Raw genomic sequence first — 140,617 nt, 5'->3', positions numbered from 1 at the left:
ATGTTAACCAGGGACAGTGAAAGTAGAACACTGTGTCTCTGTGCTTTTTGGCCACAATAACTAGATACAAACTGGAGGACAACACACATGCACTTAGCTTCATTGCTGAATTTCACTGTCCTCAAACTTTCACGAGTCGTACCACAGCAAAGATTTACCTTCTCAATCTGTTTGGGAGTGGCTGTGGGAGTTTTGCCCATCTTCTCGGCCGTTTGCTCTGCCTCGTCTGCCTCCCTGCAGCGCTGCTCATAAGATTTTTTAGACTGGCAGGGTAACAGAGCGGAAACCATTATGTGTGTGTGTGTGTGGGTGGGTGGGTGGGGTGAGCAGGAAAACTAAGTGCATCAACCGAGACCTCACTTCCTCCTCAGTGGAGAGAAGTAAGATCTCTTCTTAAGTAGAGATCTACTTTTCTTGCTCATCGTACATGCACTAAAACTGTCTGAGGGTTAACAGCGGAAATGATTCTTTTTGTAAGAAACGTTAGAATGGGCTTCCACAAACACAAGGTCTAATCGTACAAATCATCAATGAAATAAATTTTCCATTTTTCTATTGAGCCAAATGTACAGGAAATGTAAGTCCCCCCCCAAAAAGCAATCTACTACACATTCAATGACTGAAATGTGGCAGGGAGTAGAAAATTCTTACACAGATGATATTATGAATTGACCTTACTTCTACTGTTTTCTTGTACTGGGAGACTTTTGTTTTCTGGACTTTCTCCATGATGACTTCAAACTGAAAAGTAAAGCAAACGTATTGTCACAAAAATAAGTGATTGTCGTCATCATCAGAAAACCACACAGGGTGAGAGAGATCTCCTTTTAGATTTCCTTTGTATGCAACTGAGAAGAAAAAAAAAGCTATGATGCATTTACCTTTTTCCTCTGTTCTTTTTGACGGTCTCTGAACTGCTCCATTCTCTTCGCCTCCTCCTTCAGGAGTCCAGAGAGCTGAATGTGCAAGTTTCCTATGTTCTCAATTTCTGAAAAAAAGCCAAAATATACAACTAAGAACTCAGAACAGAGAGGCTCATGCACAATATGAATGCCTAAAAAGATAAATAACAATACAGGAAACGTATCCTGTGCTTACGTGTTTTCATTTCATCGAAAGATGTTCTGAAAGTGCTGTGAAAACAAAAAGAACACAGGATATCCTTAGAAGATGCTAAATTTTTACGCAGCCATCATATCTGAATGCCTTACCCCAAGCCCTGCCCTAATCTAAACCTATCACCCTAACTGTAAAACCAAGTCTTTCTTAGGTCCTAAAACAGCCCTTTAAAAAAGTGAGTACCAACCAAAATGTCCTCACTACGTAAGGTATATACTCAACATGCGCCTCACAAAAATATAGTACAAGTACACAACAACACACTTACCAGATCTCATGTGTGCCCCCAGCCTTGCGGGCGATGGTGACCAGATCCTTGCCATATTTCTCCTCTGCCAATGACCTACATGGACATGGGCACAATGCAGCGGAACCATATTTCACTGAGGTCACTTTCCACATTGCGCAATTCACCCAAAGCTTTTGAGCCCACCTCATTTTCAAGAGCTCCTCCACGTCTTTGCATGTCCGTCGGCCATCATTAAGTCTCTGGATAATAGTCTCATACCCAATATTGCTGTTGAAGTCCACTCCCTAGTGCCACAAATACCAGATCACAATTCTAACACTTTCAGTCCTAAGGCAAAATGTTCACAGGGAATCTTATACAATGTTACATTTTGGAATAAGAATTGAAATAAATCCAAAATGTTTTTATGTCAACTGGAAAGAAGTTCTTAATTGTGCGATATTCTAAAGACCCATATGGTCACCTCTGTGCAATTGCTGATGATTTAATGATAAAAATAATATAATCATATGAATATCAAGGATTACTCGGATTACCGTGCATTTATTCCCCCACAATTATTGTGGTATCTCATCTAGAATGTAAACTGTTTTATGGTGTTGCTGGGGTTTGACTGGAAAGCTACCAGGTGGAACAAGTCTAACTCAAACAAAAGTATTACTTTCATCAAATTTGAATGATGTTGAAATAAAACGACTGGTGAAAAAATAATCTCTGATGTTCTCAGGTAATATAACTGGTTTATGTTTTACATGAGATCGCTGATAAGAGGATGAGAATATAGAGGAAAAAGGAAACACACAACATCACACAGTAAACTGATCTTCAGTAGAGTTCAACTGATTTTACTTCCTCAGTAGCCAGTTCCAGATGCTTTGTTTATGGTTACGGTATGAAATGTGTTGGTCACATTGACTTTTTGGGTTTGGTCTGATGCATTGTCACACACACACACACGCACATAATTAGGTGCTCTGTGCAGATATGAAAAGTAAACACACATAGAGGGACAAGATTAGCATGTATTTATCTGTAGACCCTCAATAATGATAAAGCCCCCAAAGTTAACTGTATTGATTTGTTATTTTGGCCTTTATACACTGTTGTACTGAGAAAGAAATCTCCAGCTCGTGTGACGCCAGGTTTCTGATAGAAAACAATGTTTGTGCGTAGGTCACTGAATAGTAACTAAGTAACTATTCAGTGAGCAAAGGGAAATAAAGCAAAGAAGATTAGAAGCCTGAAGACAGGACAAAGTTTAGATGACTGCAGTCACACATAACTAACCTAGAATGTGATACAGTCTAGACAAAATGAAAAGCATAAATGAAAGGTAAAGGTCTGCACTTCAAATAATGCACACCTTAGTCAAAAGTCAAGGTCCACTTAACAATACAACAAAAAATGTAGGGAATTGTAGCATCACGCTTACTCACCCAGAAGGCATCTTTAAATTGTAACGTCATCTTGGTAGTGGGTAAAAATAGTCCCTGATCGCAACACTCAACTCAAATTTAAGTAACTTTACTACGTACAGCAGTGTAACAGGCTGCTGCTTGGTGCAAATGAAACGGATCATGACACACTCAGGAAACCAGCTTTGACACAGCAACGCTCACATATTTGATTCAAATGAGGAAGAGCCGAAACAGGTCAGGCTGAACCTCATGTCGTTTCACTTTTTTCGGGGGAGACAAATATTAAATGTTACACAGCTGCGGTTCTTCAATTACAGTTCGGTAAATGTAAAGGAACAAACTCCAATTTCTTTGATAGTAATTAACAGGTCTGTTGGTTTGAACACAAACAAAAACTTTTCAGTACTTCTGTTCACATGTCCTTAACGAAGCGGTATGATATTGTATGATATACACATCTCTGCAACACACTCGTTTGTGCAGCCTCTCATTGTCAGTGTGAGACTGAACACCATGCTGGCCATTTTGCAATCAATGTTTCCTGTTATTTTGTCCATGTAATTTACTACTGCAAATAGATCACAGACAGATGCGGACATCTCTCTCAAGGGAGCGAATCCCATGACTAATGTTAACGTACAACATAGGAAATAAACTACATAGCACCCTACAACAAGCTAGAACGTTAAGTTATAATTCATCGTGTGATACATGCAGCTGTCTGCCATAGTCTGTCACTTCACTGTTCATGAATGTCTCTTGATTTTTCAAAACTTCAGCCTCTGAGATCTGCCCGTCTCCATCGCTGTCCATTTCCTTGATGAGGTGAAGAGCCTTTTGACGGCAGCGGAGCAAAAACAAGGAAAGAAACAAACAAAAGTAAATCAGAATAACATCATGCCATGACATCATGCAGAAAAGGAAATACAATCCTATAATCCCAGACGATAGATAGAGACCATTCTAAATTCATAATTTGCATTAAAACTCAGTCATTTTATTGTAATTGAACCTGCCTTGTATTTCAAATTTGTCTTTACCTCTTCTCTTGCTGAACCGTAGCTGTTAGGTGCTACCCAGCGAAGCTGCTCTTCTCGATCCAACTTGCCATCCTTGTCTTGATCATAAAGGTCTTTAAACCGCACTGTTTGCTCAATCTCCCACTGGGAAGGGGAGTCCTCTGATAGAAATAAATAAATAAATTTGTGTTAACACTGCATAAGGTGACAAAACTTAGGCAGAGTATCATATAGTTGCCTCTGCAGGGAGGTTACGTTTTCACCCCTGTCCATAGGAGTGTTGTTTGGTTTGTTTGTCAGCAAGATTATGCAAAAACTACTTAAGAGATTTCCATGAAACTTGGTGTAAGGATGGGACATGGGCCTGTACTGAGTGCCATTCTAGTTCTATGTTTTAAAAACGATCTCAGTGGTCTTACCATCACCACGGACATCTCCAATAAATTCACTTAGACCGATGAATCCATCTTTATCGGTGTCATATTCACTCAACACATCTTCAATGGCAAAATCCTGACAGAAAGATCGGGGAAATAATTCAAATGTGACATAAAACAGATATGGCACTCTAATAACGGGTGGAAGAGCAGGAGCTATATGTTTCTTACAGCCATGTGATCCACTTCAGACGGGTGTGTGAAGGCAAGAAACTCTGTTACATTAAGGCCCGGTGTGCCGTCCACATCAGCAAAGTCAAAGCGTCTCCTCTCCTTCAGAAGCAGCTAATGGAGATATGAGTCTATGTTAAGGTCATTTCCACAAAATTTAGAATGTGGCACTGTGTGTGTGTCTGTGTGATGATTTACAGAACAATAAAAGCGTGCCTACGTGTCTGAGAGACTCTTGTTCTGGATCCTCTAGAACGGTGCTGTCATCAAAACTGATGAGCTGATCGAGGGGATCTATCATGTTGTATTCCTCCCATGTTACAGCACCATCTTTGTCAGTGTCAAACTCAGGGAACCGCTCCTCTGCATCATCTAGGGCGTATTTCCTGTAGACGTGCTGAATCCACAGAGTAATCTCTTCTGAAGGGGAAAACAAACACTGCATGCTGAGTATGAAGTTTAATCAAATATGTTTATTCAGTTCAATTCCATTGTATTTGTATAGCGCCAAACCACAACATACATTATCCCAAGGCACTTAACATAGTAAGGTTTATCTTTTCTGTCTTTCTTAATATCGAGGGATTTACCTGGACCAAGCAGATTGTCAGCATTTGTGTCAATCTTCTTTACAATATCCATCATCTTTTCCCTCTGCTGTGCAGGGCTGAGTTTCTTAATCTCCTCTGTGTCCTACGTGTGCATAGAATCAGTAGAGCAAAGAGTGAGCAGGTGATGAATAAAGCATGGAAATCAGGATGAAGAATTTTGTTTTTTTAGCGACCTTGTCTCCCATCAGGACATTCAGGTCGTGGTCAGGGTTGTGCTGCTGGCCAATATAATGATCTTCAGGAAGATGCTTGTGAGAACTTTGTCCAAGTCCAAACTGAAGAAACAGCAATACCAACAATCCAGAGGAGGCCATCTGTCGATAAACACAACGAATTAACAGTAAAATAAAGGGAAGTTATTTTGAATTTAAAATACTTCTTTGTTATTAAATGCTTTCAGGGTAACTTGCATGTAGAAAACTCAAACGAACAGAGAGGTAAACAGAGCGACCTTGTGGCCAGCTGGTGAAAGTTTGAACAAACTAAACGCCATGCGTGTGTGAGCCGCGATCGTCCTTGCATTATTCTCAAAACCTACGAAATCTATTATAGCTTGGTAGAAACACTGGTGCTTGTCTGGTTTCGATTCGTTCCCGATGATGTTGAATATGTTTGAGAGAAAGAGCATGAAACAGATTCAGACATGCAGGCCGATCTGAGGGGTCGAAACCGACAGCGACAGCAACATGAACAGTTACAGGCAACGCAAACAGGCCAATGCTGCGGTAACTGCGGGGAAGATGAAGTTGTAGTAAATGTGAATGGAAGATGTCATTACCGTGAGAAGTTCTCCGTACAAGCGGTGACGCAGTCATGTATTCTAGAGGAAACTACTTCCGGATATGAACTTCAAAATAACCGACCTTTCCTTCCATTAGGTCTTTGAACGGCTAGACTGTGCAGCATAAGGGTGAACAGAAATGAAGCTGATATAAACATACTGCAAAGCCATGCACATTGAGGGAGGTGAATTCAATTTGTAATGTGTTTTATTTTGTCCACCCTATTTATAGCAACGATGGCCTTAGGCTATACATTATTATAAACTGTGTAGAAGTATATAGTGCAAGCATTTGACACACTAAATGTAATGTACGGTCTGTAGAACTAGTGAACAAGTACTACTGTAGCGTGTAGTTTACATGCTTTTTATTTTGGAGGCTACCTCGCTTTAGCCTTGTTCCGATAGTTCTGGTTATAGGTGACTTTACATACACAAAACACAAAACACAAAACCCCGCCCGACCGTTATGGTTGCCATGGTAGACTGCTTGAAGTCCTGCCCTATGAAAGTCAGTCCCACCCGATGGCCCAAATTTGTCTGTAGCTGATTGGCCTCAACGCTAGTCTGTAAACTGTGAACTCTAAACACTTCCTGTTAGGTTGTCCTCCACTTCCGGAACCGTTCTAAAAGTGGGCGGTCACCTCGGCGGTCACTGTTGAGCTCTATCTGCTGTGCTGTATCTTTTGTAACGTTACTCTAAACTCTTTTGTCCCCGTCAGAATCCTAAAGAATTATGACTGTCGTTACTCAGTGATGTGGTTGGTCAGTAGTTGGACAGGTGACTGGCTTTGATCTCTTATGTGCTCGAACTTCACCCGCTCCGGAGCAGGTTAGCCGTTCAGCACAGGTTGCCATGGTGATTTTTACCCCGGTAAAAGAGAATCAGCTTCGTAGGACGGAAATGCCAGAGTTAAACATGAAGTTACTGCAATGTCCGTCACTCCTGCTTCGTGGTACAGGCGTCCGCAATGTACAGAAGCTCATAACCCTCGCAACACACAATTCAACACAACGCAATACGCCTAAACAAACCAACGAGGGCGCGCAATTTTAAACCTTTGAATCACATTTCGACGCAGTCATGCATTCATGTTAACGTTCACAGATTTTTGCATGTCATTTGTTTCTCAACAAACGACCTGAATTATGCGAGCATTGTCGTTGTTTGTGTGTTGTGTTCATTTTAATAAAGTTTAAAAAAATTCGAAGCGGTCACGTGAGCGTGTGTAAGAAACGATGCGTCTGACGTCATCGGTCACGTGACTCTGATAGAGCGAATCAAGCTCCAGATACAAAGCTTCACTGAAAATCGTTTCTTCTGTTTTTGACACGCGCCTCGGAGCTTTTGGTGCCACGGCCGGGTAACATCAGTGGAAACACACCGCGGGGTCGATGTCCAAAGACAACCGCCACGATGGACGACGGCGTGGCGCTGGGCAGCACCGTCTCGGCCCGAGGGTTAGCCAAGGTGGGGACGGGAGGGAGAGGTCCGGTAGCAACAGCTCCGGCTCCTCGCATGGAGGAGGCAAAAGCAAGAATACGTCCATAACCGCTCTAAAGGTAAGTCATTTGCTGTTTGTTCTGTTGAAAACGGGAAAAAACGCACATTCCGTCCTAGCTGACCTGAGCTAAGCGACTGGATGATTGGAACCGCGCTCTGCTAGCTAACAGTTCCCACAGTACAAGAGGATTTTGGATCACCTCACCTTCCGAAGGTGTGACGTTATCAGCCTGGTGGCCTCCTGAGTTCCTGAAGTGTGTCTCCCGCCTTCCTTACCAAAGCTAAAGAACACAACGCATTGATAACCATGGGATGATAATCATCGGTTTGTGTGTAAATGTATTGTCATGTCACCGTTAAAGCATGGGTGTGACAACAGGGGGTGTGGTATGCAGGCGCACACGAGTAGTGTGGAGAGGTCTGCATCAGATGATGATGATGATGATGAGGTACCCTGCTCTCCCCGTGTGTCTCTGCTTCTTGCACAGTTTGTAAGTTTGCACAGTTTGTAGAAACTCAAACCATGTGTTTTGTCGCCCAGCAGCCTGTGAATCACCGCATGCAGAGTCCAATCAGATCCACAGCAGCACTGAGTGTGGCTAATGCACCGTGTGTGTGTGTGTGTGTGTGTGTGTGTGTGTGTGTGTGTGTGTGTGTGTGTGTGTGTGTGTGTGTGTGTGTGTGTGTGTGTGTGTGTGTGTGTGTGTGTCTCTCTCTCTCTCTGTCTGAGCCTGCAGCTCTACTCTCATCACTGGCAACACAGGATGGGGGTGCAGAGCTGCAGGCCCGCTGTGTGTACATGACTGTGCAGAGTTGTGGCAGAAGGAGAGCGAGGGATGAGAAACGGAGTGAGAGTGGTGGCTCGGATGCAGAGCAGAGGAGAGATGCTGTAAATATAGGGAGCTGCATGCAGAAGAAGAGAGTGGAGATCAGATAGACGGCGGCAGGCAGCGAGGTGGGCCGGCGAAGTGGCTGCTATCTCAGCAGAGAGCTGAAGGCTCAGGCTGGATTACAGACAGTATAGTCAAAGTTGAAGGCTCCCGGGCACTTGTCTCTCTCTCAGTCGCTTCTGGGAGAGGAGTTGACACAGCTGGGCAAGTTGCTATAGCAGTGTGGACTACACAGTAGGAATCTATTTTGGTCCCGCCGTCAGATGACGATGTCACCTTGCACAAGTGGCAGTGCTGGTGAGGGGGAACAGGTTGCCTGAAGTGGACTGCAAAAGTATGTCAGGGGTGGATAAGGACGAAGAACCTACTCACAGACTGTACTTCTACTCTGTATGTATTCTCTAATCTTTTGATTTTTCTCTGTGTCTGTCCTAATGAGCTAGTTGTCACCCGCTGTCTTACTACATGCGTCTGTTTGTAGGCCTTGCCAAAGGGAAACCTAACACTTGCCCCTTACTCAGCACAGTCCAGAAAATAAGCACGCTCTCCGGGCGCATGTAGGAGGAGGATTGCCCGGCCAGAGAATCTGAAGTTATGCTTCACAGTGTACCTTATTCCTCTACTGTGTTGACCAGGAGACAGCTTGTTTGCAGCTGATTAAGTGGATCAAGCGAATGTTGCTGTAAGCCCTCCCCCCCCCCTCTCAGGCTGCTCCACTCAGACGGCCATCAGTTGTGAGTAGGTAGGGTATTCTCACAGCACTCATCCAACGGCTGTCAATCCCAGGAAACGCAGAGTAAATATATGTAGATGCGAGCTGGTGCGCTGATGCTGACCTACCTCGCTCGTTCTCACTCATTTAAGCAGGACCTGTGTCGTTCGGTGTTCTTGTATCTCTTTGTAGCCCCTTTCTGCTCGGCAGAATGAAGCACTGGCCACTCGACATGTAAAGAATTTTTGCTCACCAAAAGTAGGTCAGCTGGATATCTCCCTTGGGGACAGTTAATAGTATCAGACCAATGCACGCATGCTGTATCTACATGTGTAATGCTAATGAGCCACATTCTCAATATTTTATTAGCCTTGAAGTGCAGTCTGGAAAGATTGTTGCATGTCATTATTTTACGTAAACATATTGCTAATTATCACTTGTTTTCTCAATGACTTTTCCCTCCATATATTCAAATGCAGTAGCTCTAGCTATTTTGCCTGAGTAGTGGTGCTTGTGAGAGACAGCCAGGAGAAGAGAACGGTTTGTTCCATGACTCATTTGCTATTAACAGTAGAACTAGCCGTTGATTTTTATGTTGGTTTCAGGTAGCACTGTGAATTTGAATCTGAAACCACATCTTGCAGTTGTCCCACCAAAATAGCAATGTTTGGTCTGGATTTTCGTCACCCTCGGATTAAATAATTTATGAACAGTACAGGAGTGGGCGGTATGGGCAGCGAGTGAAAGATCCACAATGATGAGCCTCTAGTTGTTAGCTCTGTGTTGTTATGTAACCAGATTGCCAGGAGTCAAACTGTTAAGTGACATATAACTACAAAGGATATTGGGTACATTGTGTGTTAATTGTCTTTGCCATTGCATAGGAAAATTGGATAAGCTATTTTTACCAACTTGTTATGTGAAAAAAATGTTTCTCTGTGCGATGGGGATACAGAGAAATGCTGAGGCCATGTTTCATCACAGGGCATCTTAATTTCACATTGGTAAAAAGCTGCGATGAATGACATTTATTTTAGTTCACACAGTATCTGCTTCACCCGAGGTTAAAGTCGAGTTCATTGATGCATATTCAATGCGTAGGTCAGCCCTGATGCATGATGGGAACGGAGCGCGTTTAGAGCTTCTGCCTGTAGCTGTTTCTTGTCAACTCTTTCATACAGTAAGCTTCATGCAGTATTGTGCAGCAAACTCTGGTTCACAACCTCACATAAAAGGTTGGACGGATAATTAAAACAGCATATTGGTATGCTCTTGTGTGAAACACTGTAACCAAGTATTGCTTTTTTATGGAGTGGATGGATTATGTAATTTTTAAACAATGATAAGTACTTTTTTAAGTTGACACTGTGTGAGCTGCAGTGAGGCCTAGGAGATGTAAATCCTACCTTTACCACAGACATCTGCCATATATGCCCGTATTTATGTTTGTAAAATGTACTGTGTACATTGTTTCACACTGTGTTAAACGGATGTATCCATGGCAACAATACCTGTGTTACAGACGGTGTTACCGGTTAACCCTCTAGTTAAAACAATTTGCTTTAAGGAATTGTGCTGGCCATGTTGTATATTTTCTTGGTGTCCAGAAAGCCCACGAAAAGACAAAAATCAAGAATGTGTTTGGATCGTTCCTCTCTTTGAACAATACAATCTCCTCACTCTGTCTGTGACACGGGCCTTAACTTTGTCCACTTAAGACAAAAGTCTTTGAAACAGGTCACAAACATAAAGATTTATTTTTAGAAACATACCAAGTAATTCCATACAATCGCCCAGCTCTGTAGTTTTCTAGTAAACATGACTCAGACAGGAGTTAATGGTGTGATTGATGTAGAAACTATTCAGCAGTAGATTTGATGCACTGATGTATATTTACTGCAAACAGACAGTATATGTGGCATTCAGAATTGAGTTTGAACATCACGCAGGGCATTGATGTACATTGCTATCAGAAAACGATTGATTTAAGATTTCTTTCCGGATAGCAATTGAGCTCTGTGGCTCAAAGGCATATCAGGCTGTTGCTACACATGAAATACATGTTTTGTCCTTTCATAGGGTTTGTTGACGATAATAAAAATATAAATTATGACCAGACGCATGCTTTTAACTGACCATAAACCAGGTTTCACAACCAAGATGATAATGATTTTAAGTAGCCTCCTTTCTTTCTTTGTATGGTTGAAACCCATCATTTATTCCAGTATGTCACAACAAACAAGGGAATGGACTTGGTGAACAAAAGGCCTCTAAGCCTCACGTTCCTTATTACACAGATGTCAGGGGGCACTTACTGAAAGTCAAGACACCTTGTGTTTATCTTGCAATATATCATGTTTCTCAGAATTACTGAATGTGACACAAGCCTTGATTTTGGCAGTGGACCTTATCCTTTTGAAAGTGACCTCATCAACTCAATCAGTCCCACATGAAATTGTCTCACGTGTGATGTCGTGATGATTTCCCCTGTTTCTCCTGCAGGCATCTTTTCAGCGCTCCAACAGCCATGACAAAGTGCGGAAGATAGTTGCTGAAGAGGGCCGCACTGCTCGAAACCTCATTGCGTGGAGTGTACCTCTGGAGAACAAAGAGGAGGAAGGTTAGTAGCGACATGCAAATCGCAATGGAGTGTGACATTCATGTCATTGACGTCTTCATTGTTCAGCGGCAGGTGTTTCTGCTGATTTTTTTTACTTAAGCTACTTAAGTGGAGAATGTCGAGTCATTTATCTGCTGCTTTACAGTGACCACAGTCTTTGATCTTTCTCACAGTTGTAAAACAATGTCAGCTGGAACACAATGACCATCGATCATTTCATGGTTAGACAGATAATCAAAGTTTGCTAAGAATCTCCTGCGCAGGCTAAACCATACACCCAATACATGGCCCTCTGTTATAGAGCTAATTAAATTCTCCGTGACACAGATTACTGTGCAGCATTGTCCTGTTGTTCTAGGTTTGGTTATATATTATTATGTAATAGGCTTCATAGAGCCTTATACACCTTTTCACTTTTGCTCTGGCTAACCCTCTTCTTTTTAGTTGTTATTTTATCCTTCTTTTTTTTCTGCTCTTGAGCTCATGCATTTAAAGTCAGAAATCTTCTAACTACTACACTTCAGTTTAAGGTCTTATATAGTTGTAATAGTTTTTTTCTTGCCCCTCTCTGTTATGGTACATTTATCACATTTCAATCAATGATAAACCCAAAAGCAAATGACTGCAAGTGGTAAAAATAGAAGACCTTCAGGAACTCGTTGATTTTTTAGCCGTATTATGTATTGGAACAATTGACTCTAAATAAGCTTGTTTTTTTCTTTTTCTACATAGCAAAGTCCAAAAACAACTCCAGTAGCAGTTCCAGGGTTCAGAGGATCAATGCCGGTCAACAAAGGAATAAGAAGCAGGTTGGTATATCATCTGCTTCCACTAGAGGGCGCTGTTGACCAGGCTAACTCACTTGCTGTTGTGGAAATGTGACCTACAGTATAGCATTGTGGGAGTTCATCTGGTAAAATCAGAGCAGTACACCAGTTACAGTGTGTGAAGTGAATGTTCCTTTGCTGCACCCAACAAAACTCTGTCTTGAGTCTAGTCTTTGTACTTCCTTTTCATTCCATAACTCATTTCACATTAATTGTTCCTATGTAAGGTTGCACAATTTGGAGAAAGATATGTGAGGCTGCACCAAGCTACAAGGAGAATGTGACCTGGTTGGATGTTATACTATCTAACTAAGACCATAGAACCAAGAAATTGTCTCTAGCTGCACCAGTGAAATGCTATTTTTCTTTTAGTTTTCTGTGTTTTTATGCTTTCTATTTTTAACGTTTAATACGTTTCATATTGACTCACTCTGTGAGAAACATCTAGGTCAATGCGTGAAATCCCCTAATTGCATGGTTGGTAATATATGACATGTAATAGCTGCACTTCATGTCTCAGCCAGCAGGAAAATAAATTGCTGTGGCTGTTATATATGTAAACAGTTAAAGATTTACATGACACTAATAACGTTGTCATTGTAACGATTAAAATTTGGTTTTTGCTCCGTCACCACAGAATGCTGGTGTGGAAAATAAAGGCACAGCCGGTGGCTTGTTGGACAAGGGGGCAGAAAAGAGCCCCACCAAAGTCAGACAGCCCCGTAAGGTGGACCTGCGAGCTCGCTACTGGGCGTTCCTCTTCGACAACTTGCGTCGAGCTGTGGACGAGATTTATGTCACCTGTGAATCTGATCAGAGTGTCGTAGAATGCAAGGTGAGTTTTCTTCCTTGTTTTTAAACCCTATCAGAAATGCAACTTCTAGGTCTGGCCTGACCAATCAGGACTTATTTGGGAGATTGAAAGGTGGTGTGATTTATGAACACTAGAGGGGGACATCGAGACGAGAATGACATTTGTCCAGTACAGCTCAAATTCCTTTTGATTTCTGCTTTATGTCAGAGGGGCTCTCTGAAAGCTTGCTGGCAGGAGAATTATCACAGGCCTGGCACGAACATTGATGACAGACTGTAAACAGTTTTGTAAATACATAGTGTTTCTTGTGAGGCATCTTGCTGAAATGGTGCTCGGCCATTTTGGCTACTTTTTGGTCCACATATTGCACATAAAATCAACCACATATTTGACATGATTGTCTTTGTTTTGGTCCTGCCCTGCGACGTTGCTCCAAGTCACACTGCCATGATACAGCTTCTCCTGTGTTTTATTGATTCTACTGCCATGCTGCATTATGCTGAGCATGGTTTTGGTGGCTGTCTGCGGTCAGTTCCGTTGCCCAGTTCCCTGTGGTGTGCTCGGCTTGCTGTCTGTGCCGCATCGCAGCTCCCTGTAGTCTGATCAGCATGTTGTCAGTTGGCCTGTGTCAGACTGGCTGCTACGTGTTTTTTTTCTCATACCACTGTATCTCTCCACACCCTAATGCTGTCTAATGGCAAGGGAAATCTGGGTGCTGTTCATAATCCCCCCAACCCAACCAACTAGGACTTAATGGACACTGATAGATGATGGAGTCATCTGGAGGGGAAACAGAGTGCTCTGGTAGCCCCCAGCCACAATCCCCCAGCGTAGCTGTGGGCAATCTGCATTGTGTGCTCCGCTAACAGTTTTCCACCTAAAAGCAAGTGCACATGGACATTACCATCAGGAAGTGATGCCTAATTCTCTTCTAAGGCTGTGCTACTTTAATGCTTTATGCAATTTTGAATTAAAAGCCTTAGTGCAGACCTAATATATAATATGTTTTCACGCTCAGAGGGAAATTGTTCACCCTACAGAGTGATTCATGCCTGCTTATTAATAATGCCCACACCTCTTTACCCCGTGGCCCCCAGGCTTAATTAGCTCCTATAAACTGTTCTTTTATCTCATCACCTGATTTATTAGACATATCATCTACACCAGGCAAGAAAATTACACTGTGTTCTTGTTTGCTTGGAGTCAGTTGAGGTTCTTATTTTTGTCTTAACTCTCATCGTGTTTAAAGTGAACGGAAGCAGCCTTTACTGGTTTAAAATAGTTTAAAGAAAAACAAGAAAACGTTGAAAACTGTTAATTATTTGCTCGAGGTCGGTAACAGTGACCTAGGCTGTACCTATTCATTCTTGTTCCTGTGTAAGGACCACAGGCTTTTACTGCCCATCATACTTTATGGCAATGCCACTACAAGGTTAAACATTTTGTCATTCCTCGTGAAATGTTATGTGAGGGTTGTATTTAGGTAAGTGTGCCAGTTAACATGCTGAAAGCCACTTCATGGTGCGTTCACTCACTGTTGGTTTATCTGTCAGAGGAGCAGCAAACCTCTCTCTCTCCTTCTCTCCCTCGGCCTTCATTACCAAATGAACACCGGGCCACGGCAGCGGTCTTTGCCTGTTAACCAGCTCTAATCAGCAGACCTGCTGCTGGACACATCTTTCACTGGCCTGACTTGTCTATTAACTAAAAGCACTGTGAAGCTTTACTCTCAATTACCACTCCCTTCACGCTCCACATCAATCAGCTGTGTCCGTTTCATTACAGCTCTGGGAAAAAGCTCTACACAGCCCGCCACCTCTGGAAAACCAAGACTGTGCAGATAATTTGCCATTTGATATTTCGTACATGCCTACTCTGTTCTTCCTCTGACTTCTCAATCACGTGTTTGCCTTTGCACAAAAAGGTTTTCCGCAACTTTCTTGATCATTCTCACTTTCAAACTCACAACCATTTGAAATGGGGGTTTTTTGTTAGCGTCTTTTTTGGCAAACTGACCCCAGAAATATTGAACCCGACAGACAGACCACAAGTAGCAAATACTTGAAATATATATTTATATATATGTGAGGGTTTTTCTCCTGGGTCTCCGACTTCCCCCCACAGTCCAAAGACAGGTTGAACTGGACACTCTAAATTTCCTGAAGGTTTGTCTCCATATGTCAGATGATATGTCAGCCCTGCCACAGACTGGTGACCTGTCCAGGGTCAGGGTGTACAGCACATTTCGCCCAATGTCATCTAGGAATGTCAGCCCTTAACAGACAAGCGGTATAGTTTGTAGAGTGCTTCCTTTGTTCCGACAATGTATTTGCAATTATGTGATTGCAATTTGCTGTGTAATCAGTCTCCTGCTATATCTCCTGTCTTCAGGAGGTTTTGATGATGTTGAACAACTACGTACGGGATTTCAAAGCTCTCATAGACTGGATCCAGCTGCAGGAGAAGTTGGAGAATACAGATGCCCAGAACAGGTGATCTTCTTCAGTTTGTTTTATCTCACTGTCGTTCTTTGTCTCTCACTTTCATCCACTCTCCATTTTTAATTGCTGCCTGAGGTAAAACTGGATGTGCCGGTGTCTGGTCCCTGGCTTTGAATCACAAACAGTACGGATCAATAGCTTTGGCTTTAATTCAAAGTGATCCAAGAGTTTATTGGCTTCTCTTTAACACAGTGACCACTGCGACCGTAAATTGACTCAGAAATGAAATTCCCAGTGCTGTCTCCCAATTTGTTCATTTAAAGCACACTGTAAATCAATAAAACAACCTGAAACTTTTACATGCTCCATTTATTGCATAAATTGCTGCAAGTGAATCGCCCATTTAACTTATTTGCCAAAGTGTGAGCCAAGCCTGTGTGTGTGTTTGGCAACAAGGAATTGTAATTTGTGTTAGTCAAGTAATTTTTCGCCACTTTCACTCTCAGGCCCACGTCTTTGGCCTGGGAGGTGCGTAAGATGTCTCCGGGACGTCATGTGATGCCAGGCTCCTCGGGAGACAGAATGATTCCCTCTCCAGGGGCACGTCGCACCCTTAACTTTGGGTAAGCTTTGTCTCACTCTCATGTCTTGTCTTATCATATCTTTGTTTGATTCATTGTTAATGGTGACATTCAATTTAGATTAAAGACCCAACAGAAACTTTGGTCAACAATGGCATCAGGCATCCTGTTGTTATCCAAAACCGTGTATGTAATGATGCTCTCTGCTTGTTTTTGAAGGGCTTAGAAATGCTAACTATGTTATCTATAAATGCAGTCATGGATTGCTGACGGTGAAGCATTTGTTTAATGCAATTTGTTGTGTCTCTCACTCGTTGGCCATAAAATCAGTGGAAAGTGTAGATGAAAGTGTCAGTTAAAGACTGCTGAAGCATCGGCTCAATATGTGCACGGCTCTGTAATCGGATGCTGCAGGAAATGGATATTGATCACGATGAAGGCCTGTTGCCCAATACAGGTCCAAGCTATCTCTGAATGATGCGTGATGGTGGAGGGCCACTTCCCTCAGACCATTGAAGTTTCTTAAACCAGCAGCACAGGAGAAGCTGAAACTCATAAGGTTTCAGTAAACAGGTTCACATGTGCTTGTTCTCATAAATGATGTGTCTTATCCAGTGGTCCTCCACCTACATTGGCTGCAGCCCGGTTCTCCCACTCAGGCCCCAGCTGGGCAGACCGGGTGAAGTGCACCCAGTCCCTGCCCAGTCAAACAACCACATCTGCAGTAGAAAAATCTGGTAAGATATTCCAGTAAGACTTACAGATTGTACTTCAAGAGAACATTTTTTTTCTAACATAGAGAACACTGTGACACATCTTTCTCTTCTTGATCGATAGAGTGTTTGTGTTTTCCAGGTAACAAGGATGCTGAGGGCTGGGAGACTGTCCAGCGAGGACGCACTGCCAGGCCGCGCTCTGCTGCCATGGTTGCCAAGGTCAGTCCTGTCTTGGCTCAGGTCACCCCGAAACAGGACAGCGTCAAGGATAACGGGCCACATCTGCTGCCACAGGGAGAGCAACAACTCCAACCTCAGTGTCACCCAGACAAGGACTCGACCCAGACAGACGATGAGCAGCGAGTCCCTGCGGAACCTGACCCCCTGGAGAAGGTTGGAAGTCCAGGGAACAAGCACACCTTGGAGGTACTGAGGTTCAGTACATTGTGACGTCTTTCTCCCTGAGCGGTCCCTGGGTATCAATTCTTCACGAAGAGCTGGGTAGCAGTAGACCATTTTATCAGCCACTTTTGTTTTTGTTTTTGTTTTTGGCTCCATGGTATTCATAGACACTGTCCAGACAGGCGTATCAGCTTTAAGGTGATTGATTGTACACTGACATTTTAGTGGCAGAAAAAAACATTTTCGCTCTACTGAAATAAATACACCGTCGATGCCTCGGGACACACTTGGTAAGAGTGGGTTCTAGCCATCGGTTGATTCTGAAATTCAAATCAGTATTTCTAATCTTTCTGCTTATTTTGATCATAATTGGATGTACAGGGCATGTTAGCATCAGCTTTCCTGCATGAATCGTGTTTTCAGATGTGTGTATACTGGTCTGATTGTTTGTTTTGTTTTTCTGTTGTTGCCCTCTTGAATTGCTTGAAATATGCATGTCTTTAATTGAGTTTGCGTGTGTTTGTGTGCGGCTGTCGGTGCAGCTCCCAGCAGAGAGTATACAAGACTCGGGGCAGTGTGTCGACGCACCTTGTGAAGACGCGCCTCCCCCCATAGCAGCTCATACCCCTTCCCAAGCCCCAGAGGCCAACCCATCCTCAGCAACAGTCCCACCAACAGACATTACCATATCAATCCCAGTCCCTTCTCTGGCCCACTGCTCATCCTCAGATCCAGCCCAGACGGAGGGGCTTGATGTACTGTTGGTCTTGGGGGACAGTGGGGCTGAGGGGGGCGCGTCACAGGGCATGGCCACATCTGCTCCAGGACAAGCCGAGACTCCCATGGCAGCGGTGAAACTGGAGAGTGTGCTGGACCCCACAGAGCTTTCTACTGTGAGTGCTGAGAGATGGAGGAGCAGAGGGAGGGGAGGGCGGGGGGCCAGGGATCCCCAAGGGTCCTTCACCGCCTAAACAAAGTCAATCTTAAGAAACCGCCAGACCATAATGTGCAGGCAAGACTGCATAGCTCTGTGCAGTGTTGTTATAGCACAATTCACTGTGAAGAATAGCTGTGCATAGGTGGCTTTTTTACTCAAGCAAGTGCTCCCTGGGTGTTGCCCAAAAATAATCTCAACTTGTTTAAGTCATTTTGGCCACTTGAAATTTTCCTAAATGCTGCCAAACCTATATTGAATTTCCAGTTTGTATTGAACCCAGCGTCAAGTAATTGGTAAACTTTCTCTGTCACTATTGTTTAGCATCATACATTAAGTAAAAACAGCTTAATTCACTGGATCAAGGATAACTACACAAGTAAGATGCAGTCAGCTTTTGACTGAATAAAATCCTGTGGAAAAACTTCTGCTCAACTAGAAGCTATATCACCTCAATTTTTTTCCACAGGATACTCGCGTGTGTAAGAGTTAGACCCAGAATGTTTTAGCTTTACATACCTTGTGTAAAAGATGTTAGTCAAACACTAATTATTCACAAAGCAGAACCACCAGTTGCCTCCTTCCACCATCTCTTTATCCTCACGGTAAACATGGCCTGCATGACTATGGAATGCTTCCTCACTTGTGATTCATGTGGTGATTGTGTGGTACAGACTGTGACTGGGTTGATATGGTGTTCCCCCTCAATCTTTTAATTCGTGCACCCAAGTTCGAGTCAGACCAACTGCACAAAAATATCAATCTATTGTTCCTGGTGTTACACACCAAATACTTTTTAGAATCTGTAAAATGATACACCTGCTCTCTCTCTGTGATGCACAAATCCATTGGGTTTTGCAGATTTTTTTAATCTAAAATGAACATATGGAGGAGGAAAAAAATATATATAAAAAAGATAATTTCCACAAATTAAGCATCTCACAAGACTATTGTACTGGTTTGCATTAAAATAACAGGATTTTCTGTTAGCTGCTTTGAACAACATAATATCATAATGTGTTTGTGAGATGGTGCCTGTGCCATTTGTTCAGCCCCAGTCCATGGCAGAGGTCCTAGCCAAGAAAGAGGAGCTAGCTGACCGACTAGAGAAGGCCAACGAGGAGGCGATCGCCAGTGCCATCGCCGAGGAAGAGCAGCTGACCAGAGAGATTCTGGCCGAGAACAACGAACTGGAAACTGACAACGAAAGTGACTTCTCTGTAAGCTTCAGTCATTTATTCTGTTGAAATTAAAATGTGGATGTTTTACTTAATTGTATGTTAACTTAAAAACACTGCCCCTAACAGGCTGCCATTGGCAATGGAGGTTGTGGAGCTGTGGATTGGAGTGAAATGTTGGCAGATTATGATGGTATGCAGGTCAACATCTAAATGAACACTGAACTTTCATTCTTTTAAATGGCAAATGTTACATTTAAGTTTGTAATTCTCTTTGCTTATCTTGCCTGTAGCTCGGGAGCCATGGCGTCAGAGTACTTCATGGGGGGACATTGTAGAAGAGGAACCTTCTCGGCCTCCTGGACATGGGATCCACATGCATGAGAAACTGTCCTCACCGTCACGCAAAAGGTGCAAAAAACATTTTCTGTTTGCAGGAGTTGTTTTTCATCCCTTTTTCAACTGCCTGTGTAGTTCATTTCTTGACAAACACTGACAGTATCTAAACAGTACAGTCAACTTCTCCTCTTGTTCAGTGCCTTCCTGTGCAGCACCGCAATCTATCTCTCATTTGAAATCCCCTCATCTTAATTTGACAAGGATTTAAACTAGCAGCGAGTCAAATACCCACTTACTAAGTTTGACCTCCTTTTTTTAGGTTACCACCCAGTGTGTCTGAACAGGCTGTAGTGTCTATCACATGTCTATGTCTAAGACACAGAAAGATGATGAATGATTTGTTACTATATTTTTGACAGAACGATTGCAGAGTCAAAAAAGAAACATGAGGAGAAACAGCTGAAGGCGCAGCAGCAGAGGGACAAACTTCGGGAAGAAAAGACCCTCAAACTGCAGAAGCTCTTGGAGAGGGTGAGTAAGCTGTGCCAAGTTGACGGAAAGCACCCCGAAGAAACTCCATGCATGCTTAGGCCAGTCTGGCTCACAAACGAGAGGTTCTGTCAGCGCACTGCCTGATAGAATCACTAAATATTATATCCCCCCCAGTCGCATCCAGGCCAGCTGGCCGCAGAGAGTCGTGAGAGAGACCCCCTAGCCAAAGTCAACAGCCTTTCATGAAGTTTGTTTTTGTTCTCCAGGCCATAGTGAGATGAGTGAGCTCTAGAATAAATCAGGATTAACCACATAAATGCACAAAGTGTTGTATATTTGCATTAATCCCACGGGAACACACTGGAGAGGGTGGCAACTGAGAGATCAACAATCTATTGTCTGTGGTGTCCTGGAGAATGTACTGTACTTTTTTTTTTTAAACACTCTTTCTGCAGGAGAAGGAGGTGAGGAAATGGAAGGAGGAGTTGTTGGAGCAACGTCGGCGGATGATGGATGAGAAACTGTTACATGCAGAGTTTAAGCGAGAGCTCCAGCTCCAGGCGATTGTGAAGAAGGCCCAAGAAGAAGAGGCCAAGGTAAAGTAGGGGATCCCTTGAAAAGTTGAAACAAGATGTATGTGACAACTTGTGAATTTTCTGAATTAAGTGGGACATCTACAGTCATACATATTGTTATTAAGTATTAATAATAATACATATTCACAAACAATATGTTCCTTGAAAAAGGGTGTGTGTCTTTGTATATATATGCATTCATGTTTATGTATATTTTGTACTCCTTGTATATGTTTATATCCTTATTATTATATGTCCGCACAGGTAAATGAAATTGCATTCATAAACACTCTTGAAGCCCAAAACAAGAGGCACGATGCCCTGGCCAAGTTAAACGAGTATGAGCAGCGGCTCAATGAGCTGCAGGAGGACAGACAGAGGAGACAGGAGGAGAAGCAGGCCAGAGATGAGGCTGTGCAGGTAACGCAAAAAGAAAACTCTCTACATTTTTCCACCAGAAATTACACATCGTTTTACATCCCCATTCTCTTCTGCTCCTTCCGCAGGAGCGTAAACGGGTCCTGGAAGCAGAGCGGCAGGCCAGAGTGGAGGAGCTGCTGATGCGGAGGAAGGAGCAGGAGGCTCGTATCGAGCATCAGAAGCAGGAAAAAGAGAAGGCTAGAGAAGATGCAGCCCGGGAAAGGGCCAGGTTTGTAGCCCCTCAGTATGCCAGTAAATACACGTATACACATCCTCATTATAATTTGAACAATAATTTAGATCGGTGACTAACTTGAGTTTGAATAAAGCACTTTTACACTGCCTTTGTACATCCTATCTGAAGAGACCGAGAGGAGCGTCTGGCGGCTCTTAGTGCTGCTCAACAGGAGGCCATGGAGGAGCTACAGAAGAAAATTCAGATGAAGGTAAGTTTTATACCATGACTCCTCATTTTCCCTTATGGACACTATCTAGGAATCCTCATTTCCCATATGACCTCTGGTCTCTGGTTTGTGATTTCTTCCATAGCATGACGAGAGCAGCCGTAGGCATATGGAGCAAATTGAGCAGAGGAAGGAGAAGGCTGCTGAGCTCAGCAGTGGTCGACACGCCAACACAGACTACGCCCCCAAACTGACACCATACGAGCGCAAGAAGCAGTGCTCCCTGTGTGGCGTTATGGTATGTACAGTGTTATCCCATCATTTTCAGGGCTTACTGATGTCCATCGGTGCCCTTGATTTGTAAAAACTATGTTGAATCAAATGGTACAACTTCCATGGCATCTGTCATCGTTCAGTGTGAATGTAAAAAAAAAAGAAATCCTCATAACTATCAAAAAAACTTGAATATTTATCAAACCTTTTTTACACACTGTCTTTGTTGCTCACGTATATGAGGAAAAGAAAAAAGACAGTTACTGCAGTAGAGCAGCTCATCTTCCCTGTGTTATTTGTGTGGCTGTATTTGCACAAAAAGGCTGGTAGAAAGGTGATTCGGAGGATTTTTGGGAAGAGGGCACATTTAAATGAGGATTTAACTGCATTGCATAAACATGGACTCTTAAAACAGAGATTTATGTCTGGGTATGATTATGCGTTTTCAAGCGTCGGGCAACAAATCCACATGCAGACACATTTATCTCTTCGTGGACCAGCTTCCACGGTAACAATGGTGGAACAACTCGAGTCTTCAAACCGGCATCAGATAAAAAAAAGGGGTTTGGGGGGTGATTGAAGAAATCTTGTTAAAAACGTTAGATGACCTTTGCTAGCATCTGACACCAGAGATCATGGACGGGTCAGCAGAAAGCACTTTGTTTAATGACGTTAAACACAAACCATTCTAAATGGGCTTTGTTCCAGAGATGAGAAAGCAACCCATGCCCCTTGTTGTGACCATTTCTCAGAGCTGCACTACATTTATTTATCTGTGACATCCACTGCATGTAAGACATTTTCTCTCTTATGTATGTATTTATATATATATATATATATATATATATATATATATATATATATATATAACATGTCTTTTAAAGTATTAAATGTTACACATAACGTGGCATATGTAAATCACATTTCCTCTCCTTTGGTTTAAATGTAGGTTTGGAAGAGGCAGGTCATGCCCTTGTTGTATATCGTTTCAACAGCGTCCCACGGGGCCCTGTTGACCCTGTCCTGCCTCCGTCTCCATTGTGTCCGCAGCGGTGACCTCTGACCACTGTGTTTGTGTTTGCAGATCACCTCGGAGGTGCACCTGTTCAGCCACACCAAGGGCAAAAGGCACCAACAGGCTGTGCGAGACAGTAGCAGCATCCAGGGACGGGAGCTCTCTGACGAGGAAGTGGTGCGTATCATCCACACACCCTGCCATGAGCAAACATCCACTTATCCTGTTGAGAGAACGCTGCTCTACTGCTGCTTGTGTCATGTAAAAGGACAAAGAGACGCAGTGGTTGTTGTTTATGACGTGGTCATTATTATTGTTTATGCTTCCCCTTATACACTGCTGTGGCTCCGTCGCTGGCATTGTGAGATTGCAAATGGGCCTTGAAATGTACACAGTTAGGGTTCAGTGCTTCACTGGAGGGGTGACATCACCCCCTTGTCTCCAGGCTGTTTTTGTCATCGAGTGCTTTCCATGGGAAGGCAGCTCATTAATGCAAGGTAACCTCTCAGGCTGCAATATGAGATTGGCTTTTCAGCAGTGCTCATTGTGAGGCTGACAACTGTTGGTGCTATATGCAGCACCTTTGGCCCCGACAGCTCCTTCATTCAAAGCTTTTTTCAGTGGGAAATAATTGATACCCCCTTTCCTTTCCTCTAAATCATTTTCTTTCCGAATGCAGGTCATTTTTTTTCTGTTTGACAGTATGATAAACAAGGCAGTGGAGAGAAGCACTTCACCAATATAGCCCTATAAACAGTTCATATATGAGCACCTCTTCATATACACACTGCGTCTTACTGTCAATATTGATTATTTAGAGTTTAAGCCCTTGCTGAACTCAGGTCATCCTCCTATTGCGCATTTGGCTTAACCTAAATGTCGTCATATAAACTTGACGTGTGTTATTGTTGGATCGGGCTATTGGTCATTGTACCATCTCTAATACCTGATAGTCAAATTCCCCAAACTTCTTTTTGTTCAATATGTTTATGTCTGAAGACTTAGTTTTTTGATTGATTTATGTGGCCCCTTGTTATTTATATCAAAGTTAATTTCGGTGCTCACCATTTCATTCATTCGTGCTACTGCCAACTATTTAACAGATTGCAGCTTCATAACTCTTTGTGCAATGAAAGATTTTTAATTAAAATGAAGACGGTTCAACTGTGCAGAGGTCACTCCATAACTTTTCTGTGTTCACATTAAGTCATTTTCTATCGTTCTGGACGACTTGTGAATTTTAAACACGATGATTATCAACAGGGCACCGCGGGATCAGTGTGCAAGAACACATGGGACTGCAAGCCCTCTCTTTTTTTGCTCACTGTCTGTTCTGGTTTAATATGATGCAGGTAATATCCAAGACGCATGGCTTCTGACATCAGGACATCACCTTTTAGACATGATGTCTTAAAAGAGCTGTTGGTTTCTCTCTAACAGAAGCCGATATTCCATTCAGCTTTATCTATAGTGCTTGGCAAGGACAGAGGGTATCGCAGCTGACCTCCCAAATGCACTGAACAGTCCTAAAGGTCTTGTCGTTGAAGCTCTACTGATGACAAATTGAGAACCTCGATGAAATATCCAGACTGCCAGCTGAAGCTAGTCTCTCTCTCCCCCCGCCGTCTTCAGATCTGTCATCTAGTTATAGCTGCAGAGCTGCTGTGAAGAAAGAGATCCAATGAATAGCTTTCAGTTCGTCTTTGTTTGATTTGTCCCCTGCTTAAATGTCACTGATAGGATGCAGTGTAATACAAACATGTCATGTAAACCACTGTAGTGATGGTAACCCAATCCAGCATAGTAGTATCGTATCTTAGCTCGTAGCCAACATGAAATACAGCTGTTTGCTTCACACCAAATGGAAAGCCTACCTCTCAGACCTTTTGTACGTGACACAAGAGGCAGTGAATGAATGTATCCCATTGAATTTGTATTTGTGCAGGCCGTCGTTTAGATCTGTGATAGGTCTTTTTGTGTCAGGGAAAGATGTTCAGAGTGGTATCACATTACTCCAACCAGAGGTGATCTCTGGTATTGTGCGCCAGCACTGCCCTGAGGCCAGCATCTATGCTGCTTTGTCACAGTGGTTCAGTGGTAGACACCTGTCTGTTATCACGTCTGATCGTCTCCAATGCTCAAAGTCAACGCAACTTCCATTTAGGCAAGCCTCCTAGCAACAGGAAATGGGATGTAATCACTATGTCTTTATTTGATAAAGAATCATAGTCTGTGTGTCAGCATTAGACTCTATTTGACTGCTTAGTATGTTAGGTACCTTTTAACTTACCGGTGGGATTTTTAATATTTTGGATGTGTCGCTGAAATAGTTCCACTAAGTTAGTCACTGCTAAACAGGATACCCTCTCTGAGAAATGACTGAACAGCTGCCTACCAAGCAAGGGTAGCACCTGTCATACAAACACACACATGCATCTTCCCCCATACCCTCAGATGGAGGACCCTGTTCATTTCTTAAGTTGTTATCATCCCTTCCCCTATTTCAGGGATTCTCAACTTGGGAGTTGTGGAGAAATTTATTTTTTATAATATATGAAAAAATAAATTACATATTTTAGACTAGAAAGTCTTTTCAATAAATTGTCTGTACTAGTGATAAGATCGGCTTTATGGATGATACTTAGTGGGTTTTTGATAGCCTAAGTCTGTCTGCACATGAGTAAGTGCTTGGACAAAACACAAAAAAGAGATTTTCAGGGCCATAATGTCAAAATGGTAAAGTATCATTTACATTCGGTGGACGTAATTCACGTAAGCATACTGTAGCCGAGTGAAAATCCCTATTCAGGCAGCAGGTGCAATGAAAACAATCATGACCAAAGGGGATGGCCTCCCACACACAGGTTTAGCTCGACTGCTACATGGAAAACTTTTATCTGTGAGGCCATCCTATTCTCTGGGGTGCTGGATGACAGCATAATTGTGTAATTGCTTTCTTGCACATGCATCATGTCATCCAAATTGGGTTACATTCCCCTGTCTCCTGGTAGAAATATCAGAATCATCTGACAGGAAGCAACACCTCCAGCCCTATACCGTGTCCATGGGCGGGTGGTTTTAAGAGAGCGTAGACTTGGAGGTAATTACAGGATACAATGGTGTTATTGATAGGTAGTAGGTCTGCCTGACACACAATACATTCAGATTCAGTGCCAACTTCTATAATGTTTGTGAACAAGCCTTTAAGATGGGTAATATTTACTGATGAATTGATTGTTATGCAATCTATCTTGTATCAATAAACTTTTTGACCTATTATCATAGTACATTTGTGTTTCTAGAGAAAGTAGTACGGTACATTGTCCATTTTCTTTAGTTTTCTTGGTGCCAAAAACAACATACACAGTTGTTGTGTAATAGTTATAGCATGTAATAACTAACTAAATATATGCTTGAAATTTTCCAGTGATGTTTTTAACGTGTTTTTTTTTTTTGTCTACCCTAGGAACATCTTTCTTTGAAAAAATACATTGTGGATATAGTGACGGACAGCTCGGTTTCCTCTGAGAGCATGAAGCATGTTGAGGAAAGGCAGAAGGCACGGAAGAAGGCGAAGAAACTCCGCACCAGGATGAACTCCAGGTAACGCATCCATTTCTCTCTCTCGTTCTCTCTCTCTTATTGTCTTATCCGATTGTGTCTCTCCACCTCTCCCTCTCCATCCTCTCAGAGGCACAAAACTGTGCCAATACCTTTTTTTATGAGTGACAAGGAGATGGGAAGCTGATGTTATGTGCATCATGGATGTCCTCAAGATAACTGTGATGAGCTTAATTTATGACCACTCTCTATGATTAGGGTACAAAACTGCAAATCGATGTGCAGCCCCCAGTTTTCACCTGTAAGAGCTTTCCTCCAAATTGCTGCCAGTGTTATGCCAAACCCGAAGCTTTCCTTGGTGTACAGGATGTATGTTTAACTATGTATGAACCATGCCTATTTTTCTTCTGAGTTATTGATTTTTAAATGAAGTATCAAAGAAAATCAATAGTAATCAACAAATAGGAGGCAGAGCTGCTGTGTGTCAGAACATGGACCTCAGCTCAATCAATTTAACTGGCTGTCACAACAGGGACGGACAGGAGTGGAAAGAGACACTGTTGACAGTACTCACTGTATGATGTTATTGATGCACATTATTGGAAGGATGTTACTTCAAGCAGAATGACTAACTGTAACGGAAATGTTCCATATACATAAAGTAACAATGCATACTGTAAAGAATGCATGTGTCATAAAGCAAGATCAAACTAATCGAACTCTTTCAGTGCCACAAGATGACAAACATTAACTCATTATCATAACTCTTGAACATATACATTAAAACATTTTTTAGTAAAGGCAAGCAGTACTACAGAAGTACTAAATTATATTAACAAATTCTGTCAAATTTAAACGTTGTTTTTGGCTTGTAAATGTTGTGCTGGGTGAACTTCTCAAGAACAAAAACCTGCCCTGAAAGTCAATTGAAAAATTCACTGGTATTTGTCACAAACCATATGAAAACAGCGGTGGTAATTTTATTCTATTATTAGTTTTTGCTCCAGAGCATGAACATTGGAAGAAATAAACACAGTACCAACACCACACACCTCAGCAAGAACTTACAGCCAAAATATACTCGCACAAAAAAAACATCCAACTTGATGACGTGGCTGTGGCTCAAGAAGTAGAGGAAATTGTACAAGAATCACAGGGTTGGTATTCAGTAGTTGAGCAAGACACAAATTGCCCCTAATGACCTGGTCAGCACTTTGTGTATGCTAAGGTGAATGAGAGGTATTGTAAAGTTGCTGTGTCCTGCTCAGATTGAAAAGTACAATGTATGTGCAGTCAATTTAGAATATAATGGAAGGTATACTAATAAAGTTGTCTTAAAGATAGATCAAATTTAATGTATTTCATATATTAATCAACTAATTTATGATTTCAAATTCTCAAAATGATATCTCTTTCCATGACATACAGGACAACACTTGCTCTGCATCAGTATATTCATCAACACCAGGAACAATATTATCCTGCCATTTACTAGGAAAAGACTTCTAACATTTTGTAGATATTGATGACACCTGCACTAACCATAATTTATCTTTTGCAGAACCACATGATCGATTAATGTGCAATCAGTTTTATCCTGTTATTTTCATTGTTTTGTTTAATCCATTGTGCAGAATTGTTAAGAAAGTATTGCTGAGAGGAGCAGAGTTGGTGAGCAGCCCTGTCTAGATGTCCTCTCTAGATATAAACCACAAAGTGCATCATCTTTCAGATTTGGCACCACTTTTAGGTGAATTTTTTTAATTCTCTCTTGCCAAATGAAGTCTGGCTGTGGTGGAGTCCAGGTCTTCCTTTGATATGAGTATTCTTCTGTGAGTGCAGTAGACCTAATGATCCTAACAGAGCCTCCATCTTATCATGATTGACCTGTGGATATGACTGAGTTAGATTTCGAAAAAAGGTAATGCATATTTTGCTGTGCAGGAGAAAGTATTCATTCAAAAGCGGTGTTAAGAGGTGGCTACAGGCCGAAACTCCACTTTTGCCGCTGCTTTATTCTCGGTGCTGCTGTTTTTGGCTTAGCGAGGCTCGGCGGTCCTGAGAAAGTGACAACATGATCTGTCTCTGTTCACCGTCACTCCTGCAGCAGCCCTGCTGAGGCTAGCACTCAAAGGCAGCAGGCTTTCAGAGGTCATAAATAACACAGAGCCTCAGTAAACATAAAGGTGAGCCGCTTCACCACCAGGTGGAAATGAACCGTTTTATTGGAACGCCGTATGGTGTCCGTAAAACGTGAGTGGTTCTTGCAAGACTTTTCACTAGGCCAGTATACAGCCCTTGTCTGTCGTAAAGCAGTACACACACACATTGTAGCCCACTTTTTTGTTTTTCCTTTATTGTGTCCTGGCTAACCTTCTCTAATAATAATTGTTTGGGGAGAACATTTCATGTTGGTAGCCTGTCAGTTAATGGTTGGATGAGTTCTGAACTTGAAAAGCAAAGTCTCCACTTGTGCTCTTGTACAAGCTGCCTGCTGGAAGCTGGTAGCTTGTGTTTCCCTGAGCAGGGAACAGAGTGGCCAGTGTGTTGTTGTATATGTTGTGTATGTAGACCTCAGATGGTGGTGTATACAAAGACACTCCTGTATGTGCTATAGACTACAGTATGAGGCGGGAAGCTTGGCTCTAACTCATGTCACTCTATCTGCTGCCTTTAGATTGAGGTGGAAAGTCCTGCTCATAAATGAACATACATTCTTTATAACCTTAACAGAATTTTTTGCACAAGCCTGAAAATAATGTATTTAAACTTAAAGTGCTTATGTTCTTCAACCCTGCTCTTTAAGAAGTAGCTCTTTAAGTTTTGCAACCAAAAAGTCAGAATGAGTATGAGAGATGTTGAAACAAAGTTACACTGACAAATGTGGTAGAATTTTTTTGTCTTCTTCTGGAGAGTAGAGGAACATAAGATCTGTAATTGTTCCCTTTGTGTGCTTGAAACTACTATATTTTCAATTCAATTCTCTGCTGCAGTCATATGGGGATCCTAAATGCTTTGTACAGATATAATCAGGAGACTTAAAGCTTCCAAACAATGTCTGATTTGTCATGGTTATGTGAAGACTGAGTCCAGTACAGATCAAAACACACCTTTAGTAGTCCTGCCTTCCAAAACACCCCATAGACAGAACAGTGTATTCATGCACATACAAGCCAAAACGATTGGCGTTTTAGTACAATTCTAACTACCTGTAGATTCTGCTCTTTTTTGCCTTTAAAATGATGCTTGGTCAGTGTTGTGTTCATTGTCGTCATTATTCGACTGTGTTTTTGCAGAATTGGGTGTGTCTTTTAGATGAATAATTGTACGGAATTGCAGTGAGGTTTGTTATCAATTGCTATAAGATGACTGCCCTTGAATACAAGAGATTGTGAGGAGTAGATCAGTCTTTGGTTAGACCAGGGCCGGTCTGCCGGGACAAATTCTCCCATCGTTTTCCAGGAAGTGTTTGATTCTATCAGTGTAGTGATGGGTAACTGGAAGACGCTCTATCTACCTCTGATCAATAGTTACTTATCATTACTGGGAATGCCTGATTGACAGACACCAACAGACAAAATCCCCCTACAATTTAAAGCACAACACAGACAGTTTGTGTTTCTCAGTCTGGCTCTTGGACTAACGCCACAGAGATGCCAGTCCCCTATTGACCATGACCTTTCAGGAAGTCACACATTCAAAGCAACGGCTGAGTTGCTTGAAATCTCCATTAACTATTTATTTGACAATGAGTGAGGTAAAAAACTTGAGCCCTCTCTTTTTAAATAAGACTCAAAGGCAGGAGGATTTAATGTAGAATTAGGTCTTGGTGATATATGAAACACTCGTCCCCACAGTGCCGGTGTCTGATTATTTTAAGTCAAGTTTCTTGGTAAATGGCTGACAGGCCAAATAAACAGACTCGGCTTGAACTTTTTCTTTCCCCTTCACACTGTCATTCGCTGTGATCTTAACTGACAGGCCAAACAATTTTTCTGGGATTCAAAGACTTTTTTCCTTTTTCTCCCTCTGCAGGGCAAAGGAATATGAGATGTCAATGGAGGCAAAGACACAGTTGACTGACTCCCCTTATAAGGCCAAGTAAGTGTTTTCCTTTTCAGAACTGTAAATTTCCCTTTTGTCTTCATTTTTTTAATGTTTTACTGTAATGATTAAAAAGCTGTGCTGTAGGGCAGCAACTAATAGTTATACTCAGAATTGTTATTCATTGTATCTGCTTCTTGTTAATGATTTAATTGCTTAAGCTTTTGGTCTGTATAATCAGCAAAAGTTTCAAAGTTTTCCAAAATGCAAGCTGAATTTTAGGTCTGACCAACAGTCTCAAAACCCACAATATTGTTTACCAAAATCATTGTAGATTCATTTTTTAAATCATTATTATTCAAATACTCTTTTCAACTCTATTCGGATTGTTTTGTCAACATATTTGAAATAACAATTGACTCCTGTATGTTCAGATTGCAGCGCCTGGTGAAGGACCTGCTGAAGCAGTTGCAGGGCCAGGACAGCGGCCAGTGGGCCAACAACAAGGTGTCTGGTCTGGACCGAACCCTGGGAGAGATCTCTCGCATCTTAGAGAAACAGGTACAGCAACAATTGGATCATATAGACAAAGTCGACAGTGTGATTGAGTGTAGTTTTTAATGCACCTATACTTTTCTTCAATGAAGATGTATATTACAGTGGTTTGACATTTACCTGGTACCTGCTCGTATCGGTGTCCTACTCTGTTGCTTTGCTGTCGACTCAACAGTCTGCAGCGGCGCACAGGCCATGGTAGCCCTGTGGCATGTCTCTTCAGTGAGAGTTGTGTTTGGCCGTGGCCCACTCTGTCTCACCCTCCCCAATGTAGAGTATCACTTACTCTAAACCAACGTGCCTTTGGTTATTGGCTAATGAAGACCAGATTAACTGTGTTTTCATTGTCCACATGGTACCAATAGAGGAGCTTCCTAGCACGAGAGCGTGCATTGTCTCGTGTCTCTGTGGCTTGTGCGACTCAGATGTCACTAGTTTAGACAATGGTAAATTGGATTTGCGGATGAAATGCACAACGCTTGATTGAACAAAGGCAGGGAAAATACTTTTTTCGAGAGAGAGATTTAGCCTTTTTTTCTTACACTTCTTTACAGCTGTATAAATACATATAATTGCCAGATATAATGGCAGACATTTATAACTATAGTTGATTTGAAATGTCTGTCCCAGAGGTTTTGTTGCATTATGTTTTTTACAGTAGAACTCACATCAACTTCAGCCTGGGGGGGTGGTGGATTATAACACCTGCCACCGTGTTTATGATGAGGAGAATATACAGCCCACTTCCTGTAATGAGGCATAAATTTCCTGTGACGTTGTGGTTCAAGCCATCATAACATCCCACTGTGCATGCCTCTGGGTGTGAGGAGGGAGAGATTATGGTGTCCCATCAGTGACGAGGGGGACGGCTGAAAAGGCTATTACCGAATTTCCCCAGAGAGGGAAAGAAAAAAGTGGCTGAGGTGGGTGGCACAGCGTCCTGTAAGGAGAGAGGAGAAGACCAGTGTGATTTGAGTAGCTCACAAGCTGTCACTACATGACGGCTCCTCCCCGTAACTCCACATACTCCCAGTGGGAGGTCAGAGGTCAGCAGGCCACGGGAGATGTGCGGTCGCTGGCCAAGAGGGAGATCAGTGTTTTTCGCATGCTTTGGCTTTGTCGTTTACTTCACTTTAAAAGCACATTTTTTATAGCTGTTTTGTCAAGCTCCACTTTATCAGCTTTTTATAGAAACAACCCCAAAGCTAAGTGGAACAATGTGATTGGCTAATGAGGCAGTCGGTAGAACACCTCCCTCTCTAATCCCTGCACAAAGTCAAATAAATAGAGTCTCCGTCAGCATGGCTGTCTGGCCCCTGAGTCTCTTCAAGTCAGGACCGTTTGGATTATTTGACCTAACAAGCATCTCTCATGTCATTGACTCACCTAAAGATTTGTTTTCCTCCCCCATATCTGATTCAGTCTCCACTTTCTCTGCTAATTCCTTAGACAACACCCTGCTGCACTGCTGCTTGGGTCCGGCCCCCCCTACTCCCCCTCTCCCCCTGCTTTCTAGGCTGCGTCTAGACTCTGACCTCAGTGTGTTTCTCCCTCTGTGGCCTCTAATGGTTTATTTTGTGTCAAACCAGATTTTTGCTTTACTTTGGGTGATTGAGAAGAGCAATTTTTCCCAGTGTGCCGTACTTTTCTTTTTGCTGCACACTTTCATGATTAAGCACCTGTGTGTGTGTGTGTGTGTGTGTGTGTGTGTGTGTGTGTGTGTGTGTGTCTGTGTGTGTGTGTGTGTGTGTGTGTGTGTGTGTGTGTGTGTGTGTGTGTGTGTGTGTGTGTGTGTGTGTGTGTGTGTGTGTGTGTGTGTGTGTGTGTGTGTGTGTGTGTGTGTGTGTGTGTGTGTGTTGCCCAAAGATTTTACCACTGCGACCTGGGTAAAGCTGTTTGACTGGTCATGAAAAGTATGGTATGAATGCAATCCATTTACATTTTCCTTTGCCAGCCGTTGGGCCAAAAAGTGGGACTGGTGGGAAATGTATCTGGGACATGGGGCAAGGTGATCAGTAGAGAGGCAGGATACAGGGGTTTCTCACCTGGGCCTCCAGCAGACTGACAGATGCAACTTTGAATAGATTCTCTATGTTAGAAATTGGCAGGAAATTGGCAATCTTTCTGTCGAGAATTGCTTCCTTTTTAAACTTTATATAAATGGTTTTTCATGTGTTAAGGGGTCTCTATACAGCACTACCCAATATGTAACCAACTCTACACAAAAGGTAGGATGTACACTGAAAGACAGACACATGGCATTTTAAACATTTAGGATGAGGAGGGATAAACCATCTTTTCTCATAGAATATATTCCATTGATAAAACTACTGCTACACTCCTAATTTTACAAATTTACGTCAGACTGAAAATTGATATACCGGTTCTGTACATAAATCTCTTGGATGCTGTCATTTGGTTAATCAACAGATTATAAATTGAAACATTTCTGATATATAAATGGAAAATAAAAATCGTGTATTAGTTTCACCTCTAACTATATTCTGTTATTCTAGGCTGTCATTTCTTCCCAAACAGCCTCACTCTTTTCCTCACCACGAGACCAATTGGATGTGAAATGGTTCTGTGCTTCTCGTGTATTAGTTTACAACAAGAGGCTGTCTGTGGTTTCTGTGGCAGCTTTGATTTTGCACCACACTGGCCTTTGATTAATCTTGGTTCGAGTATAGAATAAACAGACGTTTGTAGAATTCTCCATTTCCATATTTGCTCTGCATTCACACAAATCATATGCTAGTATATCATGTAAACACACAAGTTTATATTCGACCCTAAAATGTTTACTCCAGCAGCCTTGTTGTGGTTTGCAGTCAACTCGGCCCACAGAGCTTTGTTTACCACTCTCAGGTCTGTTCTGTAAGACTGTATAATGACTAAACTCGTGCGAGAAGAGGCCGATCCGTCATACTCTGCCATTGGTAGGTCATAGATGTGAATGAGTGAACTCGTGACTTGAAGGTTCCAGATCAGAGTTGAAGCCAGTCCTTAATGAACTCTGACAGTTGTTGCCCATCTGTTGATGGGGCAGGACAACCAAGGCTGTGCCCTCCTCTCTGCCTTAATTAAAGTGTGGAGTGGGAGGAGACTACAAAGTGCAATCTGGCTGGTCTGCGGACACTGTCTCAGGAATTACCAGCTGCTTCAGCCTTCCTATCAGCTGGCGTAACAATGGTCACCCTGGACAGTAATTAGATAAGATTCCCCCTGTTGTATAATTCAGTAGCCATCCATCTCACTTGTGTTGTAATGCCCAGCCCTTGGTGCGCTACTTTTGGTCTGTCGTCGTTTCATCCTTTTCTGTTTTTATCTCTTTCTTTGAGGGAGAATTGTTTGTATATTATGTTTCGTTGCAGCTTCTTCTAGGTCGTGGCCACAGACTGGAAACTTAAAGGAACACTGCTACACTCTGTCTTTCACGTTTCAGTTCAGACTAACTGTTTGTCTGTCAGCAGAGCACTTTGTCCAGACCACAGAAGATGGTATATACCTGTTGTTTCAAGTAGTGTGCCTTATAACCATGAAATTGACTTTGACATTTAACATTTTGGAGTGACCCTTTAAAGGTGAAACGAGACAAACAAGAGTCAATAGCCATGGTTGTGTCTCTCTGAGTCTGTACTGACCAAGTGGCAACCAACCTTGATGTCAACAATGACCATCAGTTTGTGAACTGCTGTTTTGAAGCCTTGAGTTTAGCATTTTGAACAGCGTCTTCTTGGGGGGTTTTTGCAACCAGACATAGGACCGGGGGTTGGTCTGATTGACAGCTTGTCCACTAACCAACCAAATCTCTACAACCACATTGCTAGCAATGGTTAAAAATATGTACTCTCTAATATGTTGTCAGTCAGCAATCCAAGAATCTCTTTACTATGACTGAACATTGAAGATGCTGCATGCAGCTAGTTTTCCCAACGTTTCTTCCTTTGCTTCCAATCTTTGAGCTAAGGTAGCCTCAGTGCATAAGGAGGGGACATTAAATCCTTCTTCTCATATAAATTAGGTTAACCCTGCAAACGAGTGTCTTTCCCAAAAGGCAAGAGTATCTATTTAAGAACACTGGGTGGAGGATCTCTTTTCCAAGTGTGTCTTGGGAATGCAGTTTGTGAATCCTTGCCGCTATTATAGAAACGGAAACATTGTTTTGATCCTATTAAGTTTGTATGCAAATTCAGCGTACTTTGTGTGTATATGCTGTCACTGCAATTATATACAAACATGATTTCTGTTGCCCTGCATGGTTACGTTTGTTGAAAGGGTATATCGTCACCAGATGCTTTTTCCATTTGCTCAGAATGTCAGCTGCTATGCACGGCACTAGGATCAACATTTGCAAAGCGCCGCAAATCTGTTAACATACAGAACAAGCCTTCATTTTAAACATTAAGTTTTTGGTGAAATGTGTGTCCTGACAGTAATACTTTGGTGCCATTTTGTTTTCTGTGGTCCATTGCAAGTGTAGACCACCTAAAGATAGTATGTCAGGTAGTTTGAACTTAATCCTCTTCACCGGTATTGTTCCATCATCACAACAGATGAATCTGTCAGCAGAGCAGAAAGGCACGGACTAGTCAAGCAACCCTTGTCTGGTTTTCTCAGGCGACAGCCAGGACTGGGCAGGTCCCAATTACCCCCTTTAATACCGTTTGATAAGCTGCTATGAAAGAGCTGCCTTTTTTTTTTCATTTAGCCTAGAGGCTTTTAGGTAGGTGTGTTGATGGGAGGGTTAAGAGAGGGGTTAAGCCAAGCTCACTGACTGAGACCCAATTGATTAGGCATGGAAACTGCTGGCAACTTGCAGAAAGAAAGTCATAATGAGATCTTTATACAAACCCTGCTTCAACAGACATTTTTCATTATGTTGATGGTAAAGCGTGTTTGACTTGTTTGTTAATGTTTTTGTTCCAAACCCAAAATTATTGTACAGTGCGTCTCCTGTGTGCGTCTAACATCGGAAACGAGGAGCAGTTACCTCAGCAGCGGGCAGCAATGACAGATGAAGAGCTTATCTGTAATTTGGTAAAGCGCTTCTTTCTCAATGTGTTCAGGCTTGTTGTCAACTTCCCATACGCGGAACAAAAGCGCTGTGAAGTGGCTGGATTTTCGTGCCGTCACAGCAGCGAGGAGGCTGTAACCTCTTATAGGTGGAGGGGTGACCTGCAGTGAAACACGGGCCCTCCGCAGTTGCGTGAAGAAACCCCTCCATCAACAGCTCCCCTCCAGCTCCTTTCCTCCCGTTCAACCCAGGCACAAACATGCCTGATAGTCAGCACACACTCCTGGCTTTGTACTTGTTGATTTATAAGCTCTGTAGCAACAGCATCTGACCTGCTACCAATTACAATATCATCACAGGAGGGCAGGACCCAACTATTTACATGTGTTCATAAATCTAATGCGCTGCAATGATATATTTTTTACTCAGCCATTCGTATTCTATTTTTATATTGTAATTCAAAAAGAGAAAAAGAATAGAACTTAGGATATTTAAATAAAAAAATTTAAAAAGTCTTTATTTTACTTACTGACTTGATTTTTAACCAATATCTTTGTCTAGGATTACTGCTGACTAGATGTATTTTTGTTTATTACGCATTTGTTTGGAAATAGCAGTTTAGTTTCCTCATGGTCCGAAGCAACTGCAGGAACATTACCCTCTCCCATTTTCAACAAGTTATTTTTCAAGTTTAAAATGCCATAGAGCACATTTGGAGGTATTAAAACATATAAATTTAACCATTACAAAGTAATTTTTTTGACACATAAGAAATTTTTGTATGGGGGGGGGGAGAAAATACACTTTTTTCAAATACAGTTGTAGTTCCATTTGACAATTTTTTTTATGAACAACAGTTGGCCTCTGCATGATGTGATTGTCCACACAATCAGGAGAAATGGAAGGTATTGGTCTGGGAGCTTTCAACTGTCAGATACTTGCCCCCTCAATTGACAACCTTCAGTCCAACACGACCTGCCCTAAGAAATTAAGTCCAAAATAAAATTAATAAGACAATGACACTGCTTGGAGATGTCAGAAAAGTCTGCTATAAGTGCAAAACTCTCCGGTCTAAAGTAATTGTGTGAGATGTGAACAGGATCACATGAATCTTTAATCCCTGTCAATGCTGACACGAGGTGAAGAAATGTATGTGCAGAACCATTCTTACCCCAGAAGATCTGAGTCATTATTAGTTCTGCTCTGATTATAACAAGAATCTAATGTTTGGAGGGTTTTAAATGTTTTATTTATAATCGCCTTTTATTGTTTTTTTATTTCACAGTTTATTTCTCCAATTGTCTCCAAGTGGCATTTTCTCAGTTTCACTTAGTCTGCGGTCGTCCGTCGAGACCACCCTGGTGCAAACTGGAGCCTGCACAGCATTTGCCTTCCACTGAAACTTGACTGTTGTGGGGCGGAGTTGGGTTGTGCACTTTTGAGATTAAACAGGAATACTTTAGGGATCACTTTGTTTCAGGTTTCAATCCCTTGCCCCTGCTGGAGAAAGAGAGGTTCTCTCCCTGGTGAGAGCCATGTAATCCCCCGTCCAGCTGGTGTCTCGTCGTCCCCTCACTGTACCTCTGTTTCTCTGTCTGTCCCTGCCTCGACAGAACAATGCAGACCAAGTTGCCTTCCAAGTGGGCGGCGGCCTGTCGGCTCTGGAACAAATTCTGCATGTCATCACTGCTGCTTCCACACCCACCGCAGTTCCTCGTATTCCTCTCAAGTGAGTACCGTCACCGAATTGAAATATTTATTTATTTTTCATAATGATACACGTGAATGCATAAAAGCAGATAGCAAGTTCAAGTCTTTTTTCTATTATTTAATACACAGTTCAACACACACAAAATCTGTTGCTGTGCCCTTGTGTTTTTCATCATGACTTTAATCAAGTTTATGATTCGAGCCAGCAGGGTGAGCTGTCTCTTAAGTTTATGATTGACACAATTTGATTTTGGAAATGCCGAGCACTTGTTGTTGTTGTTGTTGTTGTTGCTGCTGCTGTGACCAGTGCTGATGTTATCATTAGATGAGTGTGATCTTGTTGAGTCGGATTATATCTAAACTGAGATTCCTTGTCAGAACAGGTGTGGAGTGATTTTTCTGCAATGGCAAAAAAAAGGTGAATGAATCATATGGGTTACAATAGATTTACTTAGTGTATATACTCATCTATGTGGAAGGAGTTGCCCCAGTGCTTTTGTGCTATTTTTGTATCTCTGAATAAAGAGTTTAAAATTTTGGGTTAAGAAATATATCCTGCTTATTAAGAATACAATACATTTTATTTTTTAGAATTAACCACTTGATTACAAATGCTTTGTCACAAAGCTGAAAATTATCTGCTTTCTTAGTTCATGAAAAGTTGATGTTTTGGAGATATACATGGTTTTCTTAGGACAGTGACAAAACATATCAAAGAAACAATTTCTGTGTACATTGATCACTGGCAAAAAGGTAATTCATGTTCTTCAAAATCTCACTTTGACTGACATAATACCCAAAGAAAAAACATAGTGATGGACGAATAGAGATAACACTAACAATTTTTACAGAAACCCATCTGAACAATACGTACAATCAATGTGGACCCGGCTGAATATTCACAAGGTCGTGAACAGCTGTTACACTCAATGACTTTCTTTAATCCCAATTAGTTATTGTTTATACAGTTGCATAAAGTGAGTAACTGTTCAGTTGCTTCATCTCAATAGAAAATCTAAAAACGAGAAACGGCACTGCCCTTCTAGAAATGGAAAGCGCTTCTATTTTCGTAATCGGTTTGTGTTCATTCTTTTCTGTAGAAACGCGAAAAGCACACGTGTCCCATCTATCATTTATAGTGCAGGGTATTTTTGAGTTGTGGGCTTGACGTTTGCATGGGCTGCCAGTAGATAACCTTAAAGAGGCTGCCGTACTCACTAGTGGGACTCTGTAATGGACTCGAATGGCCTTGCGCTCCCATTCATTAGCATTTTCTGGTCTCTGAATCTCTGCTAATGGACAAATGCTTCTTATATTTATAAGGCTTTTAAGGGGCATCACATGTATATTGATTTTTTGGTACTCTCTCTTCCTCAATCATTGTAATCTGAGGGAATTTTAAGCAGACCTCTGAATTGGAAGAAATGTTATTATCTTAAATGGGGGAGATTCACTCTTCTTGTGCTAAGCGTTTGTTTGCTGAGTTTGTTGGCTCATCTGTGCATGACGTTCTGTCGGGCTCAGAGCAGAATTCCTCCTTTGCTTGACGTCTTCTTAACATGCTGTGATGATGTGATGGAAGAGGAGGTGAAGATTAGGCTCATGTGTTTTTATCCTCCACACACAAACTCTAATCCAACTCTGAAGTCAGTTATGAATAGTGAGAAAATAATGGTCTGTTCACATGGCTAAACCGGTTTTACACAAGCATGAAATTAGTACAGTGACACACAAACCCTTCATTGTGTCCAAGGCCTAAAAGGTACATTTAGTAGCTTGATTAGAATTGAGCGTGATGCCTCGGTTCTCCATCTTGCATTTCAGTTAGTTCTGTGCAGCTAATGCTGCTGAAACCTCTGGAGCTTCGCCAGCTGAGAAATGAACTGCAGATAAGCCCCTGATGAACATATCAACCCAGGCCCATGTACACATTTATCCCTACTCAAACAGCTCGTCCAGCAGCTTGTAGAATATACCTCAATAAAAAGAACGCAGTTTTCAGATTAAAATCTGTGTAGGCTGCAGCCGTGTATGCAAACAACAGGCTGTCACAATTGTACTCACACATATCTCTCTTTGAAACATAAGAGAAGTCACTCTTAAACCTTGTGATGTAGCTCAGTCAGGTCTGTGTTGTCGGTAGCTGGTGACGAAATGCAACACAAAGACGCAGCACGGCTGTCTACTTATCACTATACGTCATCTAGATGGCTGTGTGGCCTAATGGACTGCTATACAAACGCAAGCCCCAGAGTGCGCCGCATTATCTGTTTACAGTGATGCTGCTGTATTGATCACCTCCTCCTACCAGATAAGCAGAGTGATTTACAAAAAAAAAAGCAGCCGCGGAGATGCTCCTGCCGTATCTCTCCCCAGGGAGGCTGATTCCATCTTGTTACCATTATATTAATGAGCTAATTCCTCTACGAGGCTCTGCTAATGTCCTGGTGAAACCCTGTGGTCACTGGAACTTCGAGATCAAAGTTTATGCAGAGATGAAATCTCAAAACTCATAATAAAATCCTAAGTGTTAGTTTATAGTTTTTTTAAGGAACACGATTCTTCTTCATCACTTCTTTAGTTAATTAAATTGATTCCCATTATGGCAAATATTTTGCTCAGTAAATATTCCCATCTGAGACACAGGAACAAAACAAATTGGGGAATTTTTACTTAAATAACTAACTTAATGTTGTGTAAATAACATTTTGCTTGAATAATCTCCCAAATTTTTTTTTAGATTAACATGTCTGAAAATGTACAAATCCATTCATAGAAAAATATCTACAGCTCTGATATTTTATTTTATTTTACTTTAATATAAAATAACACTTGTAAATGGAAATGTAACTATATGTAACATTGTACTATGTGAAAAAACCTATTACCTGTGCTAGAAGTATTAAGTTCACTGTATACAGTATAATTACTATTATGTAGTTGAAACAGTTTTGGCCCAAAGTGTTTAACTAGCATGACAATAAATTAAATGGCACAGCTATTTGGGTTTCAAAAGTTGGTGTGGATGGAGGAAACCTTTTTTTTTTTTTCTTTCAACCCAAACCGGTGTCAAAGATGTCAAGTATTTATTTATCTATTTCTTTTTTGGTCCCGTGGCCTCTCTTCCAATAGGGGTCACTGGAGAGAGGAGGGTAAGACTTGTGTACTGCTTGTGAATGGTCTCTGCCAGTTCACAGCTTTTAAAAACCAAAAGTGCCGAAGTACTCATCTATGTTAATTTGGGTTGCAAAAATTGAAATCAAAACTTTATATTCTACTGTTTTCATCATCTGTTGGCAATTATCATTAATTTAAAAAGAAAGGCAGAGCTATGAAGGGAATTTAATGTTAACTCCATGTGTTAACCCAATTTGTATTTCCACCTCTGTCTCACATGACCTGTTGTATCCTGTGAAATCAGATCTGCTGCCTGTGGTTTGTATTTCAGGATGTTTTCCGCCATTTGAAGGCGTGTGTGTGTGTGTGTGTGTGTGTGTGTGTGAATACACGCACTCATGCTCCTGTGCATGATGCTGTGTGACGGCTCATCAGATTTCCCCCGCCTTCATACCTGGCCAGTGTGGCACGACAGCCAGGGTAGATGTCTTGGAAGCACTCAGGGTATCGGAGAGATCAACAGCAGAATCAAATTAAATGTCATTTAGATAGCAGTGAATGAAGGGATTGTTTGACAGCACAAGGAAGTGGATTTGCTCCTCACCTTTTATTTTGGCTTAGGATTCCTTTTCTTCCCCTGGACACAAATTTGCACTGTTTAAGAGGCAGGGACTCAACCCGATCTGGAAGTTGGTCAGATTTCCGCAGCGTTGCTCCAGTCAGGCTTCACTGTGCACATAGGAAACGCTGAGAGAGGGCGAGAAATGTGAGACTCTGGTCGAGGAGCCACCGATCGAGAGCCCGATAACTCGAGGCAGTGACAAAAAGCATAAAGAGCTTTTTACATGTTTGTTGTCAACTCAAATGAGAGTTGGCTCTTTACTATAATAAATGGCATTCTGTTGATAAATAGACAAAATTCATGACCCCTCTATCTCTCTGCTTGTTTGAAGTCCAGATTCTATTTTTTAGCAACAAAATTTGTTCTTTTATTCTTTTTTTCCCTCTCCTTGTTTGTCAGTGTTGACCTAAAAATAAGTAATTTTTATAAAATGTTAGAACATTAAATGTAGAGGTGTGTTGCACTCTCAACTCCCCCCCGCCCTCAACCCTATCGTGTGTTGGCCTGTTGGCCACCCAGGTAGAGACACAGAGGGCTGCAGGGTGGCGACACAGGATCAGGTGTGCTCCATCCCTCTGCCTCTTGGGCTCACTTCTCTTTGGATTTGTGTAGCTTTACCTGTAAAATGATTTTCCCTGGCGGAGTGAGGTTAAGCTGTTTAGTGGAGGTGTGCAGATTACATCGCTCATTATTAACCCCTTACTTTCTAAATTTCACTTTTTCTTTATCAGCGTCAGTGCCCACTGGTACGTCCACCAGCTAAAATGTGTGACGATAGTTTAATGCTCCTATGTTCAAAGTCAAATGTCCTAAAAGTGACAATGCACAATGTGGGTGGAGATGGATGGCGGCTGTGGTCATTTTAGCAACATGTGAAGCATGTGTAATATAATAAGAAGAACCCTATATTGGTGTAGGTGGAGGAATGTTGCCAGTTTGGATAAAGGGGACATGTCAGTCCCTGCAAAAAAAATGTGTGCAACATGAGACAAGCTGGCGTGGCACTTCACTAAATTGTTCCAGAAAATCTTTGACTGGAGCTGTCACTGAGGGGTATTGAGTCCGAGCGATTCCCAGAGAGGGCGGACTATCAGGTGTCATGCTCATCAAGCACAATTAGGTGGGAGGAAACCAAAGACAGATCTCTGTGGCGGTTCATTGTACAAGCTGGTGTAAGGGCATAACTCAGACATGTCTTTTACAGGCTCCTCGTTTGTTCAGAGATGACCAAAGACAAGCCCGATTAGCTGTGTTACAAAGCAATTGCATGCTCATTACGTGAGCAGTTGAGTGAGTCGAATTGTGAAGCCAGGGGCCCAGATCTGTCCTGCCTGTCCTGTAGTCAAGTGATTTAATTAGTATGTGATTGTCAATTTTGGGGAGAATACAGCCATGCTGAGAAGTTTTTTATTTTTTTTATTTTTTTTTGTTACAACTTTCACAGCACTGCGTTTTATGCCAGGGAGGTTATGTTTTCACCCCTGTCTGTTTATTTTGGTTTGTTTGTTTGTCAGCAGAATTACGCAAAAAAACCCGCAACAAATGTCCAAAAAAATTGATGGGAGGATGTCACATGGGCCAAGAAAGAACCCAATCAATCTATTTGTGTATCTGGACGAAGGGGAGGATCCAGCAACTTTTTTTCCCACTTTCTCTTACATTATGAGACAGTGTAGTATTTTGAGATTTTCACAGATTTCCCTGGGAATAATGCATGGATCTTGATGAAAATGTTCTCATTGTCACCACGTGATTTGTATCTTAACCGCCCGGCTACCAGGACACCCTGATGAGTTGTGACTTTTGTTTCAGTGTGTCCTCTTAACCACATGGTATTGTGCGTTTTCTGTGGGGAAAAAAACCCAAGAGTGGTTTCATGAACTTTAAGAAGGAGTCAGAAGTTTTGCATGGCTTCACCATTCCCCTGATCTAAAACTTCTTCCTTCTTCCTCTTTGAAGCAATGAATAAATATCCCATTACACACAGTTTAGGATTTGCATGGCAGAATTCCAAGGAGCTGCTCTGAATGCACTGGTGATACTATTGCTTCTGAGATTTTTTTTCTTTATATATATTCATGCAAGAAACATTTGGCTGGAAGAGTGAACCAGATCTCAGTTGTCACCGGTGTAACCAACAGGGACATGATCTTAAAAACCACAATAGTGACTTAAGGCACCTAAAGTAACTCTTGTCCTTTGCAGGAATTTACATGGCAGCTACCACAGTTTGAATTTCATAAGCTGCTTGAAGCATATAATTTTACAATAGTATTTGAAAACAGGTATTTGAGTTGTCGTTTTAGTATTTGCATAGAGGCTGATCTGTGTCTCATGTTCGCCAGGGACTCACACAAAGTATAGTTTGACAGGATCTCATGTTACATCACATCTTCAGTGCACTTAACCATTATGGCTCAACTTTTTATACCATCTTTATGCTGTAATAGAATTACTGTCAATATAGCTGGCAGACATGACTGGAATGATTTGCAAGAAAGCTAATTTTATGGTTGTTTATTTATTTGTTTTAGAAAGTGCTGTGTTGATGTATTCAGGTGGACGAATGTACGTTTCGATGTCAGATTTGGACACTTTCCCATTGGACAAAATATAAGGTTTCTCACATTAACACCACATTCCATGTCTGACAGCTTTATATTGCAATGTCAATAATGATACGGCAAAGCGACTGATCTGCCCACGAGCAAATGCAAAGCACAGAAATAGAGGAAGTTATTGACAGACTGGGGTCTGCCTCGGGCTAATCTATTTTCCTTTACTATGCCAGCATGGTTTGACCGAAAACGCACAGCAGATGTGAAGGTTTCGGTAGATATCAAAATGTTTACCACTAGAAATAAACATGGCCTACTTTAGGCACTGGAGAGGCAGATTCCATTCTTTCAGTGAGCAGATAGGACACGCCATTCTGCCAATGGCTAAAATATACAGTTGTCAAAAAATATTAACTGATGAAACGGGGGTGAGGGGGAGTAGCAGTCACAGCAGAACGATTGGTCAGTTATCTGAAGCATTAATCTTCTCTGGGGCTTGTCTCAGAGCAGACATAGTACAGAGGCTTGCTGGCTGGCTCAGCGCTGGCTGCTGCCTGGCGGCGGTGAGGAGCTGCTGAGAGGAAAAGTTTTATCTCTCCAGAGGAAATGCTGCACCATCTCAGCCAAGATGGGTATGAGATAGTGTTCAGCTCCTCTGAAGGTGGCTCTGGTGAGGGGAGTCTTCGCACAAGTAGCTGATATGAGTGTTTTATTCCCCAAATCGGTTTCCGTACTCGCGCTGTCAGTGAGATACGCTTTTTGACTTGTGAAGACAAACTGCGCCCTTAAGGAACCACAAATACAGGAGAGTGTGTTTGGTTTCCCGATGACTGCAGATAGTCTTGTCAGTGCCCGGGGCTAGACATTTAAACTCGCAGTCGTAGTGTTTCTGTAATGAATTGCGAGGGGAGTATCGGCGTGACTTGAGGTGTTTCTAAACTTGTGATTAATAATACTTTGTCATCTTTCTGTCAGATCTCTCTGTGCTGCTGTAAACACCTACTACCTGGCATGTTCCTGTTGCCCTCTCAACTGCTCCTACGTGCTGTTCAGCAACAAGATAGCGCTTCTCATGGACCTGCTGCTGCATCAGCTCACCGTAAGTCTGTGCACCTCAGCACATGAACACGACCTGAATTAGCATCACAGACAACATACTTAATGTAATATCCAACGAGTCAGTATTTTTGCTGTTAATTTGTGTCAACAGCATTTTTTTTGTAGGTTGTATAAAGTCCTGTAAAGGTAGACAGGCAGAAAATGCATTCGAAGAACTTTGGTGTTTTCTTTATTCTTTATTGATATATTCGTTGCTTGGACCACAGAGAAAAAAGCCATCTCATTTTACTGGTGTTTGTTCCTGCCGCATTCTTACTGAAAGACGGAGTGAGACAAAAGCTAGCGAGTACCAGACCATTGCTCAAGCCCTCCACAGAAGTGCCCCAACTGAGGGAATGTGAGAGCGCAGGCAGGCAGGCTGCACTGTGGCGACATGTCAGCCCATATCCTTCAGCACTCTGTAAGGAGGACTGTAAACATCAGCCCACTCCAAACATCTAAAGGTGGCGGCTCGCTGGGGCCGACTACACTCACAACACAGACGGGACAAGGTACAGGCGCAGGGTTGTGGTACATGCATGAACTCTACTGGGGCTTCCTTCTCCAGTGCCGAGTTCCAATCCAAAGCAGTCATATTTCCTAAGGGCGCACAGGGATAGGTTAGCCCCGTATGTTTTAGTTTATATAAAACGTATCCCAGCAGCTGCTCTGCTGACTGACAAATCCAAAAACACCGCAGGAGACAAACTAACTGTTCTCCATGTGTTCAATGCAGATTAGGCATTGAACAAACCCATGCTCCTGCACACCCCTCTTTGATGAGCTGTGATTTTAAATTACAATTTCTAAATGTGTGTGTCTGTGTTCTGGTATGCGTGAGCAATAGAGTAAAGCAGTGGGGGTAGTGCCGCCTCATGAGCATGTCCACTTTTAATTAGATTTGTGGAGAATGTCGGTGGATTTACCTTTGCTGTCAGCATTCACCCCAACCATTAGACCAAATGAGAAGGTTTTAGCAGCAGCACTATATTTTAAACCTGGACTTGTGCTTGTGTATTTCATGAAATGTGAATAAGCAAAATGGTCATCTAATTGCACTGTCTAATTTCTTCTGCCGTATTTTTATTTTAATCCATCTAGTCACGATGTCCATAGTACATTATTACTTGTCTACACCAGCTTTTAATAATAATAATATATTTAATTTATAAAGCGCTTTTCATGGACCCAAAGCGCCTTCATGTGGTGTGCCTCAACTATATACCATAATTGCAGTCATTATATATCACAAGGATTCTACCAACCTTTGGCCTAAAGCTTTGAAATAATTAATCACTAAATTCTATAATGAAGCAAAACTGTAGGAAAAGCCCAGCATGCCTCTGCATTTGCTGTAATCCGCATGTTGAAGGTTAAATTGCCCTGTTTCTGTTTATCTCTCTGCACTGTAGATATTTTGTCTAATGTCTTTCGGATGTTCTCATATTTCTGTATCAGCCTGTCGGCATCAGGGTTTATCACAGAAGCAGTAACCCAAGTTATGCAAATAACACGGGTGTATTAATTACTCAATATTTTGTTAGTAGTCCACCTTGTTTTAAGTCTTTTTTTTTTCTTTTTTTTTTTGCAGCTCTATGTCCCAGACAACGAGTCAATTTTTGGGCGCAGTGTGAACAAACAGGTCTTTGAGGGTTTGACGACAGGCCTGCTACAGACCATCGCGACCATCCTGGGGTCCCTGTGGCCATATCTCTCAGAGTCTGGACAAGGCGAAAACACATGGATTTCCTCCCCGGATGCCAAGGTCAAGACTGCCACAGAGTCCTTCAACACGCGCACGCAAGACCTAATCAGGTATTTTCCTTCCAGTGCTACTCCCAAACTGCTTCTCCTCCTCCTACATGGCACCTCTCTTTCTCATAGCATTACATCCCTCCTCCACTCCTCTTCACTGGGTTGAGAGTTGGTCAACCTCTGTTTCCCTCAACGGCCGACCTAATGTAAAGAATAGGCTGACAAAATGTCAAATCTCTTGGAAATGGTCCAACTGGTTTTCTCATTAGAATGGGAGTTGTGTGAGAATGACGGTGTGTTCTGGCATCCTTCCAGCTTCTACTTTTTCCACACATTTAGTTCCACATTTCAAGTAAAATCCGTTATGGGGGGGTACAAAGTAGCATAAACAAAGATCACTTCCAAAGCTTTGAAAGGTCCCCTTGAACCTGGTGTTTGAGCGAGCTATGAGGCTATGTAGGCTGTAGGAGTCGGTGCTGTGTCGCAGAAATGTGGACTGTGAGGAAAGGCAGGCCCAGCCTGTTGAAGCCTCGTGGAAGAGTGCAGTCTCTCCACCATCCCTCCCACAAGCAATGATTCATCTGGACGGAGCAGCTGCACAGGCCCACCACTCTCATCCACTGACCCAGTCGTAACCCTGGAGACAGGGGAGGGCCTGAGAAAAATGGTATCGTCAGGCTGGTAATCCCAAGTACGAGCTCAAGATTTACCTCAACTGCCTTGTATAATGTATACGCCAGTGCGGAAGGACAAAAGATCAAAACATTTTTTTGCTTTTGCAACACTCTCCCATTATATCAACCCATATATCACAAAGAAAGAGTTTCATCATTTCCTCTCCTCTCATTACCAGTTTCTCAGTTTGGCTTTCAGTGCTTTTAGTCCCCCATCCTTGTCATTAATGTTTCCAATCCACGCTCAAATGTTGAGATGTGAAGGAATGAGTTCGACCACCAAGCCGGTTGTCAAATGGGCGAGCAGGCATTTAACAGAGCAGTCAGTGTGAGGAAAGATCCTTTCAACCCAAGAAAAGCTGTGGAAGAGGATCGAGTCTAAACAATGGGACTTGGTTCAAGTGTCAGATGACCTGCAGTGGCTTGTGGAAATGGTCATAATCACCTGTTTTGAGAGGACGAGGACTCGGTGAGTGATAGCTCTAGCAAAAAAGGTATGTGAAAGAGGCAAATAGTCTAGACAGTTAAAAGATGAGGAACAGTGTCCATATCGGCGACTCGAAAAGCTTTGATTGGCAACTGCGGCACTCGCTGGATTTTGTGCCTGAGCTCAGCCTGGAGGTGCAGGCACACCTGAGCTGTATAAAGAAGGTCCCAGGTCAGCAGACTGTCAAGGGCCTAGAGCTGGTCTGGCACAGGGGCCAAAACAGCACTCTAATGACACTATTAGCAGTGATTTGTGACTGAAAGACTACAGGGAACATGATCATGAGACCTGTCATTGGCAAAGACAAATTGGAGATATCACAGTAATAGAAGGGGGTGGAAGGCTTAGGTAAGGTATCTGCCTACAGCTGCAGTGCTGTGGAAGTACGCACAGTAAAGGCCTTTGTTTGCCTGTGAGATGAGCTTTTTTATAAAGTAAGTCACCCGTGGTAAATTTGTTTCAACATTTTCGGAAAGAAGAAGAAAAAAAAACCCCGCTATTGACCACTGCATGTTTTTCTCTTTCTTGCAGCTATGTAGTAAACATGGGTCTGATTGACAAGTTGTACGGGTGCTTCCTGTCGGTCCAAAGTCCTGTAGACGAGCAGCCCAAGATGTCTGCTTTCCTCCAGCAGGCCTCGACTCTGCTGCACAGCATGTGTAAGCTGTGTTTTGTCGTGACCGGACGGTGAGCATGTCTCTTATTTTATACACTTTTAAACGTCTCTGTGATCTTTTTGATCTTCCTCTGAAAAAATACACACCAGCCTCTCTTTGCATCTAATGACCGAGACTCAGTCACTGTCAGTTCTTAAATGTCACAAGGATCCATAAAGACTGGCTCACGGTTACTCAAACAAAGACTGTGGTTCCTCTGCAATCAGCCAGCAGGTCGTTTCCTCCAGCCAGCTAGCTGGCTAAGCTGTCGTTACTGCACATAGAGATAGGTATCTACTTGACCCAGCGCTCTGTCACTCACCATAAACCTTAGCCTGCAGCGGGAGGTGGGGGGGGGGGGGCCCACCCATGTGTGCTACGGTGACCTCCACTAAGAGAGGTTCAGTGGCGCCGCTGACAGAGGCTAAGCACACAGACACGCTGAGGGACATTAGCACCACAATTCCTCACCTAAAAGGAAAATAAATGTTGACCATGGTAGCTGATCCAGATATGCTTTTATGTCACGCATTACAATAAAAGTTGAAGTGGAATAACCTTTACGCATGTAATTCTTACAATGGATCGAGGTAGCCATAAAAACCGAACTTCTTAACATTTCATTATTCCAAGACCTTGCCAGTGCTTTTTACGTTTCACCCACTGTGCTGCTGCACCAGCCGCAAGGTGCTTCAGGAACAGCCCGGTAGAAAACGGCTACAGTTGAACTATGTTTGTCACTGAATATCTGTGAGAAAACACATTGTCTGATCTCGCAGGTCTAAAGAAACCACGGTCAACACAGCAGCCAACAAGCCTCGTTCTGCCAACTTTCTCTGTATGTCATTTATAAGAGCGCTCAATGCGCTTGTAGAATACTTTGGCCATGCCAGTTGCTCTGTCAGGGGATTATAATGGCATTAGGAGGCTGTGTTCTAGCCTAGCAGCATATTTCACGCAGAGCCTGTTGGCTAACATCAAGTATCGGCATGCACTGTAGCTTCCATCCAGAGGTCACACGCCCTGCGTTCTAAAGGGCTGCAAATCATTGCTGGTGCTGCTGCGGTAGTCCTGAGTTATGTGTCTGAACTAGCCCAGTGTTTTCACAGGAGTCTTCTGCATTGTGACCTAAAATTTGATTATTGGATTAATTACTTACATTTTCTGTGGCGTTTCATCCTTCCTCTTTCTGAGGTCAAATAATGCCTTACTGCCGAATGTGTTGTCACATCAACCCTGCTGACACTAAAGTGTTTGGATATTAATTTACAGATTCATCATCTAAATGTTAATATTTTGGACCTCCTACCATGACAAATTCACTTTTTAAACAAAGAAAACGCTCCTGCCTGGATGCCAGACTGGTTGGTTTTATGTCACTTATTGAGTTGAGCCGTTTCTCCATACTGTCAAGCTTGTAATTCCTCTCTTTCGAATCAGCGGTATCCTTTGCTTTGTTGTTAAACGTGAGGTACAAAGAAAGGATGATGTTACCAATCCCTTCAACCAACAGGGTTGCATCTTGTCGGAGCCAGACAAACACCTTGAATCCTTTCAGGCGGCTTTGATTAAATGCGCCCAGGCACTCAGCACCTTGTCAGGCGGCTCAATATGATCTGCCAGCTTTGAGTCGGTGCCATGAACTTCACGTCATGGCTTTACTATGTTTACTGTAGCTGCAGTGGGGAGTGGAAGACGCGATTTTGACGGTTCCACTCTTCATCTGCAGCCATAAACTGGCTGGCAGTGGCTTTTACCAGTAGAGTCGAAAAGTGAAACGTATTGGAAGCCCCCCTTGCATGCGAAGAAGAAGATGGTTATTCTATAAGTAAAAGAGAAGCACGTGAAGAGTGAACCTAAGAGGTGATGTCAATATGCAACAGATTTTAAACCTGGTGCACTTCCACCCGCAGCAGTAAACAAAGTCAGTCTCTCTTGACAACTGCCGAACGGCACAAAATAAAGACATAAATGCTACAAAGTGTTTTTACAATAATATCTGTGTATTTGTAAATGTTTTTTTTCCCACTTATTTTTGGTTTTGACCATTAACAACCCTCCCACCTTACTCTGCAGTGCTCCCAGTATATTTGACAATAAACGCCAGGACCCGACTGGACTGACGGCCTTGTTGCAGTCCACAGACCTGGTGGGAGTGGTGCACACACTGTATTGTATCCTGCTGCACAGCTTCTCGCCAGAGTCTGCTTCCCAGAGTCAGGAGCCCTACGGCCCTGGGGTCATCCAGGTGGCTGTGCAAGGCATCCGCTTCCTCAACAGTTTTGCCCTGCTTGACCTATCTGCCTTCCAGGTATTTGTAATAAATGCTAAATATTATCTATTTTCACCTGGCACAAATAAAAAAAACATTCCTTAGATCGAGCAGAGCTTGTGCATTGGTGACAGAAGATTAGACATAAATTTTTTTGTATTCTGCATTTGATCTTTGTTCGTAGGTAGAAGAGCTGATAGCCTTGAATAAACAGCTAAAAGAGCAGTTTAAGGGACTTGACTCTGATCACAAATGGCTACAAATATTTTAATCATTCTTCCTGGATTTAATAAATCTGTATATACGATCAAATAGATGCTAGTTCCTTTGTTGAGATCCATTAGAAGAGGAGTTACCCTCCTCGGGACAAGGCTGACCTGTGGACATAAACGCCGGTGCCCTTTGACCCCAGGTCAGTTGCTGGGGTTGAATAGATCCTGGTGGGTCAGCCTTTAGGATGAAGCGCGGGGTGATTATCACTGTACGCTGGGCTGTACATTACCCACCCCGAGGAGGAGAGGGCAACAGCTTCACAGTGCTAAGTCACCGCATGGACGGAAAGCCACAAGAGCAAGCGTTAATTATTTTAATGTCTCGCGGTAATTACTTTGAAGCGGCTTCCTCTCTCTGACCTGGCACACTCGGGCAACTCAAAACAGCTGGATATGAAAGCTTTCGCTGCAGGAGTTTTATGAACATTTTAAATAACGTGTCTTTTCTTTTTTTTGTCCAGGAGCTATAATCACCTTGTGTTTCACATTACCTCACGGCACAGACTAAAACTTATTGTAGTGAGTGTATGCTTAGAATTCAGAGCATTAATTCACTTTTCTGCCGCATCAGCTCATAATGAGACATTTAGACTGGAATCTCAAAAGGGTCCTTTGCAGTTTACACAACTTGTATTTGGTTTGTTGCATGTTGGCAGAAGATACTGCAACAAATCTGTGATCCTTGAAAATAACTGGAAAAGGAAGTTTTTCCTTCCGAGCTCGGAGTGGTTTTGCTGTTTGTCCTTTCAGACTGTGACATGATTTTTTTTTTTTTTATCTAAATATATGAAATCATTCTTAAATACATTTAGTTTTTGTTTTTTAGTTTGACACCTCACATGGTCCATGAAATGTTGTTAATTTCTGGTATGGGTAGATTTTAATTCTTGAAAATAATGTGTAGCTTCTCAGGTACTGTGTTTATGGATGTTCAATGCTAACACACCCAAACTTCAAGTGCAGTTGTGGTGATCTTATGGTGCTCTGTCACACTGACGTGTTTAATAAATACTGTCTGTGAGCTGCGTCTAGCATCTCATCTCTAAGCGGGATTTGGGTGTTTTATGGTGGGACACCGCTTGAATTGCTTATTCTGTTAGACCATGTATGTTCCCACCAGCAAAACATACAACAGTTTATTACTTTGTAATATTGTTGCTCTTTGAAATCCCAATCATAGACAATTTATGGTTATTTCACTGTGGAACGCACTGACATGCTACATCTGTGACTTGCCAGTCTGTTCTAGGAGCTGAGGGCCTGTCTCTAGCTTTCCGGCACATTGTCAGCTCCCTGCTCTGGTACTGTTCCCAGCATTCCTCTGAAGAGCTGCTGCATGAAGTCATCACCTGTGTGGGATACTTCACCGTCAACCACCCAGACAACCAGGTAAACCACATTGAACCATGCGATGACTGCACAAAAATGTAAAATATTTCACTTTAACCAAACCAAGCAACTCTAAACATTGAAATATATATTATAATTATATATATATATATATATATATATATATATTTATACAACTTACAATTGTTTTTGTTATTAACCAGTCTGCAAGATTTGTCAATTGATTGTTGTATTCAACAGTGTGTAAAATGCCAAAAGTTCTCAATTACCAAAAGAGGTGTATTTTATTTGTCTTTATTTCGAAGGGCAACAGTCAAAAACATTAATATTAATTGTAAACATAAGGTAACATAGATTATTTAATTATTAAATTTCACTTGATAAATGACTAAACGCAACTGCTGCTAATTGCAACATTTTGTTAAAGAAATGATGTATTATATTTTTCCATAGGTAAATTTGATGTCTTCAAATTAATTGTTTTATCAAAACAATCCAAATATATATTTGATTTATTATCATATAACTGAGAAATACATCCTCATATTTTTGGAGGATGGACTCCAATATTGGACTCACTATTTAATATTTTTTCCCAAAAAAAATACTGAAATGATTGTTCCGTTATCTGAATAATTGCCTGTAAATTTTCTGTCATTCTACTCAACTAATATATTTGTTTCGGCACTACTTAACACAATTAATCAACTGCTTCAACAGGAGTTTAATGTTCTGTCAGTCTACTAATCGTCTAATTGTTGCAGCACAAGTTGTATTTAATGCTCTCCAGTATGAAAAGCGGTCTGTTGAATTAACGGGGCCTGGTCGTGTCATCTTACTTTTGTTTTGCTCATGTATTATTTGTCAGAAAAAGGGGTGTAGTTTTGTAATGGCAACAAAAAGCACCTGTTTAAAGAGTCATGCCGTGGCACCTTCCTGCTTTCGACGTTCGTGTGTCGTCTTTTGTCCTACAGAGTGAGCCATTGTTCGATCGTGGTAAAGCAGGGCTGCGTGCCGTCCCCGGTGTTACAAATACTTATGGGGCTTGATTGAAGTGAGCTGGATGTGAAGAAGCAGACCTGGCTGCTGTGTAATTGGCTGTCATGCATGGCCCGTCTACCGGGCCTCTGATTAGCCATGCTACAGTTGACTGGGCTTTGATTATGTTAAACCTGACCCACACAGGCAGCAGCCACAGCTTCATGCTCAAACCTATGATATTTTATTTAAGTTCGTGGCGTCGCAGCCAACTGCGATCGCAACAATTTATGGGCTGATTACTTATTCTAATTTGCTGAATTTTTTTGACTTCTAATTAAAGGTTCCTCGTCCGATCTATGGCACTTAAGCTCTCCTCTCTGCTCCTGTCCAATTTAATTATTATGATGTACAGAATTAGCATTTGTTGGTCATCGTAGATACAATTTGCATATTATATTGAATGATTAAATGAAGACCGATGATTAAATTACGTCGGTGATAGATGATTTGTCTTTGTGCTGCCACAGCAGCATTGAAAGAGCAGCCGTGGTTGCCTAAAAACATTTGCTTGTTGCTAATTTGATGCAAAATCCGTCATTCCTCTGCAACCTTGGTACTGCCGAGAACAATATATAGAGAAAAGCACCAAAAAATCACATACCTTGCTTTGGGGTTTAAAAATGTAATTTAGTAAAAAAAAAAAAAACAAGAAAGAGAGAGAAGGTCAGGAAACAAGATCCTACACAACCTCCACACGAAGTTGATCTGTGCCAGTGGTCCAGTTCCTGGAATTTGTCCATTCGGTTCTGCACCAAGATGGACAGCGTTAAGGAGAATATTTGGAGCAGCTTGAGCTTTTCTCAAGCTAATGTAAGCATTGGCAGGACACAAAAGCAAACCGACCCGAGGCTTGTGCGGACGTAGAGACTGCTGCTGATTCACTGTCGGCACACCAGCTATAGGAACATGAATCTCTAAATATATCTATTTTTATAATATGCTTAAAAATGCCTTCTCAAAGTAGAAATTTGAAGCAGACCATAGCATACCATACGTATTGATGTATTCCCTTTGCTCCGTGGGCATGAATAATTCACCTAATGACACAAAAAGCTATTGGGAGAGTGACATATGTAGGCTTGTGTGTTTTTCAAGTGTCTCTGCTCATGGGGGTCACAGCCATGTTGCCATATGTCTCATTGTCTGTTGGGTGCGCCTAAAGAAACATACAAAAAAAAAATAGAAGAAATAAATCCTCTTCTTTTAACTGACGTGTAACAGGTTGATTTTTTTTTCCCCGCGAAGAGATATGTTCCGGTAATCTCCTTGTCTTTAGATACAGTGATTCATTTGTGATTCATCCCCACTCCCAGTGATGATCTGGTGAGTCTTTGAACTGACGGAACTGTAATTTTAAAACTGTTGACATGTTAACCCGCCTGACTTCCCACTTGCTTTTCAGAGAAACGCGAGCAATTTCCGAGTGTGGAAAACCTTAAGAAAACTAACTTTTGGTACATGGAAAATAGGACCACACCTGCCAGCAGACTGAGCTACACATGCAAAACACACACATGCAGTTGTCCTCATAACACACACACACACACACAGAAACGGGTGTAATTTCAGGTAGTGTATTGACCTTTTCCCTGCACCGACTCCTGATATTACCAGACTCCTCTGTGACTAAATTTAATAAGCTGTTTTCTTTATATCAACAAGCATCTCATGAACTTTGAATTGTCTCTGGACTAAACATCCCACACGCACACCTCCAGAGCCTGATATGTGGGGGTCATTCCTCTTCTTCCCCTTCTCTACGAGGGCGTTTCCTCTGCCCCGCAGGCCCAAGCCAAGCTTTGGGCCTGTAATTCCTGTTAACCTGATGTTGAAACGCTCCCTTCAGCAGTCCATTACTGCCAAGACAACCAAGCGCTCACTGCCTGCAGGGTAAGTGCAGCTCGTGCAGACCATGGGGAGCCAGCGTTGGGGAATGCACACTCTGGATCACCCAGCAGAGTAAACAGAGGCAGAGTAACGCAGACAGACGCACTCTGCTGCGCTGACTGGCAGCAGCGGTCCTGATTGTTAGCTCGGTTGATGATTTACACTCTGCTTCAAGGTTGAACGCAGGTCCAACACACTCAAATTGAAGCGGAGGACACTTTTATCCACGCAGAGCTTTCAGTGAGAAGTTTCCATTTGTCTGCGCTGTTGTTGTCAGTTAGTTTTAGAGCAGAATTATCTGCAGTACGATCTGCGGTGGAATGACAGCGTCAGCTCACAGAGATAAATAAAGAGTTATTAAGCTTTAATGTGTAAACAGCAGGTTTTTATTAGTTGGGGGTTTTTTTGGATAACCAACAGTCAAGTTGGTGTGTCTATGTCAATGTCTGCTTCGCGAGCATCCCCTTGTCCAAAGGCAATTTACATGTGTCCTGTTGCGTGACTCAATGAGCCATTGTAGATGTTGTAAAGAAGCACTAAACAGTTGTTTGTCTGCCGCTCTGCTCGTCTTATCAGTGAGGCCGTTCTACTGCGACAGATCTGGTTTATATTGTAGATGGATGGAGCGTCTGCTCTGATGTTGGTGCGTGCTGAGGTGTTTGACCTGTCTAGACGCTACAATAACTCTCCTTTAAAAAAAATGTATATATAATCTGATAAAAAAAATTTATATCAGACAGTTATATCTTACAGTTGATTATTAATAAAAAAAAATTACCTCATGCAGCAGTGCTTTAGTCTCTTGCATCCAAACTAATTCTGCTTATTTGTGATTTATTCTTTATTGCGTGGCTGGATGACAACTTTTTTCCCCCCGCTCTCGCTCTCAAATCTGCTTTAACTTTAGTTTCCGATTCAACACTGGGTTTTCCCAGGAATTTTGTTTGCGTTTCAGAACATTAACTTTACACACTCTTTGTTGTAATTGTGGACAGTGAGGATGTTATGTAATGGAAGCGTCATAAAAACTCGGCACTGTTTAAAAAAAAAAAGTGCCAGGCCTCTGAACTTAAGGAAGAACAGAGCAGCTCAGGACACTTGAGTTTTTACAGGGCCTGTGTTCTACGCGGGCCAGATGTATGTGTTCAGATGCTTGTTGTTAGTTTTATGATGTCAGGCTTTGAGCTGCAGATACTTCAGCTGGACTGGGAGAAGTAACGCCGCGGCAAAATTTCTCGTTGGAAACCATTTCGGGCTCTGGTGCTGATCTTCACCTGGTAGAGGCGTGGAAAGTTGGCGGGGGACTCATTTTCTTTTGTTGCCTCCAGACCCTCGCCGCTGCCACCAGGCGTTGTTTTATGTCCTCCTACGTCAGGCACTTGAGAGTGGACAATTTGTTTAGGCAGATGGAAGATGGAACTGTGCAAAGTCGAGGATTATGAGATCGCTGGGTGATTTGTGGGTTGGATCTCGTCAGAGCCCCGGCTCGAACATCCAACACTTGCTAGTGTTAAATTATGACACCTAAACCATAAATGTCCCGTATTAAAACACATGAATGATTCTTTAGCTTTTGCAGAATCATGATTTTGGCTCTCTAATCAATTTAGCTGCATACATTTAGGACCCCCCCCCCCCCATCGCCGGTTTGTCTTTTTGCAGTGTTGCAATAGACAAGACAAATATGATATTGTAGGACTTAGTGGAAAATAGCATGAACAAGCTAAAACTACATGCGCTGAAAATAAGCAGCTCTACCTTGAAAACAACCAGAGCCCCCCCCCCCCCCCCCCCCCCTTCCTTCGCTGGATGACTTTGTCCAGTGAGTCCCACATTCCTTTGTGAAAAACACTCATTGAGTCAGTGAAACTTGGGATTTTGTCCTTCCACTGTTACACTCATGTATTTATAGCGTATTCAAGACGATTGCTATACCGTTATCACCAGAGCGGAAATGATTCTCACAGATTCAAAAATTAATACTTCCATTACAGGCTGACAAATGCGCTGCTCTCCACGCTTTTAAGTGTTTGTAATGTATTACCGTTGAGTTTGTTTTGATCTGTTCATATGGATTCTTTAAACAAACGATGATGGGAAATGACACTGTTTTGTGTCGCTTTGAACGCCGCTGTAGAGGGCAGCTCTGAGAAGCTTCACCTTGAACTGATAAAAGCAGAGAATTATCGCTTTGTTTATCCCGCTGCTAAAAGTTGGAGTGCACTATCAAAGGGGAAGCCAATGGAAGAGTATTAGAGAGCATGTTTTTAAAATCTTGTAAATCTTGGAAAATTTATGTCACCGTGACCCGGGGACCTCACTCTGCCCTTCTGCTTTCCATTGGCGTTAAGCCTCCCGGCCTGTACTCGGTACCTGTAAAGTAGCGTTCTGGTGTTCTTGCTTTGTTTCACTTCCGAGCCTCTTGCTCTCAGAGAGGTACTTGGTCCTCGGTCCTCTAAAAGGCTTAGGAGAGACGACCGGAGCATGAGTCTGGGACACCGTCCTTTGCAGCAGTCCCCTTTCAAATCAAACGAGTCTGGGACAGATGTGGTTTTAATACTGGTGGCCCGGCTGTGACGGGCTGTGATGGAGAGCAGGATGTCACCGAGGTGAAAATACCATTAATGGTATTGCTCATTTCTTGAAGTGGGGGTGGCCAGACTGTTGCTCACTCTGCCTTTTCACCTACCACCCCTGTTGCACAAAGATTGTCCTTTCAACCTGAGCTTCACTCCTGCATCAGCTCTGTGATTTTTTTTTTCCCCCAGCCGAGTGTTGCTTAAAGAGCTTAACACAAAACTTGAAAGTGAGGTTTTCACCTCTGATAATGACATGAGTTCACATTTCTCATTTCCCCTCTTATGTTACAGAAGCTCTGCTATTGCTGTTGGTACAAAGGCAGAACAAAACATCCCATCAATGTGTTTTATAGCCTGTAATTGTGCGGTGGGAGGCTGTGCCCCCCAGGTCTCCTCCTAATGGCTTTTTGTGTGTTGTTTTAGTGGCAGATTTACATGTGGGAGGGGCACAGGCCGGTGATTTACAACCAGCAGTGCCACTGACTGGCCCAGTGACTGACTGGCCCTGCTCCCTGTGTGTTCCAGGTGATAGTGCAGTCTGGCCGCCAGCCCAGCGTGCTGCAGAAACTGTGTCAGCTACCCTTCCAGTACTTCAGCCACCCGCGCCTCATCAAAGTGCTCTTCCCCTCCCTCATCTCGGCCTGCTACAACAACCCTCAGAACAAGGTCATCCTGCAGCAGGAGATGAGCTGCGTGCTGCTGGCTACGTTCATTCAGGTAAACACAGGAGCATTGCCTCAAATACAGTATATGGACGCACATGTTCTGTGTGTTAGGACACATTTACATACTAAACATAATCCAGTGATTAAAATATCAGGACCACAAAACTTGGGAGTGTTGCAGCCCAATTAAAAATAGGTGTCTTTCTTTCAATGCTAATGTTAATAATGGATTCAAAAACATACTAATAATCGATTTCATCCTCTTTGGCCTCAACAGTTTAATACCTTTTTAAATAAAACTAAGTCTAGAGGGAAACTTGTCTGTGAAAGCTGATGAACGTGGTGACTTTGTAACAGGCAGGTTGGCTTCCTTCACAGTGGATTTACCTGCCACCGGTTCAACCCCCAGTAAACAGCTTGTCTCCTTCATCTTCTTCCACCAACACGCCCCCTCACCGCCCCGCAACCACCACTGTTTAGACACCGATTAACTTCCATTCAAAGGGAGACGAGCCATTGTCATTTCTTTCAAACAAAGCAATAATGCATGGCGTCCTGCTCCGCTGCCCTCATTGTTGAGTTGACCTCAGGAGCATTCCTGGGAGTGAAACAACGCGATCCGGGACGGTTCGATATCACTCATTCTGCTAAGTAAACTTGTTTGTACAAGTTTGATTGGTAAACAATTTAATCTGTGATGGCGGCTGTAAATTTTGGTCTAAATAAAATTAATAAAAAATTGTTGTTTGGGTTTTTTTTCCCCTCAATAGTTTTATTTAATCTTAAATAAGACTATTAAAATTGTACACACATTACGTCTGTTAGCATTAATGCCTCTTGTTACTTCACCCAGGATTGTGCCGCAAATGAGAAAGAGTCGGACAACAAAAAAAAGCAAGGAGGTACGTTGTTCTGATGAATTCATCAAATGCATGACAAAAAGAACGGATGGCTTGTATTGATTTCATATTTTGAATTCTATGAAGATATTTACGATGGCTAATTTTCACATGTAGGTTATCCAGTTAATTCCAGTAATATTGTTATTTAATTGAGTAATGCATGAATAACAATTTTTCGTCATGAAGTTTATCTTTCAACCCATGTTGACCTTACTCCGGTGAATTTTTGTGAGATTTTTATTTATTTTTTGCTTGTTTAAGGATTAAGGATCTGTGTTGAACACGCTGTATAACATAGATGTTGTTTTCTGTCTGTGCAAAGTTTCCCAGATGCTGGACTTCTGCGAGTTGTCCAACCGCTTTCCACGAGATCAGTGGGACTCGGCGCTGCAGTTTTTTCTCAAGAAGCAGGAGGAGTGATGCACGGCCCACTGTCCTCAGAGTGGACCAGCACAGTGTAAACACTACGGGGGGGGGGAGAGACTGCGATGTGGAGATGTTGATGAGGAATTTGTTCTTTTGTTTTCTGATTGGACACATGGGTAAATTGTGTTGTGTTCTTCAGACTTTGTCAAATGTTAGGATTGTGAAGCCGATACCCATGTTGGTTCATCCGTTTAGATTGATGAGGAATTTGCACATAATGTCTTATTTTGTTATTATTTTGTTGTTCGAGCACACACACATCTCTTCCGTGTAATATCTAGACAAAACTTGTTTGTGTTGTAGATAGAAATGGATCGGTTTTCACAGGAGTGACAAAATAATGTAATCCTACTGTAATTCAGTTTGCTTAACATTTTCATCAGTAATATTTGTGTTAATTTATTGTATTTCTCTCAGTTTTGAATGTGAATAACTGGGATGTTATCTCTTGTTAACGTTATGTCAGGTATGTTACATGACCTGCCTTGATTGCAATTTATACAGTTGTGTTTTCACTTTTTGCTTCCCTGCTAAGAGGCACTTGAAATTGATATAATTTTTGAGTTATTTGCCTTTTACCGTGTAAAGTAATATACTGATGGTTATTGCATTGTTGTTCCTCGATTTTCACAAAGTTGGCTTTGTAGCGAGTTTCTTTCCATCAGGTCCTCATTAACCCTTGATGTTGAAGACATGTGCTGAGTTGATGGATTTCTATAAATTGTAGTAAAAAAAAAGAAATGCCTTGATTGGATCTCAATCTTGTGTGACTTTTACATTTGAACCACACTGACGCCCTTGCAGTCTGACCGCCTGAAGGAAAATATGTTTTTCAGATGTAAACAATTAAGAAACTTTTCACAGTCTGTGTTTGGACACCAACAATTTAAATCGAGCGGCTCTAAGGAAGCCATTAGCCCCTGTACCTGCCCTGTGCTGATCACTGGATTAGTGTATAGTCTACATTCAAAAAAGAGTGGTAAAGGTTGAAATGTAAATTGGTCCACCGCAAAAGCATCAATTCGGCCTTTAGTTCTGCGCATATGAGGTCAACCTGTAAATGTAGGCAGCTTTTAGAAGCAGGATTAGGTTTGGCCTGATGGAAAATCACTTCCAGCCCCTGATAAGATCCGAGTGTTTATTTGAGGCTTTATGCTGATTTTATATGTCACCTAGAGGCCTCCACTGTCTTGTTATTCTTCATTTAACATTTTCCTTTTAAATACCTTGTTGCCACTCCTGTTATCCCCCTGTTCACCCGTGTTAAAGATGCAGTGTATCAGCGCGGGAGCGTGATCTCAGCGCGACTCCCCACGTCCTTCGCTGATAGAAGCCGATCCTCCTCCAACAAATTGCCGAGGTGTCGAGTGTCGGTCCCAGCTTGACCCTGCGCGCTCCCCTTGTCCAGCGGCTGTTTGCCGGTCAGGATTCCGACTGCAAGGAAAATAAACCCGAGACTCGCCGGGATGCGTCCTCGGGCTGGGAGTCCCCTCGTCGTGTTGTGGGTCCATTCAGCGCGTCCTCTGTCCGCAGGCGATGCCAGATGCAGATAAGGGGCCGCCGCTGCCTGTCCCCTGTCTAGACCTGCCACCGTGGGCCCCGGGTCGGGGAAGGGCATCGGGACTTTTGTTTGGAGGAGACCAAATTTCATCGGGTTCTCACTATGACCGGGCTGAATTTGGTCTGAATATATAAGCTGCAGGCTACGGCACTTACAGGCCATGATGATGATGATGATGATGATAATCACATGAGGAGGCGCTTTAAACGGGCCCGGGGCCATTGTTTCTGATCCGGTGACCTATGACAGTTACTAATATCTTGTACGGTGAGGCTCTTTTGATCTGAGCAACTGAACACTTCACTGAAATGTTTCATATCTGATTGCGTCTTTAGGCAATAGGCCTTTTTATTTGGTTGATCCAGCTCCAACCTCCATTTATTTATATATATATATATATTAAAGAAAACGTCAAACATATGCAGTAATTTCCATTTACCTCAACACTGATTTATTTTCCCGAGGTTAAAATGCCTCTGAAAGTTTATGGAACAAATGTGTTTTTGCATGCAACAATCAGAACTATGTTTTTTTTTATTTATTATTACTATTATTATTGTTGATAAGTTCGGCTATGTCTGTCCTCGTAATAAATATTTAATAAGTTATTCTTCTGGAGAGAACGCGAGCAGTGCGCATCACTCTCCGGTTTCAGTTCATTTACAAGAGTCGAGATTGAAACTTACAAATCATGCACATCTACACAGTTTGGGTTTTCCTGATGACACACACCGATGAGCAGTAACGCTCAGACGTCGCGTGCCGGCCGACGATGCCGTTTGAATCCCACGACACGTTCCCCACGGCGTGTCCTGTCCCACTGGCGTCAGAAGGTGGCGAGGTGTCCCGCGAAAAGAAGCAACATAACGTCCCATCAGCAGCCGCGAGTCCTGCCGAAGTGTCCTTGAGCAAGGCGGGGGTAAAAGGGAACAGCCAGACCTCCATGTCTGTATCCTCGAACATAATCCATCCTGGTCCCTCGTTCTTTTTTTTTCTTCTTCTTCTTTTTCTTGATTGGACATCACGGAGGTCTCTGCGCCTCCTCCCGCGCGCTCTCGGCGTGACCCAGCTGACCTCCGGTCCAGGCCTCCCCCTCCTCACGTGTCCACGGGACTCGGCACCATGCTGTTCGGTGTGTCCGGTAACTGCGACGACAGGGAGGTCACGTCGCTGCCCGACGAGTTTCCCAGAGAGCCCGACTCCGAGAAGGACACCTGCCGGAGGAGACAGAGGGAGTCGCTGGTAACCAGGCTCATACTGCAATTTGAACATGCTTATATATTATAAGTATTAGGCCTATCTATTAAAAACAATGAAAACATCACTTCATCAGACTTATAAAACATATCAAGTGGCCACGCGAGGTTCAAAACATTTGGCCCAATAATCACATTTTTTTCCCTATGGAAAATTAAAGGATTCTAATATATACCTTCGGGATTACTGTAAGATTCTTTTATTTTTTTATTTTTAACTGAATGCATGCCATCACCATCATCATCATCATCATCATCATCATCATTATCATTATTACCATTTTCATCATCATTTGTGCATCCAAATTATTCTGCATCATAAATTCAATTTAACAACTGTGTGTGTGTGTGTGTGAGAGTGTGTGAGAGAGAGAGAGAGAGAGAGAGAGAGAGAGAGAGAGAGAGAGAGAGAGAGAGAGAGTGAGAGTGTGAGTGTGAGAGAGAGAGACTCTAAGACTCTTTGTGTATTTAATAGATACATTTCTTGTACTGTACTAAATGAATAATTGAATGTGGCCCACCAGTTGTTGGAAGGCGGGCTGGTCCAGGTCGCTCTGCAGGGCGAAGTCGCTGAGGGTCTTCCACGGGGGCTGGTAGGTCTGCACCTCCACAGGATTCCCCTGCACGCCGTTGTCGTGCCGGATGGGACTGCCCGCCACCAGGTGTGTGCCCGTCAGGCCCTGTAGATTCTGCACGAGAGGAAGGGGAACAAATACTAACTCTCGGTTCAAATCTTGGCTGCTGATGTGTGGACGAGGTGTTGAGTCATGTGCAGCAACAGGGATCCTCATGCTGGGTGAATGATGCAGGGATAAATAAAGAAAACAACAAACCAAATCAAACCAACCGTTGCTGGGAAAAAACATTTAACTTTATGATCATTAACTAACCATAAATCAGTAAAAATGCATAATAAACATTAGTATAAATTGAGCCTGTGATTCTCATTCCACAATAAAGTGTGTTCAAATCAAATCAGTCCTCTCCACCAAATCATCTGCCCCAAAAGCACAATACGACCACTCCATTTAAAAAACAAAATCTAATTTTACAATTATTAAGATAACATACCATCCGAATATTTAGAAAGAAGCTGAGACGAGAATGGAAAAAAACGATGACAAGCAGTTGTCCGATCTGAAAGACTGACGTGTCTCTTTTTGAAAGAATTCACAAAGATCAATCTCGCATTGTGGCCCTGGTTTTTCGGTCTATCGCCATTATTATAATTATTATTCTTTCTTCATCTTATGACGTAAACATGCGGCGACAACGCTGCATGGACATCATTTAGTTCTGGTCCTTCACACAGACTGTTGCTGCAGTTTTCACATTTGTATTCTCAAATGAGCGACGGAATTGATCAACATGTTTTACGCGTAAAAAAAAAAATAATAATCTGTACAAGTCGAGAGAGATAAATAACAATAATGTTGCACCACTATAATAAATTACGGGCATGAAGACTTCATGAGCTCACGGTCTTGTCGCTGTGCGCCTGCTGCTGCAGCTGCTTCATCAGGATGGACCTCTTCTTGTCTTTGCAGCGCTTGTTCTGGAACCACACGCGGATGACCCGGGGGCTCAGGCCGGTCATCTCCACCAGCTGCTCCTTCATCAGAGCGTCCGGCCGCGGGTTGGCGTTGTAGCAGGTCCGCAGGGTGTGGAGCTGCTTCTCGTTCAGCACCGTGCGGATGCGGGTGGTCTTCTCCGACTGCTTGTGGACGTGGTTCCGGTGGTGAGGAGGGTGCCGGGCCGAAACCGGGTCTGAGCAGGAGGCGAGAATTGGGTTATGTTCCCATGAAGAAAATGTTCCGTATTAATAGGCCTCGATCATAAATGAATGAATGCGTGTTTAACACAGATAAGTCCATACTAAATCACATGCAATAGTTTCTATACAATTAACACCGTCTGTAATTTATGTAATTTAATAAAATGTTGGGCTGTAAATTCCAAACATCATCAGGCTGTAAGGTCACACATTTTTAGGCATATGAGAAAAACAAAAAAAAATTGAAATATAATGACGTCTGACTTTATGTATGCCTCTAAATAATTTTCAGAGTGTAGGACTTTACGCGCACAAAATATAATTAGAGAGAAAACAAGACAGAGAAACAGGCCTGTCAATAATAATAATAACAACAACAACAATAATAATAATCACCATCATGTCATAATAATCATAATCCAGCCCTGTACCTGAGATGTGCAGCGGTCTGGTGTGGACGTTGCCCGGGCTGAGCGGGCTCCCTGCGGAGGCCCGCTCCACCAGCAGACCGTGGTCCGCCCGACACAGCAGCTCGTCGTCCCGCAGGGAGAACTCGTCTCCCGGCAGGAGGTGTCGACTGCACACCGAGCACCGAAAGCACTCCATGTGGTACACGCTGTCCCGGGCCCTCATCACCAGGTCGCTGCTGCAGAAGCCCATGTTACACTTTGCACATTTGATGCCAAACAGCCTGAAAGGGAGCGCAGAGTCACGTTGGTCCCATGTAATCATTATCCCCTAAAATTATCCCTCTGTCTGAATCCAGTTAAATGACACGCTGAGCTGCACTTTTTGGTCCAAATCAAAAGAGGCTCAGGAAAATACTTATTAAACAAAAAGTAATCCTGCATGCAACGCAAATCTGATGGAGGCCTGCAGTTCATGACGCACAGTCTTGCACACACTTTCATTTGCACATTTGCCACTGAAAGGGACATTCATTATGGAAAATATTATGGAAATATGTTTATTACTATTTTTATATCTCATGCTCCTTAACTTTGCGTTAAGCACAGAACAGCACATGGCCTCTGGCGTTTAGGAAAGTTAAAACAAAACGATTAAATGAAATAATGATAATAAAAATTAAAAAATAAAATATATCCTGGTGACGGTTGAACTCCTACCTGGCATAGTCTCTCTTACAGTAAGTCTTTCCGTCTCGGACGAAGCAAGTGCAGCTCTCGTCCAGGTACTGGCTGCACTCTGCACACTTGAGGCAGGCTGCGTGCCACTCCAGGTCCGGGGAGACTCTCAGGATGTACTGGTCGTGTATCTGACTTCCACAGCCCACACACATTGCGATTCCCGACTTCTCTGTGTGAGAGTGTGTGTGTGTGGGGGGGAGGAGGAGGAGGAGGATTGCATTAATGCAACACCGACTTTGCGCTCTTTTTAATCCCCATGACATGCCCGTTAAACCCCCGACACCCCGTCACCTTCAAGGAGAGAAACTGTTGTGCGCGTATCACAACAAACACGTCGAGTCATTCCGAGAGCACTGGTGAATTATTATAATAAGGCCACGACAGCTAAAAATACCTCCAACGGAATGAGCGCGAGGACTATAAGTTAATATAAGGACATTGTATTTATGTTAGTGTTGATCGTTCGGATCAAATTGTCTAGTTGCTGTTTTCTATATTATTCTGTAGACTTCGAAATTAATCGAGCGATTTATCATGGAACTCAAAGAGACTATACACGCCGGTCAGGTTATAGCACCTAAAAGAAGAAGAAGAAGAAGAAGAAGAAGAAGAAAAAAAACCTCTGAAAAATGAGCAGAAAGAGGAGCATCTTACTTTTTGAATGATCCCCCATATCATCCAAGAAAGAAGTGTTGAGCAGGATATCCACCATACAGGAGAAAGTAGCCCGGTGCAGCACGACGGGTGGAGGAGAGGAGCGGCAGAGGAGACCGTCCCGTCTCTGGCTGGATGATAAACTTGTATTCCTCCACCGAGAGGTGGAGAGAAAACAAAGATCCTCGACCAGTGACGTGTGTAAACCTGGACCTCTCCGAGTCCGGGGAGAGGGTGTCATGCAAATCTTCTGCAGGACCCTCGCTCTTTTTTTTCCCTTTTGGCTTCTAAGACTGGCTGTGAAGTATAGTGTGTGTGTATGTGTGTGTGTGTGTGTGTGTGTTAGTGTGCTTTATTTCTTATATACTGTATATATTTTTTGTTATCGTTTAGTCCATGCAGCACTGCCTGTCCATCTCAATTCCTTCAGTAATTCCCCTGTTAACTCGCTTCACAAGTATATTAGATTTATTGTGACATCAAGTGTGAGTTTAGATTATATTGTTATTATTCCCTTTGCTAATATCTAATTCCCTTAATATTAATGTGGGGGCTCACAGTAAGAGCTTTTGTGGTCATCTAATCCTACAGTATCAACATATCTCCAGATTATGTCAATATACAGGAATTTATTGTGTTTTACAGTTTTTAAGTCCCCCCCCTAATATCCGTAATACATACATTGTTGAAAATGTCAAAAAATAGTTTAATGTCACTGGTTATTATTATATTACTTTTATAAATGATTATGGTTGTGATGATTATTATCGTTATTATTAACAATTTTAATTTTTTGTTATTGTCATTAGTCAGTTTAAAATCTGGTCGTTTATTGTAGATAAATAAATAATTGAAACATGTTTTGTTTTCTTTAAGTGACTATTCGGTTATCCACCGTGTGCACAGTAGAGCGCCCTCTACTGGAGGAAGTCTCAAATATTACTCCGAGACCCATGGAGCCTTTTCTCTTGTACATGAAGCTTATATAAAGGTGTGACAAAAAATACATTAATAAACTAATATAAACTAAATGTATACATTTATTAGCGTCAGTAAATGTTAAAAACATCCGTTAGTGTGTATTCGTTGTCAAAAGGAGGAAAGTTGAAGAAACTGACTGTAACAGTGGCAATTGTTGCCTATAATTAAGAAAATGGCTGAGGAGCATGAGAGACCCACAGATGTTGTTTGTTTAACTAGTGTCATCATAAAGAAAAGTATCAAATCAAACTCCTGTTTATTCAGAAATGTAATTTTTGTAAAGGTTGAAAATGTATTGCAGTGAGAGAAAAAGAGAAAGAGAGAGAGAGACACACACAGACAGACAGACAGACAGACAGACAGACGGACAGACAGAGAGAGAGACAGACAGAGAGAGAGAGAGAGAGGGAGAGAGACACACACAGACAGACAGACAGAGAGAGAGAGAGAGGGAGGGGGGGGGTGTCTTTCGTAAGTTCTCGTTTTTGATCGGTATATCTCGCGAGAAGTCGTCCCGACGTCAGATCACCTTTGACACACTTTGCTCCCCGTAGCAGCGCTGAAGAACAGACACAAGGATCCAAGATGAACCGAGCGTTCAACAGAACGAGTCTGAAACGCCTGGTAAGTGTGTGACACTCACAGACGAACAGTTTCACTTCACGCAGACGTCGCGTCGCTCTGCTATCGCGGACTAAAAGCACGAAACAACGTCACTTGGCGAACTTGTTTTCTTTTTGCAGCTGCTGCTAGCTAGCTAGCTAGCTGGCTAGCTGACCTGAGTTAGCTAGCTAGCTAACTCGGGTCATGCTCGTGTGTCACGTCGCGGTCCTTTTCGGAGTTCGAGTATGTGACAGGGTAGTTCGACTTTGATTCCACACATACATCGCGTCATAACCAGGATGCAAGTTGACAGTTTCGTTTTTTAAGCTAATGCCAGTTGCCGCGAGCCCGTGAGCCCAGGAGCTAGCCGAGGTGTTATGGAACCTGTTGACGTCGAACAACAGTTACGAAAGGAGCGTGTTACCAAACTGACACCTCAATGTTATGAAATGTGTTTTCTGTCTCTCGCTTCCATCTTCTATGAAACGACAGTACATGTCACGTTACAAACTAGGATCTGGTGTTTTTCATTTTTTCCCCCGTTTGCTTGATTTTATCAGAGTGACCTTTTCATAGCTGTTAGTGTTCAGTCATATCCAGATGTGTCCTGCTCGACTCAAACCTTGTTTGTCCACCAGCCAGTGATTATTCTTAAATCCATCAGTAGTATGCTTCTGAATCCATGTGTGCTATTGGTTGCTCTTGAGTTCAGACCAATACCGTGAACAGTGCTTAAGTATATATTAGGGCTGCAACTAATTATTTTCATTATCGATTAATCTGTCGATTATTTTCTCGATTATTCGATGGGTCCATAAAATGTCATAGTGGTAAAAAAAAATGTGGATCGTGATTCCCAAACCTCAATATGATGTTTTGTTTGTCCACACACCAAAGACATTTAGTGTACTGTCATAGAGGAGCAAGGAAACTAGACAATATTCACATTCAAGAAGCTGAAATCAGAGAATTTTGACTATTTCTTCATAAAAACTACTTGAATCGGTTAATCGATGATCAAAATAGTTGGCGATTAGCGTAATTAATACACACATTCAGTGGTAAATACACAGCTCCAGCCTTCTTCCTTTTTATTTTTATTAACTGAATACTATTAACAGTGTGTGTAGACTATCTTGACCGGCAGCAACACCAGATTTGTGTGTTTCTGTCTTGATGTCTACTGAGATGTCGACATCTTCTCCAACAGACCGGCCTCCTCCAAAGGTTTCAGAGCACCTTGGTGGTTGCAGAGCACAACAATGACAAGCTGACTCCCATCACTCTCAACGCAATCACTGCTGCCAGCAAACTGGGCGGAGACGTGTCATGTCTGGTCGCTGGAACAAACTGTGCAAAGGTAAAGGCACATCTTTTGTGGTGGATCTGCTTCATGGACAACGTGTTGTATTTGTGACAGTATTTTGATGTTACTCTGGCTATTACCACATTGCATGACTATATGGTTAAGTTAATACACAAGACACCTACGGATGTAGAAAAGTGTATTGGGAAACTGCAGTAGTCATGGAGATAAGGCAATCTTCACCAGGAAACCTCGTCACGTCAGATGCTTTTTGTTTCTCTTCAGGTTGTGGAGCAAATTAGCACAGTACACGGAGTGAAGACGATCCTGGTGTCTCAACATGATTCCTATAAAGGTTCCTTGCCAGGTATGTAACACTAAAGAAGTGTGATGCTTTTGGTTTATTTAACCTTCATGGTCAGGGGAAAACATACTGATCTTTACTACTTTAACCTGCTTCAGATTTGCACAGTCCCACATGTTCACAGCTGGAGGATTTTGTTCAGTAGTAACTGAAAGAGGAGAGACTTGTTTTCATTGGATTTCCCTGCATTAATGTTTATGTTGTCTACTGTCTTACTCTAATTTTTGGTTGAGTTGACACCTGCTGTTCTCTTCTTCCCTCAGAGGAGTTGACTCCCCTGATCTTGGCGATACAAAAACAATTCAGCTTCACTCACATCTGTGCCGGTGCATCTGCCTTCGGAAAGGTAAACCACAGACCAGAGCTGTGCCTGTATAATATATACTCACATGTCTTGAAATGCACCTTAAACCTGTTCAGAAGAGTCAAAATCTATGATTTCAAAATTTGATTTTGACTTAATTGATATTGACCTAAATTGTCTATATCTACAGTACTTTCTCCTCTTCATACTTTAAATACACACGTGTAATTGGTGCACATTTCTCAGCTAATTCATCATTTTGTCTGCAGAACCTGCTTCCAAGAGTAGCTGCCAAGTTGGATGTGGCCCCAGTTTCAGAAATTATTGAGATCAAGTCTCCAGACACTTTTGTCAGAACCATTTATGCAGGTGAGTGATTATCGTAAAAAAAGTAACAAAGGATTTTGATCTTCTCTTTAATTCTTTGTTAGTTTTGACACACCTTAGTAGAATTGTTAAGTCACGTTACCTGGCATTGGTGAAGCTTTGATATATGCCTGCAAGTTAATAATATTTTAATTTGATAGGAAATGCTCTCAGCACTGTGAAATGTAATGAGGCGGTCAAGGTCCTCACCTTCAGAGGGACATCCTTTGAGCCAGCTCCAACGGAGGGAGGAAGTGCCGCGTCAGAAGATGGTAAGAAGCTATCTGATATTTTGGATGTTATTTTATACCATTAAAAAAGCAAAGATGCATTTATCTACAAACCTTATTTGCAGTTGTCAGTTTTAATTCTTTCTGCCTGTTGATGATCTCTAAACCGCAGTGGCTTCATCTTCACCCACTGGAGTATCTGAGTGGCTAGAGCAGACTCTGACAAAGAGTGACCGCCCAGAGCTGACAAGCGCCAAGGTTGTGGTGTCAGGAGGTATGAGTCAACTGTTTTATCTTCAAGATCTACCTAAGTCATCAAAATTTGCTTTATTCTCGTGTTTTGTTCAGCAGGGGTTGGAGAGTTCAGTAGCATAAATGTCACATTTTTGTTTTGTTTCTTTTCCTCAGGAAGGGGCTTGAAGAGTGGGGACAACTTCAAGCTGCTTTATAACCTTGCAGACAAAATGAATGCTGCAGGTGTGGTGGGATTATTATTTTGTGTTATAAATGAACAGGCTACTTATTTTTATAAAGGTAGATTTTAAATTTCAAAATAATATTTTTTCTCAGTCGGTGCATCCAGAGCTGCAGTGGATGCTGGGTATGTCCCGAACGACATGCAGGTTGGACAGACTGGCAAAATTGTAGCACCGGTAAGTCATTTCTTTTCTGAGGTGGTTATTTAGATTTGGTAAAGAGCGAGAGAAAGGCCAGCAAAACTTGACGGGACAGCAGGAACACAACAAACCTTCCATCGCAGTTTGAAAACCCACCTGTTCAGGCTGCACCTTAGTCCATTAATCATTAAAACAGAAAAAAAAGAATTCTCAAATGGAGCATTGATACATTTTATGTACTCGCATGATTCTTGCACTTTTTGGGTAATATCTTCAGGGTTGAATATACTTATTGTAAGTCACTTTGGACAAATGCATCAGCTAAATTCAAGTAATGTCAAAACATAATCATATTAAAATGTGAATAGTTACATTCCAAAATATGTTTGAACCCAGCGCGCACTTGAACTCAGTTGCACTTATGAGTGTATACAAACCTCCTGTGTTCGACTAATGCCTGTTAGCCTTCGCCGCGTCTGCAATCCAGTATCATCAGGATGTCTGCTCTGCCCTTTTAAAACGGTTAAGTTCCCATTACGTGATTCAGCGGGGGTGAGCCCGGCTGTGATTATCCACACATTAGGCCCTGCAGGATGCTCGTGATGGCACATTTAGGCCCCTAAATGATTTAGCTGATCCATTAAAGCAGAGTGCACTGGATGCCCGGTCGGAGCCTCAGACTAGGGCAGACCATCCAAATTGGATTTCCAAATGTTATGACAAGCTTGTGGAATTCTGCTAAGTTTATGAAATATAATTTAAATCTGTTTTTTCACCCTTCCAAACTTTAAAAAAAAAATGTTTAGTGTAGTCAGTGAAATTTAAGATTCACATTGTATTCACTTGTGTGCATGTTGGGTCTTCTCAACGGATTTTAATGAGGGTTAGTCTGTGGTTGTGTCTGAAGTCACTCACTCATTCACTGCTCCCTGCTCACTGTCTAAAGAATTCTATGTAAAGGACTATTTAAGATAAGATAAGATATTACTTTATTGGTCCCACAACAGGGAAATTATTTCGTTACATCATTGGCAAATTGAAAAAAACACTTTGAAACCTGCCACATCAACATCAAAAAAATGAATGCATGCACCAAATTATTGAATCCAGTGACTTTTTATAGATTTGATTGATCCACAGGAAACAGTTTTCAGTTACTATAATCTGATGGGCGCATGTTACACGTTACAAACTGATAATGTCTAAGTGGAAACTTGCAGATTCTGTGGTCATCTTTGGGTTGTATTTTCTGGAGAAACTTCTATGTTCATAAGTTGGTGCTACATTAAATAATCATTGAAACATGTTTTTTGTTAGTGCTAGTGAGAAGGATTTCCTAGCAGGTTTGGGGAGATGCAAGAATAGCTGACCCTTTTTTCCCCAGCACCCTCTGAAAGATTACACACACATACCGGGATAATTTTACCACCAGTTAGCTTTGATCTGTCGTAGTTCTGAGATTACACTTCTTGTCAACAAGAAAGTGACACTTGTCTGGTTGTGTTCTCGTCGTGTCCACAGGAGTTGTACATTGCTGTCGGTATCTCGGGAGCTATTCAACACCTGGCTGGAATGAAAGATAGCAAGGTAACATCACCGGAGAGAAGGATTTTCTTACTGTTTTCTATTTTTCTTTTCTTTTTTTTCATGGGCCACATGTAATTAGTGTTCATGAAGTCTCATTACATCTAAAAGCCTTGCGTTCCTTGGCATCATATGTAAAAAATAGTTGTTCCACTGCAACAAAAGAATTAGTCCCAAGACATTTTTAAGTTACAGTATTTTCTGCATACAATCATCTTACTCACGATTAGTACACAGCACCCACAACTATAACTGATCACCGTCCCCTCTTCATATGTTGGATGGATTTTTCTGTATCTTTTACAAATAAGAACCAAATTTCAGGCTGTTGCAAAAAAAAGGTAATTAACAACGTATCTGTGTTTTTAGCTTGTACTCTGTGGTATATGAATTCTAATTGTTTTTTTTTTATAAATTTAGACTATTGTTGCCATCAACAAAGACCCGGAGGCTCCCATTTTCCAGGTGGCTGACTATGGCCTGGTGGCCGATCTTTTTAAGGTGAGCGTCGGGGATTGATGTTGCGACAGCAATGAGAGTAATTCCTCTTACTTTAGGAAAACACTGAGCAATTAACAGTAAATAACATTTGCTTTTCTCACTGATACATTTTGAACAATGCCTTATTCCACCGAATGGAAATATGCATGTGTTGAATTATGAAGTTCTTGAAAAGATAAGATAATAATTTATTTAGCCCATGTCGGGAAAATTAAATTCTTATAGCAGCAGCAAAAGCCAAAAAGGCATTAGGGAAGAGGTAGAAAATATAACAAAATATAGCAAATTATACAATCAAAACTATAAAAAAAGACTGTTAAAAGCTAAATACATTTTAAACAGAGTAAGATAGAGCTTGATGCCTTGTAGATGCTCACATTAGCATCCCAGAAAATATAAAAAATGATCAGTATTCACAAAACGGAAGCAAATGGTTACGTCAGGTTTGTATTCGGCCTCGTCTTGCCAGGCCTTTTATACGCTCAGCTGCTCTCGTGTATCAGTCTGGTACGAGAGGACAGTGAGCTGGGAGGGTTGGCACTGCAAACACTGGATTCCGGTGCTGCCTGAGAAGTAGCTAGTAGGTTATAATTTCATGTGTGTCCCGTTGGTCATATTTTATTTAGCCCCGGAGCAGCTCATGAGCCACGCAGGTGTCCTGACCAACTCTGTCGAAGTGATTAGTAATAATAGCCAGTGGCAGGAGAGTTGTGACCCACTGGGCGAGATCACCTTACATGTGATCACTCCTCAGATAGCTGATTAAAATGGATGGGCTTTCTACTTTTTCCCCAAACGGACAATTGATACCTCAGACCGACACAGGCAGTGACTGATGATTCGGTGCTGAAGTTGCTTGCCTCCCAAGCAGAGCCATTTGAATAATGTTGTACTCATATTTATCACAGAATGCTCTTGAATTTGTCTTCTTTAAATCTGACTGGCAATATTAGCGCAATTTATTTATGGTCTAACCTGCCTCATATGTAGAATGTGCCTCTGCACTTGTCAACCTTACAAACACCGTCACAAATGTTTGTATGATTCCCGCATGCTGCGGTCTCCATAAATCTCAGTGTGCTCATTTATATTTTGGGCACCGGCTGTCTCGATGGTTTGTGTAATAAACTCATGAATCTTAATACGTGAAATTTGCTGGGAATTAAAATGACAGACGCAGGCGAACATTTGTCCCCACATGCAAGGCTTGAAAAATTTCAAATGGTTGCAGCAGTTATATTAAGTGCAGAATCAATTTAACTTAATTTTTATGCCTTAACTATTCCTACAGTTTGTATTTGGTAGAGTCCGATCAATAGGGATTTTCAGGAACTAATACCGATGTCGATATCAGGAAGTACAAAAATGTGCAAATCAAAATGAATATATATATATATATATATATATATAGATTAGCTATGATCAAACCCTTATGGTAAAGAAATGTAATTGAGGCTTGATATCTTACAGTTGAACCGTTTGGACCATTAAACTTGAACATTAACAAGAATTAAATAAAAACACAACACATTTGAACTTGGCTTAAAAAACAACAACAATTTTTTAATGTAAAATTTTTAACATAAACATCTTTTCTGCATTGTTTATTCTGTAGAATAAAAGTTTCCATATCTTCGGCAAAACAACGCCGACACAGACACAACTCTGAAAGGCTCATATCGGCCGATAGAACCGGCCAACAGGTGAATTGGTCGGGCTCTGGTATTTAGTTCTTTTGGGTTTTGTTAAGAATTCATTAATTTAAAAGTACACTGGAATGATAAAAAAAAAACATGTTGTGACCATAATGTAATATATTTAAGAATGTTTTCTCTGTTTTCTCTTCAGGCTGTTCCCGAGATGACCGACGCGCTGAACAAGTGAGGAGAGAAACAAAAGGTCCAACTAAACTACCACTGCGAAGCTGTGAGAGTGACCTCACGAACTGACAGCCTCTGTCACTGTGAGCTTCTGTGTGTAGAAATGATTTCATCATCTCTCTGAGCATTATCAGAAGATCACTCTCAATATGGGAACCAATTGCCAGTTTTAAATACACTTTACAAGCGTTAAAGCATCAGTGACTAAGCTTGTACTTGCCTTTGGCAAGAGTTTATTTTGTGCCTCCAGTAGTCCACATGATTAAGGTACAGTAAAGGGCTGCTTCGGGGAATGCTTACCTTGTCCTCTGATTTGTGACGATGTACAGTAGCTGTTCATACTAACCTAAAGGATGTAATTACTGAGATGCTCTTTGAAAATGATGTATTAAATTGACAAGTCATAACCGGCTTTCTCATTTTGTCATGACATCCCTTTATTGGATTCATTTTTGTAATGCCCTCTTTCCATGATCAAGATAGAAAAAGCCTATTGACAGTAAAACAAACAGGGTTAGTTTGCTGTATTTAGGTGGCAAATCTGAATAATTCATGCTATAATCTCACTTTCCAACGTTTTACTGTAGGTCCAGTCCCTCAATATTTTTTCACTGACGATGATGATCATAACCCATCCTTAAATATATTTACAAAGCTTCCAAACATTAAAATCATAAAAAGGTAGTACTTTAGACCTGGATGATATGAAATCTTATCATATGCAGGTAGATTTTTATTTATTAATTTGGTATGTGGGGGACACGCTGTGGTGAACTCTAAACTCATCTTTTGGTCGCCTTCCAGTCATGGCACCTGGATTGAAAATGAATCACCTCAGTTGTCCACCAGTCAAAAAGATTTCCTCACTCTTTCCACTTGTAGAATTTAGATAAAAATGTTAACACTGATAATATAGAAAGACAAAGGTTTAGTAAGAAGTTGAAACTGATCCAATGTACCCTGCAGCAGTCCATCAAAGAGGACTGTTCATGGTGAGTTTGAAAACACTAGACTGACAAAACAGCCGACACACCTGCACTTGTGATAAATCCACTGATCCCAGTCTGTCGCTCTCCAGTAAAATCAGTCCAGGAAAATCCTACAAAGTGTATCCGAGGAAATTTACATATCAAAAGCCAGATTTTCTGCACAGACAAGTTGTCTGAAAATGTTGGGCTCGAGCCCTGTTGCTGGTTTCTTTGAGTAATTTTCTCTTTTTTTTTTTTTTTCTCCGTCAAACTCAAGTGTTTCTGTGAGTGTAACTTCCTGATAAGTGGTTCCTGATAACAAGTCCTCTGTCCTCTGTTTGTGCTGCTCCGGCAAGTTCATCCTCTCAGCTCCATCAGCACGAAGAGGACGACAGACATGGACTTTATGTGCCAGTGACTCCCAACAACATTGGAGTTGAGTAAAGCGTTAATTTTTTCTGTTGATCTGAAGAACGCTTGCGAGTGTCAAGACAAGTGTCATGCCTCTGACAGACGGTTGACCGGAGCATCTCCTGGCTCCATCATCCTGTACTTCTCCTCCAGAAGAGGCTCGTTGCCCTGCAGGTGGATGAGCGGCTTGGAGTGGAGCCCCGCTCGAATGTCCTGGTTCCTCTTGTTGTAGATATTGACCCTGTGATCCAGCTCGGGGCTGGTCTTGGTGGAACCGGCTGGGCTGGGCGGTTTGAGGTTGACGGGGTCCAGGCCCTTCTGTGTGAGACACGAGTCCTCGCGCAGAGAGGAGAGCAGCTCCTGCACCACGGCGCTGGGGCTGCCTCGTGGCTGAGTGCCCAGGGCCAGGGGGCTGCTGTAGGGCGGAGGGTAGCAGCGCTGGTCGCTGTAGTCCGTTGAGGTGGAGGCCTCCCGCACCGTGGAGCTGCAGTCTGTGGTGGAGCCAAGAGTCTGGCTGCTGATGCTGTGCTGGTGGGCACTGAAGCTGGTGCGGGACACTGTGGTCGTGGAGGCCTCGCTGACCGAGCTGCCGGTCCGCCGCAAGCGGCTGGACAGCACTGCGTCGGCGCTCACCAGAGAGGGGGGAAGCTGGCTGGGGTTGTTGGGCAGGTGCACGTCTATGGCTGCAGTGGTGATGACGCGCGCCGGGTCTGGGATCCCCATATCTGTGAGAACGACACAAGCCTTTTGAATATTGTGGAGCAACATGGGCTGTAGAAAATGTCTGAAGCAAAATGTTGCTGATGCTCACCACTGCTCGCCTCGCTGTAGTACTGGCTGATGTAGTTATTCATGTCATCTTGGCCATGGTGATCTGAGGAGGATACAAATGGCCAATTAATGGACTTTTGCCTCAGATGTAATAAAAGTAAATCCAGTATGAATTAAGATGTACAGATAGTGTACAAAAACTTAGAGAACACATTAGTTTTACAGTGGATTCGAGACATTTTGAACTACTTTAAGTCAATATACCCCTTGCTAGGATTTGAAATATATGAATCTTTTATTTAAAAATGGTGACAAACACCTATTGTGTTTTTCTGAGCCTACGGTGATGTTTTCAAGTTGCTCATTTTGTCTTACCAAGAGTCCAAAACCCCAGAGAGATAATTTTACCATCATATAAAACAGAGAAGCAGCAAATCTTGTCGACATGAAGATGAAATGAGTAAATGTTGCTTGATAAATTACTCAAACAACTAATCAATCGAATTATGTCGTCGCTTTTGCTGTTCTTATAGATTAAATCAACCAATTACTTGAGTATTACCTTAATGAGCAACACTTGGTGTGAATCTGTTTCACAGATCCGAGAGCGCTCCAGCGTCTCACAGGACTGTCAGACGGCCTATATATATTCACTTATAGTTTTTTTATGAATGTCCCAGAAGAAGCCACGCATTGTTTGGCCCAAAACGTGACAGGGGACGTTTCCAGATGATCAATACCACATGAGTGTACGAGACGCAGGCCAGGTTTAAAGGACGTCTGACTAGAACCACTGTGGCTCAGATGATTTATAGCTTTGATAAAGGAAAAGCCTCACTGTTTTAAGCCCTGGCAGCACTTTGCCGCTCTAAATCCTGTAAGTTATGACCTGTCACTGCGTGAAAGGTTTACAGTCCATCTAGATGTGGCCCAGGAGTTTTAGATGTGGATTGTGCGATGAATGTATTTAAGAAGAGGACACGGACCCTCCACCATTAACACACAGTCGTACCTGCAGCAAGTGGTGACTATGATATGTGTTGTTCTGTGCCATATTTTCTGTTAATCGTCTTTTTAATTTATCTTTTTTTGTTCCTTTTGGCAACCGGGAAACTTTGAAAGACCAGCCCGACATTTGTTATGTTCCTCTCAAATGTTAACACGCCATTTCCAACACTTCAGTGCTGCTGCGTAGGATGAGGCAGGACTTCTCATTCAACCAATCCAAAGAATTTAAATCGGAAACCTTCTAGTCACAAGCCAACGTCTTTTCCTCAAGCCCACCACTTGCCCAGCAACGCTCTGATCATCTCAACAGAGGTCTTTGAGAGCCTGTTATACAAAAACTGTTGGGTGTTCCAGACGGTTACCTGCAGGCCTCCTGGGCTCTCTAGCTTTAGCTGGGCCCTGATGCTCAGAGGCCCCAGGGGCCAGTCCGTCCACCTCCTGGAAAGCGCTGCTGCTTTGTTTACCCCACATGTGGTGGATCTGCATCGCTGCCTCGCGCTCTGCCACCAGATCCAGGTCCTGCTGGGCCAGGTGGGCCCTCAGCTGTCTGATCTCAAACTGTAAAGGAAAGAGGGTCAAATGGGAGAAAACTCATTATTTCTCCTTTAAGAAACACACACACACAACGAGTGTTTTAAGGAGTATTTGACATGAACTAAATACTACTCATTCTCACTGATATGCCATCCAACATTTTGTTGGCATATTCCAAACTGCAGTATAACTGTCAGACATACAGCATAGACACTTCTGAGATACATAGAGCACTTAGTCGATGCACTTTTAGTTTCACTATTTTATTACATTTGTAAATTGAGCGCTGGATATCTGAGATGCACATGATGGCTATAAAAGTGTTAATCTGGTGACAGTGTTAGATGTGGCAGGCACGCCGAATCATTTTCTTGTTTAGTGCTTTGCCGCCCTCTGCTGGTGAAATGCAGAGAGATAAACTATTTGTCGACTGTAAGCAGGTATAGGTAGATGTGAGACAGATAAGAGGACGTACTGCTTGTTCCTGACAGATCTGAGTGAGGCGGTCAAGCTGCTCCTCCCTCACCGCCTTGGCCTTCTCGTACTGCTGGATCTCCAGCTCCATGTCCACCTTCACCTGCAGCACAAAGGCTGGAACGACAGGGCGTATTATAGTCAAGAAACATTCCATCTTGGGCCTTTATCCACTCTAACATCAACTAAATACTAAGTCGATGTATGTTCATTTTTGGGTCTACAATAAATCTGATCAATCGGTCACAAATATGCCCAAAGACATTTAAATGTAATGACAAACCTCTGACTTACATGGTTAATTCTACAATCATTATTGGTAAATTTCACATTCATAAGGCATAAGTCCTTCCCAAACAAGTATATGATAGAATTTAATTTATACATGGAGACATTAACCCTTACCAAAAACCAAAAAAAAGGGAGCACACACTGTTTTACTTTGAATAATTATTTTCTATGACCCTGGATTAAGTATGACCAGTTATTAGTTATTAGAATCTGAAATTTCATTTACTTATTTTGATCTTGTTATCTCCTGTTTATAACTGATTGTCTTCCTTGTTCTGTATTACATGAACTTTGTACTTTAACAGTAAAGTAAAAAAAAAAAAATACAAAAAAACATTGTATGGCTTCAGTCCTGTTTAGTTTTTGTTGAGGTTTGTATAATTTTTACGTTTTTTGCCAAAAGTTTGTGGTGTTGTATTGGATTGTGTTTTACTGTGTTAACATCTTTTGATCAGCTTGTGTGGAGGTGACAACAGAGTTCACACTCACCATCCATTTCTTCTCTACACGCTATTATGTTCTGAAACCACCAGGGGGAGCAACATGGTTTAAAAAAGCATTTTCTACAATAAATTAACTGCTGTGCATGCACCTATATGGTTGAATAATATTTATCTAGCACCTATTGTGCAAATATTGAAACCACAGGTTCATCATGGCAAATGATGTCCAGCCATGTCTCCATGTGAAAAATTATTATTATTATTACCAAAAAAACAAACAAGCTCAAGACTTGATGTAATACCGCACACAGCAGTATCCATCTCTGTGGCCTGACAGTAAAGGACAAGAGACACAAGGGACAAGAGCCCCCCCCCCTCACCATCAATGATCCTCTTGACCCTCCAGATGCGCAGCGTGATGATGAGACCAATAGCATCCCAGGGGCTGCTGGGGCCGTTGGCCACTGTGGAGGCCACCATGGGGGCCAGAGATAGGACGATGACAGCTCCATCAAACACCTGACACACACACGCACGCACGCACGCACCAGGTTACTGTTGTGCCTGTGGCTTCCACAGTACCCACACTGAGGTATGACATTGAGGGAATGACGACACTGCAGTGAGAGGGGGCTCGAGTCAGGACTAATGGGTCCCGTGGGAGCTTACCTCTACTTTGTTCTCTATGTAATCCCATATCCCCAACACCACGATCCTGAACACCGTCTGCAACACACACACACAGACAGAGATGGAGACAGAGAGCAGGTTACTCACAGGGTGATATGGAAGAAAAGAAGGACAGCTCAACTGAGAGAGACCGGATGATGCAGGCAGAGCACAGAGGGTAGTAAATGGCATTTGTGGTTGCGATTCCGATTTCCTTTGTCCCCACCGCTGATAATTCATCACTGACACAATATTCATACCCCTCACAGATGGCACGGTGGGTTTTTCATCTGAACAAGTAGAGACACCCCACATTTAGCTCCTTCTGCTGACACAGCAGGGCCTGCAGAGGGCAAACAGCTCTCTCCCCTCTCTCCCTGTTCCTTCCCCGCCGTCCCCTCACCCCCATCCTCACTTCAGATATTCAAGGCTGCAGAAACCAGCCTCCCTGCCGCTCACACCCACATCGCGCTTTTATTGATACTTAAAATTCCAGCTTAAAAAGGAAAAGGAGTTAGCGGTGGGGTGATCAAGTGTGGGAACTAAGACAAATGTAGCTGACTGTGAAGAAAATCCTGATCAATAAGACAAACCTGAGGCCCCAAAAATAATTTAAAAAACTTGTGGCACAGAACAGCTCCATCTGCATTAAAGTGTCTCTGCTGCAGATCAATTGAATGACCTGAGAGGGACCGACGCTGCCAACTTTAACAACAGGAAGTCAAAGAGGTTTTATTCTTTCTAAATGCTGATGTAGATCTTCGTCGTATGATCTCCTGAGCAAGGTAAACTATCAACAGAGCGGTAAACGAGTTCACCTTATCGGGATCTACGCGTCCGACGACAGAGGGCACGGTGCGTTTCAGTGTTGTGAGTGTTATGATGCGCCGTCGCCGCATACTGCAAAACGAAGCATTAATCCAAAGGCCGCCGCATCAGCTGTAAGTGAGCCGTGCTCTTGTGTTGAGCGACGAGGAGACTCACCTCGGTGAAGAACACGGAGAGGACAGCCAGGCTGATCCAGTGGATGATGCTGGCGAACTGCGACGCATTATTAACTGTAGGGACGAAGCAGAACAACTGGTTGCGGTTGTCGTTTTGTTTTTTAAAAACAATGACACACACACACACACACACACACACACACCTTCACTACATAAACGCACAGGCAGGCATGAACTCATCACACACTGTGCATGTGTCTGTATCTTCCCATCTATTCACTACCCAGGCTAATTGTGGTTGGCCTCAAACAGCGCTCGGCTGTCAGCAGAGGAATCCCCCCCCCCCCCCCCCCACCCCCCTCCATCTGTCTTTGTTTGCCGTGTTCACTGATCTGTCCATCAGTCCGTTCATCTTCCCCCTGTCCTCCCCGCACTCGTCCAAGCAGCGTCTGTATTGCCTGATTTCTTCCTCTGCTAATCTCCCGTCACACATTTGTCTCACTTTGCCCAGCCTCTCCAGTCAGTCTTGTCCCAGAGGAAACAGTGAAAGACGCTATTTTAGATACTGTAGGCGCGACTCCGGCGGCATGTGTGTGTGTGTGTGTGTGTGTGTTCTTCACCCAGCTCCCTGACATCAAACAGGTCACGACCCCTGACTCTCTGCTTATGATGGATGAGGATGTATTCACCGAGCCGGATCATGTGGATGCAAGCGATACTGGGGTGACGTGGGTCACACTGGTATTTCGACCACCTGACATCTTGTGTTCACAGTGGAATACTAATGGGAGGGTTATATATTCCCCGGCCCACGATTGATCGGACCCTCGGGTCCCAGAACAGATGAGCAGTGACATTATACAGTAGATGTATGCGAGCAGGTTAGCAGCTAATGATCATATACATGTTGCATATTTGATTTATCTCATTTCAGACAAAAACACAGTCCTTAATCAAATTAAAATGTCTTTTTTTTCCTCGACCGGTTCTTGTTACACTGTGAGTAAAAGTGTAAAAGTATTTGTAGTTCACTCTTTCTTTATTGCTGAAACCTCTGTGGGTGCATAGTTTTTCCCCGTAGCACAGCTCCTGTGCTGATTAAGGTCTTGAGAACTTGCTCCTCTGTGTTCCGTCTTTATTGGAGTCCATACATTGATCCAGCGCCTTTGTACAGCAATTAGTGAAAATTGTGCTGAGCAGTCGACCCCCCCCCCCATTTCCAAGAAGGCTATTGGTGACCAAGACTGCATACAAAGAGTGTAACAATCCTTAAAGCCAGCAGCATATGACATTGGTAATCTCATCAGACACCTGGTACTCACACTGCAGCAGCTTGGTGTCTATGAGCACCTCCAGCGTCAGCAGCAGCACCACCAGGATGACACAGGCCACCAGGAAACAGTTGAAGCCCGCCGACAGCAGGCAGACCTGCCACAGCGCTGCCCTTCTCCCACAGCACGGCTTCAGCCAGTTGGACCTGAACGTTGGGAGAGAGGGGGGAGAAGGAGGGCGGAGAAGACGGTTAGAAGAGCTGTGGGTACGGAGACAAACGGAGGCTCTTGCGGTGTTACCTTTAATATGTTGTGCTGGTGCAGAGGTCAGATCTGACAGCCCTGCCTCGCGAGGGGCAAATCAATAAAAACACAAGAAACATCAAGATGCACAAATCGTGAGGAGTACTCAACCTTGGCTTTGGTCAATGCTGAATCATTCTCAGCAGAGGGCACTGTTCCGCATAGAAAATGCAGCGTATGCATGCTAGAATTTATTTACAGTTAAGTTCAATGCACATTATGAATACATGTTCTGCTGGCACCTATAGAGAGAGTGATTACGTTTATGAGTTCATGGGTGTCATTTCTTCTTTGCCCCCTTTCTTCATGTTCTAATGAAACCGTTCATTCGTGACTGTCCATTAGTGCCTTCCCTTTAAAACACCATCAGGTCATATAATCTACTGACGACTACAGCCACTACATTTGTCTGTGCCTATTTTTGGAAACAGCTTACATGACATCTGTTGAAATCCACATTCAAGCATGAAATAATTTGCTTTCGTCTCATCAGAATATGCGTACATACATGAAGCACCAGCAGATTTAATGCCTGACATATCAGAACAGCCACAGACGAGGTGTCGGCCACGTTCTCTACTCTCACATGTTGAGCCTTTGAGTCAGTAAAGTGTGGTTATGGCGAGATTAGAGTCCTGTGTTCTTAATTCTCCTGCCTGCTGCTTCACTAGGTGACGGGACGGGTCTCTGGGTGGAACTGACTGGCTGACGGATTTTTCCATGACAACGTTTGCACCCTCATACCCGATGGTTGTTGGGACATCGCCAGACTGAAAAAAACTTGCATCATTCACAGTTCTGGTATCCAAAATTGTTGCATCATATGTGCTGTCATTCCCACAGGGTTTGTCCGCTTATGCTTATACATCTCCCTTCACATTGCAATATATATTTTCCATTAGTCTGGAGTGGGCCAGTGTCCTGGTGCGCTCGCTCCCTGTCCAGGTAACACTGTGCCTGAAGACGTGGGTGTCAGACGTGTCCCGTCTGTCCTCACTCGCTGCTGCAAATTCTGCTAATCAGAGACTGCGACTGTCACAGACTCCTGGGGATGTTTGGTCAATAAATAATGACAAATCCTCAGGAGGCACACAGGGCTTTCCCTTCCTGTCAAAGCTTTGCATTGCGCGCTCGCACACACACACACACACACACACACACACACACACTACTCAGAGAGTGTGTGTGTGTGTGTGTGTGTGTGTGCGTGTTGCCTCCTATAAAGGACACCCCCCCCCCACACAGAGGAAAGACAGTATGTTCCCTCGAAAATAGCAGCTATCAGTTGTCGCCTGTCCCCCATAGGAGGAAAGCTTTGGGCAATATCTGTCAGACGACAAGAGAGGATGCAATTTTACTCTCCTCTCCTCTCCGCTTCTACTCAGAATGAAGGTGGCAAACACTGAGAGAGGAAGCGGGTTGCAGTGGGTTCAAAGGCACTGGGACTCATCCAGAAAGTGAACTGGAGAGCGAGAGCCAGAGAGGAAGGACGGGTGGCTGGAGATGGAAGAACGAGAAAGGGAGAACAGAGGAAGCTGCTGATTGATTTAAAGAATGATTTCAGCTCATTAGAACTTTGCCCATCACGCTCATGATGGCACTGTGCTCGGAATGTGCAAGCGATCAGAAGATCATACATGTTGCAACAAACCCCAGGTTTGTTAAACTTATTTGGAATTAGGGCTGTGAAACAGTGAAAAATGCTTATGCCACAATTTTGACGTGCTGAAATGTCTTGTTTAGTACAAGCATCAATCCAAAGCGCAAAGATACTCACTATCAAAGAAAAGCAGTTATTCCTAATACAAATAGTTGACAAAATGAATTATCAGAACAGATGCTGAAACTAATAATTTCTCCTGGGAAAAGAAAGTTGAATGGTTACGTTATTACCCAAACTCTGCGTCAAAAATAAATCAAAAGAAAAAAAACCGAGAACAGTTTATGTAGCGACTCTCTGGTGCACTTGTGACTTGCTGTGCTTGTGCAATGGAAGGTTTTCATTAATATTTTTGGCCACGATTTTACCTCAAATAACAACTGGCTTGTTTACAACTTGTCCCAGTGGTCTCATGTTTGGCCAGCTGGACCGCACTGAAGTGATGTCCCTGTGTTTTTAGATCAATACATTTGGTGACAACCATTACCAATAGGGATCATGGCCAATTTATAAAAAAAAAAACCCAAACAACTAAAATGTAATAAACTGATGCTTCGAGGTGCTAAAGAGAGGGGTGGTGTCATTTCACAGGAGGAGCCGAGCCCCTGGTGAAGCCCTGCGGCACGTCCTCTCCCTCCTTCACCAAGGTCAGCGGAGAGGTGGGCGCTCCGCCATGCTGTGTCGATGCTCTCCCAGAGGCTAACAGTCGTGCACTCGGCCCTCCGCGGCAAGCCCTCTGTGCCGGCCAATGCTAACAGATTAGGAGCTCAACACCTGGGGTGGCAAAGATGTGGTGGAGGGTAATGGCATCATTAGCAGAGAGACTCTTTCCCGCAGCACCGATCTGTTTCCAAGGAACAATGTCGAACCCCATCTGCCGGTGGAGTGGAGCCAAGAAAAAGAAACATTTACCTAATGATACGCCTTACACACAAGTCACCAGACATTTGTGGACCATTAGTTGAAAGATGGAATGGAGACACCTCACTTACCTCTGGGATTGAAAAGCATGATTTAACTCCCGCCGTGTGGATTCATAATACATTCAGACCTCTCCCGTAAGCCGGGCAGAAAAGGTATTAATTTAATAAAGCTGTAAAGAAAAACCCTATCTGGAAGCGGAGTGAATGGTAGTGATGGATTACTCCGAGCTCAGAAACTTAATTTTAGGCAAATCACTTTAAACCTTGAACGCTGAGGACCTGAAGTATTTATGAGAAAGTGAGGCCGCTTCAGTGGTGCTGGAGCAAGCCAAGGGTGGAAATCACCTCACCCTCTCCCAGGGTCACAGCTGGGTAGGATCGAATGGGCGATACCTCAAGGGTTGGTCATGCATGCATAGGTGCACGCACACAAATCCTCCCACACACACACACACACACACACAGTTACGTATGGTGAGGAGAGGTTCATAAAGACATCAACAGTCCAGTGGAAACACACTGAGGGAAGATCGAAGTGACCCCCGACAGCAGTGCAGAGAGAGAGAGAGAGAGAGAGGGGGGATTAGATCATGAGACTGATCAATAGTGGCCTGAGATGGAAGTGAAGGCGTGCTGTACATGACACCGGCTGCATGCCGCCGCCGCCACCCGCCTCCTGCAGAACGGCCAGACAACGACATCAGGCCGAGGGGACCGGCACAGAGGACGGTGTCTGGTCGCTCCGTCGGGGCCCATTCACACACTCACACAGGACAGAGCTTTGGCTGCAGCCCAATGCAGCTAAGTAACTATCACAAGGAGCATCTCTTTCATTATAGTGTCTCCGGTAATTGAAACAGGATAAAATACAATGTAAACTCATTAAGGTGCAAGTTAAATGGAAATTAAATCAGAGAGGTGCTGCTCGGTTTGTGTGTGTGTTTTGGGAGTGAGAGGGCAGATGGGAAGAGTGGGAAAAGGGGATATTCATTCAGAGGTAATGAGTCTGAAAGACTATCAACTCTTCTGAGGTATCGATTATAACACGCACGCACGCACGCACGCACACAGACACAAACACACTGAACTGCAAACACCAACCTCTCCTTGAAAATGCTTGTAAAGTAAAGTCTAAAATAATGTCCCTGTGAACGACTTGCTGTGCCAGTCCTCTAAATAATTGATCGGAGCTCTTGATCAATGTCTTGATTACACATTCACAACAGAGCGACATTGCTTGAAAAAAAAAAAAAATACCTCCAGCACATTAGGGTCCAGATCTGTGGCATTCGACCCCTAATAACATTTGCTTCCAAAACAGTTGAAGGTTCCATGAGAGTAAAAAAATACATTAATAACATGAAGGCAGCCAGTCAGTTCTCTACAGAAAGATTTATGGATAATGGAAAAAACCATTAAACATGATTTGGGAGCATTTCCCTTTGATTTCTTTTTCGAGAGCTTTGAACAGCCGAAAGTATCCAGACCTGAACCAAAACAAATATTATATAGGGAAAAAAGGAAACATGACCTTGTGTGACAGAAACAAGCTTTGTCACATTGTGTTCTTTTGCCAGAATCAGATAGCACATGGATCTCTTTGAACAGTCAGTGAGCAACTTTTGAATCGATTGTACTACGTGCTCTGTCAAGGTACAAGCGGCAATTGTCAGATTCACACTACTTGACTCGAGTTTTCCGCTTCTTCTCAGTTTCTCTCTCTGTATTGATACAGTAACCAAACAATTTAGCCCCGTGGTTCCTCGAGTGAACGCTTCAGCCAATTCACAACAATCTGCTGAACTCAGCATGTCCGTGCCGGGGAAAACGGACGACAACTGTGTGCCTGCAGGCTGCTGAACAGCAAAGGTGGGGGGACTTCATCCCATTCAGGCGGCTCAATGACACAAATGCTCCTAACTTACTTTGTCAACTTGAAAAGGCCTTTTACTTTAATCCCTTCATTTTCCATTTTTATGTTGAAACTTGACAGTGTCCGATTCTTGAGAAATCCCTGCTGCAGCAACCTCTTAGATCTACTTGAAAATAAAGACAATTGCCAACATAACAATTGGCTAAAAAAGGAAAAGAGGAAAACCTGCTAAGCAGTAAATCATCATAGATAATCAATGGTGCATATCAGACATTCCATGTCTCCTTGCAGTTAACCTCTTATGGTCTCACATCTGGGAATTAGCAAACATCCTTGCAGTAAATTAAAAAATGAAAATCAAAACCAAGTCTTGGTCATGTAGTTGCATCCCCTTTGGTTAATAGTAAACTTAAAAACACATTTTTAATCTTCTTTATGAAAATGCAAGCAGCTTTCTTGTATAACCACACCATTGAAGATCAAGCTGTCATCTCTCTCCTCCTCTAGCATCCTACACAATGGCACAACCAGCAGAGGAGACTCAGAACTGGTCTTTGCCAGAGGATCGGGCCACAGATACTGAGCAAATGGAGACGGATGGGGCTCCATGTGCAGAGCAGCAGACAAGCTGTCCCTGATAAATGGGTTTTCACCAGGACACTTGATCTCCCTCGCTCTCAGCCTAAAAAGCAATCTCGCACTTTGCATGTCTGTGAATATTAACAAACCCTCAAACCCTGCACTCAAATGTCATCCATTGTGTCGCGTGGTGCCAGGCAAGAGAGCCAATTTGATGGAGAGGACTGTTCCTCTGTGTGTTTGAAATAGAGTCAGAAGAGGGGGTAGAGAAATCCTGCCTTCTTTTCAGACATCCATCAACACGGAACAGGTAAAGTGGAGGCTCTGGTTCTAAATCCCCATGAAATATCGCTGCTGCCAAGATTCATACTAGAGTCTGGCAAGGTCCTTCAGATATATATTCTACGTTTTCGATTTTTTCTAATTATTCCATCTGAATTCAGCCGTGAGCATTTTCAGTCCAGGTTTGATTATGTGCACTGCTGACATGCTCCTATATTAATGTGCTCTAGCGAATGAAAAGTGGCCAGAGAACGTTTTTTTTTCTCCGGGGGAGGTCTGAGCACCAGCATCATGTTGAGTGATGTAATTAACAGGCTGGGCATATCTTGGCATATTTTAATATGAACTAATAGCCAAGATTTCTCCCAACATGGTACCAACTGTGCCCATCACAATGCAACACAGCACGTGTATGTCCAACATGGGCATATATATATATATATATATATATATATATATATATATATATATATATATATAACATTCATCAAACGGAGCATTTTCTTTATGATCTGCAGCTTTGTGAACGAAAGCATGGGAGAGGGGTTGTCTGTTCCATTCCCTCCGTCCATCCTTCTCTTCATCCCCTCTGCCTCCACTCTCCTCCAGTCGAAGCAGCAGGTTGACCCATAAGGACCATCTGTCATTGCTGCAGCAGCGCCTCACACCTCTCAGTCTGGCCCCTGGAGATCAACGGCATATGCTACTACTGCTGCTGCTGCTGCTGATGATGATGATAACCTATAGGACAAGAGCAGGATGTGCAGCTGTCGGCTCTACAGACTGAGGGCAGGGAGGGAGACACTCTCCAGGAGCCAGAGTTCCACCCAGCCTCTCAATACTGGTGCATTGGTCTCAATACATACAAGCCAGTAACACATACTTGGTTTTATTTTTGTCTACAAAAACTTAAAATAGTTTACTCTAAAATGATATAAAACTCCCTTCTGTAATGATTGTATGGTAGTGATAGTGATGATACATCCAAAATAAACTGTATTATAAAAGGAAATTAAAATTAACCTTTGATCAGTAGATGCACACTCCACAATGTTGCCATAGTTTATTACAACCGAAAATAATCTAAATGCCAATATATTTTGACAGTGATTTTGGTGTTTGCTCTTTACACATAAACACAACCAGATGTTTTTACTGATACTAATCAGACACACGTCCATTAAGTCCCTGCTTCTCTATTTTGCTATCAAATAAACGCAAATGAAATAAAATAATATACAATTTGGTACAGATAAATAGGTATCCACGATGGAACAAGCTGAATTTCAAAATAATACACTCATACAAATGGGACAGTGATTACTGTTATTTTTATGTATTTGATGTTGATGTGAAAAATACACCACCCTCATCATGGACTCTCCAGCAAGTTTCTGGAGAAGATGGTCAAATCTATTAATAATAATCCACCCAGCTCACCACAGCACAGAATCTGCATGTACTGCATGTGCCCCCTCGTAGTCGGCAAGAACATCCACCTCCTACACAACCGCCCACGTCTCCTCTTAAAGAGCCACGAGAAGCTGCCGTGCAAGACTAAATGTGTGCTTCTCTGGTGCATATTCTTCTGCCCTGTTTGTTTTTTTACCCAATGCAAAAAAATAATACCATGGCCTCATCACCAAATATTTTGGGCTGAGTTCACAAGTAATGAGCTTTTTCCTTTCCCATCTCTGGCCACTGGTTTAACCTCATTAACCTCAATGCTTTTCCTTACACCTCGTCCCAATCCAAACCTGAGTAGTGAGCAAAAATTAGGATAAACTTTCCAAATTGAACATTTCTATGATCAAATTAAATTTAGATCGCACCTTCCCATGGACCTACTACCACGTAATCATAAAGATCATCTAGAAAAAAAACATGACTAGGATACAGTATGTAGGGCATCTCAGAAATGTAAGTCATAGTACTCTGTGAAAACAAACTGTCCTGCTTATCGGCAAAATCGAAGCAAAGAGCCACCGCAACAGCCGCAGCAAGGCAAGGAAAGTGGGTTTACTTCTGCACAGTCATTTACCAGCTAAAATTAGCCTACAGTATGTGGAGGAGGTGAACATACATTCCAACAAACAAGAGACAGACGCTTCAAAGAGCCGCCAGAGCAACATAGATCAGTCAGTCCACTGCTCTGTCATCAGGGCCTCTGATAGTCTTGACTGATTTTAAAAATCTTGCAGCACACAACACGTCCCACTATTGCGTCGTTCTCTGATGTTAAACATGAGTCACAAAGGCAACCAGAACCTGCGATGACAGACTAGCTCTGAGGATTTTTTCCAAAAGCACTACCAAACAACGGACGTGTGCGTATGAAACTGTGATGACAGGTACGCCTCGCAATGCCTGTGACGGGAAAATCCGGAATTCCAATCTAATAAGTCCGCTGGACAAGCTGTGACCCTTGCATGACAGACGACAGAGAGTTTACCGTTTTCATTACTTTGCTTAATATTTCTAGACCCTTATAGTATCTAAAATGTTGCTTTGACAGATCTGCCAGATAAATGTCTTGGCAATGCATGACTTTTCCACTGCACAGTGCCAAATCCCAGGGGACCAGGGTGTCGTGTGGGGCCATATGAGAGTGGACGCTGTGATGATAATTTTGCTGGGCTGCCAGATCCTGCCCTCTGCTGTGACATTGCTATGTGTGTTTTTTGTCCTTTTTGTGACCAAGAGGCAGTGACAAAGATACAAGGGTAAGATGAGAGAGAGTGGGTGTTGTTCGGGACAGGACCCATCTGTCCCTGCACCCTGTCCCACAGAGACATGGGCCGAGCTGGGCCGAGCTGGGCCGAGCTGGGCCGAGCTGGGCCGGACCAGGCAAAGTCCAGCCGGACATGGTCAGCTGACACACCGGGGCATGGATGGCAAAATGCCGGACGCTCTAATTAAGCTTATGCCGTTTGTCGACTCTCTCTGCGTGGATGCCAGCATCTCAGCAAGTCAAGGGGGTGAGTCACACTTCCTGAGTGGAGAGCCATGGACACTTGCTACAGGGGCGCTCTAGGCGGGACGTCCTGTCCTGAGAGCACCGGGCCTGCAGCATGCCGATATTGGCGATAAGAACAACAACATGAAACCCAGGACAAGCAGACTTCATGGGCAGAGACAGCGCGCCACAAGGCGCTGACATTTCAGGAAAGCTGTGGTGCTAACGACACTCCTCGTTTACCACCAGAACTCAACGTTATGAACAGAAGCCCGTCTGGTGGCGAGAAATTGCCGTGTCATTGAACTGAAATGAGCACATCAGTAGAGACACTGTCCATTTAAAATGGTGACACTAATAAATTCATCGGCAAATACCCCCGACACCTGGACTCTAATATAAAATGAGGGGTGATTCAATACGTCAAGCGTAATTACAATGTGCAATAACGAGCAATGGAGAGAGTGACGGCAGAGCCATTCTCTGCCAGGGTAGATTATAGATTAGTACTAATTGCAATTCTGCCTTAATTATGGATGTCGCGCTTTTCAAGCAACAAGCAGAGACAATGTGTCAGACACCGTATCTCCAGTATCTTCTTGGCTGTGGTGGCCAACATCAGTCAATATGTAATTACATTTTGGGGTTTGTAGTAGACAAATTAATTATGGACAGATTTCATTGATAATCATACAACTCGTTTGTTTGCAGCGTCCTAAAAATGTAGGATCGTTGATACCCTGTGAATGATGAAAATTAAAGTGTTCAGTTTGATGTAGGAGTAAATCATGAGCTTCACAATCCTTGAATACGGCGCCTCTCTCTCTACATGAACACACTCAAGTTACTGTTTCAGGAAGGACACACCACTCATGACTAACCAAAAAAAGAAGATCATGTCTTAAGTTTGATTTCCATATGGTCAAGCAAAACAGTCGAGCAAAAGCAGAGAAGTGAAGGGACGTACCCATCTCTGTTGTCCTCTTCGTCTGGGTTTGAGATGAGCTGGGATCCGGCAAGGGATATGTCCAGGGCAGCCAGAGGCAAGTCTCTGTAGGCGAAACCCACCAGTTGGACAGGGGCCACGCACTGGTTGTCCTCCTCCACCTGCTGGGAGATCACCTCCAGCTCTGAGGCTCCAGCCCGTGGAGGAGCGCTGTGACACACACACACACACACACACACACACACACACACACACACAAACACACAAACACACACACGAGGAGCAACATTACAGTCACAGAGTGGACGTGTGAGCCATGAGTGTCATCCATGGGTGCATGACATGGTGTGAAATTCCTTGTTTCCAGTGTTTACTGACACCTTCATCTGGCAAGCCATGACATGTTCATCTACATTTCTCATAAGCAGAGTGCAGTAAGTCTCGACCCACAATAAAAATTTAAAACAGGATATTGATTATATTATAACAGATATTGGTTTTGATCAAAAAATAGCAGTGCATTCATGAATGAGTATTCATAAAAGCGCATTTCTGAACTCATAAATTAATACTTTGGCCCTTGGTTTCCATTCATCTCCATAGAGTGAAAATCTAACGTTAAATTTGCTTGAGATGAGTGAGAGAGAATGGGCTGTGATAGCCCAGTTCCCAATTGGGTAACAGTGACAATTTAAAAATATATCTATAAATGCAATCAAGTAGGTTCAAACGCCTGATATTTCAGAGTCAGCTGGAAGAGAGAGCAAGAAATGATCAAAACGGACATTTTAATCAAAGCGTCCATTAGATTGTTGTTTAAGCGTTGCCCGTCAGTTCAATTCATCACAGTGGCCATTAAATGAAGTTTATAACTTGTAAAATAAAGGACAGTTTGTGTTCTCTGAAACTTCATCAGTGTTTTAATCTCATCAAATACTAAATCGAATGGAAAACAATATAGATGTTCTTTTAGAAAATGGAAAAAAAACAAACCACTATTGTATACCTGGTTGGGCAAAATCATAAACAACTACCAATACTGTCATATAGCCACACTAAATTTTTAGTAAAATGACATGGGAGGGGGGGGGGGGGGGGGGGGCAAGGAGAAGTCACCCTGGAACAGGAGACTCATGCAGCTTGGCAGCCGTCCCAGAGCAGCCATTGTGGAGACATCAATAACCCCAGTGCTTAACGATGGAGGAAGGCATCGATTACAAGATACAGGGAACAAACGCCACTGGGTTGGTGGATTCTACAACCTCTGTGCTGGGGGTGAAACACGGTGGGAGGAAACAGTTGGTGGACGATCACCGAGCTGACCCACCTTCCTGTTAAATGGCAAGTGGGCAGTCATGGATGGAAAATAGGTCTTTGTTTCTCCTGACTTACTTTGTGAGTAGTGGCTATTAATAGACTTGTCTTGGAGCGTATTTGTTTTTCTTTCAGCAAATAAAGAATCGCTTATACATTACAATATTTTCTTAACATGGCAAAACAGAACTATGCAGCACAAACTCGCTTTTATTCTCATGGCTCACGCCACTACTTAAAATGTCTTGCCCTTCCACCTTTTAACATCTCTTTTCCTTTGTTTATCGGAGCCCTGCTGGATGTGTTGTTGAGCCTGAGGTTCAAATGCCCATATATTAACATGCTCGCCACAAAACAGGGCCGTGCGCGCCAGTGTTATCTGTGGACTTGGCACCAGGCTCCGACCGACCGCAACAAGGACGCTAATCAGTCGTGACAGACACAAACTGTTTAGTGCATCAAAATCACATTTCCAGACAATCACGGAGCGGGCCAGGAGCCATGATGTGCAGAGCCCAGTGGAGTGGCTGGTTGCCATCCTGGGCAAGGCAGTGGAGGCTTCACATCTGAACACTGCACCCTTCAACGGCTCAGGCAAGGACAGCCGGTGGCATGCTAAAGGCTGGGATCTTTTTCAGAGGCATGCAACATTAGCAAACGCCACGAGGAAGCAAAAAGGTTAACATGGACCTTCATGGCTGGGGGCGAAATCTCCCACTCACACAGGGTAAGAGCTACGGCTAAGCATGAAGCTCAAAATAAGCACACAGTTCCTTTCCGTTTGACACGCTGTTGTTCTTGCTGTACATCGATGTGTAAAGGCTGTAGCCCAACTTTTCTAAAAATGGTCATCTATTCAGGACAGATATTTCAATAATTGCACTGTCATAATATCTGCAGCAACTACTTCTTCTGCCCGATAAAAAGGGCAAGACGTTTAGTTGGTACTGTTAATTAAGTGTGTATTAGTCAAAGATATAATATATTCTTAGGACATTGTGGTATATGTAATCATAAATTTGTGTTCTAGCAGGTACAGCAGTTGTAAGATCTAATTCGTGTTTTATTCGTATAATAACTGCCAGGAATCGGCTCCTACAGATTTACAGCGATCCATAGTAGCTTCCCCAGCATTTTTACATCGCATCAGTATAAATCACTTCAATTTGATCAATAGACAGATAAAACATGATAGTCTGCTGAGATATCACCTTTCCAGCTCTAAATCCCTGCTTGAACATTTTCTTCTGTCTGTCACGACATGAAAGGCATATTTTATCATCTAAATACAAAACAAAGAAAATAGTCATCAGGTTTAGATTGCTTCATTATCAATAGTCTTTATGACTTTATGACTACTATGATCCTCATTTACTACTACACAGCTTTCTAATACACAAATTTCCGGGAAATGCATATACTGTAAGTCATCATTTTTTCCTTTTTTGACCTACAATATTTTCTCTAGGAACGTCTTCTTGGCAAGACTCAGTGGTTCTATAGATCTGGACTTTAGATGAATCTCCCTTGTAATCGAATCAATCCCCAGTTTCCTGCCGTCTTCTGTGCGTAAGGTAGTCAAATACCACTCAAGTCCAATGCTGCTGAACTCAACAGAAAGTAAAACTAATTTATGTCTTTTTACTCTGAATACTCAAATGGATGGTGCTCAAATAAGGTTCAAATACAGACATAAGAAACTTCAGAAGGGAATATGTTAAGTTTCGTAGCTGGGGTTTTGTCCAGTGTGACTCGGCTTAAGTAAACAGTGTGAGGACATGACTCAAATCTGAGATTGTTTACTATTTTTCTAATAGGACATCTCATGAATGCATTCACACCGAAAAAAACAGAAAATTGCTATACCAACTTAAGAAAAAAACTAAAAGTTAACAAGTTGAAAACTTTAGTGATACCTTTAAGGTGAACCAACTATTTTCTTTTTTCAGTGCAATTTCTATGAATATTTATTTATATTTAATTTTATATCCAGCAAACAGACATTGTTCTGAGCCCAGACGGAGATGTGTGACATGTTTTCCATTATCTATGGCCGACAATGGTCATTTTGTTTTGGGTTACAACTGGATGGAAGTAGAAATGACCTAAAGCAAAGCACTCAACCTTTATCTTCCAGGTGTGACCTTGACAGCACGGAAGTAAAACATTTTTTTTTAAAAAGGACTGGTAGTGTGCGACACCTTTCCAAGGATAAACAATTGATGATGAGAAGTTCGGTGAAACTAAACAATAACAACATGATTATTATAATTTTAAGACTACCACAAGATAATATCAAAGATCAGAAAGTACAACTTTTTTTTCATCGAGGTGATAAGAGGTGAGACTGATGTCTGTCGCTTCATATTTTAAACCGTCTATTCAGAGCGATAAATGATCTGCTTCTGTCCCTTCAATGGGGTTTTAAGTGCTGCCTCAGCGCAGACTGGTGGTTCGCAGAGGGCATCGGTATCGTTGTGGTTCTCAGTGCTCACCGCCACGGTGCTTCTGGCCAGCTGTCTGCAGCCCATCTGCTCTGTCTTACCCAGTAAGTCTGCACACAGACACTTGGCTACTCTTTGGTGTGCAGCAAATCACTGTTCGAATATCATCAGGAAAGCGGGCCCAATGTGCCAAATCGCTCGAATGGGCACCAGACAGTTTTACAGCAGCAGCAGCAGCACCACCATAATACACACTCGAGTGGTTTACTGCACCAGGACAATCTATGGGATAGACTCTAAATAGACTTCCAATGTTCGTCACAATGAAGCAACATGTGACCCAGAACAACGGTGAGTCTTACTAACAGTTGAACAACAATGGAGGTGAATAGTATAGTATATCTGGCTTCAGTTACACAACGTTTGTTAGTTACTTTGCCTACACTGCTCTTTAAATGTTAACTACATGCACACAGGACAAAAGCCTGACATCAAATCCCTTTTAAAGTATTTATTTGATCATCTAATAATATTTCTCCATGCTACATCACACAGTTTGTAAGGTGAGAGGGGCGTGCGGGAGACAGCATCACGTCTGGGAGAGCAGGGGTGAAAACAACTCCAAAGACCTATATCTGCTATCTCCATCTCTCACTCCCCTTCACAAAGTCTCACGGGCATCAGTATTAAATCATGCCTTTATACTTACACTAACCAGTCAGGATATAGTCTACATGCACATTATCTCTGGCTACAGATGTTTTGCACCTATGCAACCATCAGCTGCTCCTCTGCAGCTCTGAGGCCTGAGATCTCTGGTGGTTGAGGAGCAGAACCCTGCGCCTTTAACCAGAAGATGCAGCTGACTGAACCCATTTTGCATTCGCTCCCCACACCCCCTCCCCTCCCATCCACTCCCCTCTACTACACTCCACCTCCTCCCACTCCACTCCATTGCCCTGCTCCCTCCCTTTCCCCTCCTCGTATAGCCCCGGCCCTGGCTGTCATCAGAATGCAGGGCCTGTCTGGAGGACCTCACACAGAGTAATTATTAATAAGAGAAGATGACAAGTGAGCATCTCTACTGAATGTTAAGAGACGCCAACGGGGACTGGAGATGGGCGCGTTCTCACTCTCACTGATGCTGGACCCGGCCGAGCTCTGCGTTCCCACTGATCCCCTGTTCAAAGTCATTTGCAGGAAGGGCGCGAATAGATAGAGGTCAAATTCTGATCATCATATCCTACCGCGGCGAGTTTCCCTTCCCATGAGACGGTGTGAGCATAAATATAGATTTAAGATTTCACACTCTCCTGGACGTGAATTCAAACAAGACTCTTGCAGGTGTTTCACTTACTGGGAATTGCTCATGTTGAGGTCTTGTTGCTGCAAGTAGACGTCCACAATAACTGACCTCAAGTGTGAAATGTGATTTCACCACCGCAGAGACCTGGCTCCTTCCACACCTAGAGAAAATACAACAGAACAATGTCATTACTACAGGGAGAGAGAGAAAAAAGAATGCAGCAAATCAGGGGACTAAATCCATCTGCTGAGGAATATTATGACATATTATTGGAAGCTCTATAATGGCAATTAATTGACTCTTATTAGAATATTTTGGTTTTTTTGCCAACTACAGTTTCCAAAATCAGGAATGAACTTCCAATCTAAAAAGTGTGAAATATCTACATACCGTATGGTTGTATAACACAAATGCATGCACAATTATCAATGAGGTATCAGTTCTAATACTTCTCTCGAAGGCGCCCCCGTCCACCTACTTCAGCTCTGCTCAACTATTTTCCTGGGGAGCACTAAACTCTAATGGATTTTAAATCTCCTCCAATATACGCTCCGCTCTGTGAATCCGGGGCTGAGGAACATCACACCTCTTGCATAGCAAGTACAGCAGGATGCTCGCTCATTGTGCCACAGGATAGAGAGCCATTTATGTCCAAGTCTGTTCAGTTAAAGCCCACTCCAGCTGCTCCGCGGGGAGCAGACATGACATGACCAGAAAGGAGAAGGAAACAACCACTTTTTTACAAAACACGAGTGCGGCTCTCCAAAACATCCCAGTGATGAGATGTAAATGTAGTCCCGAAATCAGATGTCGGCAAGAGAGGAATTGTAACTGCATTGTTTTACAGAGTATTTCACAGATTTGAGAAAGTGTGTGACACACACACACACACACACACACACACACATACACACACACACACACACACACACATACACGCACACACACACACACACACACACACAGGCACAGAGAAAAGCCTGCAGACTTGGGGAGGTGGGGAGTCAGCATTCACAGCCACAGCAGAGTAATGTAGTGAGGTAAGGCAGATTAATTGCCACTCAGGACAAATGAACCCAGGTCATTCAAGGGCCGGGTGATGTTCTTTCACTACAGCACCCAAAAAATGTGTCTTTTAGCAAAAACAGTTGATCTGGCCACAGGACGTGCAGGATAGAGCATTGTCCAATGTACTTCTCTCACTGCGAGAGGTCACCGCGGATGGCCTCTGGGCCGATTTCATTTCACCAAACAAACACTGTGGGTCGTTTTTTTGTCCAGCCTCTCTCCGCGTTTAGCCAAACCAAGGACGCATTTGGAAATCACGATCCACTAGGTCCTTACAGCTACACGACCAGCGATGGTGCTGAGGGAACATCTCCCCCTCCACTGTGCTCGTAGAGGCCACACGGTCTCAGTCCTGTTCCCGAGTAGCACCATGACAAAATGCACCAACTTCCCCTCAGAGAGAACTGAAGACGCACCAACCTTTTTTCTTTGTGTTTTATCGCTCTACATTGTGCAGAGTGGTGTCGTGACTCCTTTGCCCTCGCAGAGATGATGGTTATATCTCCCCGCTCGCCGGTGCTGCTGCTGCTGCTGCTGCTGCTGCTGCTGCTGCTGATGATGATGATGAGCGTGAGGGGAGATCGGATCTCGCTGTATGTGGGCTGCGATCCCCTTCAGCTGTGCGTCGGCCGAGCAGCCCGTGTCGCCCGTCAGCAGACAGCGCGCGATGGAAACACCTGCTCCGGACCGAGCGCACCATCCTCCCGCGGAGGAGACGACGACGACGACGACGGGGCCGCGCAGCCGGATCAGGCGGCCGCTGACATCTTGGCCACACCGGGGGACTCCATGTGCCCGGTCGGAAGAGGAGGTTCACGACCGGGAGCTGTCCAGGTGCTGAAAACCAAAAAAAAAACAAAAACCCACCAACAACAACAACAACAACAACAACAACAACAACAGCCCAACAACGCGATCCAGCGGTGACAGATGTGAGACGAGCGCGAGGGACGTCACCGCGGAGGAAACCTGGCTGGATTGAAACAAGAAACACACCGACGCACTCAGAGATGTCTATGTTCCCCGTGTTGAGCCACGGAGGCCTCTCTCTCTCTCTCTCTCTCTCTCTCTCTCTCTCTCTCTCTCTCTCTTTCCCTCTCTCTCTCTCTCTCTCTCCCTCCCTCTCTCCCTCTCTCTCTCTCTCTCTCTCTCTCTCTCTCTCTCTCTCCCTCCCTCCCTCTCTCTCTCTCTCTCTCTCTCTCTCTCCCCCTCCCTCTCTCTCTCTCTCTCTCTCTCTCTCTCCCCCTCCCTCTCTCTCTCTCTCTCTCCCCCTCCCTCTCCCTCCCCCTCTCTCTCTCCCCCTCTCTCTCTCTCCCTCCCCCTCTCTCTCTCTCTCTCTCTCTCTCTCCCTCCCCCTTCTCTCTCTCTCTCTCTCTCCCTCCCCCTCTCTCTCTCTCCCTCCCCCTTCTCTCTCTCTCTCTCTCTCTCTCTCCCTCCCTCTCTCTCCCCCTCCCTCTCTCTCCCTCTCCCTCCCCCTCTCTCTCTCTCCCTCCCTCTCTCTCTCTCCCCCTCCCTCTCTCTCTCTCTCTCTCTCTCCCCCTCCCTCTCCCTCCCCCTCTCTCTCTCTCCCTCCCCCTCTCTCCCTCCCCCTCTCTCTCTCCCCCTCTCTCTCTCTCCCTCCCCCCCCTCTCTCTCTCTCTCTCCCTCCCCCTCTCCCCCTCTCTCTCTCTCTCTCTCTCTCTCTCTCCCTCCCTCCCTCTCTCTCTCTCTCTCTCTCCCCCCCCCTCTCTCTCTCTCTCTTCTGTGCCACCACGGAGCGTCGACCACTCTCTCCCTTCGCTTCACCCCCGGAGCTGCAGAGATCCTCGCGATAACAACCACCCGCTCGAAAGGAAAAAAAGAAAGACAAAGAAATGTAAAAAAGATCTGTACCACTCACAACAGTGCCTTGGAGTGACTGATTCACTTTGATTGGCTGTAATGTGTCAGTGCGCAGCGTCAGGGGAACAGGGAGATATCTGAGTTGGGTGCAGAGGAACTACAGGCCCAACCCAAGTGGAGAAAACACTGCCTACACATATCTGTGTTGTCGTTGGTCCTATAAACACATATTGCACCACCTTTGAGCCATAGTTTTTTTTAAAGAAAAGAACAGTGCGGCCAAGTTTATTTTCCCCAGGCAAGGACTAGGAGTCAGTTAGAAGATCTTAGGTCACGTCTTGGAGCATAGGGAGTCAGTAGCAACTGGGGGCCCGACCACGCTGGGCTTCAAAGGTACAGTCATAAATGTTAGAAATAATCTATATAGGGTGGCTTATAACCCAGATGACATGGAACTGGCCTCCTCCCCTACACACCATCAATGTCAGAAACTGAGCTGAAACGTCCTCACACTGATTCCACACACCGTCTCCTCAGTGCCGCCTGAGTTTGGTCTGACAGTTGCATAACCCCATGAGCGTCATCACTGCAGAGCTCGGACCAACAGCCTTTCACACAGTTCCACAAAACAATTAAGTAGCCGGAGGCCAGTTGATGAGTCGACTAACGGTTCGGAGCATTGAGCAGCAGTCACTTGTCTGAAGGGATTGGTGTGATGTGTTCTCAGGCAGGACTCAAAAAAACTGAGTTCCCACGATTCCATTCATGCCTTCTTGGCATACCAGGCATTCTGATGCTTCTAACCAAACCCAGACACGTTGATGATTTCCTCTCCCGTCCTCTTCCGGATCACATGATGCAACTGAACCTCCAAGAAGATAAACGCTGTGTCGTACACTCAGTTGTCACCCGGTGGTCCGACACGTGTGACCTCTGATGGTTGTTTGTGAATTACCCACACACCAGCCAAATGAAACAGCTTGTGTGACACGCTGACAAAATTACCAGTGATCAGTTAGTATCCTGACGTTTAGCCTGCCATTCACAATGTGGACAAACTGCAATCACAACATTTTTCTTGGCCAAGGGGAGGAACACGCCCACATGACAGTTTCTTCAGAGGTCTGACAAAAAGCAGTTGTGCTTTACTTTGAAGTGTCATTATGACTCACCTTCACTGACGACCGAAAGCAGGGATTCCAAGCGCTGGTAAGGACAGATTTTCCATTTATTTAGGACAGGGCGGCGATATTCCTCTCAGAAGTCTTTTTTTTCTCCTTCAGATTTAAGAGGTTGTTCATATATGTCGGTTTGTTTTCATTATTAGCATCTGACACTCCTGGTTATGGCGTTCTTTCCTTGGTGGTGAGAGATTATTTCCTTCTCTCTGAAAAAAATGTGTTCTGTGTTTTCAGGAAACAGCAAGAAAAAAACATTCCAAATGATGGCAGGTAAAAATAAAGAAAAGACATTATATAAAGACAAGATATATATATATATATATATATGAAAAAAGACTAGCCATTGATCTCTTCTGAAATGGTTGTGTAGATCATGGAGACCCTTGTAGCGGGCAGGAAGCCACCTATTGTATGAATGGAGGGACATGCTACAAAATATCTTCTATGGATACACTCTCCTGTGTGTAAGTTCATTTAAAAAAATTATTTTCAACCGTCCTACATGTGAGAGTGTTCGGGGACCTTTAAGTTCCATGCTGGTGTGCCTGTTGGTTCTACAGCATGGCAACATTGTTGACAATGGCCCTGTGTGCTGACTGTCGACACTTATGCACGTCATATCTCACTTCAGGTGCGAGGAGGATTACAAAGGCAGCAGATGTGAGCAGTTCCAGCTGCAGAGCAAGTTCACCAACGCAGGGGAGGCGGGTTTAATTGCAGCCGTGTTCATCATATCCCTCCTCATCTTAGTGGTGCTCGCACTCGTTATCTACTACGTACGCAGGTAAGCGCATTATGCATTTGGTTTTCTCGAGGTGTCTAAAAATAACAATAATATTAGGATGTGGAAGTGTTTCCATGCATCACACAGTCTTGGTAATTTTGATCATTACGTGTGTCTTCACGCAGGATGATGAAAGCCAAGCAACAGAGCCAACAGAAGAATCAGCAACAGTATTGGAAAGTAAAACCCAGAGTATAATCTGTATTTTGGTGAACATTTTTGTTCTCTTGACCAATAGACGAAGGACCAGTGCTGCGCCAACTGTAACTTAAAGGTGACATATTATGCAAAAATCACTTTTTCAGTGATTATGCACATAAATGTGGGTATCTGTGCCTGCCAGCCCACAAGCTATGAAAAAAGACCACCATGTTGTTTTATTTGTGAGCTGGCTAAACCCTATAGCATGGCTCTGAACAACAGGTTCAGATTTCTCTCCCACTCTGTCACAGTTGGACTCTTTTGGGCACAACCCCACTCGCAATCTGAGACTCTCCACTTCTCTGGTGAAGGGGCTTGACATCTCCTAAACATTTTGAATCTGTTGACCAATCACAACAGACTGGGGTATATTAAATTAAATTAAAAGTATGAACCTTAATATGAGCAAAATGTGTCACCTTTAAGTCAAGGCAAGTAAAGAGCAGATTAATGGTCTCATGAGATTTCCATCCAGTTTGCTACAGGTGTAATTCATTAAAACAAACACACACACACACACACACACACACACACACACACACACACACACACACACACACACACACACACACACACACACACACACACACACACACACACACACACACACACACACACACACACACACACACACACACACACACACACACACACACAAAGGGTGTGAAACAAATGTGAGTGGGTGGGAACTGAATCACAGCTTGCACAGTAGCCTTTATAACACAGCTAAGAGGTCGGCACTGGTGTTACTCATGTTAAATCACATTTCAATCTATGTGCTTAGTCTACAAAGCGTTGGCAAAGTGCAGTTGGACTATGAAAAACTAGTTTCTGAAATATTAATCTACATTTTGGGCTTGATATTATAAGGAATTATGAAACAAAATATTGTATTAGCTAATGAATAAGCGCAATATGCTCTGAGTAAATAATTTGTAATTGTGTAAATATATGCAATGATATCTACAGAATCATTTGACACACATACACGCACACATGCATTTGTTTGAAGTTAGTCATTCCTTGACTGGCCTCTAAACGTAACCATCAGCACTTCATTCCTCAGACTGGAGCCTATTCTTAACCTAATCCTGGATCTAAACTTAACCCTAAACCATAATTGCCCCTTGAAGAATTTGAGACTGGTCAGGATGACCTCACTTGGCAGAAAAATGTCTCCACTTGGCAGTTTTAAACACACACACGCAGTCTGAAAACTTAGAGACACACTGTGTCAGGGAGTCTGTATAATTAGCCTATCCCAAGCCATTCATCAGTTCCCTTGAATCTAAAAACAGTGGCACATGAGATCCCATGAGTTTTCTAATAACAATGGTGACATCAAGTCTGCGTCAATTAAGCAAGAAGAGGAATTAAAACTCGTTGGGCTGCATTTCTAATAGTTTGCTAGTAGTCTCCATTTTGAGGTACGTCTGGTATTCTCACATAGTTGAGGCCAACTGTGAAGGGAACACACAATCTAAATTTGGACTGCTGACAGCTAAGTTACTCCCCAAAAAGTATTCTTATTCAGGCATAAAATTCTCACGCTTTGTTAAATTCAAAGAAAAGTAACGATTGTGCTTGTGGCTAAAGTCAGCTACAGTATGAGGTCAATAAACAATGGGTTTTTTTCAAAAGAATGTCAAGATGCTATGAGGAAATATGTGGGTGGGTTGGGCCCTGAAAGGTCACTACGAGTCGTAACATGCTGCTTTAAATAACAACCAACTTCTTTCTATTGTGTATAAAATACTACAATGCTATAAAATAAATTAATAAAAAAAAGAGTTGTTTTTAAATGGGAGAAATGCATTTCATCCTCTATCAAGCCGACAACTGCTATCATAGGTCTGTGGCCTCCATTTCTCATTAGAAATGCATGAAGCTGCCTCCACCTAGTGGCAGAGTGCTTTCCCTTCACTTTGTTTGCAGTTCATAAAACGTATATGAAATACATGTTAAAGGATTTGTTTTATTTTCCAAAACATTCTCTCTTGACATATTTAAACGCTCTATCAAAATTACACAAGATCACAAGGTTTTATCTGAATTACTTCTCGGCATAAACGGAGACACACACACACTTCTGTAAACGACTTACTCTTACAGGCGTCGGGCTTTGTCAAACTCATGTGCAATTTTCAGTGCTGTGCTGTTGAGTCCCACGGACTGCATGTTAGTGATGATGGTGACCACCACTCCCTGTGGGGGGAGAGAGCTCTGTCCTTGGCGTTGCTCTGTCTCCGCGCTGGGTAACACCAGGAGGACACTGCTAGCCCCCACAGCACCACCTGTGTGCGACACGTAATGTCTGCGCTTCCTGCACTCGCCATATTTCTGCAGTTTCTCCACTACCAGCCAGCCCTGGGCATACATGCCATCCTTATCCCAGCTGGCCTCTGTCCTGTCAACTGGTGCCCACAGATCAATGGCCGTTTGGGGTTTAAGGAAGCCTGGCAGCAAGCCCTCGGTGTCCGTTAGGTGGGCCACCTGGTAGCTGTAGAGTAGAGCGTTGCCGAACAGCAGCAGGTCCCCCACAGTGGAAAGGAAGCCGCCTCCTGCCCACTTGTAAGAGTTGTCTACATACGGGCAGTTGACAACACGTCCCCTCTTGTTGAGATGATAATACCTGTGGAGGAGTGGCATCTTTAAATATGGACTCGTCGTTGGATTTTTTGGCATGTAATGTGAACTCGAAAAACAGTCCTAAGCAAACAACACAACCGCAAAGATATAACCGTTTTACTCTGACGGTACTGATACAGCGCCCCCTGCACTTAATTGTGACTAGTTATTGAAATTACCTGGAGCGGTGGTAAATAATTGGGTCATTCTCATCAGGCACGGTGTGGAGCATTCCCAGCTCTCGAAAAAGGTTCATCATGACGTCCAGGAAGTGCTGTCCAGCAGCTCGCTCCACAACGGCACTAAGCAGGGTGAAGGCATGGGTGGAGTACAAAAAAGTGGTGCCTGCATGTAGCAAAACATAAATCCTATAACATAAACATACATTAACACCGAAAATGCATTATAGTTTACTTGTTTAGCAAGGAAGCGTGTGCTTTTACCAGGTTTGAAAATGAGCGGGTCGTCCTTGAAGAGGTCCAAGGCGTGAGTGACGCTTTCAAAGTTGTCCTTCAAGTAGTACTCCTCGTGCTCAAACTCTTTTTTCTTCTGGGCCAGAGTGGCTTCTTTGTTTTTAGTGTTCTGCTCTTTTGTGGCTTTATCTCTGTTTTCAGATGAGCTCCTTTCATCCTCCTTCTCTTTAACTGGTGGCTTTAGAAGTCGCAGAGCTTTCTCCCTGTCCTCTTTCACCTTTTTTGCATCCTTCTCATAATGTCGTATACCGCTCAGGTGGGACAGGATCATACGAGGGGTTATTGTGACCTGAGAGAACGGAATGGACAGTGTGCGTCTGAGCTGAACAAAAAAATGAACAAGCTGAACTGCTTAAATGGATAATTAAGCATGACTTGAAGTGACTTACATCCTCTCCATCAAACTGTTTCTGGGGAAAGTCTGGGACATAGTTTTGGACCGGGACTTCAAGATCTAGTTTCCCTTCCTCACACAGTCGTGCAGCAGCTGCAGATGTGAGGGGCTTACTGATGCTGGCGATTCGCATCACTGTGTCCGCACTGCATGGCACACGGTTCTCCAAATCAGCAAAACCAATCCCTGAATTACACGAAGAAATTTAAAGAATCACGTCTGTGTGTTGCATTTGAAGATGAATTATTGTAATAATAGACCACTATGACATTTAAGTGAAGGATATAGACGATTGATGAGGATGATGCTTGATTTCACATTGAATCTCTGGTTCCTCTAGGAATCTGCCTGCTTGATTCATGACACAAACAAAATGCCATGTTGTGTATCATCTAGAAATTGGCCAATTGTGTTCCAAGGCAAAAGCTATGTTTGTTAATTATGTATTTGTCTCTTACATTTCTTCTTCATGTTCCAAGGTTAAGCCTACACATTCAAACCAATACTGCTTATTTGCTTCACAATCTCCAAACAACTTTTCTTTTGCCTAAAGTGCCATGAAATCAGCAAGAACGCTGTGGATTTCTGGGGAACTGGCAAATGTTGTGCAAAGACTGGCAGGCGTGAGAACTTGTGACCTTGCCAACATTAATTTGTCTTGTGAGACAACGTTGGACCATCCAGCCTGGTGATGCGTAAGCCCAACCAGTTTACGCAGCTCCAGTCCACAATGGAAAACACAAATGCCAGCGTTTGCATAATGTCAGAAAGAGGAGCAACATCAACAGCAACTGGACATTGACCGAACACTGACTTACACCTACAAATTAAACAATTAGTCGATAAATCAATTATTTGATGGACAAGATTTTTTGATTTGAAGCTATTTTGATAATCAGTTTACAATCAGATGTCCCTTTCCAAGAGAATTTGATAAATATTCTCCAAAATTCCCCAAATTTATAATTAGCTTTTTTCCCAATGTTTAATTTAATTGTAAAATTTTGTTTTGGTACAAAAGAAGTAACAGGAAGACATCCCATCAGCTCTGGGGGATTTAAATATGACCATTTTCTCTTGGATTAATAAATAATTGCCCCTTTATGGCCCTAAAGCCTCATTGTTGTGTCCCAATTCTGACCAGAGCAAATGTGAAGCAACAATTTGTTGCCCCGGTGTTTGCTTGAGCAGACAGTGTGGAACATAACACCAGATCACCAGATGACAATGGTTACAAAGGTGACTATAATTAGTAATTGTGTTCTATAAAGCTCCTTTTCCAGGGCCACCTACCCTCACACCAGACCTGAGCACCGTCCACAGAGACCCCAACCACCAGCCCAGGAGCCCCGACCTCAGCCTGACAACAGACAGAGACGACACAGAACATATGCGGAACCCACAGGATTGCGGCAGGGGGGGGGGTGAGAGCAAAGGGGGAGTTGGTCAACGGGACACCTGACCCAGCAGCTGACGGGCCTACCTCTGTGCCTACCTGTATCCTCTCCACCAGATCCCTGCTGACCAGGACCGCCGCGCTGTATCGACCGGTCGCCTCTGCTCCTGCGGCTTTGTCATCGCAAGCACTGTATTTCAGCCCCACAGCCAGAGCGACCCCCGCGCCGACCCCGCACACCCACAGCCTGGACTTGGACCCCTCCGCATGTCTGTGTCTGTGTCGCTGCGTGAAAACGCTCCGCTGCTGCTGCTGCTTCACCCGCGCCGCGGCTCTCGGCGTCGACAGAGCGGAGTCCCGCGCTGACAACAGGGGACCGCGGAGGCCGTTTGGCAGAAACAACCGCGCCATTGTTAGAAATGCGTCTCTTCTCGTCGGCGGCAACTGGCCCAGATTGGTGAGGGACCGCAGACAGATAAACACAGCAACAACAGCTCGCTTCTACTTCCTGCACGAGTCCTCCAACCAGACCCGATGAATCGAGCCAAGGCGACATCGAGCGATGGCGAGCTGATTGGTCCACGAGCTGGTGGCGATACCACAAAACACCACCAGGGTCAGGATCACCGACTGAAGTTAACACGTGACTCCACTGCGCAATATGATCACGTTTATCATGTGCAAATATTTATTCATCATACTTATCATATCACTTTAAAACAATCATGGTGGCGACCTGCCCTTTCGAGGACACGCCCCTCGTGACGCCGACCCTCTCCTAGCCTGATGACTGGCTGCTTTTAAAAAAGAAAGATGGCGCGTACCTTCCGGCGAGGAAGAGGCCAGACCGTCCCCGTGTCGATTTACTCATGTTCACAAGTAAGTCAGTAAGTTGGAAACATCGCCGCTCAGTTCCGGATACCTCTCAATCACATCGCCCTCCACTCTCCCACCGAGCACGGCCCGGACTGCTCATCGCCGGAGTCTGTCTTCCGGGAACTGGAGGTAACTGCCGGTTACCGGCTCGCACAGATACTAATGGAACAGGAGGTACCACTCCCGCGGACTTCTGGCGACTATTGAAATTGTCAGACCAAGCCTTTGACTGCTGAATACAGTAGTCTGCTGATAACAGTAGTCTATTTTATTTTTGAAGTTCTTAAACCCCATTACATGTCCTCTGAGAAACCTGCAACATGTGTAAGTCATGGTAAAGTCAAATTAAATGCAACTTAATTCAGGATCTTACTCCATACACTTATCTTTAGTAATGTTCTTCATTCTTGTGCTTTGAATCAGCTAAAAAAACATTCCACCATTGCTACATGGTTTGAATACTCAGAAACGGGGGTGACATGGTCCAGTGGCGCTCACTGATCTCCAGTGAACCAAAAAAAACGCATGACAGTGTTTTTCTCCAAGGTGAAAGTTAAATTGAGCTGAAAAATGTAACACATTTTATGCTTCTGTGGGCAAGATAAAGTGTATACAATATGTTTACTTTACCTTCAGGATCAGGTGTTATGACCACAAACGAAGCTAGAAAACTTTCAAAACGTGCTTTTATTTTAAAGTCATAATTTGTACATTTCAGATATGATAAACCTTGAAACATCTACAAAATAATGCTAAAACAATGCACAACCAGATGGATGAAAATGATTCTTTACAGACAAGAAGAAAATTAAGACTATACTGTGATGCATTTGCAATTTTAAATCATTGCTTAACAATACAGTAGCACCAGTATACATACTGACAGGCAAAGCCAATGTATACTTATATTGGAGCAGAAATAGTCTGGGAGGAGGGCATGTATTTTCTAAACACAGTTTGTCTAACAGTATGCAAAATGAGCATAATGTTGAGGTCCATATCAAGTGCAAAATGTCTCCACTTTATTCTTTGGTCTGTGCATAATCAGTGTGGAATGGAAAGTACCAGACCAGCTTAAATGCAGGTGTAGAAAACAATTTATAACCAATGGCACATGTCATTTCACCGGATGACATGTCAAAAATAATGACAAAAGAAAAAGCCTGTCTGAAGGACTGCAAAAAGCGGACATCATTTCAAGATATGAACTGGCTTGCAAAAAACCCAAAACAATGGTGAGTTCAGTTTAGGTTTCATCAAAGGGAATGGTTAAGCTTTACTTCCCTTGAGCTTTGCTCCTTGGTCAGGTTCCGCTGAAGGCAGGGCGGTGCAATAGGAATAGCATCTGGCTGTTTGTTCTCCACCATGGACAGCGTACAACAAGAGCGGTTTATGGTAAGCAAGGTGCAAGTATAAAAAGCCAAAACCACAGTGTGCGAGGGGGGAGTCAGACCGCGCTTTCACAAATTATTCAGTTCCATTAGAGTCTGGTCCAGCATCTGGTGCATATCGAGGTTCTCTTCTTTAGCGTGTGAGAGTTTCTCTGTTAGAACATCAAATGAAAAAGTTTTAATCTCACACACGAGTGACACAGTTGGTTAGTTTGCATTAATGAGGAAGCTGGCTACGTCTTTCGGGTCAGCCAATAAAATCTATACAACACAAGCTACACAGCACTGACAGAAAACAAGAGAAACACAACGACTAAACGAGCTCATATTATGATAAGCAAGCAACCATGCAAACAGGTTACAGTCTGCACGTTCTTATCAATACACGTAAACACAACACTAATCATCGTCTATAATAATAACACGTAAAATATTAGAAAACAATATTTGAGATAATCCCTGATTTTCACGATGAATACATTTCCACAAACAGCAACACAAATTTCAAGCAGTGCAGGCTTCGCACGCGGGCAGAGCAAACCGAAGAGCTTTTGATCGCACACTGCATCCCATAGTCATACACACATTACTAACAAGAAACAGATGAGACAGACACACAATTTAGTCCTCATTCAAGGCCACACGTAATTCATTAGTGAGAAGGCGTTTTTTCTCAAGTTGCTCGTAGAGGCGATCTGTGCAGTCAGGAAGCAAGTTGAAAAACAGAGAGAGGACAGGACATCAGCGGAAAAACAGGGAAAGAGAAAAGGCATTGCCTGTTGACACCTACCTTCTTTAGAATGGGTCACTAAAGATTTTATAAAAAATCTTTGTAAAACAAAAAACGCAACCAAAATTTTTTTTCCCGTCTCTCAAACATGTTACGCAGTGTGTTGAGTACAAACAGAGGAGGAGGAGATTTAACCCAGAAAGGTTAAAGTGTGCCATGGCAGCACGATTTCATTCTAAAACTGGATAGTACGACAACAGGACAGAAAGAAATGATGAACTCTATTAATGCTGTGTCAGTCAAAAGCATCTCAGCATTTACTTAAATCTGCCTGAGCAACATCAGGACTGAATAAACTGCAACTGAGCATCGGCCGTTCTCCAGCCTAACTTTGTTTGGATATTTTTCAGTTCTAGAACGTGGCTCAGTAATTGTTCTGAATTCTCAATTGAATTATCAAGTCGCAAAACACAAAGCTCCAGAAATTTCCTCTGCTCGTCTGTCTGTGCCTGGCGTTATGGAAAATAAACTTCATAAAAAGACTCAGAATGTGTGATTGTATATTTATTCAAATATATGACAGGATACCGTGTATCATACAAAGCCCATACGTCATGATCACTGATATCAGTTTTAGCCATTTTTTTTTTTCTGCAACCAGATGAGACTCCACAAATCTCACATACTGTTCTGTATTCCACCGTTACACCCATTACTTTACCACAATCTTCCTGCTAACAATCCAACACTAATTCCCTCCAATCCTCATTCTTTCCAGTCGGCTCACCCTGCCACAAATATTGAAAAGGGCTAACATATGCATCAGTCTCGAATTCTGAGAGAGAAGACAACTTGGCTCAGCTTTCAGTCAAGTACCTGTAGACGCTTTAGGTTTATGTGCTTACAGCACTGCTGTTATATTCCTAATATCTCAGTTGACAGAACAATATCTGAAGAAAATAAAAAGAACATTGAAATCTGTGAAACTACACAAAGGAAAGCGGGGTAACGCTCAACTAATGGTTTGGTTAGAGCCACTTGAGAATAAATTAAAAAGGAAACAAAGGACATAGTAAAGAGATACAGCTTACATAGAAGGAAGGACGTTTATTTTTTACACAACGCAGAAAGATTCTAGGATTCTGTACAAGAGATGGGATGCAGTTCAGTTTAACGGGAGGAGGAAAACATGAGGAGGAAAGTAAAGCAAAGACAGAGTGGGAAGGGAAGATGGAGAGAAGGCTGGAGAGAGCAGACAGGTGCTGCTCAGCCGGCAGGAGGCGTCTTTGATGAGGTGTAAACAATTTATCTGTGTGTGAGAGAAGAATATAGTGAACCAGGGGGTTGGTGTGGGACCTACGGAAATTTGAGATGTGCACAACAAAACCACCATGTGCAATGGAAATGCATTGTGCGATAGAGCATGCTGACGAGCACAAACTGGGGGCTGGGGCAAAAACTGCGGTGGTACGCCACGCCAATCTCAATCTCAAGGCCAAATATTGGGGGACAACTATCAATTAAGCAAACGTGGGGGCTCAACCACAGTGATGCTGAACTATGACAGTTTAAAACGAACCCACTTTGTTAGTATAAGAGGAAAGACACAATACATTCAACGGTGATTTCCACCGAGTGAATAAGATTCATTCAAATGCATCCTCAACGGTCTTCAACCTTTCCATAGACAACACAAACGGCATGCATTGCCTAACATGTGAAAACACATGTGAAATTATGATAGATAAATAATTATTTCAAATTTGGGAATTCTTAAACATTGCATGAACTCAGAGCAAAATATTACTTTATCATGGAAAAAGTAAAACTCACAATGAAAACAGACCCATGCTGTTTGCGTTCATGCATTACGTCAGGTCAGTCCTGTTCACAGTTTTCTCAAACATCAATGATACGGATACACGTGGCATGCAGTATCATTGTGACCACAGTGCGTTGCATCTTTAATTATACAGACGTGGAATACCACAATGTCTGTGTTAAGACATTAAACTTTGAGACTATATAAACACATATCTGCACAACCGGTTCAAGTCAAAGGGCAGATGCAAGAGTCGATGTACTTGTTATAATGGTTAAACAAAGTATCAGGGAGACAAGGGGGGGTAGCTTGTGTACAGAGACTGGCAAAATCGGGTGACAGTGAAATGAGCAGGCACAGCAAGTTGAAAATTACATGGAAGTCATGTCGTTGAGGGCGTGGTCCAGCTCCTCGCTGATGGCCTTGTACTTCAGTTTCTGGGCATACAACTCATCTATTGGTGGGCCAGGGGAGTGGTGGGAGGGAGGTGCAGTGAAAGAGACCGAAGGTGGAAGGACACACGACAAGGAGGTGAAGGGTGAAGCATCCAGACCATTGACAAGAGAGAGAGAGGAAGATGGGAAGAAGTGATACAAGTTGGGAAAAAGAGGAAAACAAAGTTACACCAGAAATGATAGAATGCAAGTGCAACAAAAGGGAAAATTCCCTCAGCACCATCAACATGTGGACTGTTTTTTCAGTGTCATGGGGCTCTGAGCCTTTAGCTTTCACTACGAGTCCTTGAGGTCAACCTTCAGGCCTCATTCTTTCCCACCTTGAAACAAATCAACTGGACTTAATATGGAAATGATAAGAGTCACCACAACAAAGGTGTCTGGAAAAGAGCCATGATGGAATTAAGAGGAAAGCAGAAAAAGACAAGCAAAGCAAAGAATGGGCCCATGAAGAACATTTAAAAAAAAAAAATCAATTAAAAAAACTCACCCAAATACCATGACCATCTTACAAAAAACATTTTAAAATCACTGGAGCTACTACATTCAGGGGTTTTGTGCGAACAAAAGATCATACCTTCCAAGTCATCGATGGTCTTCTCAAGCTTGGCTACTGATCTCTCAGCGAACTCAGCACGAGTCTCAGCCTGTGGTAGAGAGACAGATTTATGAGTCAGTCCCACACTCGAACTCTCAGGCGGCATCTGTGACTTGCATTAGCGCGGCTGGACTCTAGATAAGGCCCTAGTGAAACATTACCTCCTTCAGCTTGTCGGTGAGGACCTTGATCTCCTCCTCGTACTTGTCCTCCTTCTGTGAGTACTGTGGGACAAAGACAAAGACAGGAGTCAGTCTCTTAATGTCCTGGTGGATCTCTGTGTAGATTTATGCGTTAACTGTAAAAATGAGACTGAAGTGAAGAGATTGGGCTCCCCAGGCTCTTCTGCTGAGGGGCTGTGACAGCATGCACTTGGCCAGAAAGACACACTTACCTTCTCAGCCTGGGCCTCCAGTGACTTCAGGTTGTTGGTCACAGTTTTCAACTCTTCCTCAAGCTCAGAGCATTTGCTGGGTTTTTTTTTAGGCGAAGGGGATAAAGTTGCAAAAGAGAAGAAGAGGGGGGTTGGAGGAGAAGGGAGGGAAGCGAGGATGGACGGAACCAGAGGTAGACACAAGACAGGTGGGGGGAAAGTAAGAAAGGGAGAGGGAGAGGACATAAAATAAGTAAGAACTACTGGGATTAAACAAGGAGGGGGACCCCAAGTACCTTAAAAGTCCCTTAACAGAGCAGGAATGTGAGAATAGCACTGTGGTTCTTCTTATCGCACAAAAAGGAGCTTGTTAAAAAAAATGATTTGGTAAATGCTTCCGTACCTAAATATCATGCTTCTCTTAAACGTGAGGTGTTATTCTTGCACAGTCCCTGCCGTGTTAGAGGCGCGAAAGAGTCTAATAACCAGAGCACTAGAGCAAGAAAGGGCAGAGTGACCCGCACAGCAAGCAAAGCAGAGGCTCCATTCAGCAGCATGAATGAAAAGAGGGAAAAGAGATGTGTGTGTGTGTGTGTGTGTTAGTTTTTGTTTGTGGTACCTGATAGACTGAGGAGTTTAGTGATTTCAAGCCTTGCTCCAAAACCCTTAGCTCATCCTCCACTCCTCGAGCTCGTCTGTTAGTGGGCGTGGCGAACGTGTGCAAGCCACAACCATTCAAACCACGGAGGGCATGCAAATGATCGGCAAACACAGTGAGAACACAGGGCACACTTTTTAAAATGGATACAAGTGCTATACGTTTGTGTGTGAGTGCTGATAAAAGCTCCGGCTGTTCGAACGCCTGTGGTCATGCAGGTGTAAATGCCGAAGTAGTGTCGAGGGGACAACGTCGTACCTCTCTGACAGCTCCGCACGCTCCTCTGTACGCTCCAGGTCGCCCTCAATGATCACCAGCTTACGGGCCACCTTTAGGGCGCAGCACAACAAAATGTCACAACACAACTAATACTTGATCAGTGATCATTTTAATGTGAATAGGTTTAGAGTTAAATATTACCAAAACATAATGACATCTTTATTATCCACCTTTTTACCAATAACTGTATTTAACAGTGGTACTGCTTGCAGTTATTGAGCAACTGCGTGTCAGTCTGCGGCTGAACACTTCACCTCCTCATATTTGCGGTCAGCCTCCTCAGCGATGTGTTTGGCCTCTTTCAGCTGGATCTCCTGCAGCTCCATCTTCTCCTCGTCCTTCATGGCCCTGTTCTCAATGACCTTCATGCCTCTGTGTGGGGGAACAAACAGTCCGGCGATGTTAAGAATCCGGAGATGGGATGCAACCTACAGTCTGGTGCACCGTGGCTTTGACTGGTAAATCTTTAGCGTACTCCTCTAAAAGTGAACGGCTAATTGTTTTTGACAATGCAGGTGATTGTCTGACAAAACTAAAGTGAGACGGCGAACTGTCTGACATCCAGCTCTGCAGCACAGAGGCCCTGCTGGTGCTCTCGGGTGAAAGCCGAAACGTCAGAGATGAGACCACAAGAAACCCACCTCTCGCTCTCATCTGCAGCCTTCTCAGCCTCCTCCAGCTTGGTCAGGGCAGTGGCCAGACGCTCCTGAGCACGATCCAACTCCTCCTCAACCAGCTGGATACGCCTGTTAAGGGAAGCGACATCTGCCTCGGCCTGGCGGGAGAGGAGCAGTGTGTCAGAGTTTGAAGGGCGACCATCTTCAACAAAACAAACTGGGAAAATGGAACATGTGCACACATACATGTCAGCCCAAAGAACGTACATATGTGTGTGTCAGTTTTTGGGACTTTCTTGGTGGTGCACTTTGTTTCACGTGCAGCTGCTCAAAAGTGTTTCTGCGTGTCGCCCGTTGGGGAAAAGCCCTCCCTGCAGACCTGCCTTTGCTCCTCGCTGATTGTGCATAATGATAACAATGTCCCGAGCCCTGCCTCATTACTGGCCCCCCCGGGAGAACATTAACAAGGCTCAAGTCAAAGGGCCTGAGACAATTACACTGAAAATGACTGCTCACACGTACAGAGTACTCACAGGGGAGACTCTCTGGAGTGTCTATAGCCGGTCACATTGACGACATAAGCTCCACGCTTAATATTTGAAATGCATTCATAAGGGTGTGATATTGAGAAAGGGTCAGGCCGCTTCCTAATCATTCAAATGTGTATCTATACTTCTGCTTTCTGATGTCTGCTCAGCGGTTATTAGACCTTGTGTCGTCCTGACAAGTGCGTGGTCAATACAGGATACAACTTCCGACTGACTCTTTTCAGACTCTTTCCCCCTGCAGCTCATGTTTAAGTGTGTAGCTGCTGGGCCAAAGTACACTTGAAGTTGTGAAAGTGTGACCAGCAAGTCGGTAATCATCTATCAACCGAAGCAGAGGACAACACTGTGCGTTCAAATCCAAAGGACAAAGAGTCGAACTGAGCCTGAGATGGACTCTTTAAGTCCAAGCAGAGAGATTTCATCCTGCCGCCATGTTCACACGGGGGAACTACTCTTTCGAATCTGTGATAACCTGCTGTCCTTATACGGGCAAGCCAAAGAGCATAAGCCCACAGTGCAGCCTGGCTCCTCGAATATTGCCACAGTTCAGTCGCGACTTCCTGCTCACGCACAGAATGAACGGAATGGTATTAAGAAGGGGACCGTTACGGAGAAGTGCGTCGAACAGAGATGCAACTGAGTTAAAGAGTGGTGAGATTATAGGCTGAGGACCCGGGCAGCAACGGCCTAACGCTTCCAATCACCAGCGCTTAGCCCGCAGCAGCAGGCTGTCGAACCCTCGGGCTACTTAGTGGGGAAACTGCATTTGCAGCCTCTGCGGAGGAATCGAGAGAAAACCCCGCTATCTCACTGCGTAATACCAAACGGAATAAGATGATCGCTCACTCGCGGGCGACAAGAGAGGATGACGCGAGACGCGCGCCCCCCTGTTAAACATGCTTACTTGTTCCCTGGCTTTCTTCTCCGCAAGCAACTCCTGCTGTAATCTTTCGACTCTCTCTTCAGCACCGTCTGCCTGCGCTTGCAAAGATTTGATCCTCCGTTTCACTGCCTCCACCGATGTAACTCCCGCCATTGTTTGTTTTTTAACAGTGCAACTATAGGCTATAAATGTGTGTGTGTGTGTGTGTGTGTGTGTGTGTGTGTGTAAATTAAACGATATACTAAGAGCCGCAGCACAGTTTCCGAGAAACTGACAGGCAGCGATGTGACGTCCCTGACTGTGCGTAAAGACGGCTGCAGGACGGTGCGCGAGCCTCCTGGAGACGCTCTCTGCGACGCCTGTCATTTCTTCCAGGAAGTGCCTCTGATGTCTTGCATGAATCATCCGCGTGGTTGTGCAAATTGGTGGGAATCTTCCGCGCTGCCCTCCTAAAATAATCCCATGTGAAATTGAATTGATCAAAAGTGAACAAAGCCCTTTTTAAATGACAGAAACACACGCACTTGTCAACGCACTATGACGCGCACGGCTGTGGCGAACCGATTGAGCCGCAGCGCCCTCTGCGGGTCGACTGCGCGCAGTGCACGCGCACATGAGACATTGTGAGACTACAGGCCGCTCCGTTACTTCTCATTGAATTCAGTAATTACAGGCTAAGTCCCCCCGAAAATGAAAAAGATGGGAAAAAAATAACAGTTGGACACCCCTTACAGACTTAAAAGTAAACTACAGTAAACTGAAGAAAAGGAACTCCCGCAGTATCCAGGCCTATGTGTAATTAAAGGCAACTGCAAGAGAGATAGGCTAAAAGTCACTAGACCGCAAAGTACAGTCACTACGGCCTGACTCCCCGAGGGAATCCGATTAAAGGATTATTACAACAGGGTTTCCTCAGTCAGGCCGTCTTTAAGCCCGACTGACCCCTGCAAGCAAACGTATCGGTCTGCTGCCCTTGAACATGACCTTAACCAGGTCGTTATGTTCAATAATGGGATAGTTTGTCATGAGAAATGTTTTTCTATTAAGGTCGTGTGTTTTGTCTCCGGCAGGGAAATGTCTCGATGTAAATTCTTAACATAGTTCTCCTGCCATGTATTTGTCAAAAGTGTAGTTCTTCTTTTTTTTTTCTTTTTTTTTTAAATAAATATGAGCTAAATGTATTTTTTTTTTTAAATTTTATGAGTTCTCTGCCTGGGACATTTTGATGGGAGCCAGTATTTTTTTTCCCTTCGGTAAGCAAAGAGCGCAGCCCGCAGATGTGAGCTCTATCGTGACCATATAAAGCAGTGGGCTATATTTATCCAGGCGCTTGCTCGCGTTGCTCTGGTGAAGACTGCACATTAGACTACTTGAGTGTTCACTCTATGAAAAACGTCTTCTGCCACAGACCTGGTGTGAGACAGAACACATGGGTCAAAAGTATTGTACAATATGAATGTTTGCGTGATGGATGAAGTTAATTGATTTGTGTGTGAGTGTGTGTGTGTGTGCGTGTGTGTGTTTTCGGTGACAGTGTGACTTTGGGCTGACTTGTAAGTGATTGTGCATGTGGAAAAATAAAGCGACAGTTCAACAACAGTTGATTTTTTTTTTTTTTTAAAGTGAATTTGGAGTTTGTTAGTTGGATTTCTTTTTAGGATGGGCATGTTTGTGCCAGACTACCCATCCAAAAGGGAGATAACAGAAGGGGGCAGTTTGACTTATGCCGCCACAGAGAGGGGGAGACTGTATCCCTCTGTGCTGTTGAACTGTCGTTTCACTCACTAGGTGCAGTGGTGACAGGCTGGAGATGTGAGGACGCGTGGTGCAGGAATGGTGCCACTGTGAATCCCTTCCCTACTTACATCGGTGGCCTTCTTCTCAGCCAGCTCAAGTTTCTCCTGGGCATCTTTAAGAGCCTCAGAGTACTTGTCCAACTCATCCTCAGTTCCCTTCAGCTTCTTCTGCAGAGCTACCAAATCGTCCTCAAGCTGAGGCGAGTTTCAGTGCGGGACAGTTTCAGAGGAGGAGGAGGAGGAGGAGGAGGGGGTGGGTGAGGTGATCAGCACGGAGCAGTTGCGTGAGCGCGCACAGGCGCAAGAGCGCGGACAGATGGACACACAGGAGATGACAGGACAGGACAGTGGAAAGAAAGAGACAAGAGAAACGTTAGGGAAGATCATGCACGTCAGGATCAGATACCTTGGTGGCGACCTCCTCAGCGGTCAGCAGCTTTTCCTCAGCAGTTTGGAACTCCTCAATCACTTTATCTCTCTCGTCCTCAGAAATACGCAATTTCTTTTCCAACTCTCTCATTTCGTCCTCTAACTACACGTGCATTAGAAAGACATTGCAGAGTTATGCAGAACATTTGGGCAACAATTTAGATCAAAGCATTGTTCCGTAGAGGCTACATCACCAATTTCCCAAAACACCTGAGGAGTTATAGCATCCCAAAAAGGAGGGGGTGGAATCGAGAAGGGTGGGATATTCTTATTATAATCCTTAATTGGAATTATCCACAAACGTAATTAATCCGTATTTAGGACGCGATCCATTTAAAGGGCAGCAGCTTTATTCTGCTACATGTAATCCTGCTTTTTCTATGGATCTTTGAGATTTTCCACAAAAGAAAAACTATATATATAATTGTGTCATATATATATATACATATATATCTGCCGACCTGTTTGCTTCTGTCCTCTGCTGCTTTCTTGTCTGACTCAGCCTGCTCAGCTCTGTCCAAGGCATTCTCCTTGTCGAGCTTGAGCATCTGCATCTTCTTCTTGATGGCATCCATGGCTGCTTATTGCTGTTCGGCGGCTCCAACCAAACGTCCAAATGAAAAGCAAGGAGAGAGTGGCAGAGGGGCTGGGGGGCGTCTGTGCCTAACTGAACGCTGAGCTGGAGTACAGAGTCTGCCTGACTGTGCCCTGTCAAATATGTACTTTCAAGGGGGGCTGACTGGATTCCTTTGGACATCCAATACCATTTCGGAGGAGGCGTGTGCGGGTGCCCGGGCGTTTTTTTTAAGGCTCTGCTCTGCGATTCGCTGCTCCCAAACATTTGACTCTTCATACGCCTTTATATGGGGTGTGATGGACAAGAGGGCAGCTCCCGGAGAAAGGCGTCCTAAGGGGTAATGTAACAGAAGTCATTTAACTGAGACGATGCAGATTAAGACCATTTCTTTATTATTTTAATATCTGCACATGTGTTACAGGCAACTTATTCATCAGCAGGGTGTGGCAGTTGTCTCTTTGATGAGTGTCTTTGGAGTGTGTGAAGTTTCCTGGACGACTGAAATCTGGGACGTGTTTTGCTTCTTTTTTTTCCCCCCACACAAAATATACCTTATGATTGCACACACGTACAAATACTTTTCCCTCTGTGACAGGTTGGGAGTGGGACCCCTCGCAGCCGCAGCAACAGTTTGACCACCGGCCTGCAGCCACAGGTGTCTCTGTCTGAGTGTGTTTGGGCGGGTGAGTGAGTAAAAGTCCCCCTGGGATAATGTGGTATTATGTGGGCTGTCTGATAAGAGATGCTTTCGATAAGCCACACATGCCCTAGGGGCATTGTTCAGAGTCTGGGGGGCTCAGGACAGGGAAGTGTTTACCTGATAATGTATCGGATATCCTCCCCTGTAAAGTGTTGATGTGCCATTTGAATGTGGCACCACAGCATCCAGCTCCAAACAGCAGGGATTACTTTTATCCCTCGATAACAGCAGCTGAGCCACTGACTGACTCGTCGTCAGAGACATGTCAACTTCTTCACAAACTACTTAGGAAGAATATTTCACTTCACTCGCGGTGCAGTTATGAGAAGGTTTGGTAAAATCTGAAGGGGAACATGTGTTACATCAGATTCGATACACTTATATTTTACACTTTTATTGCAATGCGTTACTTGAAAATGTATTATTCATAATAATAATTAAACATTTAAACGTGACTTGGGCCAACGAAAAGCTATAACACACAACTGTGGTAACTGAGGACACCCCAAGTGTCTTCTGGTCCTCACAAAGATTCCCGAGGATATTTTTAGGATCGCCTTCTCTTTCATGCACCTGCCTTCGTCTGTAATATAGATCCCAGAGTCTGTGCCAAGAGTCCAAGGTCTAATGCCATAAGATACGTCCCCTAAAATAATCCTTGTCTTGCTCAGGCTTTGGTCTGTTTTATAGATTATTGTTGCTATGCCTGGCCAACTTACTCATGCTTGCAGAATCAAACTGGGTGCTCATTCTTTACACTTTGCACAAAATATGACAACGGCAGAGAGAGAGAGAGAGAGATGAGGTCGTCAAAGTTATTTATCATTTTATCAACATATTGCTTCTCCATAATTTAATTTACTGTCCTGGTACTTCTGACGCCAGACTTGTTTTGGACTGTAATTGTTCGGCACAGTAATGAAATATAACATATTTTGATAATCCTTGGACAGCCCACGTTCATACAGACTAGCATTTGTGTATTTGGGATTGGCACGGATAAGCACTGGTTCCAGATCCTGCCTCATTTCTCTCTGCTTTTCTCTCTCGCCCTGGACCAGAATCTTAGTTAGCACATGTTGTTTTAAGATCACATTTCTGGAAAAGCCAAAAATAATTTGACCCCAATGAATATATAAAGCTCGAGGCATCTGCTTACATACAGAGACATAGCGGAGTCCTCCAAAAGAGTTTATATAAATGTTCTTAATGTCATTGTGTATATTTCACTTACAAAATGTGCTGTATTATGAGTGGATTTGTATTTTTGTTTCTCAATTTGAGTAGTTTATATCTCAAGTCATATATAATCTCTTAACAGATATTTCATAATGTCTTTACAATTGACAGGGCAGCACTGGCTGTATTTTTGCTTTGTAATTTGATCTTCGACAATATCTTCACTGAGTAGAGTCAGGGGAGGTTTGTGATGCCGCACTCGATTGGCTGTGGCATTCTGGGAATGACAATACGCTCCATTATGATGCTTCCCTTTAACACATTGGCACAGTAAAAATAGCCTAATGCCCATTACACCTATCTATATTAATGTTGTCATCAATCCAGTCACAAAACATTCATGGAAAATTAAAAGCACCCACACATTAAGACAGAGCTACGTCTCTTTCATTTTCTTACAATTTATGATCATATGGACAAAGGGTGACAATCTCTTTCCATATTTGTGGAAGTCTAACCAAAAAGAGACGTTGTACTTTTTTGGATTCTCAAGGACTAGAAAGCCTCCAACCAGAACAGCTGATGAAAGCATCGGAAAAACATTTAAACGTTTTAAATTTAGCATTTGAATTGGTACTCAAACCATGAAAAATCAGGTAATTTACCTGTAAGCACATCAGGAATTATTGAACAAACTGGTGTTTTGTTTTTTTTGTTCTTGCTCTACTGACCTCCCACCCAGAGCTTTGCCATCAGTCACATTAGGGAAGTATTCATTGCCTTATGGAGGATTTGTCCGTGTTGAAAACACTGAATGCATGAGCTCGTTCAGCAGCCAAGAATCTCCTCAGTGCTCATCCTCCATGGCGGCAAACAGCTGTGAGGATGTGGTCTGACGTTTACTGAATGAGGACTTCAATCCGCACAATGTAGAGTCAGAAATACAGAAAAACAAACAAAAAGAATAGTAATTTGCCATCAGAGATCTGAGATGCTCTGACATGTAGGAATCCTGATCTCCCCGTGTCTCTGTATCCGCGGTCTACACGAGGCAACAGCTGAGTGAAACAGGTGCAGCGTTGAGCAGAATTCCTTTTCACATTCATAACACTGTCATTATTATTTACTTTCCTACCATGTGAGATTATAATGGCAACCTTGATTATAAGCGAAACAGTATACAGAACCAAACTAAAACACAAGGCAGCCACTTTGGGGCCCCAAGAATATCGATGGTGACACAATGAAGATGTGACAAGGGTGAAAAATGAGCATGTAAAGGCAACACAAAAAAACAAAACATGTATATTCAGGAAAATGACGACTGAGACAAAGGAGTCACTGAACTCTCAGACATTCAACTGTACAACCTCGAGGCTCTGGTCATTTAAATGACAGCGAGCAGCTTTCGCATGTGCTTCAGTAGCAGCACTGCTCCTGAAGCACTGTATTAGTTAATCTGTTAGGCCTGCACTGACAACCCACTATGCATGTGGAATGTCCGGTTCTACTCAGTCGCCGCTCTGGGACGAGCTGAGCTCGACTTGGCTGTTGTGCCTGAAATCCTGTTTGCATAAGAGCGCCCCTGGGAGAGACATTTAAGGTTCGCTCTTGGCTAAAATCTTGCCGCATTAGAGAAACTATGCGTCTGCCTGTGTCTGTGGCTCTTTTACAACCACCGCCTGATGCAGGAAATGGCGAGTTTGTACCAGGAAAATGTCTTTGTAATCTGCAGCAAAACTCCGTCATTTGGTTTGAACATATATTATTCTGGAAAACAGCACGTACGGTTACTTTCCAATGGCGTGCGTCTGATTTCAATGGGCACAGGCGAGTGAGGGAACACAGGGTGTAGCTCGCCCTGGAGTGCACGGCGACTGAGTGAAACTCTAAGAAGCACAGTGCTGGCATGCTCCTCGTCAAATGTCATCTGAGGATTTCTGCAGACATCGTCCAGATATATATATAGAGAGAACTCCTTGGCTCATTGAGACATTACCCATGGGATTAGATAGCTCCATGAAGGGGCATAATCATTTAGCATAGTAAAAATGGAGAGGGGGGGGCGAAGGGGAGAGTGCAATCCAAGCTGTAACCCAAGCCTGGTCGATGCCCTACTGCTGGATTTATTCACGGTAATGTTCCACGGATATGTACCGGGAGCTGAAAGACTTGAACTGGTGAATTGGTAAGCACAGGTGGATATCTAACCACACAGAGACAGAAAGAGTATTTTACGCGACGGATAGTTGCAAAAAGGCTGTGACACTTGGACTGACGCGGTTGAGTGTGGTGATAAATCTGTCAATAAGGGTGTGAATCACACAAGACGTGTCCCTCGGTCTGTTGTCATTCCACTTAAACTTTTGATTTAGTTCATGGAAGCTGAAACTATCAAAGTGCTCAAAACGCACGATATTCACCACCGCCCCATGTTTAATAATATTCGAGGAGGCAAATTCCTGAAGCATGAAGGTCACATTTTTCAGCTCCAGGTGCTTCCCAGGAGATGCGTGGCATTCCTCCTGTGCCAAGTTATTGCTACAAGTGGCTGCTATTAAATGAAAGGATCTGTCATCTCTCAGACTGTAAAGAGTGTAATAATTCTCCTACAGGCCTGGAGTCGCCCCCCCCCCCCCCCCCCCCCCCCCCCCCCCCCCCCCCCCCCATGACTGGTGTGTTTTAAAGGTTCTGCTGAGGTTGACCCAAGGAGAAATGGAAGAAAAAAAAAGCTCTTTTATTTGCAATGATAATAAGAGAACATCTGCAAGTATTTTTGAAGTTCATAATATGTTCTTGTACATCATACAAAGTTGATATATTTAAATGTTTTTACAAACGATTTGGCAGAATCCAGAGTGACAGTGTGCAAGCAGCTATGGCTTGTCTAGAGAAAACAATCTGAGCTGTTGAGCAAAAATACCAGACATGAAAGCGTCCAGTAGTGGAAACACAAATGTGGCTAGAAGTCATAATGGAGGAATATTTGCGGCCTCGAGAGGGCTCCTCCCCGACTGTTTGTTTGTGTTCCCCCCCCCCCTTGCAGATGGGCACACACAGAAAGGCAAGAATGTCAGCCATATCTGATGCTGCTCAGTCAGCTTAGACTGGGGGGGGGGTCATTCGGGGGGAACTGTCACGATTCATTTCTTGCCCATGTGGGAAGCCGTGCTAGAATCCCTGTGTAAAATTAAAAACCCCAAGAAGGCCAGACATGTCACAGCACGAAATCTGAAACAAAAGAAAATCAATCTGCCCAAACACAACACAAATCCCTATTCACTATTTGGAAAACAGCATTTTTTTTTTTTGTTTAAACTTTTATTGTGTGTTTGTACACAGCACAGAACAGGTTAAGTCGGGAGGGAGGAGGGGAGTGAATGATTGTTTACATGCAGCCTGAACTTGAACTTGAACTCCCATCTCCAGATCGGAGATCCCTTCCACCGCATCACAGCTGCGTCCTGCACTGACTTTCACGCCCACTGCGCTTCTCGATATGCTTCACGTCTTCACCCTCTCACTGCCTAATTACTGTTTTTTCGATCTCGCTGTTTTTTGGGGGGGTTTTTTGCATCTCCGTTCACAGCTGCTCAGCATCTAGTTGATAGCTCTCTTTAAATATTTGCCTTCAATCTCTTGCCCCTCACATGTCACAGGGCTAGAAGTTTCCGTGTTTGCGCACGGAGGGAGAATCTTTCATATATGTGTCCATATATGGGCCCTCTCTTGTGTAAGCCAAGTCGAGGAGACAGAGGAGAGAGCTAAGTTGCGGGGGCTTTTTGTGAGGTCCAAAGACGTACTCGATATTTCTTTCCATTCCACAGGGCTATAAAACTTCCTGGTATGCACTTCCATTTCAGCCACTGTTCTGCCTGCAACAGTACTGACTGTCAGAGCCTTCTGGCACAAAGCACGGAGACAATGGCTAAATGTGGAGGATGCTGGATGTCTATGGTAGTATAGTAGTTTGTATATTTTTTTCTTTCCCTCGATAACAAAAATCTATCTAAACTCTATGGAGGAATAGTCATCATAACACTTACAATGACCATTTGTAACGAATCAAAATACGTCCTCTCTCCTAAGTGTGCGAAAGAAAAGTGAAGGCCTTTTATCAAGTTTATAAGTATGAGTTCCAAACCACAAAATGACCATAGTTTGGCTGAAGAAAAGCTATAATGTGGAGCGCATGGGAGAATCGACGGCGATGAGACATTCCAGTGTGGTTTTGAGTGGCTGTTTGAAGGCTTGCTGTGTTCGCCGTGACTCGGTCACAGTGGTCTCTCGGCAGTGAGGAATGCCACAGGAACCCACAGCTCTGCGGCACCTGCATTCTCGTACCAAAGCCTGAGCCTGCAGCCCCCACGTTTGATCAGATGCCGTGACCATTTTCCAGGCAGGCTCAGGCTCACTGCACAGCGAGGGAGCTTGATAAAACAGTTGTACAAAGTCAGTCCTGAAACAACTGTCTGAAAGGCACAGACATGAGGATAAATAGACATCCATCTAACATGGTCTGCCTAGTTCCTGTTCCGAGACCTTGGACGTCTGAGATAACAATATACAGTACGATAAGAGGGTAATTATGCTCCTATAGTCTGCCTAAAGACAGCATCACTCCCATCAAAAAGAATGGGAAAAGACCAGTGGAGAAAGAAACACTCCGATCCTTTAGTCAAGTAAAAGCACCAACACATGAGTGAAAAATAGTCCATTACACTCAAAAGTCCTGCATTTAGGTCAAAGTAAAGAAGTATTACAAGCATCCTTTTACAAGAGTCAAATAACTTTATACTACTAGAACAGAGCAGAATCATTGCTTGAACAAAGGATATGTGATATTATTAATGAGGTGGAAGACAAATAATGTTTTGATGGAAAATCACTCTTTGGTGCTTAAAATGTAATGTCAGTGAAACATGTCAAGGAGCCCTGCATGAACACTGCTTGGGAACCACTGGTATAATCATTAAAAACAAACAATTTTTAATAATCTCATTGTGGTTTTTTTCCATCTAAACTCTTGATCAAACCATTACTAGTAGTTACTAAAAAATGTACGAAAATACATCATTATATCCCTCTGAAATGTATAAAATAGACTAAAATGTAAATTCTCAGACAAAGTAGAAGTACCTCAAAATGGTGCTTCAGTGCAATACTCTGTCAGTTAGTTACTTTTCGCCATTGGGAGTGACTCCGTGGATCCATCAAAGGAGATCAGCTCAGACACTGGATGAGTGAAAACAGTAGGAGACAGGAGGTCGGGCATGTAAGACATAGTAGTAGATGGATACGGTCACGCTGATTAATCGTTTTCGTCTGTTCCCACACCGAATCTGCTCATGGAAATTGGAAACAGTGTTGAGAAAATATCTGCTGCGCACCGAGAGACTGTTTATTCGGCGTTTGATACAGAGTGGGGAAGCCACAAGGTTTGAGGGAAGAAAAAGGAGCCATGGAGGGTTCTTTTCTCTGCAGAAATGTGGCCCGTCATCTAACGAGCGCTGAGCATAGTTTCCTTAATAAGACAGACGGGCTTGTATGGACGAGTGTTAGATTTCACTCGAGGCAGCTTAAATCCCGGGGGACACTGCAGATCAGTTCCAGTCGGCAGCGCGGTCTGAGACGGACCGCTCGCTCCCCCTCGTTCATCGGCTCACTCTCAGCACCAATTTCAGGCGAGAGCAAGGCCGAGAAAAAGCACCATAAATCACAGAGGGGAGCTTGACCGTAGAAGAGAGCGTTGCAGTCACCCAACATCGTTTTTTTTTTTAAAAATAGATATGCCTGATGCTACATGTGGGGCTGTCCAAAATTAGCACTGGAGTTTTGAGTCTCAGGTCAGTCCCAATATAGCCTTGCTGTCATTGCTGACTGAGAAATACTGCGTCTTCCTTACATGATGTCCAAAGGAGCTGCTGTGCCGTCATGGGAGAGACGGACAGCGAATCGCAGGGGATGGACACTGAAGGCGACTGAAAGCTAGCTCGCATTCTCACATAGTGTATACCCACCTGCTATCTCATGGAAATGGGTTAATTCTGTCTGATGTAGCATTACATAAGGGGCCAGAATGTGGGGCACTTCCTGCAATATGACACTCAATAGTTGAAGCCATGAGCGTTGCCCCCTTTCAACTAGGCAATGCAAGGGCCGCCTCGGAACCAGAGCCTCATCTCCGGCCAGTTATTTGTGTGTGGACAGCCAGTAAAACGTCTCTTTGTCAGAAAAACTGGTTCCAGAGTGACACCAAGTCTTCCCTGGTCTATAAGTTATGTACTGATGATGTATTGACGAGGTTCTACGGCGGGTCTAGCCTGTAGAAAAGGTTTTTAAAAGGTTCACAAGGGGGGGTTAAAAGGGGTAGTTGAGCCGACTCCGAACCAGCACTAGCACTAGGTTCACTTTGGTGGAAAAAAGGGATATGTGAACAAACTTGATCATTTTTTACAGAAAGTACTGGCTTCATGTCATCTAATCCAACCCAGTTGATAATCAGAAATAGTGAAATCAACCACTTTATCACCTTTAACTGTGAAATCACTGCGCCGCTAACCGCGTCCAAGTTATGAAAGCATAGAAGTCCTGCTTACTTTTATCACTAAACAACAGACTGTAGACTGCATAGCTTATGGAGCCGAGAACCCAGCTGATGACCTAAAATAGTCAAGTGCTCCAGACCTGAGTACAAAGGTCCTCTCAGATCCATCAGCTGCTGTCTCCCAGGTTTACGTTAGGGAGCACTGCTGCTCAGAGCCGGCAGAGAGGTGCTATGTGAGAACGGGTAAACAGCAGGCCTCCTTTTAGCACCATGACCTCACTCACTTTGGTTAATCCATACTGTAAGTCAACAGTGTTTCCTCACACCAGCCTCTCCAGAGCATTTCCTTGTCAAGGCGGTGCCACGGTGTGTTTACATGGAGTCCATGCACCACATGGAACAGCATCCCCGCAACATTAGGTGCCTGAGACTCTTGTTGAAGGGAACTCTGGGAAAAACACGGGCTGAGGATGATGTTTTTTTAATCACCAGAGTTGAGCAGACAAAATACAGCCACAATACAGGATAGGCAACGTAGACATTGAGGGAAAGGAAGTTGGGTGGTTTCTCTGAGGTTTTGGTAATTTTCTTAATAGTTTGTTAAGTGTGTTCTTACTTTTCCCTACCATTCAATCTTTGGGTCTGGACTATGTGAAACAAAATGGACTGAAGCCAAACATTAACTACTGTACAGTCATTCGACCCGTGAACAATGTTGGTTTCCACTGTTTTATCAGCTTGAGCAACCTGGGAATGTCTTTGCTTGGCATGGCTGCAAAATCTCTTCGCTGCCCTTCACTCTATTGATTTTTTTTCATATCACAACCTCAAAAGACTATAAACACAACAAAAACATTTATCAAAGTCTTGAAGAGCAGTCAGAAAGGACAAAAGAGGGAAACATCCCTCACGTTGCCCAAAGTTTACTACTACAGCAGAACTTCTTGTCCACAGATCTTTTATTCTGACATGGTCATAAGAGGCATGCTTTGGACAAATGGCCCAGCCCAAAAACCAAAAGCCTTTCCTGGCTGTGCATTTTTTCCAAACCTCGCTTCCTCTTTCATCCCTTTTCTCTGGAACTGGAGAAAACCGGCTAAGGGCAGAAACTCTCTCCTTCTCTCAATGTTGTAAAAAGACTATTATGCACTCTCGACCTGTTTCGTGATTTTATACCAGAACTGGGGTCAAAAAGAAAATTACGTCAGCTTAAATTACAATTCATATACATGTTTCTTCTGTAGTGTGATACGTGCGTGTTTTTCTTTTTCTTTCTTCTTATTCACAATTGTTTCTGTTCAGCCATTTCCCAAAAGGCAAATTGAGAAACTGAGATTTTAAGAGTATCATTAACATGCTATAACTGGCTACATAGCTAAACGGTGTGACAACTCTCAGTTTCCCCGAGGCTGTTCTTAGCACAAGCCATGATTCCACTCCTGCACAGTAGCTCACCCGACCACTGGAAAATAAATAAACATATGGAAAATTGTATTAGCCAAGTGCATTTATTGTTGCGCAGACGCGGCTCAAATTCATTGTAGGTTACTTTTTGAATGATGAAAGCAGAAAGTTGACCACATGTCGTTTGGTCTGGCTACGGGTTAACATGGCTTCAATTTTGAAAAGCAGAGTATGGAACAAAGCATGAACTAAATGGCTGCCAGGTTGTGGGGATTAGACACGGCACAAGCTGCTGTTACTGCACAACACAACTTCCAATCAGAAAAGATAAGACATCTAGGAGGCTAGCGATGTAAACCGTTGATGCTAAGAATTACCGTATGTGTCATGAGCCTTTTGGAAACAAGTGGGCAAAATATTCCAAGCATGGTGTCATTTTAAATGTCTGCACTATTATTTCGAAATGAAAATGCTAGATGTGTTGTGCATGGTTTTGAGCACATTTTCCTCTAAGTCATCTCAACCCTTTGATCATCTTCAGAAAACCTGGGATCTTGAAGTTCTGCAGGTGCGACATATGCTCCACTGTGGGGTTGGAGAAGTTGATGACAAATGCCACAGTGTAACAGATCAGGCCTAAAATCGAATCCCGAAAAGAGGTGCAGCCGGAGTCTATACCTGCGTCCATGTGCAGGAGACTGTCATGTGACAGGAAGTCTCCCTAACGCCAACCAATAACAAAACAATGAAATGAATATAGATTGAAGAAGTAAAAGGAGGGGTGGTAGAGCGCACGATAATCCTTTTTTCCCCATTGCTGCCTTCGTGCTGACCATAGTGTTTGTTCTGCCAAATGCACATTTTTGCTGTAAAAGCCCATAAATTCATGACCTTTGTGGAAACTTGATTGCAGCTATAAGAGAGTGGTTTGCTAATTAGCCTGGAATCATGTTCAGGACAAAAGGAGGAAGGTCTTGACCAGACCACATCTCTGCTTTACATCATTAATCTCCTGCGGTTTTCGATGCAGCTCTGTACAAGTGCCAGACTGGAGCAGACAAACATCCTCCAGGAGGACTGGAGGGAGGGAGAGGGAGACACAGAGAGGGTGAGAACTGGATGGGCACTCCCAGTTAAACACATGGCTTCAGTTTCCCCTCTCAACTGTGTGGCCCCGGCCTCGCATGAGACCAAAACACTCAAACAACCAAATATGGTGTTCATTAGGACCACTTATTGTATTGTGTATTGCCTCTTCTAACCATCATTCACACACTTCAGCCACTTCACACATACTGCTGATACAGACAGAGGCTCAGATTCAGTGTGAAATAATGATCTACTATCAACTGCCCCAAAAAAAATGTGATCAGCCTGTTCATGTCAGATTTTATTACCTGCAGACCAACAAACTATGCACATTAGGCCGGAGCTAAAACAGAAGTTTAAGCTGTGTAACTCTGGAACCCAGAATGAAAACAAAAAGAAGACGGTTAATCTCATTCTGAACCGAAACATCGAAATGGAAATCACTGCATACTTCAAGGTCTGGTCTGTGAACAAAGAGAAGAAGAAGAGGGGGAAAAAAAGGCACATCCACTGTGTCCTTATTTGGTCAGGCTGATTTTGCCAATCCCTCCACTAGAACATATTTCTCAAAGCATCCACTGGCCCCTCTGACTGGACCACGAAGGACAACACTGACATCTGCTGGAAAGAATGTAACATGACTTCTTTCTATTTGAGATCTCTGAAGACAACTACTGTACATGATGCATCAATATGAAACAGGATAACAAACAAAACGTCTCTTTACCGGTACTGGTTGTTTGAAACGCTTTATTTTTGGTGAATACAAAAAATACTTTTGTGACCAGATAAATATTATACATACAGCATCAAATCATGAAACTAATGCAGTCTGTCAAAGAAAGCACAACACCGATTCATAACAGAGCTAATAATGTTTTCTATTTCTGTTGATACTCAGACAAATCAGTTGGACAATATATTTCAGGGTAATTATTACATTGACTGATAAAAATGTTTTTTAAATTTTTAAATTTTTTAATGGTGATTAGACAAAGAAACAAGGAAGTTACAAACACAAATTGCCACATGCTCATGGAATGCAGTCTAGTGTTAGTCTTCTGAAATGGTCTCTGAATCCTAAGGTATCCACAGATGCCCTTTTAATATCAGCATTATAACATTGTAGGCAGGTGGGTCACCAGCCAAGGCATCGTACTGTATGGCAGAGGACTCGGTGACAGTTTATTAAGACCCCGGTGGGCTTTAGAATGGCATAATGTTCTGATCCAGAGAGGAAAAGGCTCAGGCTCAGGCTCCAGCTCCCATCCAGCCTGATCTTCAGCTGCTCACAGGACAGACTCAGAGTAAGGCACTAGTACACAATGCAGACCAGACACTGGCATGGACAGACTGCGGAGATGAAGTGCTTAACATTTCCTATATATCACACGTTACTATACTTAAGAAAAGAAAAAAAAGGACTGAATCGGCTACCTCAATCAGAACTTGAAGCTATTTATTTTTTCTTCTATTTTGTAAAGAGAATGTCCCACATTTAATACGATGGAAGCTTTCCGTTGCCTTCTTCAGTGCATAAGTTCATGGTCAACTTCAGTGCATAACGTGTTTCATGCTTCATTCAAGGGGCCCAAAGCCAAATATCGCTGCACATATGTAATCATCCAACCAGCAGCGGCGCAGACTCTCATTATCATCTTGCTAGTCTCATGTATTGCTATAGACTGCAGGGTGACTCGCTCACTGTAGCCGCTTGTGTGTGGCACCCAATCTAAATCTGGCCAGTGTTAATGGGAGAGGAAGTAAAACATGAAGACAAGGGGTGGACAAACATGACGAACAATATGAACATATATTCCTTACACGGCTATGTGCATGTGAGAAGCGGTGGGGCTACATGAAGTGGCTTGATGCTCAAAGGGCAAGACATATTTGGTCACACATAGTCCAGATTCTGTTGTGAATAATATAGATTACATCTGTCTGCTCTTAAAGAACTACTTTCTCCTTAGAAAACTTTGTCAAGAATAAATATTTTTTATAGATTGACGGTCTGTTTTTTCATTTCATTTGTATTTATTGTCATTTACTCCAGCCAGAACACCCTGTTGTCTGGTGTCAAGCTGACCAACACAGTTCAATCAGAATCCTCGACTTTAAAATGATTTTCTCAATGAACAGCAAACCCAAATTTCAAATTTTACTAGTAAAATACAAGTGCCTTTTCACTCTATACTACTCTATTGGTTAGTAGCATCATTGATATGTATAGACATTATGGTGCATGCAAAGCAGGGATGAAATGAGGAAACCCTCCTCCTGCCTTTTTTTTTAATTAACCCTTAGACGTTTTGTTTTTTTACATATGATGTTAAGAGTACAAGCTATGGAGCCATAGGTTGCTTCTGCCAGTTGAAGAGATTTCTCCATTTCCTTCCTATTTGCTCTGAACCTTCAACATGTATAGAACATTCAATGATTATAGAGGATTTCTCAATCATAACATCTTCAGTTCATGATTGTAACAGTCAGTAATGCTCATGATGCAGAAACACTCAACAAAGCAATGATACATTTACCATACGACTTCACCACATGTTCTCAACTTACTCATATTGACAACTGTAACAACGCTCTCCTTATTGAATGTCAATGTCAATTCACTGACACAACACACACGCGCACGCACACGTGCGCACACACACACACACACACACACACACACACACACACACACACACACACACACACACACACACACACACACACACACACACACACACACACACACACACACACACACACACACACACACACACACACACACACACACACACACACACACACAAACAGGCACTTGTCTTCCTCACTAAACAGGCCTGTTTCAAGTGCTGTATATTCCTCAATTGTAAGAGAGTAAAGCAGCCATTAGAACACTGGCAGCATCAGCCCGTGACAAGAGGGTCTCATCAGTGCAGCACACACTCCTTGCCGCTCAGCCCTCATCCTCCCTCAACTCGCTGGGCAAGAACTTGTACTGCTGCTGTCGAATCTGAGCCAGCTTCTTCCGGGCTTCCTCCAGCTCCCGCTCCTTCCTCAGCATCTCCTCCTGAGCCGCAATGATCTGAGGAGAGAACGGGAACAGACGACAGAAAATGTGACTTTCACTCGTTCTAATCCCGTTCCTGATGTATAGCTGCGCTGTACTCAGCTCACAGCGTGCAGCTTTCTTTCCTCAGGTCAAGGACTGCGACATGTACTCATTGTTTTTTGGCAGCGACTCCAGTACATTGAATTTAAAAACAAACATTGAGGTTACAGTGCCACCTTTCAGATTTAAGGGTATTTGCAGTGGGGTCTAAAAGTCTGAGACCAATTTCCTATTCACTTGAATGGGACCGTAAATCCATAACTCAGGCTCCAAATTATAGGGATAATCTAACTGGACAATGGCCCTCAGGAAAAAGACAAGGTAAACAAAAAGGTGTTTTGAATGTAAGAAAACCGCTGGCTGTTTTTTCCACAGCAATCACGTAATATGGATGTAAGTACAATAATTCATATTCAAAGCTGATAATAAAAGCTGTGCTTTCAATTAAGGGGTAGAGTGGTGTTCAGGAGACAGCTAAAGGATTCCTGTCTTTTCTGTGATTTGTTTTGAACAATATATAATAAGCCTTTTCTGTGTTGCCAGCTATTCAACACAAATCAAAGAAATCCCAATAAGTTAATTGCAAACTGTTTTCACATGGAAATTATAAGACGTTGTCAAATTTGGTTATAATGTTAATTGGGGGGGTAAAGTGACAATAGTTGATTTGTTTGGTCTGTTAAAAAAAGATAACGTCCAAAGCTGCCCTTTGTGTAACAATGATCAGACATGAACGACACCGTAAATCTCATTGGTCAAATAGAGAAGCTGACAAGCTAAAGCCCAGCAGGGGTGCACCACTGACTGAGGCAGTAACTTAATCTATCAAGATCAAAAGTAAAGCTTCCTGTAGCACCCTGGAGTTCGGAAAAAAAATAACAGACATCAGTTTCTGTCAAATGTTTTGCAGAGATGAAAAGGAAGCAAGGTATCTGCTGGAACAGAAAGATGCTTAAAGTCAGCCAAAAGCTGATGTCTTGCAGTTGTGGGTGTCGGGTAAACCTGGTAAACAGCTTTGAAATGAAGCTGATGAGCCTTTTGCCCACAGCGGCTCATCACAATTTCCGAAAAACAACAGTTGCATTTCGGCATTTCGGCACATCAGCAAGAAGTTCAAACGTTCAGTGGAAAGGGCAAACCACACAACGGGGCTGATTTTTGTTTCCACGTCTCCTAATGAAGATCTTTCAGGGTTTTGTCTCACCTGAGCTATGCCCCCGACGAATTTGGTCTTCACCACCACACTGTCATCTTCGGTCTTGTCAAATGCTGCTTTCTGAGCCGCCTTCACCAGGTTGTCTGATGCCCGCTTCACCGCATTGCCGGCCGCCTTCAAACGGATAATCTCAAAGTAAGCGGTGCGCACAAGTTTCCAGGGGTACATTTGAAACCGCGTTTCAGTGCTACCTGTAGTCTCCTCATGGCTTCAGAGTCCTGGTCCGCCTTCACCTTGCAGGCCACCAGCAGCTGAGCCGTGGAGGCCGCGACCTGCTTGGCTGAGCAGATGAGCTTCTCCTCGCTGGCGTGGCCCTGAACTGAGGCGTTCGCTGCCTCACACAGGTTGCTGGTGGCTGCCGCTACCATACGAGCCTACGGCAAATTCACACATGCTCATTTTGTTTTACATTTTGTTTTTCTGTTAATAAACAATGTTTGTACACACAATTTTTCATAGGAACTTACCGCTGATATAAGACCCTGTGACCACTGGCCATCATCCACTGCATTGGCTAGATTGGATCCCACCTGGCGTAGGGGTTTGGGGAAACAAAATATTGCATTACATTGCTAGACCTAGCGTGTTCATCACCCAGCGTGTCGGAGCGGGTGTGTAGACTGACCTTGCCTTGTGCCACCAGTTCTCTCTGGGCTGCTGACGCAGATTTAACGAGCGCACTAGTTGCTGCAGCAATGGACTTCGCGGCCTCTAAGATTTGTTCCTCGAAATCCAGCGTCTCATCTGCCTGCTGGAATGAAAACCAAAAATCAACATAAATCATAAAACTAAAAAAAAAAAGTGGATAAGTATTTTTTGTCTATGAAAATTCTCTTATATTCTATTTCCCAACACAAAGAATATATTCTTATCCACAGAAATAATTGATTTAGTTAGTTATTGGTCTAAAAGTAAAATTAAAATAGAAAATAATTCCAAGAAAACAACAGTGTCCTCATTGGTAGCTACAACCCTGAGCATAATCTATAATGTTTGAATTTATATCTACATACAACGCCACATTTTCCAAAGCTGAGCTAAAAACCTGCAAGAAGAGCACAGTATATCAGTTCATGGACCGTTAACAAATCAACATTCGATTTGACATTTGAGAGACCTCCATAAACACATAAGGCACACGTGGCTGGAGACAGGGCGGGACACTGTAGGAATATGTTTGATATATAGTTGGACTGAATAACAACCTAATATATCAAACATATCAGACAGAGCCCTGCAGAGAAGGCTTCCCGGTCTACAATGGCTAGGAGAGGGGAGGGGGGGAGGGCAAAACGCTGGCCAGGGGTGCATGCCGCGAGCAGGAGAATTCTCACTCCGTACAGGGTGGGAAGGATGAAGACGCAGAGGGGAGAGGGAGTTAAGAGAAGGACGAAGGACGATCAGAGCTGCTTTAAACAAATACAATTATGCATCTAAACACCTGCAGACATATTTGATAGATCACTTGGTGGTTAGATGCCTCTAGTAGTATTTCACTTACTCACAGAACTCAAAGAATTAAATCAACATCATGTATGATGTTGTCGTTGTGTGATAGAGGACTTTGTGGACTGCAAAACTTGCATAAAACCCCTTCAAAAAAATAGTAATTTTATGAATAAGGGTTCTGCACAACAAATGTTTCAGGCAATGTGTCATGTATGGCCTCATCTCAGTTTTTTTCTTCTGCATCTGAACAAAAATTAGGATAGCAGGGTATGGTTGTAAATAAGTGTAACTGAGGGAAAAAAGTAGTACGGTTCTGTGATATCCCCCCTTAAAATAGTAGAGCTGCTTCCTATTAGATCACTAGAGGGAGACACAGACGTCAAAAAGAGGAAAAGCCTTTCACTCGCTAATCCCCTTTTCATAAATGCAGTCTGTAGCTGTGGGATTACAGTATGAGACAGAGCATTATGTGGTCTTTATTAAAACTGGGGTAACCTAAATATGCAGTGCTTCCTTTCATACAGGCAGAGGGTGGAATTGACAATCACTGTGTACAAGAAGAGAGGGGGGGGGGGGGGCTAGGATCCAACTATTCAGTCTCCAGAGACAGATAAACAACACAACACAACCATCATGCAGTAACACACCACAAACACAATCCCATATTACATACACAACAACATAAATGTAATTTCACTTTCCAAAAGCGCCATGCGCCAATCTTTTGCCTACATGTATTTTCTTTTGTGCGGTAAGGACGATTTGTTTTCATGGCAGCAAAGGTGAGTAACAGTCTGTAAAAAATCTCACAGAGTGAAGTTTAGAAAGGGGGATCACTGAAATAAAACAAAGGAAATAAGTTCAGTAAGACCAAGGCCCTCGCTTTTGGACAATCAGTTCATCACACGTTTGAACTCCTTCCAACATAAGCCTGAGGATCCAGCAGTGTAATTGTGTCTCCTGGCAACGCAACTCAAAAGTGTGTTTGGAGAAAGTTTTCCAAGCATTGTATGTGAGCTCACTGGAACGGCTGTATGACTCAACACAGTGCGCGTAACACAGAGATATTTCTCTTTTAACGATATCAAAATAGCGGCTCAGTCACTGAAAAAAGACGACTCCACTTCAAAGTCAGTGTCCCCTTTTTCCTTTTGGCTCAACGTGGTCTCCATGCTGATTAATGGCAAAACGCTGTGTGTGGGTATGTGTGGGTGGGAAGGGTTGAGAGGGGCACTTATACCTTGGGCTTGGCCCTGGGTTTCAGCTGCTCTAGTTTCTTGGCGGCAGCTTCAATGGATGCTGCTGCTCCGAGGAGCTCAGTCTCAGCGATGACAGTGGGGTCCTCGGGGTCCACACACTCTGATCCTGAAAAGGGATCGACACAGGGCCAGACACCGGTTACAGTGTGCTTATCTAGCATGGACTCAACAAAAGAGGCACCGGTAGAGTAATTCAATTTAATGTAACAAGAGGTCAACATGAAACTTCATCCAGATGTTCTTCTTCAAAGCGCTCCTTCACAACAGCAAGGCATCGCGGAGATGTTAAATCTCAACTTCCTTCAACAGCATCAAAGCTCGTGAGCTCTGTACACTCCAAAAGAACTAATTGCATTGTAAAAGTACAGTCTCAGAATTAAATAAAATAAATCTAAGAGGGAAGAAATGCACATTTGATGGATCATTGTCTTTTTTTATAGGGTTTTAAGTGCCTATAAAATGGGATGTGGGAACAGCTTGGTAAAGCAGATGGAACGATGTTTTCATAGATTACGTTTGAGCTCTGGGGAAATCTGTTCCGCAACCCCACCCCCAAGCCGTCGACTCCTCTGCCCCCCTTTCTGACTCTAGGAAAGGTGATCTGAGGGAACAAAACACACCACATCCCACTTACCTCCATCTGAGGCAGCGAGGAGAGAGCAGGGGAGAGAGAGGGAGAGAACACATGGGACATTAGAGAGGTGAAGTGGATAACCCCGCTGGGTCTCAGGCTGCACGCTGAAATCTAATTCTCACCCAAACACAATCTATTACCCCTGACAGATGTGGCAGTGCAGTTTCTAGAGGAAACAGTCAAATATGTCTGTGTCATAACAATTCTACGGAGCTCACTTTGCCAACAATTTGCAGGGCGATCACTCTGTGGTACGATTTTTCAATATTCTAAAGTGATTTTTGTGACCTGACTTTATCAGGGACGGAGACAGGTTTGACTCAGTAACTCTATGATATTATTCATGCACTAGGGGATTAGGGCTCCTTTGCCTAATCTCCAACATCGCCGCAATCCTGTAATGTTTATTTTTATTTTTTTTTACATTTTATTAATTTGGGTTGGCTCCTAATGGGAATCCCCTTGCTTTTTCAAATCACTCAATGCTGCAATCTCAGCTTCCCCAGTTTTACACTGCAGCACATTTACTGTCGCACAGTCAATTTAAAAGTAAAATCTGCTGCCAACGGTTTTTGGAAAGCGCACAGGCTTCTGTAAAATTCATGACTCTGAATAAAATAACATAAAACTGTTTCAAAGAGTACCAAACACTTTGAGTGATGAATATACATAACTTTCATGTATGTTAAATAGTCCATAAAATCATCAGTGAGAATGGGGTCACAGACAAGTAACTAACTTGCCAAGTCAAACTCTTGTTTGTGTGCATTGGGTAAGAGTGTGTGACAGTGTACGTCCACAGTGCGTGTGGCCTCACCTTTCATGGCGTCAGCTGTCTGGACGAGCTCTGTCACACACGCTGCCACGTGTTTGGAGTGCACGGCCAGCTGCTGTTTCTGCTCCTGTGTGGGCTTCTGCAGCACCTGACCACACACACACACACACACACACACACACACACACACACACACACACACACACACACACACACACACACACACACACACACACACACACACACACACACACACACACACACACACACACACACACACACACACACACACACACACACACACACACACACACACAGAAAGAAAGAGAGATGTAAAGATGAATCTGTTTTCTTTTTCCAATTTTCTGATTATGAGTAAAAACACAAATAACTGCAACTACTAACTGATTTGCCAGAATTTACATGATGAACCATCAACTAATTATACAAGTGAGATGATTCATTAAGCTTCAACTAGCAGACATTATTTAAAGTTATTATTACATATTTCATTTAAAAAAATAGGTTTTGCTCACAATACACAAACATATGCAACAAGGTGCTCAGTGATGTTACAGTAAATGTATGAAAGTATGAGAGACAGGAACACAGGACAGATCTGACAAGCATCACAGGATATAACCTTGAAGATAAGACCCGTGGAATCACCTTATCCATAGCTAGAGACATAAACATGCCCACACAGACACAAGCCAGTTCCATTATTTTTCCTTCTCATCCTAACCTGCAGCACTTGCTCCAGAAGGTTGATATATCCAATGGTGCACTCGGAGCCGTACTGCAGGGCCCTGTTCCTCAGCTCCTCGATCACTTCTTGGTGGTATGCGGCTCGCTGGTAGGGTGAGAGAACAATGTTGTATGGTGCATAATTAAAAAAAGATATAAACTAATTGTTCCCTGTGGAAGATTTAACACAGGTCCTACATCAAAGTGAAAATGTGCTATGTGAGGCCTGGAAAACCCTTTATTGGATTTTATTTGTGCAGATGTATGTCATGCCAATCACAGATTAAATTTAAAAAAGAAAAATAATATTTAGAAATAATTTCCCCCCCGATTTTGTTGGTCCAATGGTTTGGTTTTCAAGAGCCCAGCCTATGATGCTCTGTCTTCCCTCTTTTTCATCTTCTTGCAACTGTTCCAAAGTTGCTGAAGGACAGGCTGACTGATGATCCACCGCACGACTTTGAAAAGAGACTGAGTCACGACCAGCGGGAGCAGCCAGAAAGTGGACTGGACTCTAATGTCCTATCTGCCCTCAGCAGGCGGGGCTCACATGTTCCTTGGCAGCCTGGTGCTGCCTGTGTGAGGCCTGTTCTGGCAGGGCGGTGTGAATTAGCACCTTGCATGTAGTCAGCATATCGGAGATGGCTTTGCGGCTCAGGTTGGCAGTGGCGATCACGTCCTCCTGCTGAGCAGAGTTTCCTGCAGCTACTGCCTTGGCCGTCGCTATGGTGATGCCCTTTGTCATGCGGATGAACTCCTCGGGTGTGGTGGACTTGTCTGGGATGTCCTTGGACTGGAACACCTGACACGAAGATGAACCACAGACACAGGTGGTTAT

General features: G+C 43.2%; 10 protein-coding genes across 41 annotated transcripts in view; 3 read left to right on the top strand and 7 right to left on the bottom strand.

The window, feature by feature from the left end:
- pstpip1a (proline-serine-threonine phosphatase interacting protein 1a) overlaps positions 1–2,942 on the bottom strand; it is a 6,747-nt gene extending 3,805 nt beyond the window's left edge. For 2 of the 3 annotated variants that reach the window (XM_047333524.1, XM_047333525.1), the window contains exons 1-7: positions 2,806–2,941; positions 1,553–1,653; positions 1,388–1,462; positions 1,099–1,133; positions 882–988; positions 679–741; positions 159–263 (exon numbers count right to left, since the gene is read on the bottom strand). In XM_047333524.1, coding sequence (XP_047189480.1) covers positions 159–263; positions 679–741; positions 882–988; positions 1,099–1,133; positions 1,388–1,462; positions 1,553–1,653; positions 2,806–2,835 — 516 coding nt within the window. In that variant the 5' untranslated portion in view covers positions 2,836–2,941. Of the gene's footprint in view, positions 1–158; positions 264–678; positions 742–881; positions 989–1,098; positions 1,134–1,387; positions 1,463–1,552; positions 1,654–2,805 lie in introns of all 3 variants that reach the window. The other variant, XM_047333526.1, reaches the window with a different exon arrangement.
- Positions 2,199–7,908, bottom strand: rcn2 (reticulocalbin 2). Of its 6 annotated transcripts, XM_047333528.1 has the most exons (9): positions 7,712–7,908; positions 7,516–7,591; positions 5,199–5,339; positions 5,005–5,107; positions 4,635–4,834; positions 4,415–4,528; positions 4,226–4,319; positions 3,828–3,967; positions 2,199–3,621 (listed from the first exon to the last, which is right to left on the bottom strand). In XM_047333528.1, exons 3-9 carry the CDS (start codon positions 5,337–5,339, stop codon positions 3,478–3,480), a joined length of 936 nt encoding a protein of 311 aa, XP_047189484.1. In that variant the 5' UTR covers positions 7,516–7,591; positions 7,712–7,908; the 3' UTR covers positions 2,199–3,477. The 6 variants fall into 6 exon arrangements, with proteins under 6 accessions (XP_047189484.1, XP_035497139.1, XP_035497137.1 ...); XM_035641246.2 differs by lacking the exons at positions 7,516–7,591; positions 7,712–7,908 and adding an exon at positions 6,451–6,524; XM_035641244.2 differs by lacking the exons at positions 7,516–7,591; positions 7,712–7,908 and adding an exon at positions 6,272–6,403.
- Positions 6,445–60,940, top strand: scaper (S-phase cyclin A-associated protein in the ER). Of its 6 annotated transcripts, none has more exons than XM_035641235.2 (32): positions 6,447–6,762; positions 7,152–7,369; positions 11,415–11,532; positions 12,265–12,341; positions 12,997–13,194; positions 15,565–15,665; positions 16,121–16,237; positions 16,811–16,932; positions 17,051–17,337; positions 17,856–18,206; positions 19,300–19,467; positions 19,555–19,618; positions 19,719–19,836; positions 20,184–20,295; positions 20,712–20,852; positions 21,096–21,251; positions 21,338–21,480; positions 21,616–21,697; positions 21,801–21,953; positions 23,013–23,120; positions 26,410–26,546; positions 30,540–30,605; positions 30,983–31,109; positions 37,734–37,849; positions 45,103–45,226; positions 46,817–47,040; positions 48,673–48,828; positions 50,874–51,108; positions 52,581–52,730; positions 58,724–58,915; positions 59,717–59,765; positions 60,088–60,940. In XM_035641235.2, the coding sequence occupies exons 2-32, from the start codon at positions 7,202–7,204 to the stop codon at positions 60,183–60,185; spliced, it is 4,458 nt and encodes a 1,485-aa protein (XP_035497128.1). In that variant the 5' UTR covers positions 6,447–6,762; positions 7,152–7,201; the 3' UTR covers positions 60,186–60,940. The 6 variants fall into 6 exon arrangements, with proteins under 6 accessions (XP_035497134.1, XP_035497128.1, XP_035497131.1 ...); XM_035641238.2 differs by having other exon boundaries at positions 6,447–7,369; positions 17,051–17,130; positions 17,206–17,337; XM_035641236.2 differs by having other exon boundaries at positions 6,448–6,587.
- A 1,240-nt stretch (positions 60,941–62,180) lies between these two features.
- isl2a (ISL LIM homeobox 2a) lies at positions 62,181–66,887 on the bottom strand. The gene is made up of 6 exons (XM_035641242.2): positions 66,585–66,887; positions 65,910–66,099; positions 65,214–65,473; positions 64,489–64,775; positions 63,530–63,697; positions 62,181–62,966 (listed from the first exon to the last, which is right to left on the bottom strand). Exons 1-6 carry the CDS (start codon positions 66,823–66,825, stop codon positions 62,850–62,852), a joined length of 1,263 nt encoding a protein of 420 aa, XP_035497135.2. The 5' UTR covers positions 66,826–66,887; the 3' UTR covers positions 62,181–62,849.
- A 1,148-nt stretch (positions 66,888–68,035) lies between these two features.
- Positions 68,036–75,727, top strand: etfa (electron transfer flavoprotein subunit alpha). The gene is made up of 12 exons (XM_035642869.2): positions 68,036–68,189; positions 69,379–69,528; positions 69,760–69,841; positions 70,102–70,184; positions 70,412–70,511; positions 70,670–70,780; positions 70,911–71,012; positions 71,147–71,215; positions 71,309–71,391; positions 72,877–72,942; positions 73,360–73,440; positions 75,289–75,727. The coding sequence occupies exons 1-12, from the start codon at positions 68,151–68,153 to the stop codon at positions 75,322–75,324; spliced, it is 1,002 nt and encodes a 333-aa protein (XP_035498762.2). The 5' UTR covers positions 68,036–68,150; the 3' UTR covers positions 75,325–75,727.
- tmem266 (transmembrane protein 266) lies at positions 74,978–99,852 on the bottom strand. The gene is made up of 11 exons (XM_035642868.2): positions 99,179–99,852; positions 97,742–97,850; positions 92,648–92,836; positions 83,156–83,310; positions 81,874–81,947; positions 80,890–80,946; positions 80,601–80,739; positions 79,488–79,603; positions 78,841–79,036; positions 77,511–77,573; positions 74,978–77,424 (listed from the first exon to the last, which is right to left on the bottom strand). The coding sequence occupies exons 2-11, from the start codon at positions 97,753–97,755 to the stop codon at positions 76,787–76,789; spliced, it is 1,641 nt and encodes a 546-aa protein (XP_035498761.1). The 5' UTR covers positions 97,756–97,850; positions 99,179–99,852; the 3' UTR covers positions 74,978–76,786.
- Positions 99,853–101,665: 1,813 nt separating this feature from the next.
- LOC118315794 (pro-neuregulin-4, membrane-bound isoform-like) lies at positions 101,666–103,356 on the top strand. The gene is made up of 5 exons (XM_035643381.2): positions 101,666–101,788; positions 101,995–102,030; positions 102,131–102,224; positions 102,392–102,544; positions 102,670–103,356. Exons 2-5 carry the CDS (start codon positions 102,021–102,023, stop codon positions 102,740–102,742), a joined length of 330 nt encoding a protein of 109 aa, XP_035499274.1. The 5' UTR covers positions 101,666–101,788; positions 101,995–102,020; the 3' UTR covers positions 102,743–103,356.
- On the bottom strand, positions 101,738–108,390 carry lactb (lactamase, beta). Of its 4 annotated transcripts, none has more exons than XM_047333409.1 (6): positions 107,534–108,390; positions 106,236–106,426; positions 105,817–106,135; positions 105,553–105,718; positions 104,850–105,377; positions 101,738–101,982 (listed from the first exon to the last, which is right to left on the bottom strand). In XM_047333409.1, exons 1-5 carry the CDS (start codon positions 108,045–108,047, stop codon positions 104,852–104,854), a joined length of 1,716 nt encoding a protein of 571 aa, XP_047189365.1. In that variant the 5' UTR covers positions 108,048–108,390; the 3' UTR covers positions 101,738–101,982; positions 104,850–104,851. The 4 variants fall into 4 exon arrangements, with proteins under 4 accessions (XP_047189365.1, XP_035499257.2, XP_035499260.2 ...); XM_035643364.2 differs by lacking the exon at positions 101,738–101,982 and having other exon boundaries at positions 104,701–105,377; positions 107,534–107,600; positions 107,724–108,388; XM_035643367.2 differs by lacking the exon at positions 101,738–101,982 and having other exon boundaries at positions 104,701–105,377; positions 107,534–107,600; positions 107,736–108,386.
- A 791-nt stretch (positions 108,391–109,181) lies between these two features.
- Positions 109,182–119,807, bottom strand: tpm1 (tropomyosin 1 (alpha)). Of its 10 annotated transcripts, none has more exons than XM_035643380.2 (10): positions 119,553–119,807; positions 119,069–119,194; positions 118,732–118,857; positions 115,460–115,593; positions 115,073–115,190; positions 114,798–114,868; positions 113,903–113,978; positions 113,670–113,732; positions 113,488–113,557; positions 109,182–110,055 (listed from the first exon to the last, which is right to left on the bottom strand). In XM_035643380.2, exons 1-10 carry the CDS (start codon positions 119,664–119,666, stop codon positions 109,973–109,975), a joined length of 981 nt encoding a protein of 326 aa, XP_035499273.1. In that variant the 5' UTR covers positions 119,667–119,807; the 3' UTR covers positions 109,182–109,972. The 10 variants fall into 10 exon arrangements, with proteins under 10 accessions (XP_035499273.1, XP_035499270.1, XP_035499272.1 ...); XM_035643372.2 differs by lacking the exons at positions 109,182–110,055; positions 119,069–119,194 and adding exons at positions 111,726–111,942; positions 112,831–112,909 and having other exon boundaries at positions 119,553–119,800; XM_035643377.2 differs by lacking the exon at positions 118,732–118,857.
- An 11,513-nt stretch (positions 119,808–131,320) lies between these two features.
- Positions 131,321–140,617, bottom strand: part of tln2b (talin 2b) — a 74,632-nt gene continuing 65,335 nt past the window's right edge. For 4 of the 8 annotated variants that reach the window (XM_035643356.2, XM_035643355.2, XM_035643362.2 and 1 more), the window contains exons 49-58: positions 140,396–140,581; positions 139,778–139,885; positions 139,075–139,180; positions 138,258–138,263; positions 137,605–137,729; positions 135,541–135,666; positions 135,383–135,445; positions 135,107–135,289; positions 134,904–135,029; positions 131,321–133,672 (exon numbers count right to left, since the gene is read on the bottom strand). In XM_035643356.2, coding sequence (XP_035499249.1) covers positions 133,544–133,672; positions 134,904–135,029; positions 135,107–135,289; positions 135,383–135,445; positions 135,541–135,666; positions 137,605–137,729; positions 138,258–138,263; positions 139,075–139,180; positions 139,778–139,885; positions 140,396–140,581 — 1,158 coding nt within the window. In that variant the 3' untranslated portion in view covers positions 131,321–133,543. The remainder of the gene's footprint in view (positions 133,673–134,903; positions 135,030–135,106; positions 135,290–135,382; positions 135,446–135,540; positions 135,667–137,604; positions 137,730–138,257; positions 138,264–139,074; positions 139,181–139,777; positions 139,886–140,395; positions 140,582–140,617) is intronic. The other 4 variants (XM_047333407.1, XM_035643363.2, XM_035643359.2 and 1 more) reach the window with 3 other exon arrangements.

Source organism: Scophthalmus maximus, chromosome 7 (genome assembly GCF_022379125.1).
Source record: "Scophthalmus maximus strain ysfricsl-2021 chromosome 7, ASM2237912v1, whole genome shotgun sequence".
In the NCBI taxonomy this organism is placed as follows: domain Eukaryota; kingdom Metazoa; phylum Chordata; class Actinopteri; order Pleuronectiformes; family Scophthalmidae; genus Scophthalmus; species Scophthalmus maximus.
Note: the sequence above shows the minus strand (reverse complement) of the source record. Positions and strands in the feature narration are given on the sequence as shown.

Excerpts from the sequence above, each read along its gene's own strand:
- scaper (XM_035641235.2), top strand. The coding sequence starts at position 7,202 with ATGTCCAAAGACAACCGCCACGATGGACGACGGCGTGGCGCTGGGCAG. Across the intron at positions 7,370-11,414 it reads CGTCCATAACCGCTCTAAAG|GCATCTTTTCAGCGCTCCAA; the intron begins GTAAGTCATTTG and ends TTTCTCCTGCAG. Across the intron at positions 52,731-58,723 it reads TCAACCACCCAGACAACCAG|GTGATAGTGCAGTCTGGCCG; the intron begins GTAAACCACATT and ends TGTGTGTTCCAG.
- LOC118315794 (XM_035643381.2), top strand. Across the intron at positions 102,225-102,391 it reads ATGGATACACTCTCCTGTGT|GTGCGAGGAGGATTACAAAG; the intron begins GTAAGTTCATTT and ends ATCTCACTTCAG. Across the intron at positions 102,545-102,669 it reads GTTATCTACTACGTACGCAG|GATGATGAAAGCCAAGCAAC; the intron begins GTAAGCGCATTA and ends GTCTTCACGCAG.
- isl2a (XM_035641242.2), bottom strand. The coding sequence starts at position 66,825 with ATGACACCCTCTCCCCGGACTCGGAGAGGTCCAGGTTTACACACGTCA. Across the intron at positions 64,776-65,213 it reads CAGACCGCTGCACATCTCAG|ACCCGGTTTCGGCCCGGCAC; the intron begins GTACAGGGCTGG and ends CCTCCTGCTCAG. Across the intron at positions 63,698-64,488 it reads AGGCGCACAGCGACAAGACC|AATCTACAGGGCCTGACGGG; the intron begins GTGAGCTCATGA and ends CCTCTCGTGCAG.
- lactb (XM_047333409.1), bottom strand. The coding sequence starts at position 108,047 with ATGGCGCGGTTGTTTCTGCCAAACGGCCTCCGCGGTCCCCTGTTGTCA. Across the intron at positions 106,136-106,235 it reads AACAGTTTGATGGAGAGGAT|GTCACAATAACCCCTCGTAT; the intron begins GTAAGTCACTTC and ends CCGTTCTCTCAG. Across the intron at positions 105,719-105,816 it reads CCCGCTCATTTTCAAACCTG|GCACCACTTTTTTGTACTCC; the intron begins GTAAAAGCACAC and ends TGCTACATGCAG.
- etfa (XM_035642869.2), top strand. The coding sequence starts at position 68,151 with ATGAACCGAGCGTTCAACAGAACGAGTCTGAAACGCCTG. Across the intron at positions 71,392-72,876 it reads CTGGCAAAATTGTAGCACCG|GAGTTGTACATTGCTGTCGG; the intron begins GTAAGTCATTTC and ends TCGTGTCCACAG. Across the intron at positions 73,441-75,288 it reads TGGTGGCCGATCTTTTTAAG|GCTGTTCCCGAGATGACCGA; the intron begins GTGAGCGTCGGG and ends TTTTCTCTTCAG.
- tpm1 (XM_035643380.2), bottom strand. The coding sequence starts at position 119,666 with ATGGATGCCATCAAGAAGAAGATGCAGATGCTCAAGCTCGACAAGGAG. Across the intron at positions 119,195-119,552 it reads CAGAGGACAGAAGCAAACAG|TTAGAGGACGAAATGAGAGA; the intron begins GTCGGCAGATAT and ends ATGCACGTGTAG. Across the intron at positions 114,869-115,072 it reads CTGACCGCAAATATGAGGAG|GTGGCCCGTAAGCTGGTGAT; the intron begins GTGAAGTGTTCA and ends TGCGCCCTAAAG.
- tmem266 (XM_035642868.2), bottom strand. Across the intron at positions 79,037-79,487 it reads AGATCTGTCAGGAACAAGCA|TTTGAGATCAGACAGCTGAG; the intron begins GTACGTCCTCTT and ends TTTCCTTTACAG. Across the intron at positions 77,574-78,840 it reads AGAGCCCAGGAGGCCTGCAG|ATCACCATGGCCAAGATGAC; the intron begins GTAACCGTCTGG and ends TATCCTCCTCAG.
- rcn2 (XM_035641243.2), bottom strand. The coding sequence starts at position 5,653 with ATGCTCTTTCTCTCAAACATATTCAACATCATCGGGAACGAATCGAAA. Across the intron at positions 4,529-4,634 it reads AACAAGAGTCTCTCAGACAC|CTGCTTCTGAAGGAGAGGAG; the intron begins GTAGGCACGCTT and ends TATCTCCATTAG. Across the intron at positions 3,622-3,827 it reads ACGGTTCAGCAAGAGAAGAG|GCTCTTCACCTCATCAAGGA; the intron begins GTAAAGACAAAT and ends TGCCGTCAAAAG.